Below are 109373 nucleotides of genomic sequence, written 5' to 3'. Positions count from 1 at the left end.
TGTTAATTAAGGGGTTCAAAGCGCTACTTAAGTGGTTCAAAGCACTTTATTGGCTCCTCCAGGAGGGATCTGAGACCTGAGATCCTTCCAGAAGTTCTTCTCTGGGGTCCTCCCACGAAGCTCAATGCTGATTGGTCACCCTCTGGGGCGTGGCAGCGTCCAGCAGGTGTCGGAGGGCAGCGGAAAGTCCCAGCAGGCTTTGTCCCACGCCACGTGTCAGGGCCGCCAGCAGCCTCAGGAGGTCCCTGGTGCGACAGGAGAAGCTCTCAAGGGGCTGGGTTGGACCTTCTGGGGCTGGAGAAGCTCTCAAGGGGCAGACCTGAGACGCAGGCAGCAGCAGCAGAGCCGCAGGCAGGAGCAGCAGGGACGCAGGCAGGAGCAGAGACGCAGGCAGCAGCAGCAGAGCCGCAGGCAGGAGCAGCAGAGACGCAGGCAGCAGCAGCGCAGCCGTAGGGACCCCTCCCCTGCCCCCAGCCCCAGCCCCTGGTGCCCGCTCCGGGCCCAGCCCTGCCGCGTCCCAGCGCAGGCTCCGCACCGAGGCTGTGACCCGCGGCGGCTGCGGAGGCTCCCCCGGGAGAGGCTGAGGAGGAGAGGGGCAGGGGCAGGGGCCATGGCGGGGGGGCTCGGGCAGGGCTCACCTTGGGGGGCTCCCAGCTCTGGCCTGGCTCCAGCGCCAGCAGCAGGCTGGGGGGGGGCAGCAGCTCCAGCACCCCCTGCGAGGCGACCGAGGAGCCGTCGCGGGGCAGCACCAGCGACAGCTCCGGCGGCAGCGACAGAGCCTCGGCTGCCTGCGGGAGCCACTCCCATGCAGCCTCCCCTTGCGACCTCCCCCCTGGAGCCTCCCCCTGCATCCTCCCCCCTGCAGCCTCCTCCCTGTGGCCTCCCCTCCATGGAGCCTGCTCCCTGCGGCCTCCCCCCATGGAGCCTCCCCTCTGCGGCCTCCCCCATGGAACCTCCCCCCTGTGGCCTCCCCTCCATGGAGCCTGCTCCCTGCGGCCTCCCCCCATGGAGCCTCCCCTCTGCGGCCTCCCCCCTGCAGGCTCCCCCCTGTGGCCTCCCCACCATGGAGCCTCCCCCCTGCGGCCTTCCCCCATGGAGGCTCTCCCCTGCAGCCTCCTGCCTGCAGCCTCTCCCCCTGCAGCCTCTCCCCCTGCAGCCTCTCCCCCTGCAGCCTCCCCTGAGGCGTCTCCCCCTGCAGCCTCTCCCTCTGCAGCCTCTCCCCTGCAGCCTCCCCCTGCAGCCTCCCGCCATGGAGGCTCCCCTCTGTGGCCTCCCCCCATGGAGGCTCCCATCTGTGGCCTCCCCCCATGGAGCCTCCCCCCTGCAGCCTCCCCTGAGGCCTCCCCCCATGCAGCCTCCCCCCAGCGGCCTCCCCCCATGGAGGCTTCCCTGCGGCCTCCCCACATGGAGGCTCCCCCCTGTGGCCTCCCCTGCAGCCTCCCCCCTGCAGCCTCTCGCCTGCAGCCTCCCCCTGCAGCGTCCGCCCATGGAGGGTCCCCCCTGCGGCCTCCTCCTCATGCAGCCTCCCACCTGCTGCCTCCCCCCATGGAGGCTCCCCCCTGCGGCCTTCCCCCTGCACCTACCCCCTGCAGCCTCCCCTGAAGCCTCCCCCTGCAGCCTCCCACCATGGAGTCTCCCCACTGTTGCCTCCCCCCATGGAGCCTCCCCCCTGCAGCCTCCCCCCCATGGAGGCTTCCCCCTGCAGCCTCCCCTGCAGCCTCTCCACCTGCAGCCTCTCCCTCTGCAGCCTCTCCCCCTGCAGCCTCTCCCCCTGCAGCCTCTCCCCTGCAGCATCCCCTGAAGCCTCCCCTGCAGCCTCTCCCCTGCAGCCTCTCCCCCTGCAGCCTCTCCCCCTGCAGCCTCTCCCCTGCAGCATCCCCTGAAGCCTCCCCTGCAGCCTCTCCCCTGCAGCCTCCCCTGTGTCCTCCCCCCATGGAGCCTTCCCCCTGCGGCCTCCCCCCCATGGAGCCTCTCGCCTGCAGCCTTCCCCCTGCAGCCTCCCCCTGCAGCCTCCCCTGAAGCCTCTCCTTGCAGCCTCCCCCCATGGAGGTTCCCCCCTGTGGCCTCCCCCCATGGAGCCTCCCCCCTGCAGCCTCCCCTGCGGCCTCTCCCCTGCAGCCTCCTCCTGCAGCCTCCCCCTGCAGCCTCCCCCCATGGGGCCTCCTCCCCCTGCAGCCTCCCCTGCGGCCTCCTCCCCCTGCAGCCTCCCCCCTGCAGCCTCTCCCCTGCAGCCTCCCCCCTGCAGCCTCTCCTCCTGCAGCCTCCTCCTGCAGCCTCCCCCCTGCAGCGTCTCCCCTGCAGCCTCCCCCTGCAGCCTCTCCAGTGTGGACCAGTAAAGATCTGACAGGCACCAGTATGGACCAGTAAAGAGCACACAGGCACCAGTATGGACCAGTAAAGAGCTGACAGGCACCAGTATGGACCAGTAAAGAGCACACAGGCACCAGTATGGACCAGTAAAGAGCACACAGGCACCAGTATGGACCAGTAAAGAGCACGCAGGCACCAGTGTGGACCAGTAAAGAGCACGCAGGCTCCAGTGTGGACCAGTAAAGAGCACACAGGCACCAGTATGGACCAGTAAAGAGCTGACAGGCACCAGTATGGACCAGTAAAGAGCACACAGGCACCAGTATGGACCAGTAAAGAGCACACAGGCACCAGTGTGGACCAGTAAAGAGCACACAGGCACCAGTGTGGACCAGTAAAGAGCACACAGGCACCAGTATGGACCAGTAAAGAGCTGACAGGCACCAGTATGGACCAGTAAAGAGCACACAGGCACCAGTGTGGACCAGTAAAGAGCACACAGGCACCAGTGTGGACCAGTAAAGAGCTGACAGGCACCAGTGTGGACCAGTAAAGAGCTGACAGGCACCAGTATGGACCAGTAAAGAGCACACAGGCACCAGTGTGGACCAGTAAAGAGCTGACAGGCACCAGTGTGGACCAGTAAAGAGCACACAGGCACCAGTGTGGACCAGCAAAGAGCACACAGGCACCAGTGTGGACCAGCAAAGAGCACACAGGCACCAGTGTGGACCAGTAAAGAGCTGGAGGGAGGGGAGGGGTTAGGTGTGTGGGGGCGGGGCTAAGGGCGATTGGGCGTGGCCTGGATCAGGGAGTGGGCGGGGTTAGGGAGGGGGCGGTACCTATGGGCAGAGCTAGGCCTGTGTGGGGCGGAGCTTTGTCGCTATTGGTCGGCTCTCTGTGGGCGGGGCCAAGGGTCTGACAGCTACCAGCGATGGGGGGGGGGAGGGGGGGGGCACAGGGTGGGGCCTGGAGGGGGCCTGGGGAGGTCTTGGGGGGCTCTGGGAGGGGCCTGGGGGCTCCTGTGGGGTGCAGGAGGGTCTGGGGGGGGCCTCTGAGGTGAGTGGGGGGCTCGGGAGGGGGTCCGGTGGGGGGGGTCCAGAGGTGTCTTGTGGGGGGGGCCCGGGAGGGTCCTGGGGGAGGGGTCCAGAGGTGTCCTGGGGGGTGTCCGGGAGGGGGTCCTGGGGGGGGTCCAGAGGTGTCCTGGGGGGGGGGGTCCTTAGGTGGTCTGGAAGGGTCCTGAGCTCCAGAGGGGTCTTGGGGGGTCATGGGGTGGGGGGGCGCTTAGGGAGTCCTGGGGGGGCACTCGGGAGGTCCTGGAGGGGTCTTAAGGGGGTACTGGGGGGGGAGGTCCTGGAGGCTCCTAGGGGGTCTGGAGCAGTCCTGGGGAGGTCTGGGGGGGTCCTAAAGGGGTCCTGGGAGGGGGCCCAGAGGCTCCTATGGGGTTCTGGGGGGGGGGGGACACGCTTAGGGGGTCTGGAGGGGTCCTGGGGAGGCCTGGGGGGGGTCTAAGGGGGTCCTGGAGGGGTCTTGGGGGCGACCTAAAGGATCTGGGAAGGGTTTGGGGGGGACCTTGGGGTGTCCTGGGGGGGGTCCTAAAGAGGTCCGGGGGGGTCACCGTGGGGGGCACGGAGGGGTCCTGAGGGCCTGAAGGGTCTTGGGGAGGTCTGGGAGGGTCCTGGGGGGTCCTGGAGGGGTCCTTGGGGGGGTCCTGGAGGGGTCCTGAGGGGTCGGGGGGGGGGTCCTGAAGAGGTCTCGGGGGGGGATCCTTGCAGGTCCTGAAGGGGTCCTGAGGGGTCGGGGGGGGGGTCTGGAGGAGTCCTGGGGGTGGTCCTGAGGAGGTCTCGGGGGGGACTCCTGGAGGGGTCCTTGGGGGTTCCTTGGGGGAGATCTTGGGCTTGAGGGGGGGTCCCAAGGTGGGGGGGGCTGGACCTGAGGGGGGCCTTGAGCATTTGGAGTCCCTTGTGAGGGGGGGGTCAAAAAGTGAGGAGGGGGTGGGGGAAGAGGGAGGGGCTTGGATTGGGGTCTCCTGGGGGAGGGGCATGTAAAGGGGGGGGGGCATGGCCTGGGAGGGGGAGGGGGGGCAGGTGCAATGGAGGGAGGGGGGAGGTCACTATGGGGGGGAGGTCACTATGGGGGGGTCACTATGGGGGTGGTAACTATGGGGGGGGAGGTCACTATGGGGGGAGGTCGCTATGGGGGGGGAGGTCACTATGGGGGAGGTCACTATGGGGGGGAGGTCACTATGGGGGGGAAGTCACTATGGGGGAGGTCACTATCGGGGGGGAGGTCACTATGGGGGGGGAGGTCACTATGGGGGGGAGGTCACTATGGGGGGGGGGTCACTATGGGGGTGGTAACTAAGGGGGGGAGGTCACTATGGGGGGAGGTCACTATGGGGGGGAGGTCACTATGGGGGGAGGTCACTATGGGGGGGAGGTCACTATGGGGGGGGGGTCACTATGGGGGTGGTAACTAAGGGGGGGAGGTCACTATGGGGGGAGGTCACTATGGGGGGGAGGTCACTATGGGGGGGGAGGTCACTGTGGGGGAGGTCACTATGGGGGGGGAGGTCACTATGGGGGGGGAGGTCACTATGGGGGAGGTCACTATGGGGGGGGAGGTCACTATGGGGGAGGTCACTGTGGGGGGAGGTCACTATGGGGGGAGGTCACTATGGGGGGGAGGTCACTATGGGGGGTAACTATGGGGGGGGAGGTCACTATGGGGGGTAACTATGGGGGGGGAGGTCACTATGGGGGGGAGGTCACTATGGGGGGAGGTCACTATGGGGGGGAGGTCACTATGGGGGAGATCACTATGGGGGGGAGGTCAGTATGGGGGGGGTCACTATGTGGGGGGAGGTCACTATGGGGGGGGAGGTCACTGTGGGAGGGAGGTCACTGGGGGGGAGGTCACTATGGGGGGAGGTCTCTATGGGGGGGGTCACTATGGGGGGGAGGTCACTATGGGGGGAGGTCACTATGGGGGAGGTCACTATGCGAGGGGTCACTATGGAGGGGGGAGGTCACTATGGGGGGGGTCACTGTGGGGGGGGAGGTCATTATGGGGAGGAGGTCACTATGGGGGGGAGGTCACTGTCGGGGGGGTCACTCCCCCACTCCTGCTCCCTCCCCCAGTCCCTACCCCCCCCCTCCTCTTCCCCCCTCTCCCCCTCCTCCTCCTCCCCTTCCCCCCATCCCCTCTCTCCCCCTCCCCCCTCCCCTTCCTCCTAACCCCTTCCTCCTCCTTTCCCCCACTAATAAATCTTCCCCCCCCCCCCGGACCCCCCTTTGGGTTTCTTAGTGATGAAATGAGAGGGGAAAGGGGGAGGGGAAGGGGGAAGGGGGAAGGGGAAAGGGCAAGGGGGGAAGGGGGAGGAGGAAAGGGGGAAGGGAAGGGGGAAGGGGGAAGGGGAATGAGGAAGGTGGAAGGGGATGGGGGAAGTGGAGGAGGGAAAGGGAAGGGGGATGGGGAATGAGGGAGGGGGAAAGGGGAAAGGGGAAGGGAAGGGAAGGGGGAAGGGGGAAGGGGGAAGGGGAAAGGGAAGGGGAAAAGGGCAGGAGGGAAAGGGAAGGGGAAGGGGAAGGGAGAAGGGGGAGGGGGGAAAGGGAAGGAGGAAGGGGAATGAGGAAGGGGGAAGGGGAAGGGGGAAGAGGAATGGGAATGGGAAGGGGAAGGGGAAGGGGGAAGAGGAATGGGAATGGGAAGGGGAAGGGGGAGGGGGGAAGGGGAAGGGAAAGGAGGGAAGGGAAAGGAGGGAAGGGGGAGGGGGGAGGAGGAGGAGGAGGAGGAGGAGGAGGAGGAGGAGGAGGAGGAGGAGGAGGAGGAGGGTGGGGGTGGGGCAGGGCCAGCTCCATTCTTTGGGTCATGCTTTGGTGCCCACCCGGGGCCGGCCTGGGCTTGTCCCCAGCGCTTGGGGACAAAGGGACATTGTCCGCGGGGGAGGGGGCAGGGAGGGGCTCGGGGGCGCTCTAAGTGGGGGGGGGTTGGGGACACTGAGGGGAGGGGGTTGGGGACACTGAGGGGGGGTTGGGGACACTGAGGGGCATTGGGGGTTGGGGACACTGAGAGGGTTGGGGACACTGAGGGGGTTGGGGACACTGAGGGGGGGGTTGGGGACACTGGAGGGGGGGGAGGGGGTTGGGGACACTGGAGGGGGGGTTTGGGACACTGAGGGGGGGTTGGGGACACTGAGGGGAGGGGGTTGGGGACACTGAGGAGGGTTGGGGACACTGAGGGGGGATTGGGGATACTGAGGGGAGGGGGTTGGGGACACTGGAGGGGGGGTTGCGGACACTGGAGGGGGGGTTGGGGACACTGAGGGGAGGGGGTTGGGGACACTGGAGGGGGGGTTGGGGACACTGAGGGGGGGTTGGGGACACTGAGGGGGGGGTTGGGGACACTGGAGGGGGAGTTGGGGACACTGAGGGGAGGGGGTTTGGGACACTGAGGGGGGGTTGGGGACATTTGGGGTCAGTGAGGGCACTGGAGGGGGACAGCAGGGAGGGGGTTGGGGACCTTGGGGGGTTGGGGACACTGGGGACATTGGGGAGGGGATATGAGGGGTGGGGTTGGGGACACTGAGGTGGACACTGAAGGGGACATTGGGGACACTGAGGACATTTGGGACACTGAAGGGGACATTGTGGACACTGAGGGGGACACTGGGGACCCTGAAGGGGACATTGGGGACACCGAGGGGGACAGCAGGGGACAGAGGAGAGCCGAGGCTGGCACTCAGCCTGGCACCGTTTGTGTCCCCATGTCCCCTCCCCTGTCCCCACCCCCGGGGACTGTCCCTGCGCCTATAAGTTGGGGACACAGAGGGAGGGAGGGGGGGAGAGAGGTGACAGCAGCATGGGGGTGACAACGACACTGGTGGTGGCCTTGGGGACACTGCTGCTGGGGGGTGAGGGGGACAGGGGAGGCTTGGGGACAAGGGTGGGGCAGGGAGGGGACAGGGGAGGGGACAGGAGGGGACATGGAGGGGGCAGTGAGGGGGCAGTGAGGGGACATGGAGGGGACAGGGAGGGGACATGGAGGGAACATGGAGGGGGACAGGGAGGGGACATGGAGTGGGACAGGGAGGGGACATGGAGTGGGACAGGGAGGGGACATGGAGTGGGACAGGAGGGGGCAGGGAGGGAACATGGAGGGGACATGGAGGGGACAGGAGGGGACAAGAGGTGACCTGTCCCTCTCCCTGTCGCTGATGTCCCCTCCCCTGTCCCTGTCCCTGTGTGTCGTCCCCCCCCAGGCCCTGCCGAGTCCCTTCCTGTGCCCCCCCCGGGCTGGGGTCAGGCTTTGGTCTCTCTGCTTCGCTTCCTCCAGTCCCTGCCTGCGGCTGGCACCTTGGGGACAGCCTTGGGGACAGCCACCCCCGCCCCGGGGACAGCTCCCGGCCAGGGGACACCGCCGCGGCCACCTCCTGCCCCTGCCGCGGTGCCACCCGCGGGCGCCTGGGGGGGACCCCAGGGAGGTCCCCAGGGGTCGGGGACAGGTCCCCAGGGACCCCAGGGAGGTCCCCAGGGGTCGGGGACAGGTCCCCAAGGACCCCAGGGAGGTCCCCAGGGGTTGGGGACAGCTCCCCAAGGACCCCAGGGAGGTCCCCAAGGGTCGGGGACAGGTCCCCAGGGACCCCAAGGACTCCATGGAGGTCCCCAAGCCTTGGGGATGTGGCCCCAGGGTGGTCCCCAAGGCTTGGGGACATGGCCCCAGGGACCCCAAGGAGCAGCTGGAGGTCCCCAAGGCTCCAGGGGATGTCCCCATGGGGCTGGGGACTGTCCCCGAGGAGCAGGGGCAGGACCCCAGGGAGCTGGGACAGGTCCAGAGATGTCACCTGGAGGACCTCAGGTGTCCCCTGCTGGCCCAGGGATGTCCCCTGCTGGCCCAGGGTGGCTGAGGAGCAGCTCTGGCGAGGGCTGGAGGGTGGTGGCAGTGCCACCAAGCCCCCACCTTGGGGACATCAGGAGCCAGGAGGAGGAAGAGGCCAGCGAGAGCCTGGGTAAGGGCACAGCTCCCCCCCCCCGGGGACAGGAGGTGGCACTTGGTGGCCTCCTCCCCTCCCCCCAACCCCGGGGTCCCCATTCTGTCCCCTGCTGCAGGTTGGGGACACTCGGAGGAGCTGCTGTGAGCTGCTGGCACCAGGGACAGCGGCGCTGGGGACAGGGGACAGTGGCACTGGGGACAGTGGCACTGGGGACAGTGGCACTGGGGACAGGGGACAGCGGCGCTCTGCTGGCCCCAGCCTGGCCCTCATGTCCCCATCGCACTGTTCCCGATGTCCCCAAGCCTTGTCCCCACCCTGTCCTTAATGTCCCCATCCTGTCCTTAATGTCCCCAAGCCTTGTCCCCATCCTGTCCTTAACGACCCCAAGCCTTGTCCCCACCCTGTCCTTAATGTCCCCATCCTGTCCCCATCCTGTCCCCATCCTGTCCCTATGTCCCCAAGCCTTGTCCCCACCCTGTCCCTATGTCCCCATCCTGTCCCAATGTCCCCATCCTACCCCTGCTGTCCCCATCCCCATGTCCCCATTCCATGTCCCCACCTTGTCCCCATGTCCCCCTCTTGTCCTCATTGTCCCCTTCCTGTCCCTGCTGTCCCCTCCCCCTGTCCCCATTAAAGTTGGACGCAGCCATCCTGGTCCTTGTCCCTTCCCTTCAGCCCCCAGGGGACAGGGAGGGGACATCCCAAAGTGCCACCACCGGAGGCCCCTCCCCTGCTCGCCAAGGGGACACCAGGAGTCGGGGCGGGGGGGGCAGCCTTTAATGGGGGACAGCCTTGGGGACAGGGCAGGAGTGGCTTGGGGACAGCCTTGGTGGCTTGGGGACATCCTTGGTGGCATCCTTGGTGACATCAGTGGTGGCTTGAGGACATCATTGGCATCCTTGGTGGCATCCTTGGTGGCATCCTTGGTGGCATCCTTGGTGGCTTGGGGACATCAGTGGTGACTTGGTGGCGTCATTGGTGGCACCGTTGGTGGCTTGGGGACATCATTGGCATCCTTGGTGGCATCCTTGGTGGCTTGAGGGCATCAGTGGTGGGCCGAATGGTCTGAAGTGGGCGAAAGTGGGCCATTGTGAGCCAAACAGGGCTGAATGGGCCAAAGTGGGCCAAAGTGGGCCGAAATGGGCCAAAGTGGGCCGATGTGGGCCAAAGTGGGCCGAAGTGGGCCAAAGTGGGCCGAAGTTGGCTGAATGGGCCGAAATGGGCCAAAGTGGGCCGATGTGGGCCAAAGTGGCCAAAGTGGGCCGAAGTGGGCCAAAGTGGGCCGAAGTTGGCTGAATGGGCCGAAATGGGCCAAAGTGGGCCGATGTGGGCTGAATGGTCCGAAGTTGGCTGAATGGGCCAAAGTGGGCCAAAGTGGGCCAAAGTGGGCTGAAGTGGGCTGAAATGGGCCAAAGTGGGCTAATGTGGGCCAAAGTAGCCAAAGTGGGCCGAAGTGGGCTGAATGGTCCAAAGTTGGCTGAATAGGCCAAAGTGGGCCAAAGTGGGCCGATGTGGGCTGAATGGTCCGAAGTTGGCTGAATGGGCCAAAATGGGCCAAAGTGGGCCGATGTGGGCCAAAGTGGGCCAAAGTGGGCCGAAGTGGGCCAAAGTGGGCCGAAGTTGGCTGAATGGGCCGAAGTTGGCTGAATGGGCCGAAGTGGGTCAAACTGGGCCGAATGGTCTGAAGTGGGCAAAGTGGGATGAAGTGGGCGAAAGTGGGCCATTGCGAGCCAAACAGGGCTGAATGGGCCAAAGTGGGCTGAATGGGCTGAAGTGGGCCAACGTGGGTCGAAGCGGGTCAAAGTAAGCCAAAGTGGGCCAATGTGGGCCATAGAGGGCCGAAGTGAGCCAAAATGGGCCGAAGTGAGCCGAAGTGAGCCAAACGGGGCCGAATGGGCCAAATTAGGCCAAAGTGGGCCGAATGGGCCGAAGTGGGCCAAACTGGGCTGAATGGGCTGAAGTGGGCCAAAGTGGGCTGAAGTGAGCCAAAGTGGGCCGAAGTGGGCCAAAGTGGGCCAATGTGAGACAAACAGGGCTGAATGGGCCGCAGTGGGCCAAAGTGGGCCAACGTGGGTCGAAGTGGGCCAAAGTAGGCCAAAGTAGGCCGTGGAGGGCTGAAGTGAGCCAAAATGGGCCGAAGTGGGCCGAAGTGGGCCAAAGTGAGCCAAAGTTAGCAAAACGGGGCTGAATGGGCTAAAGTGGGCCGAATGGGCCGAAGTGGGCCAAAGTGGGTCGAAGTGGGCCAAAGTGAGCCAAACTGGGCCGTAGAGGGCCGAAGTGAGCCAAAATTGGCCAAAGTGAGCCAAAGTGAGCCAAACAGGGCCAAAGTGGGCTGAATGGCCTGAAGTTGGCTGAATGGGCCAAAGTGGGCCAAAGTGCAATGAAGTGGGCCAAAGTGGACTGAAGTGAGCCAAACTGTGCCAAATGGGCCTAAGTGGGCCAAACAGGGTGAAAGTGGGCCAAAGTGGGCCGAATAGGCCGAAGTGGGCCAAAGTGGGCCAAAGTGGTCCGAAGTGTGCCAAAGTGGGCGTAAGTGGATAAAATGGGCCTAATGGTCTGAAGTGGGCCAAAGTGGGCCAAAGTGGGCCGAATGGACAAAGTGGACCAAAGTGGGCTGAAGTGAACCAAAGTGGGCCGAATGGGCCGAAGTTGGCCAATCTGGGCCGAATGGGCTGAAGTGGGCTGTCATGGAAGGGAGCAAAGCTCTGGCAAAGGTCTCATTTGTACACAGGATTGTGGCTCACACGGGTACCTTCTATCGAAAGAGTCAAACCAATATTTTCTATCTGCTAGCAATGACGCGGCTGTTGTACCAGCAGATGTACAGGCCTTGGGAGAATCTCTCTCTCGGAGAAACAAAAGACATAAACATGGCTATGTTTTGGAAAAAAAAGGTTTGAATATTCAGACATGGTGACCACTCGACAAACATCTGCTGGGGGCTGACCCCTGGGTGGTTCCATAAGTTGTTTTTGGTGAGAATTAGCCAATTGTATAAGTTGATTATAACTTTGTACCAATCTGCAAAGCTAACGCAAGTCTGCCTGAGTTGGCTTAACAGACCTCTTCTGAAAATAATATAAAAATGCCGCATTACCTCTAGCCCCTCGCCCCTCACTCTTTACCCTGCTCTACTTGCACCTCTTTTGCTCGATACCCTGATCGCTGATCACACACGCACACACCCGCGGCATTCACATCACAAACAACCAGCTCGAGACGGCACCGTTCCAGGCGGGGCCCGATCCTTACAAACCCCGGGAGTCAGCATTCAGCTCGACCGGACCCGCGGAGCCTCGGACAACGGCGCCTTGAAATCCATAAAGACTTTTGAAACTTCTCTGAACTGCATTTGGGACAGTGAGTAATCGATAAACTTCTATTGGAAACTGAATAATCTCTCAAGACTTCAATGAACTCTCTCATATCATAGACTCTCTTCATTTTAGTCATTCTGTATATTAAATCACAACTATGAATCAAGAATCTACATGGGATAATTACAAATAAGTTTGGGGAAGGGGATTTCTAGTGCTTATAATATTAAATCACTTATACCTTTTTATAAACATCGGCCTCACATATCATTCCCCCAAACCTCCCCCCCAAACCTCCCCCCCAAACAAACTTTCCTGTCCGCGACAGGAGGTCACCCAAGAAATTATGGAAATTAGTTCCTATAAATGTCTCCCTACAAACTTTTGCATGGAAAACCAGACTCATGAACACAGATTTCTTCACAAGCTTTTGTTTCTTTAGAAAAGATTTTCATAGAATCACAGAATGTCAGAGCTGGAAGGGACTTTGAAAGCTCATCTGGTCCAAACCCCTGCCAAAGCAGGATCACCTATACCAGACAACACAGGAACAAGTCCAGGTGGGTTTTGAACATCTCCAGGGAGGGAGACTTCACAACCCCCCTGGGCAGCTGTGGTGGAGGGTCACACAGGCCCAAATAGGCTTACATATGCCTATGCTTGCCTGGACATGTTTTTCTGCCAGGACCCCTGGTTGTAAACAGGCTGTGTAAGCCACACACACCCAGCTCGTGTCTCCCTGGGGTAAGTCCATGTGATCCCCATATCCCCATAATAGGCAAGTGCCTTTTGCCTATTATTGTAAGGTTTGGCTGATTGCCAAACTGATTGGTCATTCTAGTGGCCAAGGGACCCATTCATCTCGGCCCACATTCAGTACATAGGGCGATTCAGGTAAACAAAGTCCTCCTGCCACCTCCTCCGCTCACCTCTCCTAGCCTCCTCGTTGCCTGGGGCCACTACCTTTATCCGCTATACAGGACTCTTTGTCCCACGGAACTCTGCACCGATCCTTGGGCGAGCGACCAAGGCGTTCCCGGCCGGCCGCCGCTCCAGCCCGCCGCACCAACCCGGCCCGCCGCCGCTCCAGCCCGCCGCATCAGCCCGGCCCGCCGCCGCACCAGCCCGGCCCGCCGTATCAGCCCGGCCCGCCGCCGCTCCAGCCCAATCGGGCCCGTGGAATCTTCTCAGCGCACCCCAAAAATTCGAACTGAATTATTTAAGTCCACGAGGACCAACTCCGTGGCTTTCGCTACACATATTTGGGACCACAGAGACTGTGACTTCCAATTAGTGAGTAACTGAACTCTGTCGATTTGAGTAGCTAAGAAATTTCATTGGCTTTGCCCATGGCACTTTATGCCACCAGACTCTCTAACCAGAATCTTTCCGAACCTCTACCAAATTGCTTAATCCTGCTGTAAATAGACATTCTGTAAAACAGTTTCACTGACCATGTGCAAAGAATTTGTGTGGGTTAACTGTACAGAAGTTTGGGGGAAATTCTCTTTGTACCTATTATGAAATTCTTTTTAAAACCTTCAAAGTCGGCCTCATATCTAACCCCAAATGCAGACTCAAACCCCTCCATCACAGCAGCCTGTTCCAGGGTTCTGCCATGCTCACAGTGAAAAAATTCCTCCTCCTGTTTACATGGAACTTCCTATGCCTCAACTTCCACCCATTGCCCCTTGTGCTGTCACTGGGCTTTGCCCAGCAGAGCCTGGCTCCAGCCTCCTGGCACTCATCCTTTACATGTTTAGATAACCATTGCTGAGGTCACCTCTCAGCCTCCTCCAAGCTAAAGAGTCCCAGCCCTCAGGCTCTCCTCGAAAGAGAGATGTTCCATTCCCTTAATCGTCTTTGTGGCTCTGTGCTGGACTCTCTCAAGCAGTTCTATGTCCCTCTTATGTGGAGGGCCCAGAACTGAACACAGTACTCCAGATATGGCCTCACCAGGGCAGAGTAAAGTTTATTCATGTGGAAAACGCTCAGCATGGAAAATATTTTAATTAGAAACCAAAACAATCTGAAATCAGGTTGAAGTGAAGATAAGTAGTCAATATTTTTTCACCAAGGCCTTTTAGAAATCTTCCCCTCTTCTATTTTCAGAAAACATACTGAGAGACTTGGGGCTTCCCAATCCCAGGACTTCACTAAAAGTTCTAGCTCATTGGATGGAGTTACCTCCTCCAGCCTTCCACACCTTATTTGACTAGAAAACCAGTGCCACTTCTCTGGGGCTAGTCACAGGTAAAATACCTTCACATGTAGGCAGATGGGCACTCCAGTTTCCTGACTGGCTGCACTCAAGAACACGAGAGCCACTGAGCTTCCATCCTTCTAGACAGCTGAAGAGGTAGGCTGTGTTGTAGGTGAAGTTTCCAGCACCGTGTGAGCAATCCACAGAGCCCTTCTCAGGAGTCCTCAGTGGTTCACACTGCACAACTGAAATGCAGTTCACAACAGAACTCGTTGTGAGTCACTGAGGACTTATCTTTGGCCCCGGTTTTGCATTGCCAGATGTACTCTCTGCTTTCAAATTCATTTGACTTTGGGGTGGAAGCAGTTCAGGGAGCCACAATCAGGCAATATTAAGGCAAGGCAAGTCACAGCTGACAACATGAGACAGCATATGCAGTTAAGACCAAAAAGGAACACAGATTTCTGTGTGGTGTCCAGTGACAAGTAAATTGTATTTGCCAACCTAGGAAATGTTACCTTTGCATTTTGGTGCTGGCTCTGACCACCGTCCCTGTGCTGTGTATGCCGTGCTGGAGGGGCCATCCAGAACACAGCCCTCCTTGCAGCAGCAATCACAACGTGAACCAGAGCTGAGATCTGCAGCAGCGTGGTCACAGGTCACAAAGCCTCCTTCTAGCCTACCTACAGCCTCACATCTCACAGCTGCAACAAACAGACCACAGCAGACATGAGCAGAAATGCCTCAGGAATGCCATATGCCAGTGCCGACAGCCCCAGCGCCCAGGCGGGGCAGGGCTAAGGAAAGATACCTGCACAGGATGGCTGCTGCTTGTCCCAGGTCCCAGGAGACCCACACTGCAGTGTGGCTGGTCCTGTCAGGGTGAGCCCTTCCTCGCAAGTGAACTCACAGGTGGCACCTCAGGTCAGCTCCACAGAGGGGTGGGAGCAGTTCACAGCTCCATTAGCAGGCTTTCCCAAGGCAGGACAGGTCACAGCTGGAAAGCAACGCAGACAGCACACAGCTCAGCCTGGAACCAGCCATTAAAAGGGGAGTAATTTTTTCCTGAAAATTAGCAACATGTTCACTAAATAGCAGCAGCTTTAGCAAGGAGAGCTCTGTGCTGCCATTTCAGACAGCAGATAGGCATGGAAATAACTCAAAATGGAAGACTGACTCTTCAGGCAAAGCTGAAAATTCATCTGCAGCTCATGACAGTTACTACTTACAATGAAATATTTTCCCATTTTTGACTGCTGCTTGGTGGAGTTTGATGCTTTTAATCACTTAAAGCAGGACCTGGTACTAAGCAGAATATTTTTTAAAGCAATCCTATGGCCACAAGTAACTTGCCTGTTGTGAGCAGCCTCACAGCCAGATTATTTGCACTCCCTGCTCCCCACTAAGAAGTAGAAAAGTCTTTCCCTACAAAGAAATCTGGAGCAGGACTAGAGCACTCACCCTGCCCATTTAATCTCTTCAGAAAGAAAGAGACCTGTGCACTGCAGTAAAAAGCACCTTCACCATGTCATTAATCACAGAGGAACAGGGCAGAACGTCAAGTTATAGCTACTAGCAGGGTAACACCTAACGTGGAAAGCTCATCTGTCACTGCTTGAGAAGCTCACCTTGGCATGCTGCAAGGCAGGCAGACCAGAGTCCAGAAGAGGTACAGCATACAGATGCCAGTGCAGTCAGTTCATATCCTTCCTCACAGTGCACTGTGCAGGATGAGTTGTAGCTGAAGCTCTCCAACTGCAGGCTGGCTGCACTGCAGGCTCCCATGATCAGGTTTCCTCAGCGGATCACAAGTCTCAACTTCAAAGAAACAGAAGAAGATTCACAGTCAGCCTCATTTGCCGAGCAGGCAACGCAACAAGGCAGACAAACTGCCTGCTAGCTGGCATGAACATGGCCCTGGCTGATACACTGGGTGGAGGAATCTTACCAAACTCACAGTCAGGCCCATAGAATCCAGGGTGACAGTGGAAGCTGTGGTTGTTAATAGTCTCTATGCATTCTCCATGGCCACTGCAGGGTTACAAGAAGCTGGAGAAAAAAAAACATATCAAATGATACAAGATTTACCAATGGCTGCTACTGAAACCTGGCTGGCACTTGGCCTTGCAGGCACTACACAAGCAACACCTCTGATGGACCAGCTCACAGTGAGAGGATTCAACTGGCTTGGAACTGTGTGAGCACTTGTTTTCAAGCAGATGCTAGCAATATGCAAAATGCAAAAGGAGCACCCTGCTATGAGGTAGGCAGAAACCCTCAGCAGGTGTACTCTGCAGTAACTCATCACAGGTCTAATTTGGCTGATAAATATTTGACTTGCTTGGGTTTCTGTTGTCATTACCTAGCCTTAGCCACCTCAAAGTGTCTAATCTAATCCGGTGGTCAGATGGCTCCAAAAGGGTAATTTTTATCTAGCTGAGACACCCACTGGAGAGTGGGATGAAAACCACCATCTGGAAGAGCCTGTTTCTCCCCACTGATTCTAGAGAGGCTCTGGTAATTTGCTCACAAAAGATGTATAAAGTTTGGGAGCTAAAAAGTGAGATCAGTGCAGTTCTTAGAACAAGAACTTGGGACAAGCATACAAGTGCTCACAGGGTCAGTATGCAATACCAGCCAGAACAACTCATCCCACCCCCAGAGGTGCACATCAGAATAGGTCTTAGCACTCCATACCTGTGTGGCACAGGCAACCTTCTTTTTCTCACACTTTTCCTCATTCCATTTGCCATCATCCTTTCCTCTTCTGATGTAGGTTTCAACACAGTTCTCATTGTTCCCTTCGCCATTTGGCTCACCAGAAGCCCAGTTTTCTGTCTCTTCTGTTGGTTCTTTGTTAGTTCCGATCCAGGTCCATACCTCATGAATTTTTCTGATTGCAATCCAGTAGTAACCCGGACTGAAGGGCAAGAAGTTACTGAGATAGTTGATTTCCTCCTTATTCTGAATGGCAACCATGTTAGCATCCCTCTCTTTGCACCACAGCTCTGCTTCCCTGTAGGTCATCTTTGGGTCTGAATAAGGGTACTTCCAACAACGCACCCCCTGCAGTCTTATCAGGCTAGAATGAAAAGAGGTTCAAAAGTTGGTGTCTGGCTTTTTCCCTCTTCCCTCTCTCCAGAAGGGCAAGCTCTGCAAAGCCCTATAAACACTGCAAGCTTGTCAACATCTGAAACTGGAGAAGTAGTAGTGGCAATTATTTTATAAACAAGCACCCAGCGAGCCTCAAAACAAGCACCTCAGCATCCAGTGCAGAGACTTCAGCCTGAGGAACTGTCTGACTACAGAAAGCTTCAGAGTAACTCCAGGAGCCAACTGTGCATCTGCCAGGCAAGCAGGGAAGCAGGCCACTGCAGCTAGAGATTGTTCTGTGTGAAGCGAGTCTCAGGTTGATCAGGGCAGGTGTCAAACTTGTTTGCTTCTGAGCCTGAACAGAACAGTCACACTAATGTTACCCTCTAACTACTTTTCTAGGCAGAGAAATGCACACTTGCCATAAGTAAGAAGGGTAAGAACCACAAGTAAATCATGTTTCTGAGAGTTTTTCCTTCTCTGTAGCTTTTAAACAGATGGCCATGAGAAGAAAGGATGCAGAATACTTTTACCACTATCAAATGCTGTCCCCACAAGCTTTTTCACATACACTGTTACTCTAAAGACTTAAAAAATACATTTTCACTTCTCATTTTAAGAGAGCTCTTAGTATTAAAAGATTGCTGTGAGCTAAAGCCTGCACTGCTTCCTAAGTCACACAGGTATTTCAAGACACATAACTCTGACAAAGTCACCTTGGTTGAACTGAGGCTGTACAAGTCAGAACTGCCTCTTAGCTGGCTTCCATGTTGCTGATTTATTCTCTTCTCACTGTTACTGTTATTTCACATTTCTGCTTCTTTTTTTCCCCTCCTCTTGCCAATTCATTTGAGGATGTAAATATCCGATTTTGTGTGACCCTCAGCTAGGTGCTGTTGTCCACTCTCATCTGAACACAAGACATCATTATTTCAAATGAATCTAATTCCTCTGTGCCAGAAAAGCAGGAGACTAAAAAAAGTCTCAGATCCTCATTTCCACAAGTCTAAGTCCAGGAGTTTTGTTGGTTTGGGGTTTTTTTAAATGAATGAATGAGAATCCCCCAGATCACCTCCTTTTCCAGGTCATCTAGTTCTGCCATTGGAAGGCTTACACAATAGGCCATTATGACACACAACATGTAAGAAAAGGCTACATAAATAGAATAGCAGCAAGAATACCAAAATCCAGGTCTGCTCTTTAAAGAGGGACAGCAATGACAGAGGACATGTCAAATATAATCTCTTTCTAGACAAAGGCACTGCACAGTGATATGGATTGGGAAGAGAGAACACATCAAAGGATGTGAGACTGAAGACTCTTTAGATTATTTACACCAAATCGAGTTGCTGTTTAAGGATGCAGACCCTCAGTAATTACCCTTGGGAGCATGAGGAAAGGTGTCAGAGGGATGACAAAATGCAAATACTGCAAATCCAGCTAGGAAAGGAAGATCAAAGTAATTAGAGGCCAGGCCTTCCATGCCAAGACCTAGAGAAGATGCTATAGAATCACAGAATCAGTCAGGATTGGAAAGGGGCCACAAGGATCCAGTTCCAAGCCCCCTGCCATGGGCAGGGACACTCTACCCTAGAGCAGGCTGCCCGCAGCCTCATCCAGCCTGGCCTTAAACACCTCCAGCCATGGGGCCTCAACCACCTCCCTGGGCAACCCATTCCAGCCTCTCACCACTCTCATGCTGAATAACTTCCTCCTCACCTCCAGCCTGACTCTCCCCACCTCCAGCTTTGCTCCATTCCCCCCCAGGCCTGGCACTTCCTCATAGCCTCAAAAGTCCCTCCCCAGCTTTTTTGTAGCCCGCTTCAGATCCTGGAAGGCCACAAGAGGGTCACCTGGGAGCCTCCTCTTCTGCAGACTGCCCAGCCCCAACTCTTTCACTCTGTGCTCGCAGCAGAGCTGCTGCAGCCCTCTGGGCATCCTCCTGGACCTGCTCTGGACACTCTCCAGCATCTCCACATCCCTCTTGTAATGGAGGCTCCAGAACTGGTTGCAGTACTCCAGGTGGGGTCTCAGCAGAGCACAGCAGAGGGGGAGAATCACCTCCTTGGCCCTGCTGGCCACACTTCTCCTGCTGCAGCCCAGGCTCTGCTTGGCTTTCTGGGCTGCAAGTGCACACTGCTGGCTCATGTTGAGCTTCTCATCCAGCAGCACCCCCAGGTCCCTCTCCTCAGAACTGCTCTCCAGCCATTCACTGCTCAGCCTGGATTGGTGCTTGGCATTGCCTCGACCCAGATGCAGGACCTTGCACTTGGTCTTGTTGAACCTCATGAGGTTGGCTTGTGCCCACCTCTGCAGCCTGTCCAGTTCTCTCTGGATGGATCCCTGCCCTCCAGCCTGGCTGTTGCACCACACAGCTTGGTATGGGCAGCAAACTTGCTGAGGCTGCACTCAATGACTCTGTCCATGGCACCCACAAAGATGTTGAACAAGACTGGTGCCAGGACTGATTCCTGAGGGACTGCACTAGTCACTGGCCTGCACTTGGACATGGAGCCATTGACAGCCATTCCTTGGGTGTGGCCATCAAGCCAGTTCTGCATCCATCCAGTGCTTCACCCATCAAACCCATGTTTCAAGCCACCAGGTTTGTCAGGCAGGATTTGCCCTTAGTGCAGCCATGCTGATTGTAGCCAGTCACCTCTACACTATTCTCCTGTCTCAGCAGTGCCTCCAGGAGGATCTGCTCCATGATCTTACTGGGCACAGAGGTGAGACTGACTGGCCTGGAGCTCCCTGGCTCCTCCTTCCTACCCTGTTTGAAAATGGGAGTTCTGTTTCCCCTTTTCCAGTCAGTGGGGACTGCACCAGACTGCCATGAGTTTTGGAACAGGGAGGGGTTTAGCAGCCTCATCCAGCAGTTCTCTCAGTGCTAGGTGATTAAAAGATACTTCGCCCATGTTAAAGAAAACCACTGAAAAAAGAGCAGAAGGCTACTAAACTGTCAAGAATGGCTGCCACTGGTGTGATTGATTTATTCTTGGCAGAACACTCTAGCTTGTACTTCAAGGTTGTGTGAGTAACAAAGAAACACTAGTTTGATAGAGTTTGCTATAATTAAGGCTGTTAATACTGTCCCATGAGATGTTCTTATATGCAAACAAATGCAACAGCACTTCACTGGAATCACCATTAAATGAGCACAGGAGAGACACAACCACTGCTCAAAGTGTAGCTGTTCAAAGATCACTGTCAGCCTGAAAGGACTACATAGATGAGCCCTCCTGGGGTTTCTCCTGAACTAACCTGAGCTAATTTAAGGTAAAAACACTGGAACAGGTTTCCCAGGGATGTGGTGGAGGCTCCATCCCTGGAGAGATGTTGAGGTACTGAAATGTATGCAGAGAAGGGTGATGAAGCTGGTGAGAGGCCTGGAGCACAGCCCTGTGAGGAGAGGCTGAGGGAGCTGGGGGTGTGCAGCCTGCAGAAGAGGAGGCTCAGGGCAGACCTCATTGCTGTCTACAACTACCTGAAGGGAGGCTGTAGACAGGTGGGGTTGGGCTCTTCTCTCAGGCACCCAGTGACGGAACAAGAGGACACAGTCTCAAGTTGTGCCGGGGAGGTCTAGGCTGGATGTTAGGAGGAAGTTGTTGCCAGAGAGAGTGATTGGCATTGGAATGGGCTGCCCAGGGAGGCAAATGGAGTCACCGTGCCTGGAGGTGTTCAAGAAAAGCCTGGATGGGACACTTAGTGCCATGGTCTAGTTGATTGGACAGGGCTGGTTGCTAGGTTGGACTGGATGAGCTTGGAGGTCTCTTCCAACCTGGCTGATTTGACGATTGGTGATACTGATAGCTACAGCAGTGCTGAGATAAAACAGTGCTTTGTTTCTAGAGCCAGGGCTACCCCATGGAGGAGTGAAGTTTTTTCTGGCAGGTGCTGCACAGGGTTCCTCAGGTACTCAGCGTGCCCAGCTCGAGGGCACAGCCAGTGTCACCTTGTGGGTGAGATCCCTGTGGCTGCCTGAGAGTGCCAGGGCTCTTACTGGACCTGCTGGACAGAATTCACGCTTGGCCTCCTTTTCTTCTAGCGCCCCAAGAAGGATGATCTTGGAGTTCTCTTCCAACCTGGTTGATTCTATGATTCTTCATTCCAGCTAAAATGTGTACCATGTCAGGAACCGATTTAGGTAAAGAGGAAGAGAAATGCATAAAACCTCTCTGGTGTGTTGGGCTGACAGCTAAAACCTGTCTCTCTCTGCTTTTAAAACACCCACTTTTAAAACACAAGGTGATTGAGTTGCCTTTCAGAAATGAAGATGTGATTTTAAAGTTCTGCTCTCCAGGCCACTGCACATTACAAAGAGGAACATCAACCATTTCAGAACACATGCAGAAGGCACTGGTTTCTGTTCAGGGCTTAGCAAAGGAAAAGGCAAATCCCCTTGCAGTGGCACTGCCTTTGCCTTGTCCTTGAGCAAAACACGTGAGGGAATCCTCCCTTCAACAATTACATCACCTGTGATCGGGATGATTACATAAGAACCCAGAATTGTCTCAGCAAAGATAAGATCATCCTGAACAACCCACCTGAAATGTCATCTCTGTCCACCTACTGCCCACGGGGTGTGGTGGAGACTGGACAGCAAAGAGGGGCAGAGGCTACTTGGTGCCAATCTCTGCAGGCACACAGAAAGACCTTCTGGAAGTCTCCCCTGGAATGTGGCCAAGGTGTGAGCCAGACGAAGCTGCAATGAATAAACCAAGAGCAGTATAAAACGCCTGAGTTATGCCTGTGTAAGGAGAGAGAAAATATCACTAGAAACTCTACGAGCTGGAGCGATGCCACCCAGGACATCACAAGCTGAAGCAATGTCAGCCAGAGCAACAGCAGAACACTCTTCATCAGGAACATCTCTCCCCTCGTCCCCACCAAAGAAAGAACCCGGGGGTAGTAATGATCTCACTCTCTCTCTCCTGCTCTGTATCTTTCTCCATTCTCTCCCTCCCTCTCTCTCCCTTTTGTCTTTCTTTCTCTGTTTTGCCTGCAAGACATAATTAACCTCACTTTGGTATATGACCTCGCCAGAGTCTTAATTTAACCCACCGAAATGTTCAAAAGAACTGTGTCCCCTTCCCAACTTATGGGTCGAGACACTGGGACATTCAGCCAAGAGCTAATGCAGTCCATTCTTCTTTGCAGAAAGAACAAAGCCAAAACAGGGTTAAGTTGTCTGGTGTGCAAGAAGGGCAAAAAGACGTCTGGAGGCAGGGGCATCGCTGTAGGTAGAAATGTCCCAGGAAGCAGAGACGTCCCAGGAAGCGAAGGTGGCCCAGGAGGCAGGGATGTCCCAGGACACAGGGGCAAACCAGGAGGCAAGGGCGTCCCTGGAGGCATGCGTCTCAGGAGGCAGGGACGTTGCTGGAGGCAGTGGCATTGCTGAAGGCAGGGGTGTCGCTGATTGCAGGGGTGTTGCTGGAGGCAGAAGAATCGCTAGAGACAGAAGAATCGCTAGATGCAGGGGCGTCGCTGGAAGCAAAGGAATCGCTGGAGGCAGGAACATCGCTGGAGGCAGGGACGTCCCTGCAGACAGTCGTCTCAAGAGGCAGGGGCGTACCTGGAGACAGGGGCGTCGCTGGTGGCAGAGGAATCGCTAGAGGTAGGGGTGTTGCTGGAGGCAGACGAATCGCTGGAGGCAGACGAATCGATAGAGGTAGGGGCGTCACTGGAGGCAGAGCAATCACTGGAGGCAGGAGCGTCGCTGGAGGCAGAAGAATCGCTGGAGGCAGAGATGTCGCTGGAGGCAGGGACATCGCTGGAACAGAAGAATCGCTGGAGGCAGGGGTGTGGCTGGAGGCAGGGATGTCCCAGGACACAGAGGCAAACCAGGAGGCAGGGGCATCGCTGGAGGCAGAGGAATTGTTGAAGGCAGGGGCGTCACTGAAGACAGAGGAATCGCTGGAGGCAGGGGCATTGCTGGAGGCAGAGCAATCACTGGAGGCAGGGGTGTCCCTGGAGGCAGAAGAATCACTAGTGGCAGAAGAATTGATAGAGGCAGGGGCGTTGCTGGAGGCAGGGAGGTCCCAGGACACAGAGACGTCCCAGGAAGCGGAGGTGGCTCAGGAGGCAGGGCCGTCCCTGGAGGCAGAGGAATTGCTAGAGGCAAAAGAATCCCTAGAGGCAGGGGCATCGCTGGAGGCAGAGAGGTCGCAGGACACAGAGGCAAACCAGGAGGCAGGGGCATCCCTGGAGGCAGTTGTCTCTGGAAGCAGGGGCGTCGCTGGTGGCAGAGAAATCACTAGAGGCAGAAGAATCGCTAGAGGCAGGGGCGCCAGTGGAGGCAGAGGAATCACAGGAGGCAGGGGCATTGCTGGAGGTAGAGATGTTCCAGGAAACGGAGGCGGCTCAGGAGGCAGGGCCGTCCCTGAAGGCAGTCATCTCAGGAGGCAGGGGCGTCCCTGAAGGCAGTCATCTCAGGAGGCAGGGCCGTCCCTGAAGGCAGTCATCTCAGGAGGCAGGGGTGTCCCTGAAGGCAGGGGCGTCGCTGGAGGCAGAAGAATCGCTGGAGGCAGGGGCGTCGCTGGAGGCAGAAGAATCGCTGGAGGCAGGGGCGTCGCTGGAGGCAGGGGCATCACTGGAGGCAGAAGAATCTCTAAAGGCAGAAGAATCGCTGGAGGCAGGGGCGTCGCTGGAGTAGAAGAATCACTAAAGGCAGAAGAATCGCTGGAGGCAGAAGAATCACTAAAGGCAGAAGAATCGCTAGAGGCAGGGGCGTCGCTGGAGGCAGAAGAATCGCTGGAGGCAGGGACGTCCCAGGAGGCAGAGGTGTCCCAGGCTGCAGGGGCGTCGCTGGTGGCAAAGGCTTCCCGGGAAGCAGAGGCAGCCCAGAAGGCAGAGGCTTCCGCAGAGGTAGAGGCGTCCCGGGAAGCAGAGGCAACGCCGGAGGCAGATTCATTGAGCTACACAACAGAAAGAAGGAAAACCACTGTAAGAAACTGGCCAGGTTGAATGCCTGCCCTGCTGGAGGGAGAAGCTAAGCAAGAGGCATGTGCCTCAGCCATCTGCATTCTCCCCAGCAGCCTGGCCCTGCTATTCCATGTCTCCAGAAAAAGTGACCTTCCTTGGTTAATGTCACTGTCTGACTGTAAACTGATTTCTGAGTGGGGGTGCTGGACTTGCTCCATCTTTCCTCTTCAGGAAGAGGAGACCAGGAGGTGGGTGGCAGCAGACACAAGGCACAGAATCAGCCTGTGGACAACCAGCCGAGGAGTCAACAGCTCCTGCTCCAGGCCAGTGCCTTCACTGGGCTCTTTGTCTGCCACTTCTCTTGGAGCGTTCTTTAGGATCACAGAACCCTTTTGGTTGAGAGAGACCTTTCAGATCATCGGGTCTGACCGGTAACCCCACACTGCCAGGTCACCACTGAACCACGGCCCTGGGCACCACATCTACACAACTTTTCAACCCCCTCCAAGGATGGGGACTCCACCACTGCCCTGGGCAGCCTGCTCCAGGCCTTGACAACCCTTTTGGAGAAGAAATTGTTCCTCATGTCCAACCTAAACCAGCCCTGGTGCAACTTCTACGTTCAAAAGGGAAGAGCCTCCAGGAAATACATCTTTGTGGAACTCCTACCAAATCCCTTCTGCTGGTCCCTGCTTGTGTAGTTCATCCAAAGAGTGCCCCTGGGAATGCTGCAGACCTGCCTCTTCAGCTTCAAAATGACTCACCTCAGATGCCGAGATTCTGACCGAGTCATCACTCTCCCCAGAGCTTCCCTTAGGCCTGAAGTCAGCATGTTCTTTGGCAGCCATGCTGTGGGTGAGTGCCTCAGAGCCCACCAGGAGCCTGGTGCAGAAAAGAGAGCATAAAAGCCACTCAATGAAAGCAGAGCAGAGCTGGGCTCAGAAAAGCTGCCAGGTGCTTCAAACACCTTACCTATTGCTTTGTTTTCCTCTCTCAAGTAGCCTGCTTTCATTTCCTCTGTGCTGTTTGGAGGGGTTGTGTGATGGTTTGGGGGTTACCCCGCCCCCCCACACTTTTGTATTTGCCCCAGCTAACTCAGACGGACCCTGGGAATATAGATGAAGCAATTTATTTACAGCTAGCAGAATTTACAAGCAGCTATTTACAATATATACAGTTATATACAATTATATACAGAAATATACAAAGGATAAACAATATGAAAGCACAACTCCCCTCCCAGAAACCTGAGTCCCCAGGAGGGGCTCTCAAACCACCCCAACACCTCCCCCCGGCCCTCTCAACCTTACCCCAGTTCTCAGGAAGAAAAGAGGTGCAGCCAAGAGGTTAGGGAGCAAGGTTAGTAGGAGCAGGGTTAATGAGATGTGACCAGGTCTAAGGCAAAAGCAAGAGTGAGAAACAAAATGGAGAATAAGACTTTCTTCTTCCCAGAGTTCTCAGCGTAACTGTGAGAGAAGTTGACATCAATTGTTTTGATTTCACTGCCTGTTATCTAGTTCTGTTACCAAAACATTCTAGCTTGCTTCAAACTAGCACAATCCACCCCTGTCTACTTCGCTCAGAGTATCGCTGAGAATTATCCAATCTAATTCAAACCAATATTTACACTAAAACAATATATACAAGTTCAGTTCACACTTCAATCAGATGTAGGTGATTCAAAAGCTCAGAACAGGGACTCCCAGATGATATTTGGTTCGTGCTCACGTGCTGTAGATTCTATTGTAGATTCTCTCAGTGTTGGGCGCCGATGTTACCTAGAACAGAAAACTCCTAACAGCTTGTATTTAAACTCTCTCAGCTAAAGTTAGATTTCTCTGTGGAATACACTGGATTTCACCATTCTCCTGCATTACCCAGTATGTATGACCAGGACCTTCAGCAGAAACCACCCCTCGGACAGGTTTCCCTTCACCCGAAGGAGAAAATACCCAAACAGTTTTCCCTAACAGATTCTTCTCATGTACAACAGGAACTTTATCACCGTCTACTGTTTGGACCAAATCTGATTGTGCAGGTCCTGCTCTGTTTACTGAACCTCTACTATTTACCAACCAGGTAGCTTCTGCTAAATGTTTGTCCCAGTTTTTCAGAGTTCCACCCCCCATGGCTTTTAGGGTGGTTTTCAGCAAACCGTTGTAGCGTTCAATCTTCCCTGAAGCTGGTGCATAGTAGGGTATGTGATAGATCCATTCAATACCATGCTCTTTGGCCCAGTTTTTTACAAGATTGTTCTTGAAATGAGTACCATTGTCTGACTCAATTCTCTCTGGAGTTCCATGTCTCCACAAGATCTGTCTCTCCAAACCAACAATGGTGTTACGTGCAGTAGCATGTGGAACTGGATAGGTCTCCAACCATCCAGTGCTGGCTTCTACCATCGTTAGCACATACTGCTTGCCAGAACGAGATCGAGGTAAAGTGATGTAGTCAATCTGCCAGGCTTCTCCATACTTGTACTTTGACCATCTCTCACCATACCATAAGGGCTTAATTCGCTTAGCCTGCTTAATAGCAGCACAAATGTCACAGTCATAGATGACTTGGGTGATAGCGTCCATGGACAAGTCAATTGACCTATCGCGAGCCCATCGGTATGTTCCATCTCTGCCTTGATGTCCAGATGAGTCATGGGCCCACCGAGCTAAGAACAGCTCACCTCGGTGTTTCCAATCAAGGTCAATGTCAAGATCAGAGTTGGTATCAACTTCAGCAATCTTAGCAGCTTGGTCTGCCTTCTGGTTGTGTTGATGTTCCTCAGTGGCTCTGCTCTTAGGCATGTGTGCATCTACGTGCCGCACCTTCACTGGAATTTTCTCCAGCCGTGCATCAATGTCCTGCCATAGATCAGCACACCAAATAGGCTTTCCTTTCCTCTGCCAACCATTCTTCTTCCAGTCCTTTAGCCAACCCCATAGAGCATTGGCTACCATCCACGAGTCGGTGTAGAGGTAAAGGATAGGCCAATTCTCACGTTCAGCCACATCAATAGCAAGTTGAACAGCTTTTACCTCAGCGAACTGACTGGATTCTCCTTCGCCATCTTTCGTTTCGGTAACTCTCCTGGTTGGACTCCAAACTGCTGACTTCCATATTCGCTTGTTCCCAACAAGACGACAGGAACCGTCTGTGAACAAAGCATAGTTCTTTTCCTGATCAGAGAGATCACCATAGGGAGGAGCTTCCTCAGCACGAGTTATTTTCTCCTCTGGAGGTTTGGAACAGTCTGTGCCTTCCGGCCAGTTGGTGATCACCTCCACCAGACCAGGTCGATCAAGATTACCCATTCGTGCTCGTTGGGTTATCAAAGCCATCCATTTAGACCAGGTTGCATCTGTGGCATGATGTGGTGATGAACCTTTGCCTTTGAACATCCAGTTAAGAACTGGCAGTCTAGGAGCTAAAAGCAATTGTGACTCAGTTCCAATCACTTCAGAAGCTGCTTTCACTCCCTCATAGGCTGCTAGAATCTCTTTCTCAGTTGCAGTGTAATTTGTCTCTGAACCTCTGTAACAACGTCCCCAGAAACCAAGTGGACGACCACGTGTCTCATTTGGAGCTCTCTGCCAAAGACTCCAAGTTGGACCATTGTCACTGGCAGCTGTGTACAGAATGTTTTTAATGTCCGGACCAGATCTCACAGGACCCAAGCCCACTGCATGGACTACTTCTCGTTTGATCTGATCAAAGGCTGCTTGTTGTTCAGGTCCCCACTCGAAATTGTTTCTCTTACGAGTCACATCATGCAGAGGTTTGACAATCTGACTGAAACCAGGAATGTGTAGTCTCCAAAATCCCACCACACCAAGGAAAGAAAGTGTGTCCTTCTTACTGGTGGAAACTGCCATGGTAGAGACTTTGTTAATCACATCCTGAGGAATGTAACGGCGACCATCCTGCCACCGCACTCCCAGAAACTGAATTTCTCTGGCAGGTCCTTTGACCTTGTCTCTCTTAATGGCAAAACCTGCTTGCAGCAGAATGTCAATGATTTTGTTACCTTTCTCGAAGACTTCCTCAGCAGTTTGGCCCCACACAATGATGTCGTCGATGTACTGGATGTGCTCTGGAGCTTTACCTTTCTCCAGTGCATTGTGGATGACTGAGTGACAGATGGTTGAGCTGTGTTTCCACCCCTGAGGCAAACGATTGAACTGGTACTGGATTCCTCTCCAGGTGAATGCAAACTGAGGCCTGCACTCCTTTGCTATGGGAATAGAGAAGAAAGCATTAGCAATGTCTATGGTTGCATACCATTTAGCCTCCTTCGATTCCAGCTCGTACTGGAGTTCCAGCATGTCCGGCACAGCTGCACTCATGGGTGGCGTCACCTCGTTGAGGGCACGAAAGTCAACTGTCAGTCTCCAGTCGCCCGTAGGTTTGCGCACAGGCCAGATGGGACTGTTGAAAGGTGAATGAGCTTTCTCGATGACAGCCTGACTCTCCAATTGACGAATCAGCTGATGAATGGGCAACAAAGAGTCACGGTTAGTTCTGTACTGCCTATGATGAACAGTTTGAGTTGCAATTGGCACTTCCAAGTCCTCTATGTCATGATGTCCCACAACTGCAGATTCATCAGAAAGTTCAGGTCTAATGGACAATTTCAATTTATCATCCTCAATCTCTACAGATGCTATTCCAAAAGCCCATTTGTGACCCTTAGGATCTTTGAAACAACCTTGTCTCAAAAAGTCAATTCCCAGAATGCAAGGCGCATCAGGACCAGTTACAATAGTATGTGTCTTCCACTCTTTACCAGTTAAACTGATCTCAGCCTGTGTCTTAGTTAACTCTTGAGATCCACCAGTGATTCCAAAAATAGATATGGACTCTGTCCCTTTGCAATTAGATGGCAATAAAGTACACTGAGCACCTGTGTCAACTAAAGCCCTGTATTTCCGAACTTTTGAACTGCCAGGCCACCTAATGAATACATTCCAATAGATTCGGTTCTCTCCACTATCCCTTTCCTCCTCCTGGCTGGAGGCAGGGCACCCCTAATGCCGAACATGGCATGTGGGGTGTACACAATGATTGGTGGTGTTGTGAGAGGAACTGCAACTGTTGGAACAATTGCAGTTGCTCTCAGGAGCTGAAGAAGTGACAGCTACTTTCCTGGCATTTCTGCCTCTGTTTCTGCCACTCTGCAGATCCCTGACCCTCTTTGAAAGAGCTGAAGTAGGTTTACCATCCCATTTGTTCATGTTCTCACCATATGTGTCACGCAGAAGTATCCACAGTGACGCACGTGATTGCTGCTGTCTAGGTGGAATTTGTCTCCTCCTGGGCTGGAATTGCCTTGCAGGAGGTGGGCGTCTGTTCCTGATGGCAGAAACATGCACCCATTCAGATGATGCAGGAATGGTATCCTTTACCAGATTGGTAATGTTTTTAAGATCCTCCTTCAGTTCTTTCATAGTATCTTTAATCTCTGTGGTCATAGTTTGTATGGCAGAGACTAAACCAGAATGGGACAAGCTATCCTCTATCTGCCTGAGCTGGTCAGTGAATTCACCAACAGTGAAAGACCTTCCATTATCACTCCTTGCTAGAAACTTACTGGCCAAGATGTTAGCATAGGATGAAGGAGCAAGCTTAATCAGCTTCTTCATGAGACCTGTTCCCAAAGGAATATCGTCAGGCTCATGAGTGCCATGATCTCCATAAAGCACTTCCTTCACAGCAAACTCCTTCAGAAGCTTAATTCCCTGCTCAACGGTGTTCCACTTCTTGGCAGCCCATGGCAAATCATCTCGGGAAGGATATCTCATAGCCACAGCCAACAGAAGGCGTGTCCACAAGCTAACCCTACCAAGAGGACTTGCCAGGTGTTTGTCCACTCCACTCTCCTTAGTGAGTGGTCCCAGCTGCTTGGCAGACTTGTCTCCTACCTGCAGAGCATTAGCACCAACGCCACGGCATCTCACTAGCCAGCTTAGGATTGGCTCACCTGATTCCCTTGTGTATTCCTTCCTAACTTCCCTGACCTCTCTGAGTGGATCCTTGGAGCCTTGGATGTCATCTTCCTCCTCTTCTTCCTGTTGTTCTGGTGGTGCCGGGCCTAACACAATCTTCCTCATAGCATTCCTAAACTCATTGGAACCATCCTCTCTCCTGGCAGCTAACCTCCCAGTGCTCCTCTCACTTGAGTATTGTTGTCTCAGCACATCTACAAGGTCTCGCAGACTAACTATCTCATCCTCCTCCTCTTGCTGCTGATCACCAGAGGTTCCATCTCTTACATCCTCCTGCGAACCACTCTTTGTCTTAGCTTTTGCCTTAGCAGGTGCCAGAAAGGCCTGAGCAGCAACAGACTTGGATGTGTCTGCTGGAGGATTTGAATCATTAGGGGTCAGACCTGAAGGGTTTGAATCCTTAGGGGTCTGACCTGGAGCATTTGAATTATTGGAGGTCTGACTTGGAGCATTTGTATCCTTAGGGGTCTGACCTGGAGCTTGTGAGTTCAAATCTGCCTTGCTTTTAACAGGAGGATTTTGGTTCTGGTCTGCTGGCTGGGGGTTTGAATTGGCTGAGCTGGTGTCATTAGGATTTGGACTGACTGGGCTAGCGTTACCAGCACTAGTAGTATTATTAACATTAGTGGGATTATTTGCCTGTCCTCCTGGGATGCCTGCCAACCCTGACTTGTTTTCATTTTTGCTAGGAACATTCTGATTTTGGGTATTTGCCTGTGCTCCTGAGGCTCCTGCTGAACTCTGCGGCTTGTTTTGGTTATCCTTATCATTGTTTACGTTAGTGGCGGGAACACTGGCTGTGTTCCCAGAACCCACAGAGGAGGGTGGAGAGGCTGGCATGGGGGAAGCCGACAACTGTGTTCCCTTGTTTTGCTGTGAAAGAGACTGCTTCTGAGACACAGAAATTTTCCTAGCTCTTACAGAAGCTGGTTTTGAATTTTTCACACATAATGCCAAAATTAATATGAATATTAAAATCATAAGAGCCAGATTACTGCAGACCAAACCCGTCACAATCTCTTTTCTGTAAAAATCCTTGCATGGACTTGACATTTCAGTTTGGGGCTGGATGACCCTCATGAGAGCAGTAGATAAAGCAGCATTTTGACTGATCGTCACATTATTGACAAAAACTCTTGTAATATCACTAGTAATATTCTCAGTGACACTAAAACCAGCATAACCAAGAATGAAATCACCCCAGCTCCAGAACATGTTTGAAAGCTTAACTTTAGCCTTCTTAAAAACTACATGAAGCAAGAAATAACCAATTTGATCTTTGATCCAGTTGTACACAAAAAACCAGAAAACAGGCCACACAGCAATCCCCACCAAGTACAATAGCTGCTTGATTAGCTTCATCTTAATTCCCAGAGCTAATTTCCACTCACTGAAATATCTAGCCCCACGTTGGGCGCCAATAAAAAATGTGATGGTTTGGGGGTTACCCCGCCCCCCCACACTTTTGTATTTGCCCCAGCTAACTCAGACGGACCCTGGGAATATAGATGAAGCAATTTATTTACAGCTAGCAGAATTTACAAGCAGCTATTTACAATATATACACTTATATACAATTATATACAGAAATATACAAAGGATAAACAATATGAAAGCACAACTCCCCTCCCAGAAACCTGAGTCCCCAGGAGGGGCTCTCAAACCACCCCAACACCTCCCCCCGGCCCTCTCAACCTTACCCCAGTTCTCAGGAAGAAAAGAGGTGCAGCCAAGAGGTTAGGGAGCAAGGTTAGTAGGAGCAGGGTTAATGAGATGTGACCAGGTCTAAGGCAAAAGCAAGAGTGAGAAACAAAATGGAGAATAAGACTTTCTTCTTCCCAGAGTTCTCAGCGTAACTGTGAGAGAAGTTGACATCAATTGTTTTGATTTCACTGCCTGTTATCTAGTTCTGTTACCAAAACATTCTAGCTTGCTTCAAACTAGCACAGGTTGTTACACACTACGGGGGACAATACCTTCCTGACCCAGCACAGCCACCAGCTGCAAGGCCACAATCCCAGCTCCTGCCCCACTACCAATCCTCGCTGCTCTCTGCAATGTTCAGACCTAGCTGGAGGAAACGACTGAGCTGCTGTGTTTGCAGACACGAGAGGCAGCTCTGAGGGGTGGTGGCAGCTGAGTCCTCCTTAGGGACTCCCATACACTGCACTCACGTCCTGGTCCCTGTGACCAAGAGGCAGCTCAAGACCAACGTGGTCACCAGGAGTAAGTGAAACAGTGAGTGCAAGGCAGCAGATGGCCAAATACCACCACAGGTCTCCCCAAGGCAAATTCATTCCTTCACTCAGTGAAGGTACCACAGGTACCAGCCCCTCTCTAAGAGGCTGGATGGAGATGTGCATGACGAGGAGATCTCGGAAGGTGTCAATCACAGGCTTATCCTGCCCAAGATTCATTTCTAAGTGCAGGTCAAGCCAAGGTAATGGAGTGTCAAAGCAAACAGACTGCTCTAATGCATGGAGAACCCTGGCTGATTAGATGCTATGTCAGCAGCAGGCAACAATCTAGAACAACTTAGAGAGAGGTCACTCACTGCTGCCAGGGTGAATTATGCAAGGCTGTTCTGCTTTATTACAGAATACTGGAAAGCCTCCTGTCCTTCTGTTTTCAACTTAAGAAAACAATCATAACATCATAGAACCATTTTGGCTGGACGAGTCCTTTAAGATCACAGAGTACCCTCGTTAACCCAGCACTGCCAGGTCACCACTGAACCAGGTTCCTCAGCACCACATCTCCATGGCTTTGAGATCCCTCCAGGGATGGGGACCCCAATGCTACCCTGGGCAGCCTGTTTGATGCTAAGCTTGTCCTTTGAGATAACTGCACATAAATTCACATAAGATTCTTGTTGCTGAGATTACTCTTCTTTGTGAGAAAAGATTTTCATGAGCTGCATCAGAATCCAGCAGAAGATACAAGGTGTTGCAGAGAGCAGGATTCATTCGTTGCCGAGTCGAGAATTTATCAAAAATAGATATTATTTATTTTTCTCAAAACCCCGCCCCCACAACTCCATGGGGGGAGGCCACAGGGGGTAGTGTGAAAAATAGTCCCCGTGTCAATATGAGACAAGGCAGAACAGAAAATAAAACTATGACAATATGAGAAGGGCAAAGCAGGGAGTGTCGGAGCTAACTAAGGTGGAGACGTTGAAAGCTACGAGCGCTAACACAAAACACTGCGGGAAGATAGCCCCCGTTCAATATGGGACGTGAGTACAACAGGGGAACAGAGGTGTGTCAGAGCTAAGGAAGCTGGAGACGTTGGAACCTTCGGGTGATAACACAAAGTGCTGTGAGGAGATAGTGACCTGTCAATGGGGGACGTAAACAAAACAGGGGTGTGCCAGGGCTTACTGCAGCAAAGCCAGGGACGAATGATAACAGAACAGCACTAGGAGCAGGGTAGATAAGAAACTAAAAAGCGCGCGAACATGAAGACACAAAGAGCTGAGTCATAAGGACACCTGAGGAAGACTCGTTACTTCAGCCTCACGACCACCAGAGAGACCCCCAGGAGGATTAGCAGGCATGCACAACAGCTCCAGGAAAAACTGTAACCATTTCGGGCAATGATAAAATCTGTACTGCACTGCTCTGTGAGTGTGTGTGTGAGCGGGAAATAAACCCCTGCAACCGCGTGTGTGCAGTGCGCAGCTGCGGAGATAAACTGCCCTGCGCCCAGCGCTGCTCCCTGCTTGCCAAAATACAACTCCTGCAACTTAGCTCTAAGTTTTTGGTGGCTCAATTTTAACAGTAGCCTCCATGGGGGGAGGCTGCAGGGGGAGGTTGCAGAGGGCAGGAATTAATTTGTGGCCGAGTAGGGAATTTACCAAAAATAGTTATTTTTTATTTTCCCAAAACCCCGCCCCCACAACTATCTATACAAAGATTAATTTCGTTTGATAAGCAGATTGAGTTGCATGAGAACAAATCTACAAGGATGCCATCAATAATCTGACTCTATTGGGACTCAGAGGCTGGAAAAGGACTCAGCTATTAATTAATAGCGGTTTCTTACTCAATTAAGCTAAGCCAAATCTCTCACTCAGGCTGGCTCGTGCGGTCTGTCCCTCTCTTCCTTTCCAGCGGCTGCAGGAGTCGTTACGGGTCGTTAAGGGTCGTTAGGCACACAAAGGTGTGGACAGCAAAGCGAATCCCTTTGAAGGTCTCTGCAGTCCAGCCGAGGGGAGTGTGTGAGCTCAGGCAGACACATACGTCCAGGCACGGGCACATTCCAAAGCGGGAACCCCAAAGGCGGGAAGACCCCCAATAGTTATACCCTTCGCTAGACAAAGGGCAGAGTTACCACACCTTAGGCGCGAAAGCGCACGGCCAATCCCAGCCTGACTCCAGCGTGGAAACTCATGGGGCAGTCCCTCCCTTCGCGGGGCACTCCTCCCCCTCCTTCACGGCTGCAGGGCAGGCGAGGGGGGGGGGGGAAACCAAGCGGCTTTTCCCCTTTCCCCCCGAAGTCTGGGCAGGAGAGGAATTTAGGGGTACAGGACTCCAGGACACAAGGAAGGGCAGACTCAGAGCTGAACGATTCGGAGGATATTTAGGATTCAGTGATAATCACCCCAAATTACCTCCACAGTCTCGAAGGGCTGTGTCGAGCATGACAAGATCAGTGAGGAAAGCACCGAGGTAAGGTACCAGGACTTGCCCTGTCCCCTGCAGAAGATCAGAGCAAGAATAAGGACATGGAAGAAGCAGGCAGTGGTCTTGTAAACCATGTTTTCTTTCATTCCATCATCCTCAGTACCTCATCTAGACCTTAAATCAAATTCTGAACAGGATGTTCTCACCAATATTGCCACCCTACCTTGATTTGCAACAGTGGGTCACCAGGAAACCCTGCTGGGGGAAGAAACCCTGGGGAGGGACAGGGTCCCTGGTTACCTGCTGCCAGAGAAGGAGCAATTCACTCCCCAGCCATTCCCTTCATTTTAACAGTAGTGAGTCACATTTTAAACCTTCTAGGCTACTAGAAGCTGCACTCTGAGCTCTACAGTTTGTGTTTCTACACACTTGTGAAGCAAAGACTTGTCTCCACCAGCCAAAAGGAGATGTATTTTCCCCAGTCAAATTAAAAATTCTGCTCAACACTTTTGCCTCCCTCTTCCAGAATTCTCTTCCCCTGTCCTTTGCCAACTTGGAGACAAAAGCCATTTGCATCAGCAGACTGGAAAGTGGACACATTTTATGAAGCCATCTCTGGAGAAGTCTGTGTAGCTTTCAAGCTGGTACATCAGAAGCTTTGTGACCTTGTGCAAAAAGATTCTTGCTCTGACTAGAGCCAATTTTCTTTATCACAAGAATTCCAGTACTTACAGTACCTACTTTACTACACAGAACTGTCTGGGCTTCCACCTATTTCTCTTTAGCAAGAGCAGTTAATGGGATTGTTTCGTGTAGGGCAGAAAGTAGACAGCTGAGCACATGTTTGTATTCATCAATCGTTCCATAGAATCACAGACTGCCTTGGATTGGGAGGAACCTTTAGACCTCATCTAGTTCAACCCTCAGCAATCAGCAAGTTGCTCACAGCCCTGTTCAAAATCACCTGAAATGATTCCAGGGATGAGGCATCTACCACCTCTCTGGGCAACCTGGACCAGCATCTCACCACACTTTTAGTGGGAAAAGTATCCTTGTAGCCAGTCTAAATCTCTCTTCTTCAGTTTAAAACCATCACCCCTTGTCCTGTCACAACAGGCCCTGATAAAAAGTCTGTCCCCAGCTTTCTGACTGGCCCCTTCAAGTCCTGAAAGGCCACAAGAAGGTCTCCCTGGAGCTTCTCTTCTCCAGGTCAAACAACCCCAACTCTCACAGCCTGGTCTCACAGCAGAGGCCTTTCAGCCCTCCCATCATCGCAGTAGCCTCACTCCAGCAGGTCCATGTGTCTGCTGTGCTGAGGACTCCAGAGCTGGCCCTGGCACTGCAGGTGGGATCCCAGCAGAGTGAAGCAGAGAGGCAGAATCTCCTCCCTCCACCTCTTGGTTCTTTCAGGAACCACAAAATCACCTCTCAGCCCAGGAGAAAAGCCTAAGCCTTACAAGAAGAGCTTTGGCAGTTGGTTAGAGAAAGGGCTAAGCTCAGCTGTGACTGTGATCACAAGCACTGCAATTCAAGCTAAGTCTCACCTTTGCCACCAGCTCCTTAGCTGCCAAGGAATTGTTACGGTCTGCAAAGATATGGGCCAGCTCCTCTAACAGCAGCACTGCCTTTCTGTAACAGGGAAAGATCCAATCCTTTGTGTCAGCAGTAAGCTCTAAATCAGACCAGATCACTTCTTTTTCACTATGGATCAGTTGGGCATATAAAAGAGAACACCACCAAAATGTATCCAATGAGATGCTGCATGTCTACAAGAAACCCTGCTGGGAACTTTTGGTGCCCCAAATAAATTTAGGCTTTATTTTACAGCATCACAAGGAAATGCCATCTAGGTATGCCAGGGATCTCAATCACACCGCAGGGGATGAGACTAAGCTGGTTCTAAGAAGGTGGTTAAATGGATTTGAAGGAATAGAAAAATAGCAGAGAGAGATTCTCTCAGGTGCCTTCCAAGTCAAGCCATTCCATGATGGTCCTACGATTCAAAGGAGAGAAGACAACAGGCAAGCACCATGGTGCCCTTGTGCTGGCCTTGTGAGAATGGTGGGCATGAGCTGGGTGAGTAGCTAGTCCCACAGCTGTTCAAAATAGGTTGTGGAAGACCCAGTATGCTACAAAGGACAGAAGAGAGCTGGTACCCCCAAGGGCAGGTTGCCCCCTTGGTATCAAAGAGGAGCTCACGTCTTAGCCTTACAGGAATGTCTGTGAAGGAGCAGGACAAGATGAAAAGACAGAGCACTGAGTTTTTGCCTTTCTCTGGGGCTAGGCACAGAACGGGAGACTTACTTTGGAACACGTGCCCGGGAACTCTTGAGCCAAAAGACAGCACAGGATTGCAGTGCCGAAACAACAGCCCCCAGGGCAGAAAAATTCTTCAGCGCACGACACTCCTAGGAATAGAGCGGTCAGAAACACAGCAGCTTTAAATGTCAGCATCCCCATTGCTCAAGTGCTCTTCTGGGAGAGCGCTGTCGTGCCTGGTGCACCTCCCCACTGCTAAGCAGGCAGCTGTACAAATACTGAGCATCAAAAACATCACTGCCCATCCTCAGGCACCAAACACTTTATGTGCTTTGATGCTTAGATGTCGCTGCCCTCACTTTCATGCCTTTGTGCTACAGCTTCCAGTTCTAGAGAAAAGAAAAGTGGAACAGAGAACTACTTGAAAGGAGGTTGGAGCAAGGTGGGGTTTGGTCTCTTCTCCCTATTAGTAAGTGATAGGACAAGAGGAAATGGCCACAAGTTGCACCAGGGGAGGATTAGGTTGGACATTAGAAGAACCCTTCTCATTGAAAGGGACAGGGAGGTGGTTGGATCACTATCCCTAGAGGTGTTTAAAAGAGGCAGAGATGTGGTGCTGAGGGCCATGGTTTATGTGTATGTATGTGAAGGTATGAAAACAGAAACACTTGTGCTGTCCTCTGCCACACCTGATTTCAGCTCCCACTGCATTCATAGACACAGCAGAAGGAGCATGATGTTCATGGACTGAATGCTAATGGCCCAAGGCAGGTGACCACAAGGCTTATTCTGCCTGCACCACTGCCAGGCCAACTCCACTCTTGTCAAATGCTCCTCTGAAAGCAGGTCTAACCTCTGGATGTTGTTAACTACCATGTCACTTCTTTCACTGCTAGCAGGGAAGTGGCTGAATATACCTGTGTCTTCCTATAAATGTATTAGCAAGTGTACAGCACTCCCCATTCACCTCACCCATTCATTAGAGATCCCAGCCCTGTGAAGACCAGCACCAACCCCCATTTCCATGGTGGGGAAGGAACAGAGGAGAGGAAGGGGAATACTTCACCTGATAGTACACAGAAAGACAGTCAAAAATAGAAAGATTTAGCGCTAAGATGTTCACTGGCCTGGGACCAATGCACACAACCCTTTTATTCCCTCCACCTCCCACACCAGAAACACTGAAGAATACAAAATAAAAGCTTTACATGGGCAATATGGATCCATCTCTCCATGATCCTGGCTCTCTGATGTGTCTTTAGGTCCTTATTCTTCACGATGGTGCTCACAACGCAATTGCAAACGGCGTTGAACTGAGTGATGGTGGCTCTGATGCTAAGCACCAGCTCTTTGTTTTCATCCCTGTCCCTGCGTGACCAAATGCTCCCCAAACAATGCTGGGAAACAACTTTCTGGAACAATTTCTAGAGTGAAATAGAGATAAGTCAGCAGGACTCTCCTAGACCTATGCTGTCCACAAGACAGTGGACAATCTGTACAGTACAAATTGGATCTAAATCCTAGGCAATATTAAAAGGTAAAGATTTGTTTTCTCTTAGTTTAAAATAGACACTTTGGCACATTATTTATAGGCTTGATGCCCTAGAAAAACTGTCAGCTAAACAGTCCTGGGCAAAGAAGAGACAACTTCAGATCAGTTGCAGGACCAAGGGGAAACAAAAGTAAAAAAGATCAAGTGATACTCTGAAGGAGGTTAATACAGACAAACCAAACCGGAACGCTACAGACTACCTGCACATCTTGAGGCCAGGCAGCAATCTGGTCAAAATGTCCTATTTCTCAGGTGTCAAACACTGAACTTTGCCAAAAAGCCTACACAGATTTACAGTGACACCTTAGAGAAAATCAACCAAAGCTTCACAATGACTGAAGGAAGAAAGCCCAGTGAAGGAAGCTGGTTTGGATAACCAAGTAGAGCAGTGTTCTGTGTCCCAACAACCCAGGCCATCCCAGCATGGTGCGGGCTGGGAGGGACTTGTAGAGCTATCTAGTCCAACCCCCCTGCTAAAGCAGGGTCATCCACAGCAGGCTGCCCAGGAACACAACGTTCATGTGGATTTGGAATCTCTTCAGAGAAGGAGACTCCACAACCTCTCTGGGCAGCCTGCTCTTGGGCTCAAGCATCCTTACAGCAAAGAAGTTTTTCTTCATGTTGAGATGCAACCTCCTGCACTCCCATTTGTGCCCACTGATCCTGGTCTTATGAATGGGCACCACTGAAAAGAGTGTTCTACCTGCTGTGCAACACTGTACTTATACAGACAGAACTTTAAAAGAAGGGAGTGCTGCAGAAACCCAGCAGAGTTTCCCCTCTACGTACAGAGTCCATGTAGGTCAGCTGTTCTGCTACAAGGGCCTCAGGCAAAGAAGAAAATTGTAGTTCTTCTTCATATTGGACCTCCAGGACATGGCAGCTGGTATTAAGGAATTCATCACCTGCCCAGGACAGAAAACATAACAGGAAATTTGTGCAGCAGGCAGTGAACGAAAGCACTTTGGGCACTCTGCTGCCTGACGTCGTGGTCCCGCAGTGCTGCAGGTTTTAGCAAGAAAGATGTTGACCTGTAGATTAAATTGGCAAAGAAAAGGTGCAAGAAAAAGAAACAGTTAGAATTGAGCTGTTCAGGGATTCTTAGCAGAGAAATGGCTTCATCCATTTGCTAACCTTTCTTCTGCAAAAAGAAACACCACCACCCCACAACAAAAATTCCTCATTAGCACTGCTGAATTTCACTAAACTACAGTTTGGGTCTTTATACACTGTTATAATCTGCAAACAACAAAAAATAAACTGCAGAGGAATGAGATTGCAGTTATATCCCCAAGATACTGCCTTAGGAATGCCCTTAAATCCAGATTTCATCTGACACAGAGATTTTGGGTTTCAAAAAGAAGGAAATAAGAAGGCACTGGTGAGCCTTTCTGTAGAGTTAATGAAGCGTGCTCCACACACCCCCCTGTGGTACCACACAGTCTGGCAGAGCAGAGAGGCAGAAGGTAACTCACAGTTGTTCTCTGTTCCTTCACTCTGGAATTTTCCCAAGAGTTTCTGGGCCTTCTTCTCTGTGTCAGAGCCAGGCAGGTTCCTGTTCAGGTAGTCCAGAACCTTCAGGAGAGAAGGGTAGTTGGGAGGCTCTCGGAAGTCCTCGGAGCACTGACTGAGCCAGGCACTTAACACTGATGCTACAGCCCTAAGAGCAAACAGAGAGAAGACATGGATTGCACACAGAACATAGGGATGCAATCAGATCTTCCTGCCTCTCACACAGCTATAAAGACAGCGAGACAGTCACAAACCACCTGAACCCACTGAGCAAGGAAGTTCATTTGTCCTTTTCATGTATGCAATCTTATTAAGATACTACTCAGGTTTTGCCAGAGACTTCAGTGAAGCTGACCCTGATTTGCACTCCCACAAGTTATAGCCTCCCAAATACAAACTAACAAAGAACCAAATCTATGTAAGCAATATTGAGATCTTCCTACTGAATTCAAGACATCAAATCATGATGGCTAAGGCAACTACCACAACAGAATAGCTTACTTCAGTTGGAAGGACCTGCACTGATTATCTAGCCCAACTGCCCGACCACTTCAGGGCTGGCCAAAACTGAACGCCTGTTGTTAAGGGCATTGGCCAAATGCCTCTTCAACACTGAAGACTCAAGGCATTGACTACCTCTCTAGGAAGCCTGTTCCAGGGTTTGACCATCCTCCTGCTGAAGAAATGCTTCTGAATGTCCAGTCTGAACTTCCCCAGGCACACCTCCAAACCATTCCCATGCATCACAGAACATCAGTGGCCAAGCTTTTATCTGGAGCTTCGGGACCATTATTCTCAGCCAGGACAGATGTCACACAACAGCCAGTCCAGCTCCACAGCCCAAGGTGCAAGAAAGGCCACCAACAGATGTGTGCCCACAGAGAGGCTACCAAGCTCCCACTCCACCCTCTCCTTTCCTCACACTTTTAATCATCTTTTCCAGCTCAGCACACATCCAGCACCCTGTGTCACAGCACCATTTAAAAACATCACTCTCCTATGTCCAAAGTATTTCCATCTCTTTCCCTTTTCTCTCCATCAGGCTCCTTGGGGTCCATCAGCTGGCTGTGAAATGATCTTTCACATCCCCAGTATAAATCCTTAATCTGTTTTGCATGACTGGACTGACTGAGACAGGGGGAGGTCAAATGGTTTGCCCAGAGTTGGAGGTTAGAGGAGACCCTAGAGCTCATTTTGGATGGGAGTGTGGGAACCCACTGGCTGTCTCTTGTTGCCTCTACCTACTACATTATCCTGTCTTCTTGCTGCTTGTGGACAAGTTTTAACTACTTGCCCTTCTTTGATGAGTTCTCATGTTAAAACAGGAGGAAAAGGCTCCAGGGAGACCCAAGGAAGATCTAAGGAAGAAATCTTTTAAAGGTGGTGAGACCCTGGCTTAGGTTGCCCACAGGGGTGGTACATGCCCCATCCCTGGAATCAGTCCAGGTCAGGTTGTTTGGAGCTCTGAGCAACCTGCTCTCCTTGCAGGTGTCCCTACTGACTTGCAAGGGAGTTGGGCTAGTTGACTTTTCAAGGTGCCTTCCAACCCAAACCATCCTGTGGAAATAGTCATAGCTCTCTGTTCCACCAGCCAGGAAAGAATGGAGGAGAACTGAGCTCCCTTGGTGACTCTCACAGGGCAAGAGAAAGAGCCCAAATCAGCAGAGCTTGTAGCTTTCTATCCTGCTTTGTTTCTAATTAAAGCACTTGAGAATCCTTTTACCATTTGTAGACATTAATTAAGCTCTCAAGTAGAGACAGCTACTGAAATACTCAGAGCCAAGGAGCTTCCACCCATTGCTCTCTGGGGGTTAAACACAACAGATTCTTTGCAGCTTCTTTGTCCATTCAGGCAATGGAGACAGGAAGGTGTCTGGTATGTTAATGGAAACCATTTAAAGCCAGACTTAAAATTCCCTTATCCCAACACACAAGCCATCAGAAAAACATGGGGGTAAGCAGAAGACCAAGCAAAATGTGCACGGAACAGAATGTGCTATGAGTCGACAGCCTGCTTGAACTTCAGGAATGGCAATGCTGTAGTGTACTGCTCAGTCTTGACTGCATCTCTTGATAAGGAAACCGAACATTTTTCTCCCATCTCAAAACTAAAGGTGGCTTCCTCAGGGACAGAGAAATCAGTGCACTGGCAAAAAAACAAACCTTAAGCTTTTCCTAACTGGTGGAAGTTGAGATAAATTGATAGAAAAACAGTCTTCAGAAATGCTGAAGAAGATCCTGTAGCCAAATGTAGTGATGCCACAGTGCTGCAAACCACAGCTCCTACAGATGTCAAGCACTGATGACCTAAGGCACATTTTACACTCAGTGTCTGAAGCTAAAAACACATATTCATATGATGCTATGAGGTTAACCAAACTACTTTCCCCTTGCATTTCAAAATAGCTTTGCTATCTCTCTTGAAAATTAGGATGACTTCAGACTTTAAATTTCACACCAAGAGCAGCTGTAAATCACAGAGGCGCTAATGGAAAAGACTCATGCATGCAGATGTTGCCAGAGACAACACCAGCTTTGGTTTGCAGACACTGCTGTAAGGCACAATAAAAACAGTCACAAGCAATAACCATTTACTGCCATCGATAAGGCAGGGGAAACAAACACTCTTTGTCTGTTTCAACAAAATGTTGGCCCAGATGTGTTCATCTCATGTTTAATTCTAAGATGATTTCTCTGATGAGAAGATCTCTGGCTTATATTATTGTCAACCTGCTCTAGGTGAATCTGATCACCAAAGGTCCCTTCCAAACCCTGCTATTCTGTAACTCTGTGTGATCCTTTGATATGAGACAGTTTAAGCAAGCAAACAGCACTGTGGCCTTTGAAAAGGAGCAACATCTCTGCTGCCCATGTGCTCCCCGACAGCAAGTCCTGGCCAAAGCCACACTTACGTTCTAGGCAGAGCTTTGTGCTCGGAGCAGTTCTTGCTCTCTGTCTCCTCGAAGGTTGGGGTCTCCAGGTTCTCCTTTCTGGAAAGTGAGATGGGTGTTTAGAGAAACCTCTACTGAATATCCCAGCAGCAGAATTGATAAACTACTACCATAAACACCTAAAGAGTGTTTCTAGCTCAAAATACAAATCTGTTGAGATTATTTCATTTAGGAAGGAAAAAAAACAGAGGCAGCAGTGGCTGGTTTCTTCCAACCTAATTCATGTGAAGCAATCCATACATGGGAAGAAGCAACCCAAATCATTTATTTGCTCACAGCTCCAAGGCAGGCAGGCTTTGGCCACCATCACCTGTGGGACACTTCAGTGGTCTCCTCTGGGCACCCAAAAACCTCCCAAAGCTTCCTCGGGCCATTGTGGCCAGTAAGCAGTGCTGCCAGGCCAGCTCAGGGACTGAGGTCAGGCTGGATTTGCCATTGTGGGCATCTTTTCTGCTCATTTTCCCTCCATCCTTTCCCAGAGCAACGTTCCAGTGACACAGTGACTGTAATACAAGCACTTTCTCCAGCACAGCTTCTGTTTCTGCAGCACCTACAGGATGGCCAAGGGATCAGGCCCAGACAGCATGGGTTTAGGAAGGGCAGGTCCTGCCTCACCAACCTGATCTCATTTTATGATCAGGTTACCTGCCTGGTGAATGTGGGGCAGGCTGTGGATGCAGTCTACTTGGACTTGAGCAAAGCCTTTGACACTGTCTGCCACAAGAAACTCCTAGCCAAGCTGGCAGCTCATGGTTTGGACAGATTCACTCTGTGCTGGATCAAGAACTGGCTGGATGGCAGAGCCCAGAGAGTGATGGTGAATGGTGCCACATCCAGTTGGCAGCTGTCACTAGTGGTGTTCCCCAAGGATCAGTGCTGGGCCCAGTCCTGTTCAATATCTTTATTGATGACCTGGATGAGGGGATTGAGTCCAGCATCAGTAAGTTTGCAGATGACACCAAGCTAGGAGCAGGTGTGGAGCTGTTGGAAGGTAGAAGAGCCCTGCAGAGGGACCTGGACAGGCTGGATGGGTGGGCAGAGGCCAATGGGATGAGATTTAACAAGGCCAAGTGCAGGATTCTGCACTTTGGCCACAACAACCCCAAGCAGCGCTACAGGCTGGGGACTGAGTGGCTGGAGGGCAGCCAGGAAGAAAGGGACCTGGGGGTACTGACAGATAGTAAGCTGAAGATGAGCCAGCAGTGTGCCCAGGTGGGCAGCAGAGCCAATGGCATCCTGGGCTGGCTCAGGAGTAGTGTGGCCAGTAGGACAAGGGAGGTTATTCTTCCCCTGTACTCAGCACTGGTAAGGCCACACCTTGAGTACTGTGTCCAGTTCTGGGCCCCTCAATTCAAGACAGATGTTGAGGTGCTGGAACGTGTCCAGAGAAGGGCGACAAAGCTGGTGAAGGGCCTGGAGCATAAACCCTATGAGGAGAGGCTGAGGGAGCTGGGCCTGATTAGCCTGGAGAAGAGGAGGCTCAGGGGTGATCTTATTACTGTCTACAACTACCTGAAGGGACACTGTAGCCAGGTGGGGGGTGGCCTCTTCTCCCAGGCAACCAGCAATAGAACAAGGGCACACAGTCTCAAGTTGTGCCGGGGTAGGTATAGGCTGGATGTTAAGAGGAAGTTCTTCACAGAGAGAGTGATTGGCATTGGAATGGGCTGCCCAGGGAGGTGGCAGAGGCACCGTCCCTGGAGGTGTTCAAGAAAAGACTGGATGAGGCACTTAGTGCCATGGTCTAGTTGACTGGATAGGGCTGGGTGTTAGGTTGGACTGGATGATCTTGGAGGTCTCTTCCAACCTGTTTGATTCTATGATTCTATGATTTGTCATCCCTCCTGGCTCCAACTGCGATTCTGCCCATTTTCCCTCCATCCTTTCCCAGAGCAACGTTCCAGTGACACAGTGACTGTCATACAAGCACTTTCTCCAGCACAGCTTCTGTTTCTGCAGTATTTGTCATCCCTCCTGGCTCCAACTGTGATTTCACAGAGTTTTCTAGGTGGCAAGTGCCCACTTGTGCCAAAGATACCGAGGCAGTTGTCACATATGAGAATAGCCTGTGGAGCTGGGGAAATGCCACTGGGAAAGACGAAAACATTGGCACAACTCCAACAGAGCAAAGCAGCATCTCTTACCTACATGGGCAGAGCATGTACCTTGAAGGTAGGACTATGAATTTCATTTTCCACAGGACAAGCAAATTTGTTTCTAAACTAGAGAGTCTATTTAAACTGGACATTAGGAGGAAGTTCCTTAATATGAGGGTGGTGGAACATTGGAACAGGTTGCCCAGGGAGGTGGTGAAGGCCTCATCCCTGAAAACATTCAAGGTCAGCTTGGGTTTCCTCAGCCCTGAGAGTGCTGGTCTAAGAACACTTGCATCATCTGAAAGTGCTCATTTCAAAGTAGCTCTTGCTGCTTCGACTGATGGCTCAGTTCTCATCATAAATGGGCTCTTACCAGTCAAGGAGAAGCTCCAGGACTCTCTTAGTGGATGTAAATGCCTTGTATGTTGAGAGGAAGATGTCTGTGTAGGCAAAATCGTGGTCTCCAAAAGATGTCAAAAGGTTTTCCACAAGCTTCTCCAGCGTGCCAGCTTTAATTGCCCGGATCTTGGTCACCTCCAGCTGGCTGACAGCATGTTTTGAAGACATGGTCCTCTGCTCCTCTTCTATCTACAACGTTAAAGCAAAAGCAAACTGCAAAAATCAGAGAGAAGTCAGACTCCTGACACAGCTTTCACAATAGAATACATTCAGTGCCATCCTTTCAAAGCCACAGTCCACCTGTGGTTACTGAACAAGTCTGTCATTTTGGTTCTCCACATTCTTTGTCTCTTCAAATCAAGCAAGGGTTTTAGTAAGTTTATCTTTAGGATGTTCCTCTGACACACCCCACAAAACATTTCACAGTCTGGCTGCTATCAGGTTATCTTATGAGCCCATCGTGGATTGGAATCTAAAAGGACAATCCCGCAGAGAATACTGTTACTGCAGGGAACAAGAGTGCTCATTCGGTGTCCCACTTCAGCTCTGAAAAAACATGAAAGCCAATCCACACCTTCAGCAGCAACACTTGTGATTCCTCTCCTGAAAGGACCCATTTTGGGTTGCCACACAGAACCTAAAGTCACAAACACATTTGGATTTGCAGCATTTCAGGATACTCTTGCAAGGAGGGTGTCAAAGTCATCCTTCAAACATAGAACATGTCACTGTCACATTACAATGTCTCTTACAGTTTCTGTTTGGCACAATATTTGCCAACAAAGTCAGGTTTGCTGTTGTGGCTCTGTGTGGGTTTTAAACATTTGGTTTTAATACTTACAGCCTGTTGTATGCCTAAAATAACCAGAAACACTCCTTTGAATTGGGTCATTATTTTAGAGGACAGCTCAGACAACTATTTCTGTGACTGGTCCTTAAAGTATTTACTTCAGTGAGTGTGAAAAATGGAATTACAAATACAAAATATCAGTAAGAGCAACCTAAGAAAATTTCCCTCAGCCTTTTGAGTTGGCTGTCTCCAAGAAGGAACCCAGACCTAACATTTGGCTGTCTCTGAGAAGAAACCCAGACCTAACATCTGTCTGTCTCTGATATGGAACCCAGACCTAACATTTGTCTGTCTCTGAGAAGAAACCCAGACCTAACATTTGGCTGTCTCTGAGAAGAAATCCAGACCTAACATTTGGCTGTCTCTGGTATGGAACCCAGACCAAATCTAAGACCACTAACACAAGAAACATGGAAATGTGCTGTGACACACCTGCTCTTTTCATAGAACAGAATCATAGAATGGTTTGGGTTGGAAGGGACCTTCCTGACCTTGAGTGTCTCCAGGGATGGGGCCTCAACTACCTCCCTGTGCAACTTGTTCCAGTGCTTCACCACCCTCATGGTAGATCACTTGTTCCTGGCATCCAATCAAAATCTTCCCTAACTTTCAAACCATTTATCCTTGTCCTATCCCTGCAGGCCTTTGTAAACAGTCCCTTTACAGCCTTGTGCAAGTCCCCTCAGGTCCTGAAGGCTGCTATTAGGTCTGCCCAGAGCCCTCCCTTCCCTACCAGGCTGACCAGCCCCAGCTCCCTCAGCCTGTCCTTGTAGCAGAGATGCTCCAGCCCACCCACATCCTTGTGGCCCTCGTCTGAACCTGTTCCATCAGGTCCATAGCCTTCCTGTGTTAAGGGCTGCAGAGCTGGACCTTGATTGTAATGATGTGACATGGTTGATTACTATTTAATCATTATAATCACATATCACCAGCACTAATAAAACTCCAGTAACAAAAAATCATTTTCTTTGAGAGAAATGAGTGTATGAGCCTGGTCAAGCTTCTATACACAGGAGGGAAAAGAAAAAGCAGGAGTTCTGAGAATTAAGGTCATTATGCAAAGGAAAAATCTGGCCATTGTGAGCTATTTCAAGACTATGTGAAAAAAACATCTTCAATCCTCTTAAGTTAGATAAAAAAAACAAAAACAAAGAGACAGCAGGTAAGCAGAGGTCTTAGGGTACTTGCAGCCGCATCTCAATTGTAAAATGACATAATTTCAGATTGAATTTAAGCCAGTTAAGCTGGTGGAACTTACAGGAGCCCAAAAATACTAGTATTTTTCCTGGTAGAAGACAGCAGGCAGACTGAAGACTGGAAGCTGCCATTGTGGTGCCCATCCACAAGAAGGGTCGGAAAGAGGACCCAGGAAATCACAGCCCTGTCAGCCTGACCTCAGTGCCATGCAAGATAATGGAACAGGGCACCTACAGGATGGTCAGGGCATCAAACCCAGCCAGCAGGGATTTAGGTCCTGCTTGATCAACCTGATCACTTTTTATGACCAGGTGACCTGTCTGGTGGATGTGGGGAAGGCTGTGGATGTAGTCTACCTGGACTTCAGAAAGGCCTTTGACACTGTCTGCCATAGCAAGCTCCTAGTGAAGCTGGCAGTTCGTGGTTTGGATAGGGGCACTCTGTGCTGGGTTAAGAATTGGATGGAGGGCCGAGCTCAGAGAGTGGTGGTGAATGGAGCCACATCCAGTTGGGAGCTGTCACTAGAGGTGTTCCCCAGGGATCAGTGCCAGGCCCAGTCCTGTTTAATATTTTCATGATCTGGATGATCATGATCTGGATGAGGGGATTGAGTCCAGCATCAGCAAGTTTGCAGGTGACACCAAGGTGGGAGCAAGTGTCAATCTGGTAAAGGGTAGGAGGGCTCCGCAGAGGTACCTGGACAGGCTGGAGAGATGGGCACCTACAGGATGGTCAGGGCATCAGACCCAGCCAGCATGGATTTAGGTCCTGCTTGATCAACCTGATCTCTTTTTATACACAAGTTATATTTCATAATTCTACCTAGGAGTTGGTTTTATTTTCTAGAAGCCTTTACATATCATAGAGGAGATGGGGGGGCATTTCCAAGTCTCTTTTACACATCAATACCACTCTTGTATACCTAGATTAAAAAGGAGAGCTTTTGATCTGTTGGAACACCACAGGCTAACACTTACAGGGTTTAATGTTTTTAATGCTTGCCAAGGATTCTCAAGCATTGCAAACATCTGAGATTGCAAGCAGCCTTTTCAGGAGGCTGCCCCATGCCTCACTCACCTGCTCCTCTGCTGCATCATCACTCCCCTGCCATGTGAAAGACAGCAGAGTTTCTGTGTCCAGGCAGATGAGACTCCCAATTCCTTTCACACCTCCTACAGAGACATTCTACAAAGCCAGCATCTGTTCTTAGAGGGATTGCAGAATGCAGCTGGATAGCAGAGAGAATCAGTCAGGGCTGAAAGGGACCACAAAGATCATCCAGTTCCAACCCTCTGCCATGGGCAGGGACACCCTACCCTAGAGCAGGCTGGTCAGAGCCTCATCCAGCCTGGCCTTAAACACCTCCAGCCATGGGGCCTCAACCATCTCCCTGGGCAACCCATTACAGGCTCTCGCCACTCTCATGCTCAACAACTTCCTCCACACGTCCAGTCTGAATCTCCCCACCTCCAGCTTTGCTCCATTCCCCCTAGTCCTCTCACTACCTGATAGCCTAGGAAGTCCCTCCCCAGCTTTTCTGTAGGCCACAGGGGGCTTCAGATACTGGAAGGCCACAAGAAGGCCACCTGGGAGCCTCCTCTTCTCCAGCTTGCACAGCCCCAACTCTTTCAGTCTGTCCTCAGAGCAGAGCTGCTCCCACCCTCTGATCATCCTCGTGGCCCTCAGCACAAACCATCCAGTACTGCTCTCTCTGCTTTAACTAGCACCAAGTTTTCAGGAATGCTGCAGATACTTACACACATTGCCCTAAGATGTGTATCAGATCCCTTTATCCTCACAGGCACCCAGGGTATCTCCCAACTCTTCCAGATGTTGAGGCTCAGGCTCAGGCAGCCACAGATTCCTTCTGCTACAACAGACCATTGGAACGGAAACAAAATCCAGTTACCTGTCCTCTGAGAGAGTGCTGCAAGTGAGAAGCAACAGCTCTGCAGTTGGAAAGTAGAAAGGAAGGCACATTAAATACATCTCAGAAGTAAAACCATGTTAAAAACCACACAAGCACACACCAAAAGCCTTTTACAGGGAGCACAGCCTCGACCTTTAACCCAGCACATGCTAAACTCCCCTGGCACTCTCCCGTTTTTTGTCTCCACTGCCATCATTTCATAATCAAGAACTAAAGGCTTCACTGCACAAACACCAACTACACTCCGGCAGAGTCTGCTCACACAGTCCTTGAGAACAAAGGGGTCCAGGATGGTTGGACCTACTTTAAACAGGAGCTCTTGAAGGCACAGGAGCTGGCAGTTCCCATGTGCTGAAAGATGAGCTGGCAGGGAAGGCAACCAGCATGGATGAGCAATCAGCTCCTGAAGGAATTGGGGGAGAAAAAGAGGGTGTATCACCTTTGGAAGGAGGGGAATGCTTCTCCTGACATGTTTAAGGAGGTAGCCAGATTATGCAGGAGAAAAATTAGAGAGGCTAAGGCCCAGTTAGAACTTAGGCTGCCACTTCTGTGAAGGATAATAAAAAGCACTGTTATAAATGTATCAGTGCTAAAAAGAAGGGCCAGAAGAGCCTCCACTGCTTACTGGAGCAGGAGGGGAACACTATAGCTGACGACGAGGAAAAGGCTGAGGTCCTGAATGCCTTCTTCACCTCAGTTTTCAGCAGTAAGGAGGGAGGAGTTCAGGGCAAGTGGCCTCTTGAACTGGGGGAAGGGGTCAGGGAGCGATGTGTTGTCCTGGAAATTCCTGAGGACCTGCTGAGCCACCTGGACACCCACAAGTGCATGGGACCAGATGGGATCCATCCCAGGGTGCTGAGAGAGCTGGCAGCTGAGCTGGCCAAGCTGCTCTCCATCATTTTCCAGCAGTCCTGGCTCACCAGAGAGGTCCCAGGAGACTGGAAACTGGCCAAGGTGATCCCCATCCACAAGAAGGGTCAGATGGAGGAACCTGGGAACTACAGACCTGTCAGCCTGACCTCAGTGCCAGGGAAACTGATGGAGAAGGTTATCTTGGGGGTGATAAGAGCGCACCTGAGGGATGGCAAAGGGCTCAGGTGCAGCCAACATGGATTTAGGAAGGGCAGATCCTGCCTCTCCAACCTGATCTCCTTCTATGATCAGGTGAGCCGCTTGGTGGATGTGGGGAGGCCTGTGGATGTGGTCTATCTGGACTTCAGCAAGGCCTTTGACACTGTCCCCCACAGCAAACTGCTGGCTAAGCTGTCAGCTCGCGGCTTGGATGGCAACACTCTGTGCTGGGTTAGGAACTGGCTGAAGGGACAAGCCCAGAGAGAGGTGGTCAATGGTGCCATTGGCAGACGGTCACTAGTGGTGTCCCTCAAGGATCAGTGCTGGGCCCCATCCTCTTTAACATCTTCATTGATGATCTGGATGAGGGCATGGAGTCAGTCATCAGCAAGTTTGCAGATGACACCAAGCTGGGGGCAGATGTGAAAGAATTAGAGGGCAGAAGGGCTCTGCAGCGGGACCTTGACGGCCTGGACAGATGGGCAGAGTCCAAGGGGATGGCGTTCAGTAGCTCCAAGTGCAGGGTGCTGCACTTTGGCCACAACAGCCCCAAGCAGAGATACAGGCTGGGGTCAGAGTGGCTGGAGAGCAGCCAAACAGAGAGGGATCTGGGGGTGCTGATTGATACCCGCCTGAACATGAGCCTGCAGTGTGCCCAGGTGGCCAAGAGAGCCAGTGGCGTCCTGGCCTGCATCAGGAATGGTGTGGTCAGCAGGAGCAGGGAGGTCATTCTGCCCCTGTACTCTGCACTGGTTAGACCTCACCTTGAGTACTGTGTTCAGTTTTGGGCCCCCCAGTTTAGGAGGGACATTGAGATGATTGAGCGTGTCCAGAAAAGGACGACGAGGTTGGTGAGAGGCCTCGAGCACAGCCCTACGAGGAGAGGCTGAGGGAGCTGGGATTGGTTAGCCTGGAGAAGAGGAGGCTCAGAGGTGACCTTATTGCTGTCTACAACTACCTGAGGGGAGGTTGAGGCCAGGAGGAGGTTGCTCTCTTCTCTCAGGTGGCCAGCACCAGAACGAGAGGACACAGCCTCAAGCTGTGCCAGGGGAAATTTAGGCTGGAGGTGAGGAGAAAGTTCTTCACTGAGAGAGTCATTGGACACTGGAATGGGCTGCCGAGGGAGGTGGTGGAGTCGCCGTCCCTGGGGCACCTCAAGGCAAGGTTGGACGTGGCACTTGGTGCCATGGTCTAGCCTTGAGCTCTGTGGTTAAGGGTTGGACTTGATGATCTGTGAGGTCTCTTCCAACCCTGATGATACTGTGATACTGTGAGTACAGGGAAAGAATAACCTCCCTTGTCCTGCTGGCCACACTGTTTGTGATCCAGGCCAGGATGCCACTGGCACTGGATGTCCTGGCCTTTCCCAGTTCTTGGTGAGGTACTCCTCTATTTTAGAACCCAATCTGCCCTCTAGCTAACACACTGTGGCTCAAGCCAACAGCAATGTGAACTCTCTAGTGTCCCTTAAGACACTAGAAAACAAAACATGGGAGAGCTCTACAGGGATAGAGTGGACACCAGTAGCCATTTTGTTGTGCTTGAGAAAAATAACCCTACCAAGTTGCTGAAGGACTCTGCTGTGTGAGAGCTGCTCTTCCTTCTTTTCAGGATTGCTGCTTCCACTGGGCTGGGCTCCAGCATAAATGGACCATCAGCCTTTTAAGTTCTATCCTCCCAGCTGCATGATGGAGAACTATGACCTCCCTGCTATGGACCTGAAACCTGACTGATCACAAAGGAACCTGAGCAGGCTGTGAGATGAGAGGGTAAGAAAAATACCCATCTCTCTGCAATGATAATTGGGGTCAGAAAGGAGTTTTTGCTTGCTGTCCTGTTGAAGGTTGTAGGTTCAGAGGCTGACCAAGGGAAGCACAGCCCCCTTACCTATATTAACAGCTGACTCACTTCTCAAATACAGATCTTAGGGCAAGACATTGCTTGGCTGGCAAAGAGAATTAAGACATTGCCCTCAGTGCCTTAGCACCTGCTTGGAAAGTGAGGTTGAAATCAGCCATAATTGCACACAAATGCCAATCACCCTAAAGACAAAGCTGTACACATCACTAGATGCTGTCCCTGAAATGTTTATCAGCACCAAATATTCCTGATAGAAACAAAATTGCACCTTCATCCTTTTCAGGAATTTAACAAAAAGAGAACATAAAAAGTGATCACAATAGGCACTACTGGTCAGATTCAACAGCAGCAGAGAGAAGGCGAGCCAAGAGACAGGCACTGCCTACAGGGCAGCAACAGCATTTGGCCCTCTGGGTTTTGCACCGGCACTTCCCAGGCCCTGGAGGGCAGCAGCTGCTCGTTACTGGATTGAACCATTTTCCTGGCACTCAGAATGCACACGACAGACCCCACTCCTCCACCTGCTGGAAACAGAAACATGGGAATTACCCCAGGTCAAGGTACCTACAGTCTGAAACCACCGATCAGAAAGCCTTCCTGCCTGTTTCAAATGAGCATCTCCCCCCCCCCCTTTTACACTACAAGTCACACAGCTTAGCTTTAATTGCATGTGATAACCAGCAGCTCTCCCTCTTTTGTAGGTTCAGGCTCTGGCTGTGCTAGCAGCTTCCTGAGTCAAAGGTGATGATGGCATTTGTGGCTCCTCAGTAGTTCAGTGCCAACTACATCTACATGCTGCCAGCTCTGGGTCAGACACAGGCACCTGGTGATGTGTGGAGTTAGCCAGGACACAACAACACACCAGCAGCCCAGGTAGGAGAACACACAAAACCTGATCTGGCACCAAGTTAAAGTGTAAGATTAAATCAACAAAGGACACAGATGTTTTAACATCAGGGAATACCCTAAACCTAACTTCCTTGGCTTCTTAAAGTCACACCTGGCAAGGTTAGTGGGGTTATAGAAACAAAAAAGGATTTGGAAGGAGTGTCAGGGGTTAAGGCTGTAAAAAAGATCACTGAAGTGAGAACTGGTTTTGTTCTAGCTCAAATCAGGACAAGGTGTAAGCCATGAGTGAGTTGGTCCCTATTCACCTTCACTGCCTGGTTCTTTCTGTTGATGGGAGGGTTCTTCAGAGATGCCTGGAGTGCAGCCATCATGTTCCCTGTGATAAATGGTTAAGGACCAGATACCAAGTATTTAGGAAGCAACAGAAGCAGCTGCAGGGTAGCAGGACCTGTAGCTGGCTTCTGTATGACTAAAAATACTGAACGGCTCAGTGGCTGCAATGATTCCCTCAACAGCCAACACAGTCAGCACTGTCAGGCTGCAATCAGCAGGCCACCTGAGGAAGGAGCAGCACCAAAAAGAAGCTGCACACTTCCAGTGTTGGATCATACCTCTTAAGTTTTTCACCGCTCGAGGATCCAGGTAAAATATATCATTCCCCACCACGACTGCAATTCGTAGCCCTCCACATCAGGCCTCAGGGACAGCAACCTAGCAGTGGCTGTCGGCAAGAGCTAGCAGCCAGGCAAGGAAGCCAGCGGCGGGCACATGGAGCACTCCTTTCCTCCCCGGGAAAAAACTTTCCTCTATCCTTCTTGCCCCTCCCACATACGGCAGCCCTGGGCCGCCGTGATGGAGAGGAAGCGAGGCTGGCTTCCTTCTCTCAGTGCCGGTTGCTTCTCCTTTCAGCCTTATAGCCCTTTCTCCTGCCAGCCCTGGGTCGCTGCCTCCATCACTGCCTCAATCAGCCTCGATCGCTGCCTACCTCCTGTCAGGCCACGGCCCCTTTCCGGGCATGGACGTTCCCATAGCAGGCAGCAGCGCAGGTCCCGCTTGCCCCTCACCTCCCTCCTCTTCGTCCACAAACTTCTCCTCGTCGCACTCATCCACAGCCGCCCGGCGGAACGGCGCCACCGACATCGCACGCTTGGCCGCGCCCACCGCCGCCAACGGCGGAGCCGCGCACGCACCCGGAAGGCGAGCTGCCATTGGTCGGCCACGATGTGCGTCACTGGCCTGGGGTGGGGCTCCTGCTGCCAGGGAGACCGGTAACGCCTTCACCGTCTGGGCTTCTGCTTGCGAGCGTCCCTGGCGGTGTTGTGCTGCTCGGGCTTGACTTGCGGTGCTCCCGAGTGGCTTTTTTTCGGCGGGCTTTGGTCCTTGGTTTGCCGTGGGGTTTGGTGGTTTGTGGTGAGGTTCTGTGGTGAGTGGTTTGGTGGTTTGTGGTGGGGTTCCGTGGTGTGTGGTGAGTGGTTTGCCAGTGGTTTGGTGGTTTGTGGTGAGGTTTGGTGGTGTGTAGTGAGTGCTACGCCAGTGGTTTGTGGTTTGTTGTGTTTGGTGGTGTGTGGTGAGTGGTTTGGTGGTTTGTGGTGGGGTTCTGTGGTGTGTAGTGAGTGCTACGCCAGTGGTTTGGTGGTTTGTTGTGTTTGGTGGTGTGTGGTGGTCTCTTGTGATTTGTTATGAAGTTTGGTGGTGTGTGGTGAGTGGTTTGGAGGTTTGTGGTTTCTGAAGTATGTGGTGGCTTCTTATGGTTTGTGGTAGGTGATTTGTCTGGCCCGAGCCCAGCTTCACCTGTGCAGTCTCACTGTGTGAAGTCTGTGTGCCGGTGTCCACTTTCATCTTTTGGAAGCCAGCATCTCCTAGCGGCAACTTCTGCGCAACCAGTCCCAAGCCAAGATGTCATGCTTCAACGTTGGCTCGTTTTTCAGAAAGGTATGAGCAAGGCAGGACCCTGCCGACCTCTCCCCTGATTTTCTGGGCACAAAGTGCTCACATATCACCTAACAGAGTGTCAGTACAGTGCCCTGTGGTTAGTAAGTATGGTTTAGTCCTGGATTTAGAAGACTGAACACTATATTACTACTAGACTGTAAACCAAATAAACCAACCAAGCAACAAAACCTCAGTACATAACTGGTTCTGTACTTTTTGACAAAGTAAAGTAATCATCACAGGATCATTTTGGTTGCTAATAAACCTCAAAGGTCATCAAGTCCAACTGTCAACCCAGCACCACTGTGCCAAATAAACCATGTCCCAAAATGCTATGTCTACACGTTCTTTGAACACCTCCAGGTACTGTGACTCCAACACTTCCCTGGCAGCCTGTTCCAAGCCTTGACCACTCTTTCAGTACAAAAATGTTTCCTAACAGCCAATCTAAACTTCCCCTGGTGCGGTCATTTTCTATCCTTCTCTCAGTTCATAGTGGGAAGAAGAGACCAACACACCCCTCACTACAGCTATCAGCTTAGAAAGCTTCTTGTGATCAAATTGGGTAACATTTTAGTGATAAGACAAGAGGAAATAGCCTCAAGTTGTGCCAGGCAAGGTTACAGAATCATTGGATCATAGGGGTGAGAAGGGATCTCATACAGTCCAACCCCCTTGCTAACATAGGGGAGTCATTATAACATAGAATTTTCCCTTCATCTTATACTAAGAAGTCTTAATGGGATTCAAAGTATCCAACTGAAGCCCTTAACTCCCAGAAGTGACTTTACAAATGATTTAGAACTCTCACCATTTTTGTGTAGGCATTTTGGGAATTCCCCTGAAATCTCTGGAGCTGCTTGGCTCTCAGGCATCTGATTCAGGTGCTGGAACAGGTCCATAGAAGGTCAGCAAAGCTGGTGAAGAGTCTGGAGAACAGGTCCTGTTCACAGCAGCTGAGGGAACTTTTTTCTTTTTAGTCTGGAGAAAAGGAGGCTGAGGAGAAACCTTCTTGTTCTCTACAACTCCCTGAAAAGATGTTGGAGCCAGGTGGGTGTCAGGCACTTTTCTCCAGGAACAAATGATAGGACAAGAGGAAATGGTCTCCCATTGCACCAGAAGAGGTTTATGTTGGACATTAGGAAAAATTTCTTCCCTAAAAGGGTTGTGAAGGTCTGGAGCAGGCTGCCCAAGACAGCTAAGAATGCCCCATTCTTAAAAACCTTCAGCTGTTGAGGTGATGGCTTTTTAAGGTCATGATGAGGACCAAGCAACTCTCATGCTTTTAGTCAGCACATTCTGGATCACTTCAGTATTAGACAAACAAACTAAATGCACAGCAGCCAAACAACCAGGTCAGTTCACTCCTGACAGCACAGCTCAGTCCTGGTTTCCTAGCTTAAGATAATGTTCCTTGCTTTCACATGTTCCTTGCTTTCCTCATGTTAACAGCTGCAAGTGGTAACAGCCTCTCAAACCAGCCCCTCTCCTGAGATAACGTAGTAAGACTTTGTGTATAAACATGTAATGCACTGGCTGTTAGCATGGAGGTTCAGGTCTGAACTCTCTGCTCCAAGCCTTACTCCTTTATGGTAATCTCTGCACTCAACTTCTCTCCCCAAACCCAAACCCTGAGCTATGGATAGAACTCAGGAGGCAAGTTAAAGTAGACATTTTGAAACCACTAATTTAAGTTGCCAGAGCTAGAAAGGGAGCTTGGGTGTGTATCACCATGCCCTTGGTTGCGAGCTCTGCATCTAATGAACCTGACTGAGCATCTACCTTATTTGTGTGATGACCTTATCCTGTTGCTATGCTTCACAACAGAGAAACATAATGGACATTACAAGTCAGGTACATAACATCTGTGACCACAAAAAGAGTGAAACAGTAGTAGAAGCACTGACATGGAGGTGAGGGGTGTTTAAGGTCATGACGAGAACCAAGCTACTGTCACATTTTTAGTCAGGTACATAGCACTTGTGACTCCAGAAAGAGTGAAAAAGTAGTAGAAGCACTGATGTTACAAAATGAACCAGTGTGTTTATACACAACTAATGTGACCTGGGAAGGAACCCCTGGGAAACAACATGGTCTTGTTTTAGTTGCCTGTCGCGGAGGAGTTGGTCTGGGTTTGGGGGAATGAAGACCTTTAGTATAGTAACAAATACATTTAGGGCCATGAGAAATGATCAGAGAGCTGAAACACCTCTACTATGAGGGCAGACTGAGAAAGTTGGGGATGTTCAGCCATTTTTTTGACAAGAAAGGTGATGAAACACTGGCCCAGGTTGCCCAGAGAGGTGGTAGATGCCCTCTTCCTGGAACCCCGTCACGTTGGACAGGGCCGTAAGTAACCTCCTCTAGTTGCAGACTCCCCTGCTGCCTGCAGGGAGATTGAACTAGCTGACCTTTAAAGGTCCCTTCCAACCCCAACCAGTCTGTGGTTCTCTACTGACTCACCAAGTGAAAACAAAAGCACTGCTTTAAAGGACAGGAGCTTCTTTATCAAGTTACCTTTGGGCTGTGTAGGCCTTCACAACCTTTGGTATCCTATTAGATATTTCTTACTCATCAGAAAATTACAGAGCTTTGTGAGGCTTCTCTCAATGGAAGGCAACAGCCCTAGGAAGAAAAGACACCAAGCAGCACACAACAGACACATACACATATGTATGTGTACATAACCCCCCTATTGTTAAGGAAACGTCTGGGGGCAAAGCTTTATTCCTGTGTCAGCACTAACCACCTTCCTGGCAGGAGGAATTTAGAGTAACTCCTAGGTTCCACTGCAGTTGCCTCAGCCGAGAAGCTACAATCCTGCTGCAGTCGTGGTTGTAACTTGGGACTGTTTGTATTTCACTGGTAGAAGCTGGCTTAATGGCAACAAATGAATTAATCACAGGAGGTAACTGGAAGATGCTGAGGTTTGGGGGTTAGGTTTGAAGGGTGTGGCAGTGAACTAGGTCATGTCCAGAAACACCTGCAGCACCGATTTTCTTCATCTACAGGTATCCTCCTTGAGGGAGCTTTGGGTGTGTAGTGTAGTGAAGCAGGAGAAGCAGACATGCTGCCTAGGTTACTGGTTTAGCACACTGCTACAGCTCTAACGTCAGAGAACAGAGGAATTCAAGTGAACTGAAAGGGAGCCTGGGTGTGTGCCACCATGCTGCGGTTGTGAGGGGCTGCACTGCATCTAGTGAACCTGACTGAGCATAAGCCTTATCCTGTCACTGTGCTTCACAACAGAGAAACATAATGGACATTAGAAGTCAATGTATTGCTAATTACATTTCATATTTGTTTTCAAACAGCCATGGAAGATATTCCATTGCATAACAACACCTGAGCAAGACAGGGAGTGTCCAGCGAGGCTGGAGAAGGCAAGTCACCATTGTACAGACTGGTCTGTTGGAGTATGGGGTACTTCAGAGGCAGAAGTAGCAAAAACAACTCAAACCAGCACACAAACAACTCAGCCCCCGCCCCCCCCCCCCCCCCCCCCCCCCCCAGATCCCAGCCTCCCCAAACCTGGATTTCATTGCACTTGAAAGATAGAAATCTCATTTAGAGGTTGCTGTGGCAGGCAGGAAAGCCCTGGAATGTTAATTGTTTCAGTGGAACGTATGATTCAAAAAATATAATATGGGGACCAGTTGATCTATTTCTAAGGTTAATTGTCCCCTATTTCTTTACAATTCTCTTCTCCTCTCTGCAAATCTAAACAGCACTCAAAAGAAAGTGGCAGTAGGAGTCTGATCTGGTAATGCCTACTTTCCTCTGTAGCAGGGTAATAAAATCCTTGTAGGATTTGGTGAAATCAGTTCAAACGAGTGTAGCATTCAGGAAAGCAGGAGATCAGCTGAATTCTTGCTTCACTTGAATTATTTCCCTTTTTACCCAACAAAGAGTCAAAAAAACGACAACTCTGGTCACAAGCAGCACTTCCTCGAGGAATTCATGCAGGGACTATGAGAGCAGCCAAGCAGCAAGAGCAGTAGTCAGAGGGATTTCTGTTTAGCTGGGGCATGCTGCGCCCCAAAGCTGGGAGTGGAGGGAACCCAAGGCAGTAGTTAAGGGAATATTTAGCTGGCCTCCACGTCTGTGTGGGAGCCCAAAGAGTGGTAAGTGATGGGAGGTCTTGTTGTACCTTGGAGACGTGAGACAGGATGGGAGTGTGGAGATAACAAAGTGCTGCATGGCTGAAGTGGATGGGAAAAGCAGTTGGGCAAGTGACTGTCTGTTGGAATAAGATGAAGCAGCAGGGTTGAGGGTCAGTAGGCTGTGGGAAAGTGAAGTGTGTATAAACCTCTCAATAAATAGCTGCTGGTTCTGTAATAGGTAATTGTAATTGTTTAATAAAGAAACATTTTAATAGAGTGTTAAGTATGCCTAGCTGCAAACGGCAGTGTAGGTACAGCTGTTGCAAATCAGGAAATATGCCTAACTGCAGAGGTCATGGTATATATGGTAATGTGCAAAGAATAAGCTAGCTAATTGCTAAAAATTTTAAGGACTAAGCTTTAGGTTCATCCTTAATTTTGAGATAAGAGAGAACATGCCACATGTGGGACTCGGGACATTAATCAGTCATGTTCCAAGGACTAAGCTTTAGGTTCATCCTTAATTTTGAGATAAGAGAGAACATGCCACATGTGGGACTCGGGACATTAATCAGTCATATTCCAAGGACTAAGCTTTAGGTACATCCTTAATTTTGAGATAAGAGAGAACATGCCACATATGGGCTCGGACATTAATCAGTCATGTTCCAAGGACTAAGCTTTAATTTTGAGAAGTGGGATTCGGGACATTAACCAGCCAAAGGAAGTCCATATATGGAGACAGGTTAACCAGAGGACACCTGAGGAGGACTGCTTACTTCATCCCCAACGACCACCAGAAGGGAAGGCAGACCCTAACCCAAAAGAAGGAACATGCGCAGAAAGGATGGATTTATGTAATTTGCAGGGTGGAACAACGCAGACAACACAGTATAAATATAGGCTGATTAAGAGACTTGACACAGCAGTTGGCGGAGCGGTGACTCCCCTGTTGTCCAGCGCTGTACCTTTGCTCATATTCTACTTGCCTAATTGAATAAATTTGTAACCTGGACACTTGGATTTTGAGTCATTCTCAATTTATAACAGTTCCACAGTTTGAGGCCCCTTTGGCCCATCTGTGGCCATGGTCACCTCGTGGTCTATCAGCTTGCATTTCATCTCCCCGTGTTGAGACAGGCAGGCTCTGGAATCAACATAGCGCACAATAGGTGCAGGTATAGCAACAGGGAGTCTTTAACAAGTGTTGAGCTACATTGGTTCAAGTGGGTTGCTTCCCAACAGCCACGGAAGGTGTGGTGGTGGAGGCCTCACAAAGGACGGCAGAAGACTGCAGCAGAACTGCAGCAAGAAGAGGAGTGTCCAGCGAGGCTGAACATGAGTCAGCAGTGTGCCCAGGTGGCCAAGAGAGCCAGTGGCATCCTGGCCTGCATCAGGAATGGTGTGGTCAGCAGGAGCAGGGAGGTCATTCTTCCCCTGTACTCTGCACTGGTTAGACCACACCTTGAGTATTGTGTTCAGTTCTGGGCTCCCCAGTTTAAAAGGGACGTTGAGATGCTTGAGCGTGTCCAGAGAAGGGCAACGAGGCTGGTGAGAGGCCTTGAGCACAGGCCCTATGAGGAGAGGCTGAGGGAGCTGGGATTGTTTAGCCTGGAGAAGAGGAGGCTCAGGGGTGACCTTATTGTTGTCTACAACTACCTGAGGGGTGGTTGTGGCCAGGGGGAGGTTGCTCTCTTCTCTCAGGTGGCCAGCGCCAGAACAAGAGGACACAGCCTTAGGCTGCGCCAGGGGAGATTTAGGCTAGAGGTGAGGAGAAAGCTCTTCACTGAGAGAGTCATTGGACACTGGAATGGGCTGCCCGGGGAGGTGGTGGAGTCGCCGTCCCTGGGGCACTTTAAGGCAAGGTTGGACGTGGCACTTGGTGCCATGGTCTAGCCTTGAGCTCTGTGGTAAAGGGTTGGACTCGATGATCTGTGAGGTCTCTTCCAACCCTGATGATACTATGATACTATGATAGAAGGCAAGTCACAGTATCACAGTATCACAGTATCACCTGTTTAAAGTAAGTCCAACCATCCTGGACCCCTTTGTTCTCAAGAACTGCTGCCCAGGGGACATTGGAAATAAATTCCTTGAGCAAATTGAAGTTTGCCCTCCTAAAGTCCAAGGTGTAGGTTTTGTTGAAGTGCCTCCCTACCTCCCTGTATATTGAAAACTCCACTAACTCGTGGTCGCTACACCCCAGGCAGCCTCCCACTATCACATCTCCTACCAGCCCTTCTCTGTTGGAGAGCAGCAGGTCAAGCTGAGCTTGACCCCTGGTAGGCTCGTTTAACAGTTGGGTCATGAAGCTGTCCTCCATGCACTCCAGAAATCTCCTGGACTGCCTCCTCTCTGCCGAATTAAGTTCCCAGCAGATATCTGGCAGGTTAAAGTCACCCACAAGGACAAGATCTGAAGATCTTGAGACAGCCTCCAACTGTTTGTAAAATGTCTCATCTGTTCCCTCATCCTGGTTGGGTGGTCTGTAACAGACTCCAACCAGGATGTCAGATTTATTAGTCCTGCCTCTGATTTTAATCCACAGGGTCTCTACCCCTTCATCCCTCACTTCTAGCTCAATGGCATGGAGTGACTCTCTAATATACAGGGCCACCCCTCCTCCTCTTCTCCCTTGCCTATCTCTCCTGAAAAGGTTATATCCCTCCAGTATAACAGCCCAGTCCTGTCTGTCGTCCCACCAAGTTTCTGAAATGGCAACTACATCGTAGTCCCCCTGGTGGACCAGGACTTCCAGTTCCTCCTGTTTGTTACCCAAGCTGCGTGCATTGGTGTAGATACACTTCAGCTGGGCTCTCGATTCAATTGTCCTTAGTTTCCTTGCCACTCTCTCCTTCTCAGAGAGAGTAATTTCCTCACCCACCCCCTTCAGACCTAGTTTAAAGCCCGCCTAATGAGCCCTGCCAACTCCAGTGCCAGGACTCTCCTGCCCTTCCTAGATAACTGCACCCCATCACAAGCCAGCAGGTCCGGCGCAGTAAAAGTTCCCCCATGGTCAAAGAACCCAAAACGCCGCCGCTGGCACCATCCCTTCAGCCATTTGTTGATATCGTAGGTTCTGCTATTCCTCTCTGTGAACTCCCTTGCCACAGAGGGAACTGAGCAGAACACCACCTGCGCTCCCGCCCCATCTATCAATTTCCCCAGGGCTTTAAATTCCTTTTTAATTGCCCTGGTCCCCTTCTTTTCCATTTCGTCGCTGCCAGCCTGTATTACCAACAAGGGGTAATAATCAGAGGGCTGGATTAGGTTTGGGAGTCTCCTGGTGATGTCCCTAACCCGGGCACCAGGAAGGGAGCAGACCTCCCTGTGAGATGGGTCGGGACGACAAATGGGTCCCTCTGTCCCCCTCAAGATGGAGTCCCCGACAACTACAACTCTTCTCTTTTTCTTGTTTTTTGTGGAGCTAGTTACCACAGTTGGTGGTGACTGCTCCACCCTAGGCAATGTCTCAGTTGGATGCTCCTCATTGCTCTCCTGCCTTGCCTGAGAGGTTTCCCGCCAAGCGATCACCAGGGGGTTGGAAGAAACCCCTCGGCAACAGCAACACACATGCACAGAGTGCTTGTTTACCTCGAAGGGGACCTGTCAGCGGCGGCGGGCGGACTATAAAAGAAGGGGACTGGGACCAGCTGGGCGGCGGCAAGTGGGCGGAGCGGGGACTCCCCCTTGTCGTCCAGCGCTGATTCTTGCCTCTTATCCTGCTTGCTCGTTGTAATTAAATAAATTCTAATTGGACTTTGAGATTTTTGTCCTCGAAATTTATCACAATTTGGTGCCGTGACTCGGATGCAGATGGCAGGATAGAGGCTTTGGCTCTACCTGGGGGGCGCCCTGCCACCTGTTTATCGGCGGCCCGGATAGTCCAGCTTCTATCACCGCTGCACCGACGAACCCAAATTCAGAATAAGAGGCAAAGGAGGCCAGCAGACCCTATAAACTTTGTGCACAAAGGTACAGACGAAGACGCAGGACGCGTGAGTAATCTGTGGGGATACCGTTCGGTCTGGGTCGGGTTTCCTGGAGGCGCAGTGAGTGTGTGTGTGAATGAGAGGGGGGCCGGCAGCTCGGCACTAACCCAAGTGAGTGTGACCCTCAGTAGTGCGGTTCTCATTGCCCACGAGGGCATGAGCCACGAACCAGGGGAAGCGAGTGAACGCACGCACGGATTGATTGAGGGCTCTCCAGAAGATGGGACATGGGAAGAGCAAGCCCCTGGCTCCCATGAGACTTCCACCGGTACCCAGGGATAGTCCACTGGGATTTATGTTAGACAATTGGGAATCTTATCCTACCACAGGGGATAAGGACAAAGCTAAAATGATTCATTTCTGTGTAGTAGTGTGGGGAGGAAAGGAGGTATCTAGGAAAGTTTTTTGGCCGATGTTTGGAGCATTAGAGGATTGGGTGAGGCAGAAGTTGACCCTTTGGGTGAATAGTAAATGTCCCTTCAGTAAGGAGGAAAGTGATTATGCCAGTGTGTGGATTACTAGACCTGGCATAGACACATTCCTATTCCCTCTAAAAGAAAAACGGAAAGAGAAGAATAGGGAAGAGGAGGTTCCCCTCATTCCCCCTCCATATGTACCCCCTGAGGAACAACCACCCCCCAACGCACCACCACCCCCGGAAGAAGATCACCATGAGCCCGTAGATGACATACAGGGACCCATAACTCGGGGACGGGCCCGAGGACATAACTTATACGCTCTCCGGGAGATGCCCATGGGAGGTCCAGGCCCTGCCCCAGTTATAGGGTTTGTATCAGTTCCCTTGAGCACAGGAGATGTACGGGACTTCAAGAAAGAGGTGGGAAGCCTTTTGGAGGATCCTTTGGGGGTGGCAGAAAGATTAGACCAGTTCCTGGGACCTAGTATTTACACCTGGGGGGAGTTGCAATCTATATTAAGCATCCTGTTTACTGCTGAGGAGAGAGGTATGATTAGACGAGCAGGGATGCGAATATGGGACGCCCAACATGCCCAGGGACCCTTAGCCGATACCAAGTGGCCCTTGCAGATCCCAACTGGAACCACCAGCAACAAGATCATCGAACCAATATGCAGGATTTAAGGGCCATAATAATACAGGGAATAAGAGAGGCAGTACCCCGGGGGCAAAATATTAATAAGGCATTTAATGAGAGACAAAAGAAAGATGAGACCCCCACTGAGTGGTTAGAACGCCTGAGGAAAAATCTACAGATGTACTCAGGCCTAGATCCCGAAACTCAGTTAGGACAGGCCTTACTAAAAACACAGTTTGTGGCCAAGTCATGGGAGGACATCCGGAGAAAGTTAGAAAAGATAGACAATTGGCAGGACAGAGGTCTGCATGAGTTGTTAAGGGAGGCACAGAAGGTATATGTCCGAAGGGACGAAGAGAATCATCGGAGACAAGTCAGAATGATGATGGCAGTAGTCAAGGAGGCAGGTAGATCTGAAAACCCTCCTAAGGCAGGACCGATGAGCCAGAGAAATGGGGGAGGAGTTCCTCAAGTGGACAGGAGGGAAGCAAATGTGTGTTTTTATTGTGGTGTTAAAGGACATTTCCGAAGGAATTGTAGGAAAAGATTGAGGGATGAGAAAACTTTTCAGGAATGTGCTAGTTTGAAGCAAGCTAGAATGTTTTGGTAAAAGAACTAGATAACAGGCAGTGAAATGAAAACAATTGATGTCAACTTCTCTCACAGTCTCGCTGAGAACTCTGGGAAGAAGAAAGACTTTTTCTCCATTTTGTCTCTCACTCTTGCTTTTGCCTTAGACCTGGTCACATCTCATTAACCCTGCTCCTACTAACCTTGCTCCCTAACCTCTTGGCTGCACCTCTTTTCTTCCTGAGAACTGGGGTAAGGTTAAGAGGGCAGGGGGGAGGTGTTGGGGTGGTTTGAGAGCCCCTCCTGGGGACTCAGGTTTCTGGGAGGGGAGTTGTGCTTTTGTATTGTTTATCCTTTGTATATTTCTGTATATAATTGTATATAACTGTATATATTGTAAATAGCTGCTTGTAAATTCTGCTAGCTGTAAATAAATTGCTTCATCTATATTCCCAGGGTCCGTCTGAGTTAGCTGGGGCAAATACAAAAGTGTGGGGGGGCGGGGTAACCCCCAAACCATCACATTTTTTATTGGCACCCAACGTGGGGCTAGACATTTTTTAGTGACTGGAAATTAGCTCTGGGAATTAAGATGAAGCTAATCAAGCAGCTATTGTATTTGGTTGGTGCTTTGCTCTGGTCTGGTTTTGTTTTCTTGGCATTTAGTTGGTTAAAAGGTCAAATTGTCGCTTATTTTATTGATCTGGTTTATAATAAGGCTAAAGCTAAGGTTTCAGATATGTTCTGGAGCTGGGGTGATTTGATTCTTGGTTATGCTGGTTTTAATATCTCTGAGAATATTACCAAGGACATTACAGGAGCTCTGGTCAACAATGTGACAATCAATGGAAATTCTGCTTTAAATATGGCTCTAATGAGAGTTATTCAGCCTAAGACAGGAATTCCAACTGTTTGTATAGGCACATGCTCGTGTAAAACTGTTTTTCTTCTCACAATTTTTAATATTTGCCTCATGATTTTGATATTCATATTAATTTTGGCATTATTGGTGAAAAATTCAAAACCAGCTTCTGTAAGAACTAGGAAAAATTCTGTGTCTCAGAAGCAGTCTCTTTCACAGCAAAACAAGGGAACACAGTTGTCAGCTTCCCCCTTGCCAGCCTCTGCCCCTCCTTCTCCAAGTGCTGGGAGCACAGCCAGTGTTCCTGCCACTAACATAAACAATGATAACAAAAATAAAAACAACGGGCAGAGTTCAGCAGGAGCTCTAGGAGGACAGGCAGGTACCCAAAATCAGAATGTTCCTAGCAAAAATGATAACACCTCAGGGTTGGCAGGCATCCCAGGAGGACAGGCAAACAATCCCACTAGTGCTAGTAACGCTAGCCCAGTCAGTCCAAATCCTAATGACACCAGCTCAGCCAATTTGAAACCCCAGCCAGCAGACCAGAACCAAAATCCTCCTGTTAAAAGCAAGGCAGATTTGAACTCACAAGCTCCAAGTCAGACCTCCAATAATTCAAATGCTTCAGGTCAGACTCCTAAAGATTCAAATCCTCCAGCAGACACATCCAAGTCTGTTGCTGCTCAGGCCCTTCTGGCACCTGCTAAGGCAAAAGCTAAGACAAAGAGTGGTTTGCAGGAGGATGTAAGACAGGGGACCTCTGGTGATCAGCAGCAAGAGGAGGAAGAGGAGGCAGTTAGTCTGCGAGACCTTGTAGATGTGCTGAGACAACAATACTCAAGTGAGAGGAGTGCTGTGAGGTTAGCTGCCAAGAGAGAGGATGGTTCCCATGAGTTTAGGAATGCTATGAGGAAGATTGTGTTAGGCCCGGCACCACCAGAACAACAGGAGGAAGAGGAGGAAGATGACATCCAAGGCTCCAAGGATCCACTCAGAGAGGTCAGGGAAGTTAGGAAGGAATACACAAGGGAATCAGGTGAGCCAATCCTAAGCTGGCTAGTGAGATGCCGTGGCATTGGTGCTAATGCCCTGCAGGTAGGAGACAAGTCTGCCAAGCAGCTGGGACCACTCACTAAGGAGAGTGGAGTGGACAAACACCTAGCAAGTCCTCTTGGTAGGGTTAGCTTGTGGACACGCCTTCTGTTGGCTGTGGCTATGAGATATCCTTCCCGAGATGATTTGCCATGGGCTGCCAAGAAGTGGAACACCGTTGAGCAGGGAATTAAGCTTCTGAAGGAGTTTGCTGTGAAGGAAGTGCTTTATGGAGATCATGGCACTCATGAGCCTGACGATATTCCTTTGGGAACAGGTCTCATGAAGAAGCTGATTAAGCTTGCTCCTTCATCCTATGCTAACATCTTGGCCAGTAAGTTCCTAGCAAGGAGTGATAATGGAAGATCTTTCACTGTTGGTGAGTTCACTGATCAGCTCAGGCAGATTGAGGACAGCTTGTCACATTCTGGTATAATCTGTGCCATAAAGACTATGACTACAGAGCTTAAAGATGGTATAAGAGATGGCATCAAGGAGAGCATGAAAGAACTGAAGGAGGACCTTACAACCTCAATTTCCAATCTGGTAAAGGATACCATTCCTGCATCATCTGAATGGGTGCATGTTTCTGCAGTGAGGAACAGACGCCCACCTCCTACAAGGCAATTCCAGCCCAGGAGGAGACAAATTCCACCTAGACAGCAGCAATCACGTGCGTCACTGTGGATACTTCTGCGTGACACATATGGGGAGAACATGAATAAATGGGATGGTAAACCTACTTCAGCTCTTTCAAAGAGGGTCAGGGATCTGCAGAGTGGCAGAAACAGAGGCAACAATGCCAGGAAAGTAGCTGTCACTTCTTCAGCTCCTGAGAGCAACTGCAATTGTTCCAACAGTTGCAGTTCCTCTCACAACAACACCAATCATTGTGTACACCCTACATGCCATGTTCAGCATTAGGGGTGCCCTGCCTCCAGCCAGGAGGAGGAAAGGGATAGTGGAGAGAACCGAATCTATTGGAATGTATTCATTAGGTGGCCTGGCAGTTCAAGAGTTCGGAAATACAGGGCTTTAGTTGACACAGGTGCTCAGTGTACTTTATTGCCATCAAATTGCAAAGGGACAGAGTCCATTTCTATCTTTGGAATCACTGGTGGATCTCAAGAGTTAACTAAGATACAGGCTGAGATCAGTTTAACTGGTAAAGAGTGGAAAACACATACTATTGTAACTGGTCCTGATGCGCCTTGCATTCTGGGAATTGACTTTTTGAGACAAGGTTGTTTCAAAGATCCTAAGGGTCATAAATGGGCTTTTGGAATAGCATCTGTAGAGATTGAGGATGATAAATTGAAATTGTCCATTAGACCTGAACTTTCTGATGAATCTGCAGTTGTGGGACATCATGACATAGAGGACCTGGAAGTGCCAATTGCAACTCAAACTGTTCATCATAGGCAGTACAGAACTAACCGTGACTCTTTGTTGCCCATTCATCAGCTGATTCGTCAACTGGAGAGTCAGGCTGTCATCGAGAAAGCTCATTCACCTTTCAACAGTCCCATCTGGCCTGTGCGCAAACCTACGGGCGACTGGAGACTGACAGTTGACTTTCGTGCCCTCAACGAGGTGACGCCACCCATGAGTGCAGCTGTGCCGGACATGCTGGAACTCCAGTACGAGCTGGAATCGAAGGAGGCTAAATGGTATGCAACCATAGACATTGCTAATGCTTTCTTCTCTATTCCCATAGCAAAGGAGTGCAGGCCTCAGTTTGCATTCACCTGGAGAGGAATCCAGTACCAGTTCAATCGTTTGCCTCAGGGGTGGAAACACAGCTCAACCATCTGTCACTCAGTCATCCACAATGCACTGGAGAAAGGTAAAGCTCCAGAGCACATCCAGTACATCGACGACATCATTGTGTGGGGCCAAACTGCTGAGGAAGTCTTCGAGAAAGGTAACAAAATCATTGACATTCTGCTGCAAGCAGGTTTTGCCATTAAGAGAGACAAGGTCAAAGGACCTGCCAGAGAAATTCAGTTTCTGGGAGTGCGGTGGCAGGATGGTCGCCGTTACATTCCTCAGGATGTGATCAACAAAGTCTCTACCATGGCAGTTCCCACCAGTAAGAAGGACACACTTTCTTTTCTTGGTGTGGTGGGATTTTGGAGGCTACACATTCCTGGTTTCAGTCAGATTGTCAAACCTCTGCATGATGTGACTCGTAAGAGAAACAATTTCGAGTGGGGACCTGAACAACAAGCAGCCTTTGATCAGATCAAACGAGAAGTAGTCCATGCAGTGGGCTTAGGACCTGTGAGATCTGGTCCAGACATTAAGAACATTCTGTACACGGCTGCCAGTGACAATGGTCCAACTTGGAGTCTTTGGCAGAGAGCTCCAAATGAGACACGTGGTCGTCCTCTTGGATTCTGGGGACGTTGTTACAGAGGTTCAGAGACAAATTACACTGCAACTGAGAAAGAGATCCTAGCAGCCTATGAGGGAGTGAAAGCAGCTTCTGAAGTGATTGGAACTGAGTCACAATTGCTTTTAGCTCCTAGACTGCCAGTTCTTAACTGGATGTTCAAAGGCAAAGGTTCATCACCACATCATGCCACAGATGCAACCTGGTCTAAATGGATGGCTTTGATAACCCAACGAGCACGAATGGGTAATCTTGACCGACCTGGTCTGGTGGAGGTGATCACCAACTGGCCGGAAGGCACAGACTGTTCCAAACCTCCAGAGGAGAAAATAACTCGTGCTGAGGAAGCTCCTCCCTATGGTGATCTCTCTGATCAGGAAAAGAACTATGCTTTGTTCACAGATGGTTCCTGTCGTCTTGTTGGGAACAAGCGAAGATGGAAGTCAGCGGTTTGGAGTCCAACCAGAAGAGTTACCGAAACGAAAGATGGAGAAGGAGAATCCAGTCAGTTCGCTGAGGTAAAAGCTGTTCAACTTGCTCTTGATGTGGCTGAACGTGAGAATTGGCCTATCCTTTACCTCTACACCGACTCGTGGATGGTAGCCAATGCTCTATGGGGTTGGCTGAAGGACTGGAAGAAGAATGGTTGGCAGAGGAAAGGAAAGCCTATTTGGTGTGCTGATCTATGGCAGGACATTGATGCACGGCTGGAGAGAATTCCAGTGAAGGTGCGGCACGTAGATGCACACATGCCTAAGGGCAGAGCCACTGAGGAACATCAACACAACCAAAAGGCAGACCAAGCTGCTAAGATTGCTGAAGTTGATACCAACTCTGATCTTGACATTGACCTTGATTGGAAACACCGAGGTGAGTTGTTCTTAGCTCAGTGGGCCCATGACTCATCTGGACATCAAGGCAGAGATGGAACATACCGATGGGCTCGTGATAGGTCAATTGACTTGTCCATGGACGCTATCACCCAAGTCATCTATGACTGTGACATTTGTGCTGCTATTAAGCAGGCTAAGCGAATCAAGCCCTTATGGTATGGTGAGAGATGGTCAAAGTACAAGTATGGTGAAGCCTGGCAGATTGACTACATCACTTTACCTCGATCTCGTTCTGGCAAGCAGTATGTGCTAACGATGGTAGAAGCCAGCACTGGATGGTTGGAAACCTATCCAGTTCCACATGCTACTGCACGTAACACCATTGTTGGTTTGGAGAGACAGATATTGTGGAGACATGGAACTCCAGAGAGAATTGAGTCAGACAATGGTACTCATTTCAAGAACAATCTTGTAAAAAACTGGGCCAAAGAGCATGGTATTGAATGGATCTATCACATACCCTACTATGCACCAGCTTCAGGGAAGATTGAACGCTATAACGGTTTGCTGAAAACCACCCTAAAAGCCATGGGGGGTGGAACTCTGAAAAACTGGGACAAACATTTAGCAGAAGCTACCTGGTTGGTAAATAGTAGAGGTTCAGTAAACAGAGCAGGACCTGCACAATCAGATTTGGTCCAAACAGTAGACGGTGATAAAGTTCCTGTTGTACATGAGAAGAATCTGTTAGGGAAAACTGTTTGGGTATTTTCTCCTTCGGGCGAAGGGAAACCTGTCCGAGGGGTGGTATCTGCTGAAGGTCCTGGTCATACATACTGGGTAATGCAGGAGAATGGTGAAATCCAGTGTATTCCACAGAGAAATTTAACCTTAGCTGAGAGAGTTTAAATTCAAGCTGTTAGGAGTTTTCTGTTCTAGGTAACATTGGCGCCCAACACTGAGAGAATCTACGATAGAATCTACAGCACGTGAGCACGAACCCAACATCACCTGGGAGTCCCTGTTCTGAGCTTTTGAATCACCTACATCTGATTGAAGTGTGAACTGAATTGTATATATTGTTTTAGTGTAAATATTGGTTTAGATTAGATTGGATAATTCTCAGCGATACTCTGAGCGAAGTAGACAAGGGGTGGATTGTGCTAGTTTGAAGCAAGCTGGAATGTTTTGGTAACAGAACTAGATAACAGGCAGTGAAATGAAAACAATTGTGTCTACTTCTCTCACAGTCACGCTGAGAACTCTGGGAAGAAGAAAGACTTTTTCTCCATTTTGTTTCTCACTCTTGCTTTTGCCTTAGACCTGGTCACATCTCATGAACCCTGCTCCTACTAACCCTGCTCCCTAACCTCTTGGCTGCACCTCTATTCTTCCTGAGAACTGGGGTAAGGTTGAGAGGGGCCGGGGGAGGTGTTGGGGTGGTTTGAGAGCCCCTCCTGGGGACTCAGGTTTCTGGGAGGGGAGTTGTGCTTTTGTATTGTTTCTCCTTTGTATATTTCTGTATATAATTGTATATAACTGTATATATTGTAAATAGCTGCTTGTAAATTCTGCTAGCTGTAAATAAATTGCTTCATCTATATTCCCAGGGTCCGTCTGAGTTAGCTGGGGCAAATACAAAAGTGTGGGGGGGGGGCGGGGTAACCCCCAAACCATCACACCAGCTCAGGCAGATAGAGGACAGCTTGTCCCATTCTGGTATAATCTGTGCCATAAAGACTATGACTACAGAGATTAAAGATACTATGAAAGAACTGAAGGAGGATCTTACAACCTCAATTTCCAATCTGGTAAAGGATACCGTTCCTGCATCATCTGAATGGGTGCATGTTTCTGCAGTCAGGAACAGACGCCCACCTCCTGCAAGGCAATTCCAGCCCAGGAGGAGACAAATTCCACCCAGACAGCAGCAATCACGTGCGTCACTGTGGATACTTCTGCGTGACACATACGGTTAGAACATGAACAAATGGGATGGTAAACCTACTTCAGCTCTTTCAAAGAGAGTCAGGGATCTGCAGAGTGGCAGAAACAGGGGCAATAATGCCAGAAAAGTAGCTGTCACTTCTTCAGCTCCTGGGAGCAACTGCAATTGTTCCAACAGTTGCAGTTCCTCTCACAACACCACCAATCATTGTGTACACCCCACATGCCATGTTCAGCATTAGGGGTGCCCTGCCTCCAGCCAGGAGGAGGAAAGGGATAGTGGAGAGAACCGAATCTATTGGAATGTATTCATTAGGTGGCCTGGCAGTTCAAGAGTTCGGAAAAACAGGGCTTTAGTTGACACAGGTGCTCAGTGTACTTTATTGCCATCTAATTGTAAAGGGACAGAGTCCATTTCTGTCTTTGGAATCACTGGTGGATCTCAAGAGTTAACTAAAATACAGGCTGAGATCAGTTTAACTGGTAAAGAGTGGAAGACACATACTATTGTAACTGGTCCTGATGTGCCTTGCATTCTGGGAATTGACTTTTTGAGACAAGGTTGTTTCAAAGATCCTAAGGGTCACAAATGGGCTTTTGGAATAGCATCTGTAGAGATTGAGGATGATAAATTGAAATTGTCTATTAGACCTGAACTTTCAGATGAATCTGCAGTTGTGGGACATCATGACATAGAGGATGTGGAAGTGCCAATTGCAACTCAAACTGTTCATCATAGGCAGTACAGAACTAACCGTGACTCTTTGTTGGCCATTCATCAGCTGATTCGTCAATTGGAGAGTCAGGCTGTCATCGAGAAAGCTCATTCACCTTTCAACAGTCCCATCTGGCCTGTGCGTAAACCTACGGGCGACTGGAGACTGACAGTTGACTTTCGTGCCCTCAACGAGGTGACGCCACCCATGAGTGCAGCTGTGCCGGACATGCTGGAACTCCAGTACGAGCTGGAATCGAAGGAGGCTAAATGGTATGCAACCATAGACATTGCTAATGCTTTCTTCTCTATTCCCATAGCAAAGGAATGCAGGCCTCAGTTTGCATTCACCTGGAGAGGAATCCAGTATCAGTTCAATCGTTTGCCTCAGGGGTGGAAACACAGCTCAACCATCTGTCACTCAGTCATCCACAATGCACTGGAGAAAGGTAAAGCTCCAGAGCACATCCAGTACATCGACGACATCATTGTGTGGGGCCAAACTGCTGAGGAAGTCTTCGAGAAAGGTAACAAAATCATTGACATTCTGTTGCAAGCAGGTTTTGCCATTAAGAGAGACAAGGTCAAAGGACCTGCCAGAGAAATTCAGTTTCTGGGAGTGCGGTGGCAGGATGGTCGCCGTTACATTCCTCAGGATGTGATCAACAAAGTCTCTACCATGGCAGTTCCCACCAGTAAGAAGGACACACTTTCTTTTCTTGGTGTGGTGGGATTTTGGAGACTACACATTCCTGGTTTCAGTCAGATTGTCAAACCTCTGCATGATGTGACTCGTAGGAGAAACAATTTCGAGTGGGGACCTGAACAACAAGCAGCCTTTGATCAGATCAAACGAGAAGTAGTCCATGCAGTGGGCTTGGGACCTGTGCGATCTGGTCTGGACATTAAAAACATTCTGTACACGGCTGCCAGTGACAATGGTCCAACTTGGAGTCTTTGGCAGAGAGCTCCAAATGAGACACGTGGTCGTCCACTTGGTTTCTGGGGACGTTGTTACAGAGGTTCAGAGACAAATTACACTGCAACTGAGAAAGAGATTCTAGCAGCCTATGAGGGAGTGAAAGCAGCTTCTGAAGTGATTGGAACTGAGTCACAATTGCTTTTAGCTCCTAGACTGCCAGTTCTTAACTGGATGTTCAAGGGCAAAGGTTCATCACTACATCATGCCACAGATGCAACCTGGTCTAAATGGATGGCTTTGATAACCCAACGAGCACGAATGGGTAATCTTGATCGACCTGGTCTGGTGGAGGTGATCACCAACTGGCCGGAAGGCACAGACTATTCCAAACCTCCACAGGAGAAAATAACTCGTGCTGAGGAAGCTCCTCCCTATGGTGATCTCTCTGATCAGGAAAGGAACTATGCTTTGTTCACAGATGGTTCCTGTCGTCTTGTTGGGAACAAGCGAATATGGAAGTCAGCAGTTTGGAGTCCAACCAGGAGAGTTACCGAAACGAAAGATGGAGAAGGAGAATCCAGTCAGTTCGCTGAGGTAAAAGCTGTTCAACTTGCTCTTGATGTGGCTGAACGTGAGAATTGGCCTATCCTTTACCTCTACACCGACTCGTGGATGGTAGCCAATGCTCTGTGGGGTTGGCTAAAGGACTGGAAGAAGAATGGTTGGCAGAGGAAAGGAAAGCCTATTTGGTGTGCTGATCTATGGCAGGACATTGATGCACGGCTGGAGAAAATTCCAGTGAAGGTGCGGCACGTAGATGCACACATGCCTAAGAGCAGAGCCACTGAGGAACATCAACATAACCAGAAGGCAGACCAAGCTGCTAAGATTGCTGAAGTTGATACCAACTCTGATCTTGACATTGACCTTGATTGGAAACACCGAGGTGAGCTGTTCTTAGCTCGGTGGGCCCATGACTCATCTGGACATCAAGGCAGAGATGGAACATACCGATGGGCTCGCGATAGGTCAATTGACTTGTCCATGGACGCTATCACCCAAGTCATCTATGACTGTGACATTTGTGCTGCTATTAAGCAGGCTAAGCGAATCAAGCCCTTATGGTATGGTGAGAGATGGTCAAAGTACAGGTATGGTGAAGCCTGGCAGATTGACTACATCACTTTACCTCGATCTCGTTCTGGCAAGCAGTATGTGCTGACGATGGTAGAAGCCAGCACTGGATGGTTGGAAACCTATCCAGTTCCACATGCTACTGCACGTAACACCATTGTTGGTTTGGAGAGACAGATCTTGTGGAGACATGGAACTCCAGAGAGAATCGAGTCAGACAATGGTACTCATTTCAAGAACAATCTTGTGAAAAACTGGGCCAAAGAGCATGGTATTGAATGGATCTATCACATACCCTACTATGCACCAGCTTCAGGGAAGATTGAACGTTACAACGGTTTGCTGAAAACCACCCTAAAAGCCATGGGGGGTGGAACTCTGAAAAACTGGGACAAACATTTAGCACAAGCTACCTGGTTGGTAAATAGTAGAGGTTCAGTAAACAGAGCAGGACCTGCACAATCAGATTTGGTCCAAACAGTAGACGGTGATAAAGTTCCTGTTGTACGTGAGAAGAATCTGTTAGGGAAAACTGTTTGGGTATTTTCTCCTTCGGGCGAAGGGAAACCTGTCCGAGGGGTGGTATCTGCTGAAGGTCCTGGTCATACATATTGGGTAATGCAGGAGAATGGTGAAATCCAGTGTATTCCACAGAGAAATTTAACCTTAGCTGAGAGAGTTTAAATTCAGAGTTTAAATTTAAGTTGTTAAGAGTTTTCTGTTCTAGGTAACATCGGCGCCCAACACTGAGAGAATCTACGATAGAATCTACAGCACGTGAGCACGAACCCAACATCACCTGGGAGTCCCTGTTCTGAGCTTTTGAATCAACTACATCTGATTGAAGTGTGAACTGAACTTGTATATATTGTTTTAGTGTAAATATTGGTTTAGATTAGATTGGATAATTCTCAGCGATACTCTGAGCGAAGTAGACAAGGGGTGGATTGTGCTAGTTTGAAGCAAGCTAGAATGTTTTGGTAAAAGAACTAGATAACAGGCAGTGAAATGAAAACAATTGATGTCAACTTCTCCCACAGTCTCGCTGAGAACTCTGGGAAGAAGAAAGACTTTTTTCTCCATTTTGTCTCTCACTCTTGCTTTTGCCTTGGACCTGGTCACATCTCATTAACCCTGCTCCTACTAACCTTGCTCCCTAACCTCTTGGCTGCACCTCTCTTCTTTCTGAGAACTGGGGTAAGGTTGAGAGGGCCGGGGGGAGGTGTTGGGGTGGTTTGAGAGCCCCTCCTGGGGACTCAGGTTTCTGGGAGGGGAGTTTGTGCTTTTGTATTGTTTATCCTTTGTATATTTCTGTATATAATTGTATATAATTGTATATAATTGTATATATTGTAAATAGCTGCTTGTAAATTCTGCTAGCTGTAAATAAATTGCTTCATCTATATTCCCAGGGTCCGTCTGAGTTAGCTGGGGCAAATTCAAAAGTGTGGGGGGGCGGGGTAACCCCCAAACCATCACAGTGGGAAAAGTATCCTTGTAGCCAGTCTAAATCTCTCTTCTTTAGTTTAAAACCATCACCCCTTGTCCTGTCACAACAGGCCCTGATAAAAAGTCTGTCCCCAGCTTTCTGACTGGCCCCTTCAAGTCCTGAAAGGCCACAAGAAGGTCTCCCTGGAGCTTCTCTTCTCCAGGTCAAACAACCCCAACTCTCACAGCCTGGTCTCACAGCAGAGGCCTTTCAGCCCTCCCATCATCGCAGTAGCCTCACTCCAGCAGGTCCATGTGTCTGCTGTGCTGAGGACTCCAGAGCTGGCCCTGGCACTGCAGGTGGGATCCCAGCAGAGTGAAGCAGAGGGGCAGAATCTCCTCCCTCCACCTCTTGGTTCTTTCAGGAACCACAAAATCACCTCTCAGCCCAGGAGAAAAGCCTAAGCCTTACAAGAAGAGCTTTGGCAGTTGGTTAGAGAAAGGGCTAAGCTCAGCTGTGATTGTGATCACAAGCACTGCAATTCAAGCTAAGTCTCACCTTTGCCACCAGCTCCTTAGCTGCCAAGGAATTGTTACGGTCTGCAAAGATATGGGCCAGCTCCTCTAACAGCAGCACTGCCTTTCTGTAACAGGGAAAGATCCAATCCTTTGTGTCAGCAGTAAGCTCTAAATCAGACCAGATCACTTTTTTTCCCACTATGGATCAGTTGGGCATATAAAAGAGAACACCACCAAAATGTATCCAATGAGATGCTGCATGTCTACAAGAAACCCTGCTGGGAACTTTTGGTGCCCCAAATAAATTTAGGCTTTATTTTACAGCATCACAAGGAAATGCCATCTAGGTATGCCAGGGATCTCAATCACACTGCAGGGGATGAGACTAAGCTGGTTCTAAGAAGGTGGTTAAATGGATTTGAAGGAATAGAAAAATAGCAGAGAGAGATTCTCTCAGGTGCCTTCCAAGTCAAGCCATTCCATGATGGTCCTACGATTCAAAGGAGAGAAGACAACAGGCAAGCACCATGGTGCCCTTGTGCTGGCCTTGTGAGAATGGTGGGCATGAGCTGGGTGAGTAGCTAGTCCCACAGCTGTTCAAAATAGGTTGTGGAAGACCCAGTATGCTACAAAGGACAGAAGAGAGCTGGTACCCCCAAGGGCAGGTTGCCCCCTTGGTATGAAAGAGGAGCTCACGTCTTAGCCTTACAGGAATGTCTGTGAAGGAGCAGGACAAGATGAAAAGACAGAGCACTGAGTTTTTGCCTTTCTCTGGGGCTAGGCACAGAACGGGAGACTTACTTTGGAACACGTGCCCGGGAACTCTTGAGCCAAAAGACAGCACAGGATTGCAGTGCCGAAACAACAGCCCCCAGGGCAGAAAAGTTCTTCAGCGCACGACACTCCTAGGAATAGAGCGGTCAGAAACACAGCAGCTTTAAATGTCAGCATCCCCATTGCTCAAGTGCTCTTCTGGGAGAGCGCTGTCGTGCCTGGTGCACCTCCCCACTGCTAAGCAGGCAGCTGTACAAATACTGAGCATCAAAAACATCACTGCCCATCCTCAGTCACCAAACACTTTATGTGATTTGATGCTTAGATGTCGCTGCCCTCACTTTCATGCCTTTGTGCTACAGCTTCCAGTTCTAGAGAAAAGAAAAGAGGAACAGAGAACTACTTGAAAGGAGGTTGGAGCAAGGTGGGGTTTGGTCTCTTCTCCCTATTAGTAAGTGATAGGACAAGAGGAAATGGCCACAAGTTGCACCAGGGGAGGATTAGGTTGGACATTAGAAGAACCCTTCTCATTGAAAGGGACAGGGAGGTGGTTGGAACACTATCCCTAGAGGTGTTTAAAAGAGGCAGAGATGTGGTGCTGAGGGCCATGGTTTAACACCAGCCTTGGTAGAGTTAGAGAATGGTTGGACTTTGATTCATATTAAAGGTCTTCTTTCTAAGCAAAGCAATTCCATAATTCTGTGGTGTATGTGAAGGTATGAAAACAGAAACACTTGTGCTGTCCTCTGCCACACCTGATTTCAGCTCCCACTGCATTCATAGACACAGCAGAAGGAGCATGATGTTCATGGACTGAATGCTAATGGCCCAAGGCAGGTGACCACAAGGCTTATTCTGCCTGCACCACTGCCAGGCCAACTCCACTCTTGTCAAATGCTCCTCTGAAAGCAGGTCTAACCTCTGGATGTTGTTAACTACCATGTCACTTCTTTCACTGCTAGCAGGGAAGTGGCTGAATATACCTGTGTCTTCCTATAAATGTATTAGCAAGTGTACAGCACTCCCCATTCACCTCACCCATTCATTAGAGATCCCAGCCCTGTGAAGACCAGCACCAACCCCCATTTCCATGGTGGGGAAGGAACAGAGGAGAGGAAGGGGAATACTTCACCTGATAGTACACAGAAAGACAGTCAAAAATAGAAAGATTTAGCGCTAAGATGTTCACTGGCCTGGGACCAATGCACACAACCCTTTTATTCCCTCCACCTCCCACACCAGAAACACTGAAGAATACAAAATAAAAGCTTTACATGGGCAATATGGATCCATCTCTCCATGATCCTGGCTCTCTGATGTGTCTTTAGGTCCTTATTCTTCACGATGGTGCTCACAACGCAATTGCAAACGGCGTTGAACTGAGTGATGGTGGCTCTGATGCTAAGCACCAGCTCTTTGTTTTCATCCCTGTCCCTGCGTGACCAAATGCTCCCCAAACAATGCTGGGAAACAACTTTCTGGAACAATTTCTAGAGTGAAATAGAGATAAGTCAGCAGGACTCTCCTAGACCTATGCTGTCCACAAGACAGTGGACAATCTGTACAGTACAAATTGGATCTAAATCCTAGGCAATATTAAAAGGTAAAGATTTGTTTTCTCTTAGTTTAAAATAGACACTTTGGCACATTATTTATAGGCTTGATGCCCTAGAAAAACTGTCAGCTAAACAGTCCTGGGAAAAGAAGAGACAACTTCAGATCAGTTGCAGGACCAAGGGGAAACAAAAGTAAAAAAGATCAAGTGATACTCTGAAGGAGGTTAATACAGACAAACCAAACCGGAACGCTACAGACTACCTGCACATCTTGAGGCCAGGCAGCAATCTGGTCAAAATGTCCTATTTCTCAGGTGTCAAACACTGAACTTTGCCAAAAAGCCTACACAGATTTACAGTGACACCTTAGAGAAAATCAACCAAAGCTTCACAATGACTGAAGGAAGAAAGCCCAGTGAAGGAAGCTGGTTTGGATAACCAAGTAGAGCAGTGTTCTGTGTCCCAACAACCCAGGCCATCCCAGCATGGTGCGGGCTGGGAGGGACTTGTAGAGCTATCTAGTCCAACCCCCCTGCTAAAGCAGGGTCATCCACAGCAGGCTGCCCAGGAACACAACGTTCATGTGGATTTGGAATCTCTTCAGAGAAGGAGACTCCACAACCTCTCTGGGCAGCCTGCTCTTGGGCTCAAGCATCCTTACAGCAAAGAAGTTTTTCTTCATGTTGAGATGCAACCTCCTGCACTCCCATTTGTGCCCACTGATCCTGGTCTTATGAATGGGCACCACTGAAAAGAGTGTTCTACCTGCTGTGCAACACTGTACTTATACAGACAGAACTTTAAAAGAAGGGAGTGCTGCAGAAACCCAGCAGAGTTTCCCCTCTACGTACAGAGTCCATGTAGGTCAGCTGTTCTGCTACAAGGGCCTCAGGCAAAGAAGAAAATTGTAGTTCTTCTTCATATTGGACCTCCAGGACATGGCAGCTGGTATTAAGGAATTCATCACCTGCCCAGGACAGAAAACATAACAGGAAATTTGTGCAGCAGGCAGTGAACGAAAGCACTTTGGGCACTCTGCTGCCTGACGTCGTGGTCCCGCAGTGCTGCAGGTTTTAGCAAGAAAGATGTTGACCTGCAGATTAAATTGGCAAAGAAAAGGTGCAAGAAAAAGAAACAGTTAGAATTGAGCTGTTCAGGGATTCTTAGCAGAGAAATGGCTTCATCCATTTGCTAACCTTTCTTCTGCAAAAAGAAACACCACCACCCCACAACAAAAATTCCTCATTAGCACTGCTGAATTTCACTAATCTACAGTTTGGGTCTTTATACACTGTTATAATCTGCAAACAACAAAAAATAAACTGTAGAGGAATGAGATTGCAGTTATATCCCCAAGATACTGCCTTAGGAATGCCCTTAAATCCAGATTTCATCTGACACAGAGATTTGGGGTTTCAAAAAGAAGGAAATAAGAAGGCACTGGTGAGCCTTTCTGTAGAGTTAATGAAGCGTGCTCCACACACCCCCCCTGTGGTACCACACAGTCTGGCAGAGCAGAGAGGCAGAAGGTAACTCACAGTTGTTCTCTGTTCCTTCACTCTGGAATTCTTCCAAGAGTTTCTGGGCCTTCTTCTCTGTGTCAGAGCCAGGCAGGTTCCTGTTCAGGTAGTCCAGAACCTTCAGGAGAGAAGGGTAGTTGGGAGGCTCTCGGAAGTCCTCGGAGCACTGACTGAGCCAGGCACTTAACACTGATGCTACAGCCCTAAGAGCAAACAGAGAGAAGACATGGATTGCACACAGAACATAGGGATGCAATCAGATCTTCCTGCCTCTCACACAGCTATAAAGACAGCGAGACAGTCACAAACCACCTGAACCCACTGAGCAAGGAAGTTCATTTGTCCTTTTCATGTATGCAATCTTATTAAGATACTACTCAGGTTTTGCCAGAGACTTCAGTGAAGCTGACCCTGATTTGCACTCCCACAAGTTATAGCCTCCCAAATACAAACTAACAAAGAACCAAATCTATGTAAGCAATATTGAGATCTTCCTACTGAATTCAAGACATCAAATCATGATGGCTAAGGCAACTACCACAACAGAATAGCTTACTTCAGTTGGAAGGACCTGCACTCATTATCTAGCCCAACTGCCCGACCACTTCAGGGCTGGCCAAAACTGAACGCCTGTTGTTAAGGGCATTGGCCAAATGCCTCTTCAACACTGAAGACTCAAGGCATTGACTACCTCTCTAGGAAGCCTGTTCCAGGGTTTGACCATCCTCCTGCTGAAGAAATGCTTCTGAATGTCCAGTCTGAACTTCCCCAGGCACAGCTCCAAACCATTCCCATGCATCACAGAACATCAGTGGCCAAGCTTTTATCTGGAGCTTCGGGACCATTATTCTCAGCCAGGACAGATGTCACACAACAGCCAGTCCAGCTCCACAGCCCAAGGTGCAAGAAAGGCCACCAACAGATGTGTGCCCACAGAGAGGCTACCAAGCTCCCACTCCACCCTCTCCTTTCCTCACACTTTTAATCATCTTTTCCAGCTCAGCACACATCCAGCACCCTGTGTCACAGCACCATTTAAAAACATCACTCTCCTATGTCCAAAGTATTTCCATCTCTTTCCCTTTTCTCTCCATCAGGCTCCTTGGGGTCCATCAGCTGGCTGTGAAATGATCTTTCACATCCCCAGTATAAATCCTTCATCTGTTTTGCATGACTGGACTGACTGAGACAGGGGGAGGTCAAATGGTTTGCCCAGAGTTGGAGGTTAGAGGAGACCCTAGAGCTCATTTTGGATGGGAGTGTGGGAACCCACTGGCTGTCTCTTGTTGCCTCTACCTACTACATTATCCTGTCTTCTTGCTGCTTGTGGACAAGTTTTAACTACTTGCCCTTCTTTGATGAGTTCTCAAGTTAAAACAGGAGGAAAAGGCTCCAGGGAGACCCAAGGAAGATCTAAGGAAGAAATCTTTTAAAGGTGGTGAGACCCTGGCTTAGGTTGCCCACAGGGGTGGTACATGCCCCATCCCTGGAATCAGTCCAGGTCAGGTTGTTTGGAGCTCTGAGCAACCTGCTCTCCTTGCAGGTGTCCCTACTGACTTGCAAGGGAGTTGGGCTAGTTGACTTTTCAAGGTGCCTTCCAACCCAAACCATCCTGTGGAAATAGTCATAGCTCTCTGTTCCACCAGCCAGGAAAGAATGGAGGAGAACTGAGCTCCCTTGGTGACTCTCACAGGGCAAGAGAAAGAGCCCAAATCAGCAGAGCTTGTAGCTTTCTATCCTGCTTTGTTTCTAATTAAAGCACTTGAGAATCCTTTTACCATTTGTAGACATTAATTAAGCTCTCAAGTAGAGACAGCTACTGAAATACTCAGAGCCAAGGAGCTTCCACCCATTGCTCTCTGGGGGTTAAACACAACAGATTCTTTGCAGCTTCTTTGTCCATTCAGGCAATGGAGACAGGAAGGTGTCTGGTATGTTAATGGAAACCATTTAAAGCCAGACTTAAAATTCCCTTATCCCAACACACAAGCCATCAGAAAAACATGGGGGTAAGCAGAAGACCAAGCAAAATGTGCACGGAACAGAATGTGCTATGAGTCGACAGCCTGCTTGAACTTCAGGAATGGCAATGCTGTAGTGTACTGCTCAGTCTTGACTGCATCTCTTGATAAGGAAACCGAACATTTTTCTCCCATCTCAAAACTAAAGGTGGCTTCCTCAGGGACAGAGAAATCAGTGCACTGGCAAAAAAACAAACCTTAAGCTTTTCCTAACTGGTGGAAGTTGAGATAAATTGATAGAAAAACAGTCTTCAGAAATGCTGAAGAAGATCCTGTAGCCAAATGTAGTGATGCCACAGTGCTGCAAACCACAGCTCCTACAGATGTCCATCACTGATGACCTAAGGCACATTTTACACTCAGTGTCTGAAGATAAAAACACATAATCATATGATGCTATGAGGTTAACCAAACTACTTTCCCCTTGCATTTCAAAATAGCTTTGCTATCTCTCTTGAAAATTAGGATGACTTCAGACTTTAAATTTCACACCAAGAGCAGCTGTAAATCACAGAGGCGCTAATGGAAAAGACTCATGCATGCAGATGTTGCCAGAGACAACACCAGCTTTGGTTTGCAGACACTGCTGTAAGGCACAATAAAAACAGTCACAAGCAATAACCATTTACTGCCATCGATAAGGCAGGGGAAACAAACACTCCTTGTCTGTTTCAACAAAATGTTGGCCTAGATGTGTTCATCTCATGTTTAATTCTAAGATGATTTCTCTGATGAGAAGATCTCTGGCTTATATTATTGTCAACCTGCTCTAGGTGAATCTGATCACCAAAGGTCCCTTCCAAACCCTGCTATTCTGTAACTCTGTGTGATCCTTTGATATGAGACAGTTTAAGCAAGCAAACAGCACTGTGGCCTTTGAAAAGGAACAACATCTCTGCTGCCCATGTGCTCCCCGACAGCAAGTCCTGGCCAAAGCCACACTTACGTTCTAGGCAGAGCTTTGTGCTCGGAGCAGTTCTTGCTCTCTGTCTCCTCGAAGGTTGGGGTCTCCAGGTTCTCCTTTCTGAAAAATGAGATGGGTGTTTAGAGAAACCTCTACTGAATATCCCAACAGCAGAATTGATAAACTACTACCATAAACACCTAAAGAGTGTTTCTAGCTCAAAATACAAATCTGTTGAGATTATTTCATTTAGGAAGGAAAAAAAACCAGAGGCAGCAGCAGCTGGTTTCTTCCAACCTAATTGATGTGAAGCAATCCATACATGGGAAGAAGCAACCCAAATCATTTATTTGCTCACAGCTCCAAGGCAGGCAGGCTTTGGCCACCATCACCTGTGGGACACTTCAGTGGTCTCCTCTGGGCACCCAAAAACCTCCCAAAGCTTCCTCAGGCCATTGTGGCCAGTAAGCAGTGCTGCCAGGCCAGCTCAGGGACTGAGGTCAGGCTGGATTTGCCATTGTGGGCATCTTTTCTGCCCATTTTCCCTCCATCCTTTCCCAGAGCAACGTTCCAGTGACACAGTGACTGTAATACAAGCACTTTCTCCAGCACAGCTTCTGTTTCTGCAGCACCTACAGGATGGCCAAGGGATCAGGCCCAGACAGCATGGGTTTAGGAAGGGCAGGTCCTGCCTCACCAACCTGATCTCATTTTATGATCAGGTTACCTGCCTGGTGAATGTGGGGCAGGCTGTGGATGCAGTCTACTTGGACTTGAGCAAAGCCTTTGACACTGTCTGCCACAAGAAACTCCTAGCCAAGCTGGCAGCTCATGGTTTGGACAGATTCACTCTGTGCTGGATCAAGAACTGGCTGGATGGCAGAGCCCAGAGAGTGGTGGTGAATGGTGCCCCATCCAGTTGGCAGCTGTCACTAGTGGTGTTCCCCAAGGATCAGTGCTGGGCCCAGTCCTGTTCAATATCTTTATTGATGACCTGGATGAGGGGATTGAGTCCAGCATCACTAAGTTTGCAGATGACACCAAGCTAGGAGCAGGTGTGGATCTGTTGGAAGGTAGAAGAGCCCTGCAGAGGGACCTGGACAGGCTGGATGGGTGGGCAGAGGACAATGGGATGAGATTGAACAAGGCCAAGTGCAGGATTCTGCACTTTGGCCACAACAACCCGAAGCAGCACTACAGGCTGGGGACTGAGTGGCTGGAGAGCAGCCAGGAGGAAAGGGACCTGGGGGTACTGACAGATAGTAAGCTGAAGATGAGCCAGCAGTGTGCCCAGGTGGGCAGCAGAGCCAATGGCATCCTGGGCTGGCTCAGGAGTAGTGTGGCCAGTAGGACAAGGGAGGTTATTCTTCCCCTGTACTCAGCACTGGTAAGGCCACACCTTGAGTACTGTGTCCAGTTCTGGGCCCCTCAATTCAAGACAGATGTTGAGGTGCTGGAACGTGTCCAGAGAAGGGCGACAAAGCTGGTGAAGGGCCTGGAGCATAAACCCTATGAGGAGAGGCTGAGGGAGCTGGGCCTGTTTAGCCTGGAGAAGAGGAGGCTCAGGGATGATCTTATTACTGTCTACAACTACCTGAAGGGACCTTGTAGCCAGGTGGGGGGTGGCCTCTTCTCCCAGGCAACCAGCAATAGAACAAGGGCACACAGTCTCAAGTTGTGCCAGGGTAGGTATAGGCTGGATGTTAAGAGGAAGTTCTTCACAGAGAGTGATTGGCATTGGAATGGGCTGCCCAGGGAGGTGGCGGAGGCACCGTCCCTGGAGGTGTTCAAGAAAAGACTGGATGAGGCACTTAGTGCCATGGTCTAGTTGACTGGATAGGGCTGGGTGATAGGTTGGACTGGATGATCTTGGAGGTCTCTTCTAACCTGTTTGATTCTATGATTCTATGATTTGTCATCCCTCCTGGCTCCAACTGCGATTCTGCCCATTTTCCCTCCATCCTTTCCCAGAGCAACGTTCCAGTGACACAGTGACTGTCATACAAGCACTTTCTCCTCCAGCACAGCTTCTGTTTCTGCAGTATTTGTCATCCCTCCTGGCTCCAACTGTGATTTCACAGAGTTTTCTAGGTGGCAAGTGCCCACCTGTGCCAAAGATACCGAGGCAGTTGTCACATATGAGAATAGCCTGTGGAGCTGGGAAAATGCCACTGGGAAAGAGGAAAACATTGGCACAACTCCAACAGAGCAAAGCAGCATCTCTTACCTACACGGGCAGAGCATGTACCTTGAAGGTAGGACTATGAATTTCATTTTCCACAGGACAAGCAAATTTGTTTCTAAACTGGAGAGTCTATTTAAACTGGACATTAGGAGGAAGTTCCTTAATATGAGGGTGGTGGAACATTGGAACAGGTTGCCCAGGGAGGTGGTGAAGGCCTCATCCCTGAAAACATTCAAGGTCAGCTTGGGTTTCCTCAGCCCTGAGAGTGCTGGTCTAAGAACACTTGCATCATCTGAAAGTGCTCATTTCAAAGTAGCTCTTGCTGCTTCGACTGATGGCTCAGTTCTCATCATAAATGGGCTCTTACCGGTCAAGGAGAAGCTCCAGGACTAGCTCTTAGTGGATGTAAATGCCTTGTATGTTGAGAGGAAGATGTCTGTGTAGGCAAAATCGTGGTCTCCAAAAGATGTCAAAAGGTTTTCCACAAGCTTCTCCAGCGTGCCAGCTTTAATTGCCCGGATCTTGGCTGACAGCATGTTTTGAAGACATGGTCCTCTGCTCCTCTTCTATCTACAACGTTAAAGCAAAAGCAAACTGCAAAAATCAGAGAGAAGTCAGACTCCTGACACAGCTTTCACAATAGAATACATTCAGTGCCATCCTTTCAAAGCCACAGTCCACCTGTGGTTACTGAACAAGTCTGTCATTTTGGTTCTCCACATTCTTTGTCTCTTCAAATCAAGCAAGGGTTTTAGTAAGTTTATCTTTAGGATGTTCCTCTGACACACCCCACAAAACATTTCACAGTCTGGCTGCTATCAGGTTATCTTATGAGCCCATCGTGGATTGGAATCTAAAAGGACAATCCCGCAGAGAATACTGTTACTGCAGGGAACAAGAGTGCTCATTCGGTGTCCCACTTCAGCTCTGAAAAAACATGAAAGCCAATCCACACCTTCAGCAGCAACACTTGTGATTCCTCTCCTGAAAGGACCCATTTTGGGTTGCCACACAGAACCTAAAGTCACAAACACATTTGGATTTGCAGCATTTCAGGATACTCTTGCAAGGAGGGTGTCAAAGTCATCCTTCAAACATAGAACATGTCACTGTCACATTACAATGTCTCTTACAGTTTCTGTTTGGCACAATATTTGCCAACAAAGTCAGGTTTGGTGTTGTGGCTCTGTGTGGGTTTTAAACATTTGGTTTTAATACTTACAGCCTGTTGTATACCTAAAATAACCAGAAACACTCCTTTGAATTGGGTCATTATTTTAGAGGACAGCTCAGACAACTATTTCTGTGACTGGTCCTTATTTACTTCAGTGAGTGTGAAAAATGGAATTACAAATACAAAATATCAGTAAGAGCAACCTAAGAAAATTTCCCTCAGCCTTTTGAGTTGGCTGCCTCCAAGAAGGAACCCAGACCTAAGATTTGGCTGTCTCTGAGCAGGAACCCAGACCTAACATTTGTCTGTCTCTGAGCAGGAACCCAGACCTAACATTTGGCTGTCTCTGAGCAGGAACCCAGACCTAACATTTGGCTGTCTCTGAGCAGGAACCCTGACCTAACATTTGGCTGTCTCTGAGCAGGAACCCAGACCTAACATTTGGCTGTCTCTGAGCAGGAACCCAGACCTAACATTTGTCTGTCTCTGGTGGAACCCTGACCTAACATTTGTCTGTCTCTGAGCAGGAACCCAGACCTAACACTTGGCTGTCTCCAAGAAGGAACCCAGACCTAACATTTGTCTGTCTCTGAGCAGGAACCCAGACCTAACATTTGTCTGTCTCTGAGCAGGAACCCAGACCTAACATTTGCCTGTCTCTGGTGGAACCCTGACCTAACATTTGGCTGTCTCTGAGCAGGAACCCAGACCTAACACTTGGCTGTCTCCAAGAAGGAACCCAGACCTAACATTTGTCTGTCTCTGATATGGAACCCAGACCTAACATTTGTCTGTCTCTGATATGGAACCCAGACCTAACATTTGGCTGTCTCTGAGCAGGAACCCAGACCCAACATTTGTCTGTCTCTGAGCAGGAACCCAGACCTAACATTTGTCTGTCTCTGAGCAGGAACCCAGACCTAACATTTGGCTGTCTCTGAGCAGGAACCCAGACCTAACATTTGGCTGTCTCTGAGCAGGAACCCAGACCTAACATTTGGCTGTCTCTGAGAAGAAATACAGACCTAACATTTGTCTGTCTCTGATATGGAACCCAGACCTAACATTTGGCTGTCTCTGATATGGAACCCAGACCTAACATTTGTCTGTCTCTGAGCAGGAACCCAGACCTAACATTTGTCTGTCTCTGAGCAGGAACCCAGACCTAACATTTGCCTGTCTCTGGTGGAACCCTGACCTAACATTTGGCTGTCTCTGAGCAGGAACCCAGACCTAACACTTGGCTGTCTCCAAGAAGGAACCCAGACCTAACATTTGTCTGTCTCTGATATGGAACCCAGACCTAACATTTGTCTGTCTCTGATATGGAACCCAGACCTAACATTTGGCTGTCTCTGAGCAGGAACCCAGACCCAACATTTGTCTGTCTCTGAGCAGGAACCCAGACCTAACATTTGTCTGTCTCTGAGCAGGAACCCAGACCTAACATTTGGCTGTCTCTGAGCAGGAACCCAGACCTAACATTTGGCTGTCTCTGAGCAGGAACCCAGACCTAACATTTGGCTGTCTCTGAGAAGAAATACAGACCTAACATTTGTCTGTCTCTGAGCAGGAACCCAGACCTAACATTTGGCTGTCTCTGATATGGAACCCAGACCTAACATTTGGCTGTCTCTGAGCAGGAATCCAGACCTAACATTTGGCTGTCTCTGGGAAGGAACCCAGACCTAACATTTGTCTGTCTCTGAGCAGGAACCCAGACCTAACATTTGGCTGTCTCTGAGCAGGAACCCTGACCTAACATTTGTCTGTCTCTGAGCAGGAACCCAGACCCAACATTTGGCTGTCTCTGAGCAGGAACCCAGACCTAACATTTGGCTGTCTCTGAGCAGGAACCCAGACCTAACATTTGGCTGTCTCTGAGAAGAAATACAGACCTAACATTTGTCTGTCTCTGAGCAGGAACCCAGACCTAACATTTGGCTGTCTCTGATATGGAACCCAGACCTAACATTTGTCTGTCTCTGAGCAGGAACCCAGACCTAACATTTGTCTGTCTCTGAGCAGGAACCCTGACCTAACATTTGGCTGTCTCTGGGAAGGAACCCAGACCCAACATTTGTCTGTCTCTGAGCAGGAACCCAGACCTAGCATTTGGCTGTCTCTGAGCAGGAACCCTGACCTAGCATTTGGCTGTCTCTGAGAAGAAATCCAGACCTAACATTTGGCTGTCTCTGGTATGGAACCCAGACCAAATCTAAGACCACTAACACAAGAAACATGGAAATGTGCTGTGACACACCTGCTCTTTTCATAGAACAGAATCATAGAATGGTTTGGGTTGGAAGGGACCTTCCTGACCTTGAGTGTCTCCAGGGATGGGGCCTCAACTACCTCCCTGTGCAACTTGTTCCAGTGCTTCACCACCCTCATGGTAGATCACTTGTTCCTGGCATCCAATCAAAATCTTCCCTAACTTTCAAACCATTTATCCTTGTCCTATCCCTGCAGGCCTTTGTAAACAGTCCCTTTACAGCCTTGTGCAAGTCCCCTCAGGTCCTGAAGGCTGTTATTAGGTCTGCCCAGAGCCCTCCCTTCCCTACCAGGCTGACCAGCCCCAGCTCCCTCAGCCCGTCCTTGTAGCAGAGATGCTCCAGCCCACCCACATCCTTGTGGCCCTCGTCTGAACCTGTTCCATCAGGTCCATAGCCTTCCTGTGTTAAGGGCTGCAGAGCTGGACCTTGATTGTAATGATGTGACATGGTTGATTACTATTTAATCATTATAATCACATATCACCAGCACTAATAAAACTCCAGTAACAAAAAATCATTTTCTTTGAGAGAAATGAGTGTATGAGCCTGGTCAAGCTTCTATACACAGGAGGGAAAAGAAAAAGCAGGAGTTCTGAGAATTAAGGTCATTATGCAAAGGAAAAATCTGGCCATTGTGAGCTATTTCAAGACTATGTGAAAAAAACATCTTCAATCCTCTTAAGTTAGATAAAAAAAACAAAAACAAAGAGACAGCAGGTAAGCAGAGGTCTTAGGGCACTTGCAGCCGCATCTCAATTGTAAAATGACATAATTTCAGATTGAATTTAAGCCAGTTAAGCTGGTGGAATTTACAGGAGCCCAAAAATACTAGTATTTTTCCTGGTAGAAGACAGCAGGCAGACTGAAGACTGGAAGCTGCCATTGTGGTGCCCATCCACAAGAAGAGTCGGAAAGAGGACCCAGGAAATCACAGCCCTGTCAGCCTGACCACAGTGCCATGCAAGATAATGGAACAGGGCACCTACAGGATGGTCAGGGCATCAGACCCAGCCAGCATGGATTTAGGTCCTGCTTGATCAACCTGATCTCTTTTTATACACAAGTTATATTTCATAATTCTACCTAGGAGTTGGTTTTATTTTCTAGAAGCCTTTACATATCATAGAGGAGATGGGGGGGCATTTCCAAGTCTCTTTTACACATCAATACCACTCTTGTATACCTAGATTAAAAAGGAGAGCTTTTGATCTGTTGGAACACCACAGGCTAACACTTACAGGGTTTAATGTTTTTAATGCTTGCCAAGGATTCTCAAGCATTGCAAACATCTGAGGCTGCAAGTAGCCTTTTCAGGAGGCTGCCCCATGCCTCACTCACCTGCTCCTCTGCTGCATCATCACTCCCCTGCCATGTGAAAGACAGCAGAGTTTCTGTCTCCAGGCAGATGAGACTCCCAATTCCTTTCACACCTCCTACAGAGACATTCTACAAAGCCAGCATCTCTTCTTAGAGGGATTGCAGAATGCAGCTGGATAGCAGAGAGAATCAGTCAGGGCTCAAAGGGACCACAAAGATCATCCAGTTCCAACCCTCTGCCATGGGCAGGGACACCCTACCCTAGAGCAGGCTGGTCAGAGCCTCATCCAGCCTGGCCTTAAACACCTCCAGGGATGGGGCCTCAACCATCTCCCTGGGCAACCCATTACAGGCTCTCGCCACTCTCATGCTCAACAACTTCCTCCACACGTCCAGTCTGAATCTCCCCACCTCCAGCTTTGCTCCATTCCCCCTAGTCCTCTCACTACCTGATAGCCTAGGAAGTCCCTCCCCAGCTTTTCTGTAGGCCACAGGGGGCTTCAGATACTGGAAGGCCACAAGAAGGCCACCTGGGAGCCTCCTCTTCTCCAGCTTGCACAGCCCCAACTCTTTCAGTCTGTCCTCAGAGCAGAGCTGCTCCCACCCTCTGATCATCCTCGTGGCCCTCAGCACAAACCATCCAGTACTGCTCTCTCTGCTTTAACTAGCACCAAGTTTTCAGGAATGCTGCAGATACTTACACACATTGCCCTAAGATGTGTATCAGATCCCTTTATCCTCACAGGCACCCAGGGTATCTCCCAACTCTTCCACATGTTGAGGCTCAGGCTCAGGCAGCCACAGCTTCCTTCTGCTACAACAGACCATTGGAACGGAAACAAAATCCAGTTACCTGTCCTCTGAGAGAGTGCTGCAAGTGAGAAGCAACAGCTCTGCAGTTGGAAAGGAGAAAGGAAGGCACATTAAATACATCTCAGAAGTAAAACCATGTTAAAAACCACACAAGCACACACCAAAAGCCTTTTACAGGGAGCACAGCCTCGACCTTTAACCCAGCACATGCTAAACTCCCCTGGCACTCTCCCGTTTTTTGTCTCCACTGCCATCATTTCATAATCAAGAACTAAAGGCTTCACTGCACAAACACCAACTACACTCTGGCAGAGTCTGCTCACACAGTCCTTGAGAACAAAGGGGTCCAGGATGGTTGCACCTACTTTAAACAGGAGCTCTTGAAGGCACAGGAGCTGGCAGTTCCCATGTGCCGAAAGATGAGCCGGCAGGGAAGGCGACCAGCATGGATGAGCAAACAGCTCCTGAAGGAATTGGGGGAGAAAAAGAGGGTGTATCACCTTTGGAAGGAGGGGAAGGCTTCTCCTGACATGTTTAAGGAGGTAGCCAGATTATGCAGGAGAAAAATTAGAGAGGCTAAGGCCCAGTTAGAACATAGGCAGCCACTTCTGTGAAGGATAATAAAAAGCACTGTTATAAATGTATCAGTGCTAAAAAGAAGGGCCAGAAGAGCCTCCACTGCTTACTGGAGCAGGAGGGGAACACTGTAACTGACGACGAGGAAAAGGCTGAGGTCCTGAATGCCTTCTTCACCTCAGTTTTCAGCAGTAAGGAGGGAGGAGTTCAGGGCAAGTGGCCTCTTGAACTGGGGGATGGGGTCGGGGAGCAGTGTGTTGCCCTGGAAATTCCTGAGGAATTAGTTCAGGACCTGCTGAGCCACCTGGACACCCACAAGTCCATGGGCCCAGATGGGATCCATCCCAGGGTGCTGAGAGAGCTGGCAGCTGAGCTGGCCAAGCCACTCTCCATCATTTTCCAGACATCCCTGGGGCTGTTCAAGGCAAGGTTGGACATGGCACTTGGTGCCATGGTCTGGCCTTGAGCTCTGTGGTTAAGGGTTGGACTTGATGATCTGTGAGGTCTCTTCCAACCCTGTTGATACTGTGATACTGTGAGTATAGGGAAAGAATAACCTCCCTTGTCCTGCTGGCCACACTGTTTGTGATCCAGGCCAGGATGCCACTGGCACTGGATGTCCTGGCCTTTCCCAGTTCTTGGTGAGGTACTCCTCTATTTTAGAACCCAATCTGCCCTCTAGCTAACACACTGTGGCTCAAGCCAACAGCAATGTGAACTCTCTAGTGTCCTTAAGACACTAGAAAACAAAACATGGGAGAGCTCTACAGGGATAGAGTGGACACCAGTAGCCATTTTGTTGTGCTTGAGAAAAATAACCCTACCAAGTTGCTGAAGGACTCTGCTGTGTGAGAGCTGCTCTTCCTTCTTTTCAGGATTGCTGCTTCCACTGGGCTGGGCTCCAGCATAAATGGACCATCAGCCTTTTAAGTTCTATCCTCCCAGCTGCACGATGGAGAACTATGACCTCCCTGCTATGGACCTGAAACCTGACTGATCACAAAGGAACCTGAGCAGGCTGTGAGATGAGAGGGTAAGAAAAGTACCCATCTCTCTGCAATGATAATTGGGGTCAGAAAGGAGTTTTTGCTTGCTGTCCTGTTGAAGGTTGTAGGTTCAGAGGCTGACCAAGGGAAGCACAGCCCCCTTACCTATATTAACAGCTGACTCACTTCTGAAATAAAGATCTTAGGGCAAGACATTGCTTGGCTGGCAAAGAGAATTAAGACATTGCCCTCAGTGCCTTAGCACCTGCTTGGAAAGTGAGGTTGAAATCAGCCATAATTGCACACAAATGCCAATCACCCTAAAGACAAAGCTGTACACATCACTAGATGCTGTCCCTGAAATGTTTATCAGTACCAAATATTCCTGATAGAAACAAAATTGCACCTTCATCCTTTTCAGGAATTTAACAAAAAGAGAACATAAAAAGAGATCACAATAGGCACTACTGGTCAGATTCAACAGCAGCAGAGAGAAGGCGAGCCAAGAGACAGGCACTGCCTACAGGGCAGCAACAGCATTTGGCCCTCTGGGTTTTGCACCGGCACTTCCCAGGCCCTGGAGGGCAGCAGCTGCTCGTTACTGGATTGAACCATTTTCCTGGCACTCAGAATGCACACGACAGACCCCACTCCTCCACCTGCTGAAACAGAAACATGGGAATTACCCCAGGTCAAGGTACCTACAGTCTGAAACCACCGATCAGAAAGCCTTCCTGCCTGTTTCAAATGAGCATCTCCCCCCCTTTTACACTACAAGTCACACAGCTTAGCTTTAATTGCATGTGATAACCAGCAGCTCTCCCTCTTTTGTAGGTTCAGGCTCTGGCTGTGCTAGCAGCTTCCTGAGTCAAAGGTGATGACGGCATTTGTGGCTCCTCAGTAGTTCAGTGCCAACTACATCTACATGCTGCCAGCTCTGGGTCAGACACAGGCACCTGGTGATGTGTGGAGTTAGCCAGGACACAACAACACACCAGCAGCCCAGGTAGGAGAACACACAAAACCTGATCTGGCACCAAGTTAAAGTGTAAGATTAAATCAACAAAGGACACAGATGTTTTAACATCAGGGAATACCCTAAACCTAACTTCCTTGGCTTCTTAAAGTCACACCTGGCAAGGTTAGTGGGGTTATAGAAACAAAAAAGGATTTGGAAGGAGTGTCAGGGGTTAAGGCTGTAAAAAAGATCACTGAAGTGAGAACTGGTTTTGTTCTAGCTCAAATCAGGACAAGGTGTAAGCCATGAGTGAGTTGGTCCCTATTCACCTTCACTGCCTGGTTCTTTCTGTTGATGGGAGGGTTCTTCAGAGATGCCTGGAGTGCAGCCATCATGTTCCCTGTGATAAATGGTTAAGGACCAGATACCAAGTATTTAGGAAGCAACAGAAGCAGCTGCAGGGTAGCAGGACCTGTAGCTGGCTTCTGTATGACTAAAAATACTGAACGGCTCAGTGGCTGCAATGATTCCCTCAACAGCCAACACAGTCAGCACTGTCAGGCTGCAATCAGCAGGCCACCTGAGGAAGGAGCAGCACCAAAAAGAAGCTGCACACTTCCAGTGTTGGATCATACCTCTTGAGTTTTTCACCGCTCGAGGATCCAGGTAAAATATATCATTCCCCACCACGACTGCAATTCGTAGCCCTCCACATCAGGCCTCAGGGACAGCAACTTAGCAGTGGCTGTCGGCAAGAGCTAGCAGCCAGGCAAGGAAGCCAGCGGCGGGCACATGGAGCACTCCTTTCCTCCCCGGGAAAAACCTTTCCTCTATCCTTCTTGCCCCTCCCACATACGGCAGCCCTGGGCCGCCGTGATGGAGAGGAAGCGAGGCTGGCTTCCTTCTCTCAGTGCTGGTCGCTTCTCCTTTCAGCCTTATAGCCCTTTCTCCTGCCAGCCCTGGATTGCTGCCTCCATCACTGCCTCAATCAGCCTTGATCGCTGCCTACCTCCTGTCAGGCCACGGCCCCTTTCCGGGCACGGACGTTCCCATACCAGAGAGCAGCGCAGGTCCCACTTGCCCCTCACCTCCCTCCTCTTCGTCCACAAACTTCTTCTCGTCGTACTCATGCACAGCCGCCCGGCGGAACGGCGCTGCCGACATCGCACACTTGGCCGCGCCCACCGCCGCCAACGGCGGAGCCGCGCATGCACCCGCGAGGCGAGCTGCCATTGGTCGGCCGCGATGTGCGTCACTGGCCTGGGGTGGGGCTCCTGCTGCCAGGGAGACCGGTAACGCCTTCACCGTCTGGGCTTCTGCTTGCGAGCGTCCCTGGCGGTGTCGTGCTGCTCGGGCTTGACTTGCGGTGCTCCCGAGTGGCTTTTTTTCGGCGGGCTTTGGTCCTTGGTTTGCCGTGGGGTTTGCTGGTTTGTGGTGAGGTTCTGTGGTGAGTGGTTTGGTGGTTTGTGGTGGGGTTCCGTGGTGTGTGGTGAGTGGTTTGCCAGTGGTTTGGTGGTTTGTGGTGAGGTTTGGTGGTGTGTAGTGAGTGCTACGCCAGTGGTTTGTGGTTTGTTGTGTTTGGTGGTATGTGGTGAGTGGTTTGGTGGTTTATGGTGAGGTTTGGTGGTGTGTAGTGAGTTCTACGCCAGTGGTTTGGTGGTTTGTGGTGAGGTTTGGTGGTGTGTAGTGAATGCTACGCCAGTGGTTTGTGGTTTGTTGTGTTTGGTGGTGTGTGGTGAGTGGTTTGGTGGTTTGTGGTGGGGTTCTGTGGTGTGTAGTGAGTGCTACGCCAGTGGTTTGTGGTTTGTTGTGTTTGGTGGTGAGTGGTTTGGTGGTTTGTGGTGAGGTTTGGTGGTGTGTAGTGAGTGCTACGCCAGTGGTTTGTGGTTTGTTGTGTTTGGTGGTGTGTGGTGAGTGGTTTGGTGGTTTGTGGTGGGGTTCTGTGGTGTGTAGTGAGTGCTACGCCAGTGGTTTGTGGTTTGTTGTGTTTGGTGGTGAGTGGTTTGGTGGTTTGTGGTGAGGTTTGGTGGTGTGTAATGAGTGCTACGCCAGTGGTTTGTGGTTTGTTGTGTTTGGTGGTGTGTGGTGAGTGGTTTGGTGGTTTGTGGTGGTCTCTTGTGATCTGTTGTGGAGTTTGGTGGTGTGCGGGGAGTGGTTTGGAGGTTTGTGGTTTCTGAAGTTTGTGGTGGCTTCTTATGGTTTGTGGTAGGTGATTTGTCTGGCCCGAGCCCAGCTTCACCTGTGCAGTCTCACTGTGTGAAGTCTGTGTGCCGGTGTCCACTTTCATCTTTTGGAAGCCAGCATCTCCTAGCGGCAACTTCTGCGCAACCAGTCCCAAGCCAAGATGTCATGCTTCAACATTGGCTCGTTTTTCAGAAAGGTATGAGCAAGGCAGGACCCTGCCGACCTCTCCCATGATTTTCTGGGCACAAAGTGCTCACATATCACCCAACAGAGTGTCAGTACAGTGCCCTGTGGTTAGTAAGTATGGTTTAGTCCTGGATTTAGAAGACTGAACACTATATTACTACTAGACTGTAAACCAAATAAACCAACCAAGCAACAAAACCTCAGTACATAACTGGTTCTGTACTTTTTGACAAAGTAAAGTAATCATCACAGGATCATTCTGGTTGCTAATAAACCTCAAAGGTCATCAAGTCCAACTGTCAACCCAGCACCACTGTGCCAAATAAACCATGTCCCAAAATGCTATGTCTACACGTTCTTTGAACACCTCCAGGTACTGTGACTCCAACACTTCCCTGGCAGCCTTTTCCAAGCCTTGACCACTCTTTCAGTAAAAAAATGTTTCCTAACAGCCAATCTAAACTTCCCCTGGTGCAGTCATTTTCTATCCTTCTCTCAGTTCATAGTGGGGAGAGGAGACCAACACACCCCTCACTACAGCTCTCAGCTTAGAAAGCTTCTTGTGATCAAATTGGGTAACATTTTAGTGGTAAGACAAGAGGAAATAGCCTCAAGTTGTGCCAGGCAAGGTTACATAATCATTGGATCATAGGGGTGAGAAGGGATCTCATACAGTCCAACCCCCTTGCTAACATAGGGGAGTCATTATAACATAGAATTTTCCCTTCATCTTATACTAAGAAGTCTTAATGGGATTCAGAGTATCCAACTCAAGCCCTTAACTCCCAGAAGTGACTTTACAAATGATTTAGAACTCTCACCATTTTTGTGTAGGCATTTTGGGAATTCTCCTGAAATCTCTGGAGCTGCTTGGCTCTCAGGCATCTGATTCAGGTGCTGGAACAGGTCCATAGAAGGTCAGCAAAGCTGGTGAAGAGTCTGGAGAACAGGTCCTGTTCACAGCAGCTGAGGGAACTTTTTTCTTTTTAGTCTGGAGAAAAGGAGGCTGAGGAGAAACCTTCTTGTTCTCTACAACTCCCTGAAAAGATGTTGGAGCCAGGTGGGTGTCAGGCACTTTTCGCCAGGAACAAACGATAGGACAAGAGGAAATGGTCTCCCATTGCACCAGAAGAGGTTTCTGTTGGACATTAGGAAAAATTTCTTCCCTAAAAGGGTTGTGAAGGTCTGGAGCAGGCTGCCCAAGACAGCTAAGAATGCCCCATTCTTAAAAACCTTCAGCTGTTGAGGTGATGGCTTTTTAAGGTCATGATGAGGACCAAGCAATTCTCATGCTTTTAGTCAGCACATTCTGGATCACTTCAGTATTAGACAAACAAACTAAATGCACAGCAGCCAAACAACCAGGTCAATTCACTCCTGACAGCACAGCTCAGTCCTGGTTTCCTAGCTTAAGATAACGTTCCTTGCTTTCACATGTTCCTTGCTTTCCTCATGTTAACAGCTGCAAGTGGTAACAGCCTCTCAAACCAGCCCCTCTCCTGAGATAACGTAGTAAGACTTTGTGTATAAACATGTAATGCACTGGCTGTTAGCATGGAGGTTCAGGTCTGAACTCTCTGCTCCAAGCCTTACTCCTTTATGGTAATCTCTGCACTCAACTTCTCTCCCCAAACCCAAACCCTGAGCTATAACTCAGGAGGCAAGTTAAAGTAGACCTTTTGAAACCACTAATTTAAGTTGCCAGAGCTAGAAAGGGAGCTTGGGTGTGTATCACCATGCCCTTGGTTGCGAGCTCTGCATCTAATGAACCTGACTGAGCATCTACCTTATTTGTGTAATGACCTTATCCTGTTGCTATGCTTCACAACAGAGAAACATAATGGACATTACAAGTCAGGTACATAACATCTGTGACCACAAAAAGAGTGAAACAGTAGTAGAAGCACTGACATGGAGGTGAGGGGTGTTTAAGGTCATGACGAGAACCAAGCTACTGTCACATTTTTAGTCAGGTACATAGCATTTGTGACTCCAGAAAGAGTGAAAAAGTAGTAGAAGCACTGATGTTGCAAAATGAACCAGTGTGTTTATACACAACTAATGTGACCTGGGAAGGAACCCCTGGGACACAACATGGTCTTGTTTTAGTTGCCTGTCGCGGAGGAGTTTGTCTGGGTTTGGGGGAATGAAGACCTTTAGTATAGTAACAAATACATTTAGGGCCATGAGAAATGATCAGAGAGCTGAAACACCTCTACTATGAGGGCAGACTGAGAAAGTTGGGGATGTTCAGCCATTTTTTTGACAAGAAAGGTGATGAAACACTGGCCCAGGTTGCCCAGAGAGGTGGTAGATGCCCTATTCCTGGAACCCCGTCACGTTGGACAGGGCCGTAAGTAACCTCCTCTAGTTGCAGACTCCCCTGCTGCCTGCAGGGAGATTGAACTAGCTGACCTTTAAAGGTCCCTTCCAACCCAAACCAGTCTGTGGTTCTCTACTGACTCACCAAGTGAAAACAAAAGCACTGCTTTAAAGGACAGGAGCTTCTTTATCAAGTTACCTTTGGGCTGTGTAGGCCTTCACAACCTTTGGTATCCTATTAGATATTTCTTACTCATCAGAAAATTACAGAGCTTTGTGAGGCTTCTCTCAATGGAAGGCAACAGCCCTAGGAAGAAAAGACACCAAACAGCACACAACAGACACATACACATATGTATGTGTACATAACCCCCCTATTGTTAAGGAAACATCTGGGGGCAAAGCTTTATTCCTGTGTCAGCACTAACCACCTTCCTGGCAGGAGGAATTTAGAGTAACTCCTAGGTTCCACTGCAGTCGCCTCAGCCGAGAAGCTACAATCCCGCTGCAGTCATGGTTGTATCTTGGGGCTGTTTGTATTTCACTGGTAGAAGCTGGCTTAATGGCAACAAATGAATTAATCACAGGAGGTAACTGGAAGATGCTGAGGTTGGGGAGTTAGGTTTGAAGGGTGTGGCAGTGAACTAGGTCATGTCCAGAAACACCTGCAGCACCGATTTTCTTCATCTACAGGTATCCTCCTTGAGGGAGCTTTGGGTGTGTAGTGTAGTGAAGCAGGAGAAGCAGACATGCTGCCTAGGTTACTGGTTTAGCACACTGCTACAGCTCTAACGTCAGAGAACAGAGGAATTCAAGTGAACTAGAAAGGGAGCTTGGTTGTGTGCCACCATGCTGCGGTTGTGAGGGGCTGCAGTGCATCTAATGAACCTGACTGAGCATAAGCCTTATCCTGTCACTGTGCTTCACAACAGGGAAACATAATGGACATTAGAAGTCAATGTATTGCTAATTACATTTCATATTTGTTTTCAAACAGCCATGGAAGATATTCCATTGCATAACAACACCTGAGCAAGACAGGGAGTGTCCAGCGAGGCTGGAGAAGGCAAGTCACCATTGTACAGACTGGTCTGTTGGAGTATGGGGTACTTCAGAGGCAGAAGTAGCAAAAACAACTCAAACCAGCACACAAACAACTCAGCCCCTCCCCACCCCCCCCCCCCCAGATCCCAGCCTCCCCAAACCTGGATTTCATTGCACTTGAAAGATAGAAATCTCATTTAGAGGTTGCTGTGGCAGGCAGGAAAGCCCTGGAATGTTAATTGTTTCAGTGGAACGTATGATTCAAAAAACATAATATGGGGACTAGTTGATCTATTTCTAAGGTTAATTGTCCCCTATTTCTTTACAATTCTCTTCTCCTCTCTGCAAATCTAAACAGCACTCAAAAGAAAGTGGCAGTAGGAGTCTGATCTGGTAATGCCTACTTTCCTCTGTAGCAGGGTAATAAAATCCTTGTAGGATTTGGTGAAATCAGTTCAAATGAGGGTAGCATTCAGGAAAGCAGGAGATCAGCTGAATTCTTGCTTCACTTGAATTATTTCCCTTTTTACCCAACAAAGAGTCAAAAAAATGACAACTCTGATCACAAGCAGCACTTCCTCGAGGAATTCATGCAGGGACTATGAGAGCAGCCAAGTAGCAAGAGCAGTAGTCAGAGGGATTTCTGTTTAGCTGGGGCATGCTGCGCCCCAAAGCTGGGAGTGGAGGGAACCCAAGGCAGTAGTTAAGGGAATATTTAGCTGGCCTCCACATCTGTGTGGGAGCCCAAAGAGTGGTAAGTGATGGGAGGTCTTGTTGTACCTTGGAGACGTGAGACAGGATGGGAGTGTGGAGATAACAAAGTGCTGCATGGCTGAAGTGGATGGGAAAAGCAGTTGGGCAAGTGACTGTCTGTTGGAATAAGATGAAGCAGCAGGGTTGAGGGTCAGTAGGCTGTGGGAAAGTGAAGTGTGTATAAACCTCTCAATAAATAGCTGCTGGTTCCACAGTTTGAGGCCCCTTTGGCCCATCTGTGGCCATGGCCACCTCGTGGTCTATCAGCTTGCATTTCATCTCCCCGTGTTGAGACAGGCAGGCTCTGGAATCAACATAGCGCACAATAGGTGCAGGTATAGCAACAGGGAGTCTTTAACAAGTGTTGAGCTACATTGGTTCAAGTGGGTTGCTTCCCAGCAGCCACGGAAGGTGTGGTGGTGGAGGCCTCACAAAGGACGGCAGAAGAGTGCAGCAGAACTGCAGCAAGAAGAGGAGTGTCCAGCGAGGCTGGAGAAGGCAAGTCACCATTGCACAGGCTGGTCTGTCAGAGTGTGGGGTATTTCAGAGGCAGGAGCAGTAAAAACAACTCCAGTTGAGTCAAATGCATGTGCTCTTTCCCACTGTATCCCACTGCATTAAGTTACTGCCACTTTCTTCTTATTATTCAAGAACTCTTCTTTGGAGACTACCATCCCATGCAATGATAGTGGCCCTGGTGCACCGCACCACGATAAAGCTTTTACTTCAACACAGAAGAATTATTTGTCTTTGGTGTTACATTCCTTTGGGGGGGGGATACCCATTTCATGTCTGTCCTTTTCAACAGCAGTTTGTTCTGGAACTGCTTCACATGCCTGCTGGGCTAGCTACATGAATTCAGTGAAGGCTCTTCTAGTTTTGCACCTCAACATTATGACGTGGAAAGGCATTTTGCAAAATCCGAAGCATTCAAACTGCGCTGCTCAGTTTCACAGGAGAAATCAAGAGATTGGAAAATCTAGACCTTGATTTGTATGCTATGACACGTGTCAGTCAGACTGAAAGCCTTTCTCTGTTTCAGCACATTTTGGTTTAGACAACCTAAGTGCACGGCGGGGCAAACCATCAGCTCAGTCCTGGTTTCTTAGCTTAAAATAACGTTCCTTGCTTTCACATGCTTCCTCATGTTAACAGCTGCAAGTGGTAACAGCCTCTCGAGCCAGCCCCTCTCCTGAGATAACTGGTAGGAACACTTTGTGTGTAGATATGTAATGCACTGGCTGTTAGCATGGAGGTTCAGGTCTGAACTCTCTGCTCCAAGCCTTACTCCTTGAATGGTAATCTCTGCACTCAACTTCTCTCCCCAAACCCTGAACTATGGATAGAGCTCAGAAAGCAAGGGGTTTTGAAACCACTTGGCTTGAGATCCTCATGTTCACATGCTGATGTCTACAGCTTGTTTGAGAAGGTGGTCATGGCTCATACAGGCTTGTCTGTGAGCAAAGAACTCCACAGAAGAAAAAGAAGGGGTTGTGGGTTTAGTCTGTGTCCAAGGAGGTAGGTGGGAAATACGATGGGCCATAACCTCTTGGTTACAAAAGCCATATGAGAACCTTTTCTTCTGGAATAGGAAGAGTCATTCTCTTCCTATTCCAGAGGTAAAAATACTCAGCATTTGTTTGCTAATGGTAAAATGCGTAGGAATGCTTTCCCCTTGCCTCCTGTTTTCCATCTCCTCAGACCAGGACCTCAGCTCTGTTCTCTTTCCCATCCCTGACTTCACAGCCCATGGCTCTGCTCCTCACAGCTCCTCTGTTTATCACCTGTTTCTTACCTGCTGCTACACAGCTGCACATCTGTGAGAAATGAACTCAGTGTAAAATTTAAGTGTAACAGGTTTATTATAAACAAAGGCAAACAGTGCTGGGTGCATAGCAAATAACAACACTGCTAGAGGCACACACTAACAACAGGTGCCAATGCTTACATAGGATAAGGACTAGAGAGCACTGTATGAGTGTGACACATACTCATGAATATTCTTTTACATGTCTTTTAAGCACTACTCCTAACCCCCCTTAGCCCCCACGCCTTAGTCCTTTCCATCAAAACAACAGCTGCTCTTCTTCACAAGGTGAACTTGCCCTCTTGTGTTTCCTTCGTACATCAACCAGAGGGGCCTCCTGGATCCTCCCGACGCTCACTGCAGCGCCCTTATCTTCGGTTCTGGACGCCCTGGTAGCTCCTAACATCTCCATCTCTCTCGTTATTTTACCGCTTAGTAAGTGCTGTGAATACTTCCTTGTGCAAAAGCCAACGCTCCACTATCACACACCCCTGTCCCGGCTGTTTGCATTTCCCGGCCAGGCGATGGTGGTCACAGGCTTGCAGAAGGCTGCAGGAGACCCCCGGCCAGCACAGGGGGGGCAGCCTGGCTGGCAGGGGCAGGAGGTGGGGGCTGAGGAAGGTTATCTCACAGCTCCGCAAGCGGTGGGCAGGCAGAGCCAGGCCCTTGCAGAGGCAGGACTAGCACACGGTGCAGTGTCGGCTTTCCTTTAACGCTGACTTTCACACCGTAGAAAGGAGGCTCTAGAGTCACACACGGCTGGGAGCTGCCACCTGCCGTGCCCCCGGGGCTCAGGCTGGCAGTGTGCCGGCAGGCGGTCGGCTCTCAGTGCCACACCCTGCACCGCCTGCCCACTCCCGGCTCCCGTACTGGGGCCTGCAGCGGGGCTGCAGCCGGCCGGAGGCGGCTGGCGGTGGCACCTGCTTCGTGCCCGGCTCCACCGGGATCCGGGCGGGACGCCGGAGCCCTGCTCCCCTTACAGGGACAACTGGGACGAGCGTGGCTCCACGCCCCGCTTCGGGCTGTCCACCGCGACAAGCTGCGTCCCCGCCGCTGGTCCCGGCACGGAGCAAGCGAGCCCTGGGCGACTCCACGGCTGCCGCCCGCAGAGAGCCGCTTGGTGGCGCCTGGCGCTGCTGCCCGCCCTCGGGAGCCGCGGGGCCGCACGGCGCGGCCCTGCCCGGCCTGGACGGAGCGGTGAGGCGACGGCGGAGGGCAGCATACCCTGCCATGGCGCCCGGGAACGCATCCGTAACGAAGCTGCTATGGGGAGTTCGTACGGCAGCCGGGCGTGCCGTGTCCCCATCCCAGCCAGCCCTGCCCCTGCCGCGGGGTGCTGGTGGCCGGGCGCGCCGCTCCCCGGAGCCTCGCCGCTCTCCATCGCTTCCCCAGCGGTGCTTGTCGCCCAGAGGCGGGTGGAGAGTGGGAAGTTGGTTGCCTTTTGGAGATACCCACAGCCTGTTTTGTGTCCGTGCTGTGTGATAAATTGCGAGGACAAAAATCTCAAAGTCCAATTAGAATTTATTTAATTACAACGAGCAAGCAGGATAAGAGGCAAGAATCAGCGCTGGACGACAAGGGGGAGTCCCCGCTCCGCCCACTTGCCGCCGCCCAACTGGTCCCGGTCCCCCCTTTTTATAGTCCGCCCACCGCCGCTGACAGGTCCCCTTCGAGGTAAACAAGCACTCTGCGCATGTGTGTTGCTGTTGCCGAGGGGTTTCTACCGACCCCCTGGTGATCGCTTGGCGGAAACCTCTCAGGCAAGGCAGGCGGGAAAATCCTCTCAGGCAGGGCAGACCTCTGACCTGGGCTTCTGAAACTCAAAACTTATTAAAACCCTTCTATTACCTTATTTTAGTGAACAAAACATATTGTTCCCTATCACAATCCCCCAATTCTCTTCTTCTTCATTTTTGTTCACTAAATCTTTGTAACTCTTCTTTAGCTAATTCTAGTGTCTCTAATGTTTCATCTACAGACAACTGTTCATATTTGGCCCTTATAAACATGAGATGTGCAGCTTCTAAACGACTTTTTACCATAGTAATCAACTTGTTGAATATACATGGCCCAAAAGTAAGTCCCAACATTAACAGAATCACTGGCCCTGCAATAGTTGAAAGTAAAGTAGTCAACCAAGGAGAGTAGCTAAACCAATTCTCCTACCAACTCTGATGTGCCTCATTTTCTCTTTTTCTCTGCTCTATCTCCTTTTTTAACTCATTCATAGAATCGATTACCATCCCCGTGTGGTCTGCATAAGAGCAACATTCCTCTTTCAATGCCACACAAAGACCACCCTCCTTTAGGAATAGCAAATGTAAACCTCTACGATTTTGCAGTGCTACCTCTATCTGTCCCTAACTCCCCAGGTCTTCCCTATTAACCATGCTTGGTCTTCTGGTTTAGAAACATTGATATAAAGCCACATACAATTTCCTGCGTCTGCAATGCCGCCTCCCTGACGTCTTGGGGGTTTACAGCCATAGGGACCCCATCCCACCTTCAAATATTTATCTGGATTGCTGACTCTCCAGTCTGAGGCAATGGTTTCACAACCCCAGTAAGCACAATAATAATGTCCAGGATAGTTACAATATCCTTTCCCTGGGTTTGAGCTAGGACAAAAGTAAAAACTTTGCAAGTTCAAGCAGGGCTCGGTAGGCACAATGTCACATAAGTAACAAGTGAGGCTCGGGGCACCAGGGGTAATTGTAGCTTGTATAACCCTTTGATCTTCCAGTCGTGTTAAAGTCCATTTAAGTGGCTGGTGAGGCAGATGTTCATCTGCTTTTGTCCCCTTCACAAACAGCAAGGAATACAAAACAATAATTTGTAGAGTCAAGTGATAACCATTGGCACAAGAGATGGGAAAAGCCCCGGAGTTTTTCCTATCCCCTGGTTGCACTCTGTTCCCCCTGCTAAAATCTTCTTTTCTGATATGGTTCCATAAACATTTCTCCAATGTCCCTATTTGAGGGTTCTTCTCTCCACAGTCTTTTATCCCTCTGCCTCGCTCGTCGACTCGGTTGCTTCGAGCCACGAGGGGTACCATCTTCTCGGCAGCAGGGATATTCTTCAGGAGCCCTCTGGGACAACTTCTTAATCCTAATGTTTAATGGGACGTATGCTGCCTTGGGATTTTTGTCATACAGGTCTGACAGGTGCAACCAACAATGCCTACTATATTTTAGTTCAATTTTGCCAATCAGATTAGTCCCTCATGCTTCCCCCTATTTTCCTTCTGGGATTCAAACTCCCCTAAGTGGGATCCCCTGTCCGCAATGTCCCACCACTTGTCTCTACAAATTTTACAAAGATGGTATACAGAAAGGAATAACAATCTGAGTTGCAAATCAATCCTTCTTATTCATTTACAGCGTCTCTTCTTCTTTGTAATTTTAACTTTAAGTCCCCTGGTTCTCCAATTATTTGCCACTCAGGTGCGGGCCCTTCCACTGGTCCTTTAATTCTGCTGGCATGAGTCCATCCTTTTTCAGCTGTCCGGACTGCTGTTTCTGTAGTGAGTAACACAAGATAAGGGCCCTCCCACTGCGGGTTTAGAGTTGTCTCCTTCCACGTTTTTATCATCACCCAGTCTCCTGGGTGCACCCGGTGTAGTTTTAGATCCAGTGGAGGTCTTTGTGCTAGCACCCCTTTCCTCCATAAGCTTTCCCTGTGCTTCATTAGATTTGCTATATACAGATTCATGTTTTGATCTCTTAAGATTGGGTGATCTCGGGGCTCCCCCATATCGTAGGGCATTCCATACAGCATTTCAAATGGGGATATTCCCATATCAGTTCTGGGCTGTGTCCTAATGTTTAATAAGGCCAAAGGTAGACACTTAACCCAGGATAATTTGGTCTCAGTCATGAGTTTTGTTAGTTGTTTCTTAATTTCCCCATTCATTCTTTCTACTTGCCCAGAACTCTGGGGGTGCCAGGGGGTATGGTGGTCCCACTGTATCCCCATTGCTGCCATAGTCTCTGTAATAATTTTAGACACAAAATGGGGGCCCCTGTCTGAGTCAATGGTTTCTGTGACTCCATACCGGGGAATTATTTGCTCTAAAAGGGTCTTAATTACCACCTGTGGCGTGGCCCTTGCTGTAGGGAAGGCCTCTACATAATGGGTCAAATGGTCCACTATTACTAATAAATATTTGTATCTCCCCACCTTAGGTAACTCAGCAAAATCTAACTGAATCTTTGCAAATGGCCTTTGGGCTGCTGGCCTTCCCCCTTTCAGAGGTTTCCTCAAATTGACTCTATTCACTCTCAAACAAGTAGCACATCCCCGTACCACCTGCTTTGCTAAGTCATTTACCCCAATACACATGTGATTTGTAGCAAATTGGTCTATTAGTGCCTGTGCTTCCCAATGCGTTTTGCTGTGCATTCTTCTCATAATTTCTAAAGCTACTGATTTGGGCAGAACAGTTCTATGGTCCTCTGGAAGTCTCCACTTCCCTTGAGAGTCTTCTCGTAGCCCCATTTTCTGCATCTTTTCTTTTTCTTGTGTGGTGAAACTAAGTGGCTGCCAAGGTTTTTCTCCAGGGGAGCAGGCCTCTGCTCCTAAATCCTGCCCCTGCCCAGAGGCAGAGTGTACCACTAACAGTGCAGCCCTCTTTGCTTCCTGATCTGCTACATTGTTACCTCTGCTCTTATAATCCATTCCCCTCTGGTGTCCCTTTAAATGTACCACAGCAATTCTCCTGGGCCCTCTCAGAGCCTTTAGCAATTCCCTAATTAATTCCTGATGAACTAACCCTTTTCCCTGTGAGTTTATCAACCCCCTTTCTTCCCATATCTTCCCGAAAGTATGGACAACTCCATAAGCGTACTTCGAATCAGTAAAAATAGTGCCTGACTTGTTCTGCAGCAACTGCAATGCCCTCAATACAGCATAAAGTTCACATGCTTGCGCCGACCAAGATTTACTCAGAGGCCCTGACTCTACAACTTCCAATTTCTCTCCCCTAACTATAGCATATCCAGAAACCCTTTTTCCATCTATTACCCTGGACGAACCGTCCACAAACAATCTCTCTCCGTCTTCTAGCTCCTCTTCATCCAGATCAGGCCTTATTTTAGTCTGTTCTTCTATAACTGATAAACACTCATGGGTTAATTTATCCTTGTCTGGTTCCCCATATAAAAATTGAGCCAAGTTTTGTAAACCAGTTACCTCTCAAGTTAATTTTGGAGAATCCAGTAAAATCCCTTCATATTTTAAAAGCCGAGCGTCTGTAATCCATTTATCTGCTTTCTGCTGTAGTATTCCCCGAATGTTATGGGGAGATAATACCCTCAGTTCCCCATTAAGGGTGATTTTATTAGCCTCCTCTATTAATAAAGCACAGGCCACTACAGCTTGCAAACAGGTAGGCCATCCCCTACTTACAGGATCTAATAATTTGGATAGGTATCCTACAGGTTTCTTCTTCCCAGCCCATTCCTGCATCAGCACCCCATAAGCCGTGCCATTTTCTGTATTTATAAACAAATAAAAGGGTCTTTTTAAGTCTGGCAGACTTAAGACTGGGGCATTAACAAGGTCCTGTTGTAGCCTTTTCAACTGCTCATCATTTTCTTCGTCCCACTTCATTAACCCATCCTGACTTAGTTTCTCATATAAAAATTTCACCTTAGCACTATAGTTCTCTATCCATTGCCGGCAATATCCGACAAGGCCTAATAATTGCCTAACCTGTCTCTTACTTCTAGGAGGGGGCATGGAAAGGATCCCTTTTACCCTTTCTGGGTCGATCTTCTTTTCCCCCTTTCGAAGGTAATGCCCTAAATATCTTACTTCTTCCTCTGCAAATTGCAACTTTGCCTTAGACACCTTTAATCCCTTTTCACTTAAGAAATTCAATAACCTAATGCTTTCAGTTAGTACCTCTTCCTCTGTTTCCCCAGCAATAAAGAGGTCATCCACATATTGAAGGAGGACTACTCCCTCTCCTGTCTGATATTCCTGTAAGATTTGTTCTAAGGCTTGCCCAAATAAATTTGGAGACTCAGTAAACCCCTGGGGAAGTACAGTCCACCTTAACTGCTGTCTCCTATGTGTGACTGGGTCCTCCCACTCAAATGCAAAATAATCCCTACATCTCTCATCTAGGGGACATGTCCAAAATGCATCTTTAAGATCGATTACACTATAATATTGTTTCTCAGGGCCTAATCTACTCAACAGAGTGTGAGGGTTTGCTACTACAGGGAATCGAGCCACTGTCCTCTTATTTATTTCCCTCAGGTCATGTACCAGCCGGTATGACCCGTCTGCCTTTTTCACAGGCAGAATGGGGGTGTTAAAAGGGGACATACATGGTTCCAAAAGTCCCTTACTTAATAATCTTCCTATCTCTGGCCTCAACCCTTCCTTTCCCTCGGAGGAGATAGGATATTGTTTAATTCTTATTGGCACCTCAGGGTCTCAGAGGGTGACCAAAAAAGGAGTTATGTCAAGTTTCCCTACACTGTCTGGGGTGTACCAAACTTCTGGATTAATCCTTGCCTCATCTTCTATTCTCAAGGGGCAGAGTTTTATCCTTATCTCCTTATCAATTACTTCTACATTAACACCTAACTCAGTGATCAGGTCTCTCCCTAGTAAATTAAAATCTGCCTCTGGAACTAATAAAAAATTACCTACCCCAATTTTAGATTCTGCCTCTACTAACACATTTTTAATTATTGGAACCTTAAATGGCTCCCCTTTAGCTCCCACCACTTGGGCAGTTTCTTTAGATAGTTCACATCCTCCTGGCAATTTCTGAACGGTAGATCGTTCCGCACCAGTATCTACCAAAAATTCAACTTCCTGCTGCTGGGGACCTATCTTTAACTTTATCAAGGGCTCTGGATGTTTCTGTGCCCCCAGCAAATAGAGCCCCTGACCCCTCTAATCTTCCTGAAAAGTTTTCTCATCCCTCAATCTTTTCCTACAATTCCTTCGAAAATGTCCTTTAACACCACAATAAAAACACACATTTGCTTCTCTCCTGTCCACTTGAGGAACTCCTCCCCCATTTCTCTGGCTCATCGGTCCTGCCTTAGGAGGGTTTTCAGATCTACCTGCCTCCCTGACTACTGCCATCATCATTCTGACTTGTCTCCGATGATTCTCTTCGTCCCTTCGGAGATATACCTTCTGTGCCTCCCTTAACAACTCATCCAGACCTCTGTCCTGCCAATTGTCTATCTTTTCTAACTTTCTCCGGATGTCCTCCCATGACTTGGCCACAAACTGTGTTTTTAGTAAGGCCTGTCCTAGCTGAGTTTCGGGATCTAGGCCTGAGTACATCTGTAGATTTTTCCTCAGGCGTTCTAACCACTCAGTGTGGGTCTCATCTTTCTTTTGTCTCTCATTAAATGCCTTATTAGTATTTTGCCCCTGAGGTACTGCCTCTCTTATTCCCTGTATGATTATTACCCTTAAATCCTGCATATTGGTTCGATGGTCTTGTTGCTGATGGTTCCAGTTGGGATCCTGCAAGGGCCACTCGGTACCAGCTA

General features: G+C 49.7%; 2 protein-coding genes and 4 long non-coding RNA genes across 8 annotated transcripts; all 6 read right to left on the bottom strand.

Annotated features, from left to right (window-relative positions):
- Positions 1–13564: 13564 nt before the first annotated feature.
- LOC135174538 (E-selectin-like) lies at positions 13565–16849 on the bottom strand. The gene is given in 7 exon segments (XM_064141813.1): positions 13565–14067; positions 14341–14526; positions 14634–14819; positions 15451–15583; positions 15585–15640; positions 15771–15855; positions 16520–16849. Coding segments are annotated over 7 exon segments (1209 nt in total). The 3' UTR covers positions 13565–13834.
- A 17587-nt stretch (positions 16850–34436) lies between these two features.
- On the bottom strand, positions 34437–49200 carry LOC135174537 (ral guanine nucleotide dissociation stimulator-like 1). Its single transcript, XM_064141812.1, has 10 exons — positions 49037–49200; positions 48357–48507; positions 45207–45421; positions 42699–42776; positions 39750–39934; positions 39064–39179; positions 37931–38146; positions 36768–36871; positions 36008–36092; positions 34437–34535 (listed from the first exon to the last, which is right to left on the bottom strand). The coding sequence occupies exons 6-10, from the start codon at positions 39070–39072 to the stop codon at positions 34437–34439; spliced, it is 513 nt and encodes a 170-aa protein (XP_063997882.1). The 5' UTR covers positions 39073–39179; positions 39750–39934; positions 42699–42776; positions 45207–45421; positions 48357–48507; positions 49037–49200.
- Positions 49201–78464: 29264 nt separating this feature from the next.
- LOC135174545 (uncharacterized) lies at positions 78465–79760 on the bottom strand. The gene is made up of 2 exons (XR_010301969.1): positions 79673–79760; positions 78465–78755 (listed from the first exon to the last, which is right to left on the bottom strand). It is a non-coding gene; the product is annotated as an uncharacterized LOC135174545 (long non-coding RNA).
- Positions 79761–80429: 669 nt separating this feature from the next.
- LOC135174542 (uncharacterized) lies at positions 80430–85971 on the bottom strand. The gene is made up of 3 exons (XR_010301966.1): positions 85819–85971; positions 83309–83386; positions 80430–80544 (listed from the first exon to the last, which is right to left on the bottom strand). It is a non-coding gene; the product is annotated as an uncharacterized LOC135174542 (long non-coding RNA).
- Positions 85972–85978: 7 nt separating this feature from the next.
- LOC135174541 (uncharacterized) lies at positions 85979–94649 on the bottom strand. Of its 2 annotated transcripts, XR_010301965.1 has the most exons (4): positions 94561–94649; positions 90920–91032; positions 90240–90347; positions 85979–86021 (listed from the first exon to the last, which is right to left on the bottom strand). It is a non-coding gene; the product is annotated as an uncharacterized LOC135174541 (long non-coding RNA). The 2 variants fall into 2 exon arrangements; XR_010301964.1 differs by lacking the exon at positions 85979–86021 and having other exon boundaries at positions 89990–90347.
- Positions 92796–94044, bottom strand: LOC135174543 (uncharacterized). Of its 2 annotated transcripts, none has more exons than XR_010301967.1 (2): positions 93881–94044; positions 92796–93255 (listed from the first exon to the last, which is right to left on the bottom strand). It is a non-coding gene; the product is annotated as an uncharacterized LOC135174543 (long non-coding RNA). The 2 variants fall into 2 exon arrangements; XR_010301968.1 differs by having other exon boundaries at positions 92796–93252.
- Positions 94650–109373: the final 14724 nt, after the last annotated feature.

Source organism: Pogoniulus pusillus, unplaced genomic scaffold (genome assembly GCF_015220805.1).
Source record: "Pogoniulus pusillus isolate bPogPus1 unplaced genomic scaffold, bPogPus1.pri scaffold_74_arrow_ctg1, whole genome shotgun sequence".
Lineage (NCBI taxonomy): Eukaryota > Metazoa > Chordata > Aves > Piciformes > Lybiidae > Pogoniulus > Pogoniulus pusillus.
The sequence above is the reverse complement of the archived record's forward strand: the minus strand, read 5'-3'. Positions and strand labels throughout refer to the sequence as shown.

What these genes read in the sequence shown, in the direction of transcription:
- LOC135174537 (XM_064141812.1), bottom strand. An exon ending in TCCCGGGCACGTGTTCCAAA is followed by an intron (nt 36,093 to 36,767) that starts GTAAGTCTCCCG and finishes TCCCTGTTACAG; the next exon opens with AAAGGCAGTGCTGCTGTTAG. An exon ending in CTAAGGAGCTGGTGGCAAAG is followed by an intron (nt 34,536 to 36,007) that starts GTGAGACTTAGC and finishes GATCTTCTGCAG; the next exon opens with GGGACAGGGCAAGTCCTGGT.